This window comes from Gallinula chloropus, assembly GCF_964237585.1.
Source record: "Gallinula chloropus genome assembly, chromosome: 2".
Taxonomy (NCBI): domain Eukaryota; kingdom Metazoa; phylum Chordata; class Aves; order Gruiformes; family Rallidae; genus Gallinula; species Gallinula chloropus.
Genome location: NC_140086.1, coordinates 55,658,694 through 55,777,050, shown reverse-complemented (window position 1 = coordinate 55,777,050; position 118,357 = coordinate 55,658,694). Strand labels below are relative to the sequence as shown.

The following is a 118,357-nucleotide window of genomic DNA, read 5'->3' as shown; positions in this document are numbered from 1 at the left end:
GAGGAGCAGGAACCTGTGTAAGAAACATCAGGCTTAAGATTACAGCGTTTCTTCATCAGGATCAGCAGCTTCTAGCTGCCCAGTTCAGCAGAGAAAAATGCCTTTAATGTGTTATTTTCAGTACATGTGGAGTGAGGCGCTTTCAGCTGATCCCATACAGGGGTCTCCAAACTGTCTGCAAAAGCATTCTTTGAAAACACAGTGACAACATGGGCCTTGCTAGCAAAAACAGCAGGGAAAAGCCATTTGAGCAGCAAATGGCCACACTCACGCCTTCTACTTCCTCAGACTCTGCGCCCTCTAGACAGTTTTTCCAAGCTGGTATCAATCTTGGATGTGATTTCCTCAGATTCACCTGGCTTTGAGACAGCAGGAGGAAGGGCAGAATGAACGGTATCATAGACTCACTGCCATGTCAGATCACATCTTTCACATTTTCTTCTCAGACAGATGAAAAATCACAAAAAAACCCCTCATTACCAGTCAGGAATGGAGCTTAGGATGGCTCAGTACTCACCAGAGAAGCTAGGAACCAGGAAGGAGTTTTGATTTTCTCTAGCTAGACTTAAGGGGTTTTATTTAGCAGATTTATACCAGCATATCTCCAACCAAGTTACTGACAAGATACGTTACAATATAGTTAAACTTGTCCTCTCAAATACTAGTTTTGCTTCTGAGTTCTGGTTGAGACACAGTGGCATGAGTGAACTCAAGTTAAGCATTTATGAGGATGGATATGGTGTGATGTTCCTCAGATCACGAGACAAATGTCTTCCATCCACCACCAACCATTCCCGTGTTAGGTGGTCTCACCTCTGGCAAAAACACCGCACACAACTCGGCCCCAGATGAAATCCTCACGTGCTCCCGATGCAAGGCTGAGGTCGAGAGCAAAGGAACTGCTCCACAGCACAATGTGCTGCTATATACTCATTGCAGCAGTGATCCACAGACCACTAGTGCTTCCTGGCTCTGCTCAGAATGGAACAATGGTTTCAAGAGACAGCCCTGTCTAGTTCTTACCCCTAAAAAGCACATTCATGTCTCAACTGTGTTTTGAATGACAGACTTGCAGAGATCTAGGCTTTCCAGGGCTGACCTTTACACTAAATGCAAAAGTGACCCAATGTACAAATTGTACAGGAACTGCTTTCCCCCCCACCCCCCGTCACCTGGAGATAGTTAAAAAGGAAGCAAGCACTTGAAAATGGCCTTCATAACGCACTGCCAGAAATCTGTTTTGGGGCTGCTTTAGTTTATTTGTAGTGTTGACCACAAACATAATTTTACGATCTGGGTTCTGAGCTGCACCAGCTTCCCTCCTTTGTGCCTATATATTTTTCCTTTAGTTTTCTATTAGCCAATAGAACCCGAGTTGGACAAAGACATAAGTCTTCAGAGGTTTATTTGCCAACCCATGTTCTCTGCAAGGCTTCTCCTAGGCTACTGGCACAGAACTAGGAGCTAAGCTCCCTTGATCTTTGGGTTTCATCACGCACCAAGTTAACTGCTGCACAGCACCATACACATTTGTGACACAATATATTCCATTCATTTTATTGCTCCAACTTGACCTCATGTGCTGGCAGCTCTGGATGCTAAAGAAATTAAGCCACAAGTGGTTTAGCAGTGGAAGACCTACAAACTTGAGTGATTTGACACATAAAGAAATGCAGAAGTTTGGGGGTTTTTTTTAAAAAAAAGAAAGAAAGAATGTTGGTATCTTCAATAACTGTTGATGTTGCCAGGACAGGTGAAAGTTTTTCCTGTGGTAATATCCTACTCAAGGAAACACCTGACACAAGAAATGGAAACCCGAAGTTCTTGTCCAAAATGCTTTAATGGATTCTATTGAAGAAAAAGGACGAAAGGGATCAGAAAAATCAAAACAAGTGTTCTTACTCTTTTTCTATACTGTTTACATATTGTGCCTGCTGTCCTGGGGTAGAATTTAATTTTTATGACCAGAAGTCCGTATTTTAAGATACAATGTCTGCCTTGCTTGAGTTGGGGTGTGCTTGCTCAAAGTGCAGGATTGAAAAAAAAAAATAATCTTTTTATTTTTGTAAAGTTATAGGAGATATTTTTCTTCTCAACCATGTGCCAGATTAAACTGCCGGGGAAGTTTAAGCACTTGTTAAACTATCGATTGAAATAAAAAAGCCTAACTGAAAAATTAAGGGTTTCTCTTCTGTTGACTTTCTGCCTGCAAAAAACACCTCGGAAAGTGATAATCAAAAAATCCCCCTGTTGCATAACTTGTGTACAGAAAAGCTAACTTTTATTACAAACACAAGAGAATTCACTTGAGAACACATCGCTAAAACAGCTCTGATGGACACAGCTGGGATGACTTGGGTTTCACAGCAGATCTTCAGGTTCTCTGAAGAAACTGGGTGCTGGAAGTGCCCAATGAGTAACGACAGCATTGGTATGCAAGGACAGCAGGGCCAGAGCAGCTACGTCAAGACAAAGGGTGCCTGCAGTTCAACAGAAACAAAATGCTTTTCATAAAGGAGATGTAAGCAAACAAAACAGCATTACTGCTCTGCTGTTCCATCTCACTTGCACTACGGGGTACAACCTGAGGGAGGGGGACAGGATAGGACACTGGGATCAGAGAGGGATTAGAACAGACACTTGAAAAGGAAGGGAAAACTCAAATTAACTGAGCATGGAAAAAAACCTACAGGATAATAAAGGTATCTTTCTTCAGTGCTGTGCAGTTTGATTCCTGCCCCATTCGCACAACGAAAGAAGAGGTGAGGGAGGGGAAGCCAACGAGATTTCTACCACCACCACAAGCTATGGAGTCGACCAATTTCTGAGTTTTCAGAAGTGAATCAGGAGATTGCTGAAAGATGAGCTCGATTTTCAGGAAGCATGCTATAAATTACAAGGCACTCCAAATGCACTAGTTGCAGCATGCATAAAGCAGTGAATTCAGGCATAAATTGATTCTACGTGGCATAATTTACTCACTCCTGACACAACAGAGAAGGTTAGGTAATTATAACAAGCACCACTTATTCTCATTTTTTTTCAATAATTTTCTAAGTATTTGCCAAGATTTTTTCCTTCTAGTCTTACCTTCTTTCGTGCAATCACTGTTGATTTTAGCTACTATTTGCTACCATCAATAATAATGAAATGAAGAAATAAAATTCCCACTCCACTGTTGCATCAGGTAGAAACAAACATGGCTGTGAGGACTCAAACTACAAGTACCCTCAACTGCTAAGGAAATGGCACTGTTGGCCTGAGCAATTACCAAGCACCTTTTCCCCACCCGTTCTTCACAAGTCTGCTCCAGGGTATAAGACCGGTCTAGTTACGGCACTATCAAGCCCTAAAGACTTAATTAATTCCTATGTATCTTTCAGTACCGGGAATTGCCTGTAATTGATGCCTCAGAGCGGGCAGATATGATTCCCAGCATCCCTTTCCATGGGAACCACACTGGTCCTCATCTGCTCCCAACTCCAATAATCTATCAGAAAGGGAGAAAGCAAGCTGCAGAGGATAGTGCAGCCCTCAAGTTTAAAAAAAGACCAAAACAAAATATAGAAAACCCAAAGTTTGGGGAAAAAAAAGGTTCCCGCTTGGCATTGTTAGGGATTAGATCTAGATTGACTCTGCTGGATTCTGCAACTCCACCTACAGAAAAAGCCCAGGGTCAGACCTACGCACCTTCACCCAGAGGACAGACAGACACGTGCATTATAAATTTCTCTAAGTAAAAGCCCAGCTACAGATCTCTTTTCTCTTGGCACTACACAACAGCTTAGAGACCCCCAAAAGATGATGAGCACAGTACGTAGATGCCCTGTAAGGCACCACTGGAACCAACCGCCTCTTCCCGCAAACTTAATGCTTTCTTTCATGGCTATAAACAAGCGACACACAACCCCAAATATTCTGCTACCAACAAAGAAACAAACCAACCAGTTACATGTCTCAACACCTGAACTCCTCAACAGGTTGGTATGACTGCGAGCCGGGGCTCCCAGCGGGAGCCTGGGCCTGGGCCTGGGCCGGGGCCGGGGCCGGGGCGCTCGGGCCGTGGAGACATTGCCATCTGGCGGCTAAAGCCTGCGGAACGTTAATGCTCCTGCTGGCTTCTCCCCCACCCCCACCCCCCCCACACACACACACCCCGAAAAAAAACGCCAAGGGTAACGCAGTTAGGGGAGCGGAGAGACCCAAACCGGGCGAGCTTTGAAGGTTCGCGGTGCCCTTTACTGCCAATAACGAGCGAGGGAGCAGAGCTGAAGCCAAACAGGCTTAGGGAAGCTCTCCCTTGGTCTGATTATTGCAATTAACTTAAGAGTATTTAAGAGGGCAAGGGAGTGGCTATGGAGCAGCATCAGCAAGTTAAGAGGGCAACACCACCATCTCTCATGAGAGAAAGGTCATCAGAGCCTGGGTAACCTGGCAGGCTAACAGGAAACAAGTACTGGCTCTTAAACCAGTTTCTCTATTGAGCCCATGGTTTTATCATACAGAAAATAAAACATCTTAAAGGGTACAAGTCTTCCCTGAGGATCAGGATAACGCTACAAATTAATTCCATGAGACGCTCCCTCCTCACCAGAGACACATCAGCCATGGGAGCAGCAGCGACAAAGAGACCCGGAGGAACTACACTCAGAAGAAATCAGAGATTACACTTTCAAGAGTTAAGAAAAGCCAAAATGAAGCTTTGACCCTGCAGCTGGTTCTGCATGCCCAGTGCCATATAGTCAGAGCAAAACATCTTGAACCTGTACAATATACACTAGAGGAATCTCTTCTCCATGCTCTGTACGGGGTATTAGGGAGATGACTGCATGTTCTAAGCTGTACCAACAATTCATGCAGGTTTTGTTTTAAATTAACACTAGAAAGAAAACATTATTACTAAATTGTAAAATCTGTACAGCCTTCAACATATTCCCATCTGTCAAAAATGTATATATAAATAGCAACTGGAAAACATAATTATATACACACACAGCTCATGTAAGTGCTTTATTCATGGAATTACCAACATTTTTAATGAGCAGAATCACACATTCACTAAACCTATGTACACTCTCGAATACACTATATATGCTAAAAAAAATGCTACATTTTGACAGACAGTCCAATTTTACATCCCAGACTATTATTGGCTCACCCCATTACAAGACCAAATGTTTTAGCTTCCACGATTCCAACCAGGACTAGGAAATAACAATCAATGTATAGCTATGTGAAAGGCAGCACACAGGGACTTAGCAGCCCCTCAGGTATGAAACCGGGAAGGATTTTTCCTATAAAACCAGATTATTCTCTTTAAATCTAAAAATGCTTTTGCATTGACAGCTGAGATCTTTGCACCTTAGGAAAGCAGTAGCAAATGCTTCTGGATGATGGAAATTCACCTTGTGTCAGCATCCTCCTGCTTAAGCCTGTTTCTCTTTAAAGGCCTCAAATTAATACTCACAGAGGGTCAGAGTGCATTGGGGAGAGGGTTTTGGACAAGACAGCTCCCATCTGACAGTAACAGAAGAAGTGTTTCTGAACTGAGTCGTCTGAAAGTTATGAATTTTAAAGTTGCTCAAAAATTAGGAACAGCTAAGTGAGGAAAACAGATTAGTAGGAGAAAACGAAGCAGCTACATGCATATGACACAACCTAAATTCCTGCAGTAACCCAGTCCGTGGTAACCACCAGCCTGCACGCAGGCAGCCCAGAAAGACTTCTGTTCAGATCAGAGGTGAACACGAATGTACACAGACACACCCCACCGTTTTGCTTAACCCCATTGTTATGCCTGCTGAGAAGGGAATTAATTTGTGTGTGGCTCACCTAACGAGCCACACTGCACGCACAGAGCACTGGAGGATTCGGGTCACACACTGGTTTTTCCCCATTGCACTCTCAGTGCAGTAGCCAGGGCAGCCCAGAGACCCCATCCATACATTGCTGGTTTTGTTGCTGAAAATAACTTACTTTGGATTAGCTGCTTCATTTCTATGCCTCTGCTTCCACAAATGCAACTTCTGCATTGGAAGCGGACTGTAGCTCTGGAAGTGGACTCATAAACCCACAATTAGTTTATATTTTTAAACTATTGGCCTAAGAGAAGCTTTGAGGTAAAGTTACAGCTCCTCTGAAGATGTGATTCTCTCTCCCACCCATTTGCAGTCATTAAATCATTAATATTTCCAAAGTGCCTGAGCAGAGCCGGTTGGGAAGTGAGGATGCAGACAGATTATGCTTTCGCACAACTTTCAGCATTTTCTGGCATCGCCTCCCTCCTGTCCCCAGGTAAATCAGGCTCCTGTCCCACCCACACTCCTGCCATGAACATCCTCTGGTCATACTCAAGTTTTCCCTCTCACACCTGTTAACCTGCTCCCCTGTTCTATTTTCATGTCTCACCCACGTTGCTCACAAGCGTGGGGCTACAGCGGGCTGTTTGATCTGTGCCATGCTGACAGCCTGGCAAAAGCACGCCAGCACTAACTGGTCAGCAACAGCAGGCAGGACAGGTATCTCTTTGGCTTGCTGTGCAGGCTTGCCCTGGATGGGAGCACCAATTTGTATGTCTTTCATCTCAGCTCTAATTTTCCTGTAATTGGCAGTAGTTGGCATCTGTGAAACATCAACTTCTCTATCAAATGTGGCTTGAATTAGATTTCAAATTCACACAAGGAGAAGCAGCACAAAGATGCTGCAATCATATAAACCTTGTCTCTTTAAGTTAACTTCTTCCACAAACACGCTGACCTTCTTTTGCCATTGTAATCTAGTTCCTGTGGAGGCAGGATGAAGAGATAATTTCACCTAATCAGGAAAGCAATCTGTTCTGATTTTCTTGAAGCTAGGACATGAAATGAAAGGCCCAAGGGCTGAAGTATCTCAAGGTACTACGCAAGAAAACATAGTCTGAAAGCAGTGCCATGAAGTTGCAGGCTGCATTGGAAATCTGAGATTAGACAATCCTGGGAGTGAATACAATGAAAATCCTTCTTCTGGCATTCTCATGTTTACAAGACTGGTCACCGTGTTTGAGGCTTTACACCCTGAGTTTGGAGAGGAAGTCCCTCTCCTGCAGAAGGCTGCAGCAGTCTCCAGTGTATGTCTACGGAGAAGGCAGTACATACAGGCCCCTTCTAACAGCCCAGCCATCCCAGGGAGACACAGCCCTATCAACAAAGGTACTTCTGAAGCAGGCTGCCTCACTTTTCTCATGACCATGTCTCCATACCACCCTCCCTTTTCCTTCATCTGACACCAGCCACTCCTGAGATGTGGGACAGGTTCTCATTTATCTTTTAAAAACTTTAAACTGACCTGAGATAACCCAGGCAATCAGGAAAATTAGCCACCACGTGAGCTCCCACCATCTAAGAACTACTTGAGTATCAAAGCTGCGCTCTCTAGTACCTCCAATTACAGCTTTGGAGGACTGGCTCTCTATTTGACCCAAGGGTCAAGTTGTGTTTTCTGTACTTTCCCCCTAAGCCCTTTCAAAACAGCTCCATGAACTAGACTGTCCTGCATAATGATATGAAGCAACGCTGCTCAATCGTTAAGAAACAGAGCACCATCTTTATAGCTAATTACAAGATTCTCATCAATACTCCTCAAACCAGCCCTCCGACCAATGCTGAGGTGTATGCACTGTAGTCTGGAAAGCAGTAATAACAGCAAAGCGTTTACTGAGTGAAAACACAGCAGTGCATTTAACCTCTGGAAGAGTCTGCTATTGCTGGAGCACCTTTGCTTGCAGGAGTCAAACACATTTAGGTTTTAAAAAGAAGTGCTTGGCTCTTCAAAGAAATGCCTCTGAAAATCTGAGTGTAGCTGTCCGTATCATCTGTATTTGGACTAGTCAAAGCAGCAATGAAAAAATACTTTGCCACTCCCACGGGCAGAACAATCTATTCCACCATTAACATAGCAGTTGTAGATTTAGGTTTGTTTTCTTTTACTTGAACAGCACAACCACTGGCTCCACACAAGGTCTTTGCTTTTGTATTCTAAGACTATGAACACAACATGCCCAAATGTTTAGACTGTGGTTTGGGGTTTTTCCCCTTTTCCCTCATGTTTAGCAGAGATCAAACACCATCATCCCAGCAAGCACAATCCAAGGTTAAACACGTCTCCAACAGCCATGTTTTCTGCCTGCGTAACACTTGTCTTCAGGAACAGACAAAGCAACAGTTGTCTCTAGGTAGGTGCTCTAAAGCCTACGAAAGATAACCAAACAACATGAGGCAGCATTTTGGAAATCCAACAACAAAACACAAAGACTTGGGTGAGGCTCAGAACTTGATGAGAAACAGGATGGGAGTGTGTGCTAGAGAACAGGGGCTGTGCCTAAGCCATCCCTTCCCCATCATTTTTCCCAGCAGTTGTGCCTGTTTCCCCACCCTTGCAAGGCAGACCAAGACACTCACCAAGATTGCTCTGTAAGTGCTACCCACCCTGAGAACACTCCAGGCACTGATCACCAGTGACAACCTCTCTGAACCCACCTATGCGCATGAACCTGCACCAGCACTAGTAAAAGACGAACTTTCAACATCATCATAAGTAATTATTCCTAAACTACAGCATTTATTGGTTTTTTGCCAGAATTTGGATGATATGCAGGCTAATAAAAAAAAAAATCTCAAAACATTTTTGGTTTTTATTCGTAAATTTAAAAGGCAAGAGTAACTATTCAGTCACCTTTGAATTAATTTTTCATGTACTTCAAGTGTCTGAGCTCAGACTGCTAAGCTATAATAATAGCTGTCTCATGCCTCTCTGCCTGGATACCGTAACACCCTTTAAATCTTTTCTAAAGGAGAGGGAGGAGAAAAGCAGCGTTCCACCACTGCCAGCAACAGAAGCAGCTACTGTATAAACAGAGATTCAATACCCTGCTGGCAATGTTATCAACATTACATAAACTGGTACCAAGCTTTAAATAAAACGGCACTGTGACATGGTGGGAGATGCTTATACCCCAGTCTAGTTAAAACCGTCTCTTTCATCCCCTACAAATTATATTTCACCCAAATCAGTAATGAGAGCAACAGATAAAAATCCCAGAATTAACTGTGCTGCTTTTGCACACGACTTCATTTCGACACAGCTATTTTTCACCTAGAGGGTAAATAAATAGAGGTGACACCACCACCACCACTGCCCTTTGCTTACCCAGCCCTGTCAGAATCAGGGATGTTTCTTAAGCCTACGCAACCTGCATTCAAAAAGAAAACAACAGACCACATGCAATATACCTTGCTACTGTATCTGAGTGCCCCTGAAAAAGAACTTCAGATGGAAAATAAAGAAATCAGTCTCATTTAATCATCTTTAGCTGCAAATTTTCCTCCAGGAACTCAAACCCTTGGTGAAAACTGACTCCTGCGTTTATTTCTGTTTCTATGATTTAGCCTCCCCTCTTGTCCAACATTAAAGCTGCGACAGAAGCTCAAGATGGGGAGAGACAGAGCCTCCTTGGCAGCAGCAGTCAGCGCTACAGACGGATATGCCTTCCAGGACACACCTGGCAAAGCCATTCAGCAGGAGCCAGCATAGAAACCAAAGTGGTGAACTGTTCCGGTCACAGCAACGCAGCTACAAAGGTAAGCTACATAATTTCAATCCCACCTGCAAACAGGAAGGACTAGGGCATTTCACTGTTACATTAGAAGTTTATCAGGGTTGCTCTGTACCCATAGCAGCTCTCGCTCCATCTTTTGCCAGACCAAAGCAAGTGTTTGCGCTGGCAAGTCAGTTCCAGGAAAAATACCTGGGGACTCCAAAAAGGAAGAAGTTTTTGTCATGACAACTATTACAAATCTGACAAGAGATCAGCATCCTGGACTCAGGCACCTGCTCTTCACTCCAACACCAAATCTTCATCCAAGGCAGCTTCACACTATTTACCAGCAGTACCTAGAAGTAGGGCAGCCGCATGGCTGCAAGGCAGACTAGATACACCTATTCAGTACCAGCAGTCTGCAGAAGGTATGTAGTCAGGGGAGAAGTTCCACAACAAAAAGGACACTACTACATTTTGAATGGTTTATTAACACTTCAACTTTTAATATCTTTGAAGAAGGCCTGAAAGGTAAGTTTTGCTTATTGACTTTTTCTTTTCCCCTTTGGCAAAATGTCACCTTCCAGCTCCTCCCTCCACATTCCCTCCTCCCAAGAGCATACTGAAGTTTCAGGCTAGTGTTTGGTTGCTTCTTCGAAGTAAGTTGGCTTCAATCCTAGCAGCAGAAGCATGCAAGCTGGGCCAATCGTGTTTGTCAACAGCTTTTAAAGAATATATAGAAATGCACAAACCAATTTTGAGTATCTGCTAAAACAGAACTGCAAACCGAGCAGGTTAGTGTATGTGAATTAAGTACCTGTATGAAATCAAAGGAAAAGGTTGACTCCTGGAAGCCACCCGGAAGATCCAAAAATGGAACAGAAGGTTGATTATTACACTCCCACACAATCCAAGCAAATTGCTAATATATTGGAAACATTCATGTCTGGTATTTGCACCTGCTCGATATCCAAATTATTCTGTCCTAAACCAAGTTTGATAACCATCCTCTCTGTGGCTGAAAGCAGCCAGAAAACAGTTTTGGTTTTGTTTGGGTTTCTAAATAAATTGAAACCTCGTCCCCCCCACCCATCCCCAAGTTTCAATTACAACAGTCTAAGCCAGAGACTTAAGCAAATAAACTTCAAAATTTGTTACAAGTAGCAAAGTACCATGAGCAGTGAACTTGTCAGGAATCCCTTCTAAAAGTACGACACATACAAACAGGCTACCCAGCAAAAAAATCTGTTAACAATTTTATTTCTTTTGCAACGTTAAATATTATGGAACAGGACTGTAAGGATGAAGAACTCTCAACAATGCCTCACAAGGGATAAGAAAGAAATTCTGCCATGGTATTAGCAAAGTAAGGTAAGGAGAAAATTTACACAGTAAGAGGCACCATTTCCCCAGAATACCTCTTGTCATATTCCTGGATGAGTGGGATTAACGATCTAATAAATCATTTTTCAAGAGGTAACAGCAACAGATAAAATTTTAAAGGATTATTAAAATAACATTTACAAGACTCTGAACAATTTTTGAATTCTTATTAAAACCACAGAAAGAAAGAACAATTCTTTATTTATGAATTTTCATAAAGGACTGACTGTGCAACTGACACCTGCTATTGATGACTGAATGTACAATTTTGTCCCGTAGCCGAAGAGTTTGTCTTTTCTCAGATGGTGTTTTCTAACCGTGCGAGATCATTGAAGGCAAAGCCTGTTAGGATGCTGTACACAAAGAGGGCCGCTGGGGCCATGCTACCAATGAAGTGGTAGGTAGACAAATCTTTTTTTTCTGGCCAAGAAAAAAAAAAAAAAAAAAAAAAAAAAAGAAGAAGCTGCATTTTTGCATGCTTCTCTCTCATCCTTTCTACAAGATGAACTTCCCTAGAAAGAATCCAATGAAAATGGCTGCAATTACAACAAGAAGTGAAGGAAGAGAATTAGAGCCATTATTATCTCTGAGGGCCAAAGCTGTGGGTGATCCAGATTTATCCGAGTGCGCTACTTTTCTGAGCCTCAAGCCTTCATCCTGAGAGGGGAAAAAAAAAACATACAGATGGGAAAAAAAAAACCCATGAACACATCTTCTTTACAATTGCAAAAAATGAACTCAAAGATCAATTTACCAATGAACATTTAAATAAATTTTTAAAAAATATTTCCAAGATGGACAAGTACTCCACTAGTGTGTGTCTCCATGCTCCAGTTAAGAAAGATTCTGAAATTCTTACTAAGCACAATGAAGAATCCTGCTTTTACTTACTATGTGTCTGAATTAAACAACAGTAATTCCTTATTGCTAAGGAGAAACATCTGCTTTGTGTAGCACTTCTCCCAGTGTTCCAGCATCATCAGAATTACAGGTGTGGAGACATCGTTATTTCTTTAAAAGGCTACCATGGTCAATGAAACTGTCAGATACTCAAAAGCAAATATATAGAAAAGTCACAGAGTCATGTATTGACTAATGACAGGTTACTGAAATCACACCTTTACATAAAGGTACTGGAAAGTAGTGTTTGCTTACCTTCTCTGGCCAAACAATTGTTCTTGTTCACTAACCATTTGCGATACAGAATGTTACCACTTTGGATCTTGTTTACCATTCATAAGGAATAATAATGCACTTTTAATAAAAGCTACAAATTCAGTATCTCTGACTTTAAGAGGAAAATTACACAGCTTCAGTATCTCATCCGCAGCAATCACCAAGTCTCAATCACTGAGAAGTTCAAAATATACAGCATAAATAGGACAATAAATTCAAATTACAATCAATCTTGACATTCTAACAACTCCATCTACTTTCTGGAACACGCATCTTTCGGCCTAATTACAAACCAGACCTTTCAATCAAGAAGAGTGAAGCCACTTCAATAAAAACACGGAAGCACAACTTACTCTCAGGTGCCGATTTTCATCTGTCAGCTTCATAATCTCTGCTTGAAGTCTTTTGCACTCCTCCACTAGCTTCCGTGTTTCAGTATCATTAAGCGAAACACTATGTGGTTTTGGCATCGGTCCATCCTGCTTAGATGTGTTCAGTACTGGGGCGGGCTTGCTTGCATCTATATCATTCTACAAATATTAAGAATTACTTGAGAATTGTACTTACCTAGAGGAAAATCATCCACAGCTTAAAACTGAAACAATCAAGCCACTAATATACTTCAATGAACTATTTACAGTTACAACGACTTCTGTTATCACTTCAATACAGATTAGTTCCAATGTTAAAAAGCAAGAGAAGACTGCACTGCTTACAAAACACAGAAGATCCCAAACACAGCGCTAAACCAGCTACTAGAAAGAAAATTAGCTCTATTCCCGATGAACCCAGGACAATTTAGTACTCTGGCTACTTAACACTGACCCACCAGCAGGCATGCAAAAATGGCACAAGATACACCAAACAGCATTAACCAACATAAAAGGAAGAAAGTTATCCCGGAATAGTCAAGAAACTAAATAAAAAGAAACCAGGCTGTGTCACAAACTAATTTGATGTATGCATGGCACAACTAATTTGCACTTAGAGCAGATCTTACTGAAGGAAAACAAAAGTATTACATCAACATGGAATTTAAGTCTCACAGCATCTCTAAATAATTACTAATCTTGAATGCAAGTGAAAAGTCACATAAAAAGCTGTGAAAAAAACTAAAAAGTAAAAATTTAGTTCCCACAGCTCTGCCCAAAATATACAAATAATCTTCAGTAGACGTTTATAATATAATGGATTCAACTGCATAGCCCAGGTTACTGTCTGTAAAAACACAGCATCCATATGGCAATACACTCAGAACCAGCTCTTACTTAAAATTCAGGCTTCTGTATTCCTACTTGCTTAGCTACACAGCTATGTCATTTAAAACACCACCATACTGCATCTGTCGTAACAAAGTAGTCCAAGGTAAGTGCTAAATGGAACAGAAAAACCTATTAAAAGTAAATACAACTACGTATTAAAAAAGCAACTAAAAAAAGATGCAGGAATTTCTTTGGTTTCTATGCAAACAGTGGTTATTTGGTCTACAGCTCTTACTTGCTTTTTACATTTTTCACAATGCAGCCACAGAAAGCCTAAGAGCCAGACCCTGCTACTCTACACAGGTACTCACCCCAAACTCGACTTAAAAAGACCAACATACTTGTAGATAGGTAAGCAGATCAGGACCTGGTGATTTTTTGATTGGTTTGCTAGCTGAACTGAACTCCTTTTAGTAGCACTGAAACTTCACCAGAGACCTGAGACTTATCTCCCTGGAACAAATCTCCTTCTACTGTTTGACCTCACTTACTGGTTTCTTCATGTCAATCTTCTGGCTATGACTGGTAGGTATCTTGTTGACTGGAAGGAAATACTTGTGTCCTAGTGTAGGTACATCCTGAGATGGCAGGTGGGTGAGGCTTACCCTCAGGACTTGGCACATTTCTCACTGCCTGGTTGAAAGGTTTGACTAAATCAACTGCTAAAGCAGGGGGTTGCCACTCCACACTGCGATGCAGAAAAATACAAATGTACACTCAGTACTCTTAAGGTAACACATGAAAAGTATGAAAGGAGGAAGTTTTGTGTAACATACCACATTTCTTTCACTAGACTATGTTACAGATTTAAAACCATCTTTTTCTAATATCTAAGATGTAATGTAAATAAGGTAAAACCCACAGAAGTAAACAACCAAGTGCCTTATTATTAAGTGCTTAACTTTTACAGTATTACCATTTAACACATAATTAGGCAGCTAACACCTGAATAAAGGATGCATTTCATAAATTATCCTTTACAAAAAACCCCAGACAACTCCACCAAAAACATTATACCAACATTCCATTCGAAAAATACCTTTAAATTACACTCCAAAAACTGTATTAGAGAATAGTTGCAGAGACAGCTACTGGCCAGTTAGCAGCCTTCACTGGGACCCTTTATGCATGCAAATAATTAAACTGGTTTTACATGCATGGATTCATGCTGCTTTTCCCCAGTGTGCCTTATACACTACAGTACTAAAAAGAAAACTCAAGGCCATGGAGTGAATAAGGTTGTTTACAGAAATCTTACTTTAGCATTCTAATTCACAGTGCTAAAAGCAGCACCAAAAAAAACCACCAAACCCCAACCAATCCAGAATACACAGTATTAAGATTCCATAAATCAGAATATCGGGGGGAAGGATGAATGTTAACGCACAAGAATTTAGTCATATTCTGCAAAACTTCTAGGTAACCCATTTAACTATTTTTCAAAGTATCAGGCAGCAGGAAACACACCTCTTCAGTTTGTATACAACGAAACTGTCATCCCCTACACAACTGAAACAGACATAGACTTTGTCTGAAGTCAAAAGCATAAAAAAGGTAATACAGGGGGGGTTTGTCTGATTATCTGCCTTTAGAACTACCTTAAAAAAATGTATTTAGGATTCCCCAAGGCACGCATTCGTTTCTAATCAGTACTTCCTTTTCTAATTCAGTTGAGTAAGAAACAGGTTTTAAAATTCAAAAGCATTTAATCCTTCAAGAAGCAAACTATGCAATTCCCTTTTCACTGTATTGAAGATTTTTTTTTTTTTTTAATCTGACAGCAATAAAATGCTAAAGCAAATCAGTAATAAAATAACAAAGGGATAATGACTTTTGGCACTAGTCTCCCCTGATAGAGGTTTTCAAGATGCAGTTGGACAAGGTGCTTCCTTTCCAACAAAAAGGTTGGACCAAATGGTTCCCTTCAACCTGGACTGTTTTATGAATCCTTGGAAAGTTATATACTGAATGCCCATCTAATTTAGGACAAATTCCTACAATCCATTTAATTAACAAGTCAAATAGGTTCAAAAAGAAATTAAAAACAAGTATCTGTAAGAACCTAACAGCGTACGACAGTTTGTTACTCTCTTCTTACTTACCATTTTATCATTTTCGTTGGGCATTTCAAACACACATCTTAACTTGGAGTCCATTAACTCATCAGGTTTTGCTTCTTTCCACTAAGACAACAATTAATATAGTTAACATGCCAGTCTCATGTAAACATCGGAACAGCTCATAAGCCTGCTTAGTACTTGCCTCCTATACAGCAGAATACTGTCCTTACCCTAGCTGCAACTTTCAGACTTGTTTCTGAACAATGCTTTCCTGTCCACTTTGACTGCACAAAGTAATAAAGCTTGAAATGGTTAACTGAGTCTAATTTCCATGTAATTAATACAAGAAAATGATCAAATTGAATACAAGGATACAAAGGTTTGTAGGCGCTGAGGGGACAATACATCAGGTCCTTTAACACATAATGAGGAACAAGTGCCATCTGAGGTGGTTTATGAAGGAAGTTCTAGCTTTTCACTCCATATATGCCATCTCAGAACCATCATTTTTAAACACAGAATTGAAAGACACTGTTTAGTTCCAGAGTAAATTTCTTTAGCTCTTTGCATTTTAGATCTTTAACCGTGTCCTCCTTTTACTGCGTAATACATTACAATTTGGGCCTAAAGAATTTTCCGAAGCTGCTTATATATAAAAAAATTACATTCTAATGGCTATTAATATATTTAAGGAATCATGAGATCTGCTGGAACATCTGCTCAACCAATGATTACCTTTCAAAGGATACACTTCATGTAGTTGCCTTAAATCTTTAGGCTCAGAGATCTGAAGTCTACCACAATTTTTCCAAAAATAGGTCTTCTGAAGTTACCTTAGAATTGCAGGTCTTACAGACTAGAATATCCAGGCTTTCATCCCTTCCTTCTTTTGGTTTTTTGTTCTTTCTTTCAGAGGCATTTTCATAATATCGGTAACTTCTAACTACAATTTCCGATTTTCTGCAAGATCTGTTTCTCAGTACTTGAAGATACCAAGAAAGCAGTTATTTGAAGGTATTCCTAAAGAGGATTTTTATACCCTCACCAAATACTTACACTTCACTTACCACACACAATATGCTCTGATAGCTATTGGTTAAGAAAAAATAAGGCAGTCCAGAGAGGAAGGGAGTTGTTAAGTTTGTGGCCACATGTATCAAAAGCTCAACAAAATCTAAAAGGTTCCAGTTTCCAGTGATGAGTGATGCCTGTTCCTTCAAGCAAGGCGACAAAGCCCATACCTGCAGGTCTAGTGGACTACAGTGATTTATAAAACCTCATCTTTACCCATTCCTTCCCCTCGCCTCAGTCCACATACACCCTCTAAAGGGCACGTTCAAACAAATTAATGCTTCCTTCCCACTGCTGCCAGCTTGTAATGTCAAAAATAGGTGTCCTTACTTCTAAACTAAGAAGCACAAATCTAAGTATCTCCTTCCTGGATCTTTCATAAGACCAACCATGCCGAAGAAACAAATCTTATTACATGTTCTACTACACTAGAAAATAAATCTATAATTTGTGCTGTGTTTAGCCACTTGGTATCTTGCAGAGAGACATACCTTCCTCTTCCAAATGTTTTAATTCATTATAATCCCATTTAACATTTCATTTAAACACTTTTGAGACCAAATGCACCCATTTCACATAGCTTTAGGCTTGTTTAAATCTACTTGAGTCTGTCAAATACAATGTTCAGATCAGCTGCCTGTAAAGCACAACATACCCCAAATTTTAACTGATTTGAACTGATCTTACATTTCCATTCAACCAGTTCACTGGGTGAGCTTGTATTTAACAGTAAAAACCTTGAACCACATATGGAAGTCATACACGTTCAGAGAAAATCCTTTTCCAAAAATAAACTGCAAAAACCACGATTCATTTACATTGAAGCCTGACTTACCACTGCCTCCATATCTGAAATATTTGGTGGTGCATAAGTTGTTTGTACCATAAACTTGTGTTTACTCTTCTCATTTGGGTCATAGTCAAAAGGCTGCAGCATTACTGTTCAAAAGAAAAAATAAGACATAAAACTGATTCTACAGCTAATCACTGTAACAAGCACGCCATCCATTCTAGATTTGCCTTTCACTAAACTGATGCTGAAAGTTAAAATTTAAAGGCAGTGTTGCAAAATGAGCAGATATACACTGTAGCAACAGGTACTGAGAAAAAAGATTTTTTTTTCAGAAAAAGATGTTTTTTCAGATTCTGATGTAGCTGACATGATTATTGTTGTAATTACTACAACTAAAAGGCATTTCATATGCAAATACAAACAAAGAAATCCTGTAGCACAAACAAAAACCCCTAAAACCAAGGACTCACCACCAGGCTTTTCTTTGGAATAAACACATTTTAGGATAGAGTGAATGCAAAGTTTAAGAACTGTAACAACACACATTATTGGGAGGGGGGATGGAGAACAACAGGACAACAGCTGTCATGTTAGCCCCCTTGTCTCCTTTTAGAGACAATTAGCTGCCTTATTTCAGATGGCAGTGCAGGACCACACAAATTATATATAAAATATGCGCATGAGTACACTTGCAACTTGGTCTACCAGAGGATGAGGTCTCAGAGTACAGATAAATTACTTGACAGCGTACATGTATTTGTCCTTCACAGAATTTGAATTCCAGTTCAGTATACCTTTATACAAAATTAAAGAGAGAATCACAGAACGGTTTGGGTTGGAAGGGACCTCAAAGGCCTTCTAGTTCCAATCCCCTGCCGTGGGCAGGGGCACCCTCCACCACACCAGGTTGCCCAAAGCGCCATCCAACCTGGCCTTGAACCCTGCCAGGGAGGGGCAGCCACAACCTCTCTTGGCAACCTCTTCCAGTACCTCACCATGCCCACAGGGAAGAACTTCTTCCTGATATCCAATCTAAATCTACCCTCTTTTAATTTAAACCCATTACCCTTTGTCCTATCACTACACACCCTGATCAACAGTCCCTCTCCAGCTTTCTTGTAAGGCTGCTTCAGGTTCTGGACTGCTGCTGAAAGGTGCCCCAGAGCCTTCCCTGCTGTAGGCTGAACAAGCCCAACTCTCTCAGCCTGTCGTCACAGGAGAGGTGCATCCCGTCACACAGAGAGTAAATTCTTCAGTAGGAGTGGACTGCATTGGTTTATAAAATACTACGTACAGTATCAAAATTCATAACTTGGCCTAGTAACTACAGAAAAAGGCCACTTGTAAATTTCATTATACTGCCAACTAACTTGAGGCCTTAAATACTAGTTAAAAAATCCAAGTGGATAAACCAAGCTGTCTCATTTGACTTTTTTTTTCTTTAAATTTTACTATAAACCATAATCAAAGGATAAATTAATAATGTGAAACAGACAAAATAAAACACACAAATAAAGCAGATGAAGGAATTGCAGTGTTTGATATGCTTTCAAACAATCCTATTTGGAAAGGTTTAAAAGTCGAGTTTCCTTAATCCTTGGCCTCACTGTGGTCCAAACCATGACTGATCAAACTAAATGCTTCTTCCAGGTACAGATGCTATAGCAATTCATCTCCAAGAATTGTTCCATCAGCAGAGGACTGAATAGAATGCAGTACTTCAGTTTCCTAAAGCCAAGGGAACAGATGGAATAACTTGAAAGATGGCAAAGCCAGCTTTCCATCATCAGAGAACTTGTCTTCATATGCTGGCAGAAGCCTTGGATAACCAGTTAAATAACTTTATGTTCTTTGACCACTCAGTAACAGCTGAAAATCTGACTGAATTGAAAAGCAGCAGAAAAAAGGCAATCCACAGATTCAAAGAGCTCTTCAAGCTCTTCACTGCTTTAAGTAATCGTAGAAAACCTCATGAATACATGAAGTCACAGTTTTCAACATGTTCTTGGAATTCCTGAGTAGTCCAGAGATCACTTCTAGGGGGATTTCAACAAATAGCTATGAAATCAAGCCTCCTGTTAATAGGACTAGGTTTTCTACATAAGAGGGCTTTTATCCCCACAAAACAAATCTTTAAGGGGGTCTGAAAACCAGAAGGAAGAACAGTTACAAGTAATAGTAACAAGTTGTAAAAGAGGAAGAGTAACAGGCTCTGAAAAGAAAAATCAAAAACAAGCAATTGTTGTTAACAACAAGCAATACATGATACAATAATAAACAGTTAATTTAAGGCATTGAGGTAAAGAAAAACAGGTCTACCAGATTAATATTTTTTGAAAAATTATAATAACATGGCTAAAGAAGGTTACCTAGTGATTCACCACTGAATGATAAACACAATGCCCATGGACTTCCTTAAAAAACCTGTTAAATCGCACCTCTAACAATGCATTTAAAAACTGGCTTGACTAAATTATCAGCACAATGCACTATACAGGCTGAAGACAGCTACCACTACCTCAACATTTAGTTCTGAACACAGCATTTCAACGCATGGTATCCTACAGCAATTTCTCTCTGCACAACAACGTGAGAGAAATTTATTTTTTCATATAATTAAAAATGAGTCAGCACTGAAAACATTCAGTTGAGAGATTGATGAGATAAAGTGGGTCATGAGAAAAATTATCTGCGCAGTTGGCTCACCAATGACCCAAAAGAAATTATAAACTTAAAAAAAAAAAAAAAAAGCTGACACTCTGGGGAAGAAAACTTAAGTTTTAAACAGTGTTGTGGAGTCACTCTGACTAAATAACTGCACAGAAAAGCACCTTGCGGTCACTGCAGCATGAGAAACCAGTAATACAGAAGAAGGGGTATCAGAGATTCCCTGCAAAGCAAACTGAAGGGCCAAGCTGTGTGATACTACTTCCCTTTACTGGAGAACCTGAAGGTGAAATACTGTTTACAGCTCCGGCATTCCCTCATTTAAAAAATGGAAAACATTCAAAGATTAAAAGAAAGACTTGTAAATACAAAGAATGGGTTTACAATAGGCAAGCTGAATACTTCAATCTATTCAACTCCCAGAAGAAAAAGTCTAGCAATATCTTCATCATGATGCATGACTACTCACAGGAGAGATCCTGCAATACCAGATCAAGCAAGAGTTGAGACAGAATGCCTGTAAGCTGAAGGTGGAACTCAAATAAGCTTCTCACTACCTGAATCTTGAACCAATTTTCAGTAAAACTATCTCTCATTCACAAGATGCTGGACTGTCCATGGTAAGCAATACTGAAGTGCAACAGACTGTATTTGATTAGTAAACTGGTCTCTCTCCTTCAAGGAAAGTTACTCAAAGGTTTTAATCATAAATAGAAAGTTTTCCCTAAGTTATTCTTTGCAACATTTGAACGTATCTCCTGAAGTTAGTTCTTCTTCAAACTTCCCAAAGGGTATAAGGATCTGAATCTTAAAAACTTTGAAGATTTCTCTCTGTTTTCCTTTTGCTTTGCAACAGCTCTCTGAGGGTTCTATAAAAATCTGCTTTCTAGACCTGGGAGATCTAGGAGCTCACATCTATATCGCCTGTGGTCTCTACAACCTGTAAGACCACAGTCTATAAAAAGGGGATTCTCCTCTCGTATTTGTAAAATATGGTAAGTCCAGAGAAATAAAGTTTCACACCTCTTACAGTCACTGGTTTGAGAATCCCCTTTATTCAGGAGATTCTTAACCTCAAAATGATTAGGAGAACGACCTAATCTACAGGCTCATTTATCAAATCAGAAGACTGGTACCTAAACATTTCCCATTTTCTTGAGAATATCTACTCCCAGTCCTTTTGACACTGTACAGTCCAGTATAGGATTAGACCATTACACATACAACTACCAAAATTCTGTGGACTGGCAAAATGAAGTAAGCAAGCCAAACCTACACGGAGTTTCATGCGAAAAAAGAAAATGTTGTCTGGTTTCAGGGCTCCCACTCTGTTGAAAAGCTAGGATTCATTTTTTTTAATCCCTTCACCCAAACAGGAAAACCAAAACCAGATTAAGGCATGAGTGTTTCTATGGAAAAACATACTAGATTTTTCCAGTTTAAGGTCTACAAAATGCTCCAGCTACCTAAAAAACAGAAAATAGAATTTTTTAAAAGTAATTTCATGATTGCCACTTAACATCTATTACTGTGATAAATGGAAGAATTTTTAAACAATAGAGTCCAGGGACCAACATTATGGTCAAAACAACTAGTTTACAATCACAAATGAATTTTATGGTTTTTAAATGCAATGAGCTGTCAAATGTTAAACAGATCAGAGCAGCCAAGCAATGCCCCACTTCAAGGTATAAGCATGTTAGTTTGAAGCAAAGGTACTGCTAATGTCATTGCCCATTTCCAATTTTCTCTCCTCCCTTTCACAGAGCACTGCATGTGACAAATTTCAAGTATTTCAGTATGGAGGACTCTTCATGCAGCTCTACATCAAGTTGACACTACAGTAATGAAGGGGAACAGATTTATTGTTTAAAAAAATCTTTTTTAAAAGCTGATATACTTCAAACAGCTTCTAAGATCAATCTTTAGAGAACTTCATGAAAGGCCTAAAACAACTAAGCTACAACTGCATATATCTGTTTTTACCTGAAACAATTACAGACGATCCTGGGTCAATAATTCCACTGTTTGGCCTCACACAGTATCGGCGAGGCGCTGTGGTCTTCACTTTGAAGCATACTTTTCTATCTGATGGATTTCGTAGCTTAAGATTTGTAGTTACTACATCTGTAAAGGGACCTGAAAAAGAGTTGATATTTTTAGATATATGTATATCTCTGGAAATCTGTCTGTACAGTACAAATTACTCTTGAAATATAACTCGATGCCAACAAACTTCTAGAGGTACATATACTGTTACATGCAAAGCACGCTCTTATCACCTTCGTTATAATAATATACATTACAGCAATGAACAAACAGCTCTCTTAAATAGCATGACAGGCTCAAGCTGCTGGTGCAAAAAGCTGCTGGTGCTTTAAAAGTTCATGTACACCTATGCTAGTTTCACCAAATCTTCCTTAATATTTTAAATATCTAGAAGGCAATGGTGACATGCAGAAGTAAATTTTGCTGGATTTTTCTTCAGGAACAGAAGCAACACATTCTTTGGAACTCTTTCAAACATTTAAAGAAAGAAAACACTGTGGCACCAATTTAAGCTTCCGTTGTGCTTCTGCACTCTAACAGACTCAACAGAAACAGACATCACCCTCATCTTTTAAACTCAAAATAGACAAGAGAGACAATACTATGGTTATGCATATACTCTAACTGATTCACTGAAAAGAAGCTGCAGCTGTCAAATTTACCTAGTCAGTGCAATGTATTGTGCTTAAGTTAAATCATCAGGATAGAAATAGCCCCTAAGACTATGATCAGACACGAGAAGTAACTGCAATGTCAAGCTGTAAAAGCACATCCTCCAACAGAGATCACCTCCATGTGATGCCATACAGTAACAGAATGAAAAGCAAGTAAGGTTCACAGTGTTCTCTCTGAGCTGTGTTAATCTCCCTTATGCTTGTGTCATCTAAAAGCAAGACTGCACAGGCACTAGAATGTAACTTAGAAAATGGCATCTCATACGAACATGAAATTTATTCAATACTATTTAATGTGTATGTTAAATTTCAAGAACCTTTTTTTACTATTCTTTAACAATTACACACCAAATTATTAAAAAGACTTTTTATCAGTATTGAAAACATTACAACTACTTTTCTATTAAAAAAAAAAACAACAAACCCACCACCACAAAGACAGCAAAGCTTAAATTAAATAGGATGAAAACTATAGGTGTTATGAACAAGTGGTAGAGTACATCAAAACCACTAATTGAGTGAGATAAAGGAAGTCAATTCTTCCTCGGACCCCTTATTCCGGAGAGGTGCCTGAATGAAATGGCTCTGGCCATCACCAAACATGTTGCTACACTAGAGGGCTCACTACCCGACCAATCTCTTGTTTCTCTACCTCTCAGACCAAATCCTTCATTTTGAGTGTCAAACAGCGTATTGACACAAAACACCAAACGATATAAATTGATAAAAGGCCTAAAACAGGCATTACTGGGAAACAGAATCCCAAAATGTAGATGAAGAAATGCATGAGCTAGGTTTATATTTCATGAGACTCATTATGACTGGTATTAATGTCAGAAACTTCATTTGTCATCTGACTATACAGTGGACAAAATAGTCACCCTCTTAATCCAAGCAAATTTGACACAGCCCCCAAGAGGAAGATTTACACAACTACTTCAAAGTTTCCTGCCACTTGCTTCTTGATAGGTCTTTGCAGGATCCAGTTGCATTTACTTATAGAGTGTGATCTAAAAATAGCTCCCATTACCCATACCAAAAGCTGAACTAAAATGAAGCAGCTGAATACTCCCATAAATCTAGGGCGGGTGATACACTCAGAAAAGACCAAACATTTATTTTTCAAGCTATGCAAACATTTCTGAGGGAGTTGTTCTGAGAGTTTTACTAACAGACACCTAGGCATTACCTTTGCAGTGCCCAGTGGCACACAGCACCTTGAATCTGGCCTTCAAAGGTGTGGATTTTTTTTTTTAATTATAATTCTAGACAACTCAAGGAGCTCTCCTTCTGAGTTTTCCCAACTACTATTACTAAGGAAATTCTGCTTTAAGGAAAAGAAAAAAAAAAAAGCTCAGTTCAGAGGCTCCTTTTAAAAGGCACAGTCATACAGTCATCAAGAAAGGGAGCTATACTATTCAAAACCAGCTTATTTCAAGACAAAGCAGCAGTGAATTTTTAAACTGATGATAAACTGGTTTTTTAAACTTAAAAAAAAAAAGAGGTTCTGTTTCTTTTGAGACCTGAAAGTCCCTTCATGACTGCCTTCTTGGCGTGCATAATAATGAGGCCAATTCAAAATACTCTTCAAATTACTGTGGTATTTACTGTCAGTTCTAACACCATAGATAATTAAAAAAAAAAAACCTGCTTTTGTCCCCCAGGTACACGAATGCAGTGACCTCCTTTGCATTTCCTGGATACTACCCAAAAAAGAGCCTTTAGCTCAGGGACATTTTTTAGTATCAGACATGTCTTTCAAACCAGACTAAAATCTTTTTTAAGGTCTACAGCTTCTATAGCTTCTGACAGCTTTACCTTTCACCTGCTTTTTAAAAGATTTTAAGAAAAAGGAAAAAAAAAAAGCTGTATAAAGCCTCTCAAGGCTCTCAACCATCAGATTAAATAAATAGCTGGTAACAAGTCTGTGCACAAAAGAGAAAGATCACTAAGTTTCAGTCTTCCTGCAGAACCCAGCTACTTGGTAGCTCAGTGGCATATCGACAGGCAGCACTGATCTGAGCAGGGACGGGCAGGAGCAGGCACAAGGATAGTAAATCAGGAAAAAATATCCACTACCATTCAGAGGAGCCACACGATCTAAATTAGCACAACATATCCTTCAAAAAAAGAAACCATGCAACAGATGAAGAGGATTCTGGAGTTCCCATTCACACAAACAAAAATACTGCTACCCTTGGGGGAGTGGGGGAATAAAGTACAAGCTGGCACTAACAGCCTGTGCAAAAGTCCAAATCATGACACTTCCTTGAGAAAAACAAGGAAGAGTGGGAGGAAGAGAACCAGGAAGGGGGAACATTTTAGGCCATGCTGCAAAGACCACATCTAACCAAGGAAAAGAACAGGCAAGAACAGATACAGACATTCTGCACATGCACAAAGATGAACAAATGCATGCCAACTTCATCTCAGAAACATACACCTACACCAGGACGGCATTATACCCTCAAAAAGAGCATCTCACTCACTGCTTGTATGAAACCCAGGCGAAAGCTGCTTTTTACTTGAGCACTTAAATTTCAGACAGGTTCAAGTCTAACTGCACTATCACTCAAATATACCTCACAAGTATTCATCTACTATTGTGTGCCCAATACTTCCATCATAAAATGCTTAAGACTACCTTTCATTAAGACAACGGACTTCTGGATCTCCAATGAGGGTTTTCAGAAGCTCTAGTAATTTATCTAATAAAATCCTCAAGCTGTACTTACATAACTATACTGTCTAATGATAAGAGATCATTGCATTATAAACTTGCAGTATCACTCTAACAACCTCTGGGAGTCAGAGCTACTTTAAAAGGGACAGGGAGTTCAGCAACCCACTTAGCACAAATTCAAGACACCAATTACAGCATCTTCCTAGAATAAAAGTTGTGAGTGTGCCAGGTTATTCCAGCCATTTTGAATGGAGCAGTGACAATCCATGATGAGATTTTTCCTGTCTTTTTGACTTACAAGGGCCTTAGAAAAAAATGACAGACACCTGACTAAACACACTCAGAAAAACTAGAGATCACCAAAAATATTATGTACTGAAATTCTATCCCAGCAATCTTACAGTGCAGCCACCACAACATTAATGCTGGGGTTGCCTCTAGCAACTACACATCTTGGACTACAGTAACTAGTGGGCAGGAAGAAATGACACAGATTCTGCAGAACCAGTTTCCACTGCTGAAACACAGTGCCAAGTTTCCTGGCTTGCCACAGGCTTGACAGTTGCACTGCAGTAAAACCAAAATACTATGTATTACTGTACAGGTGGTACAGAGATCTTTTTGATCAACGGTATAATTTTTCTCTTTATGTTCAGGGCTCCTTCAACATCTCAGCTCCAAAAGTCATCCTCCTACACCCTGAGATGGCCAAACATAAGCAAAAATTCATGATGTGAATATGCATTTCTAGAGTGGGGAGGAAAAGCTTAGACAAGCCTTCTCAGCCTGTGTTACCCCTGGGAAAGGTGAAAGATCATCGCTAGTATCTCTACTTGTTGGTAGTACAGAGCTAACATAAAGAACTTATGAGAAGGGGACAGGTTTAGTTATCAATATGCTCCATTCAAAATCAGTAAGGCTGTCATAATGTACACACAGAGCCTATCACAGAACGTCCCCTCTACCTAAAATTGTATAAGAAATTACCATTTTACTGAATTACATAAAATATTTTATAATTAGAAGGCAGATAAATTGTAGAGTTGTACAAAAATGAGCATGCATTATTAAATAAATTCAACAGCATTTTATATGAATGGTTTAAATGTTAAGTATATTGTCCTCTTCGATTTAAGGCACTGAGCTGTAGCTGTTATAAAAGCTAATACTTAAATTAACTGCCAGAAGGCACTCTACTTCACACACAGAACTGAAGTTTATTTAAGCTGTAAACTGACACAGCCACATCTAAAAACAAAGTACACAGGCTAGCAAAAGGAATCCAAACTCCTTAAAATGTCTAAGTTTCCATATTAACTTCAGAAACTAAAGAGATTCTATGTTTTAGTGGGATGCGGGGTTCAGAACCACATCACCTTTAAAATTCCAACAGCATTTGAAACATAAAGAACACTTCAAGGCATCTTTACCAAAACAAACTCAGGTAGGGTAATTTTCTTTCAGCACACAAAGTCAGGTTGGGCAGGCAATGAAAAATGATTTACTGCAGTTGAGAATTTGACCCCTAATAAATGAGAAAGGAATTAAAGTCGGCAGGATAAAAATTAGCAGTAACATTATAAAGTCAGCATTCTGAGAAGAAGTTAACTGACTTTTATGATGGACCTGGCAGGAAAACAGAGCAAGATCTCCACCAAATTCATTCTGCCAGAATTAAAAGTAACCAGGGAATAAAGAAAGAAAAAATGTTAAATTTACACAATCTTCATTACTGTGATGTAATAAAGACTTTTTTTAAATTAGGAACAAGTTTGATTGTTCTTCTTTCCCATCATTTGGCAGAACAATCATAGAATAGTTGAAGTTGGAAGGGAGCTCTGAAAGTGATCTGGGCCAAACGCCCTGGCTCAAGCTGGGACATCCAGAGCCACTATCCTGGGCTGCATCAAAAGAAATGTGACCAGAAGGTCAAGGGAGGTGATTGTGCTCCTCTGCTCTGTTCTGGTGACACCCCACCCAGAGTACTGTGTCCAGCTCTGGGATCCTCAGTACAAGAAAAATATAGACCTCTTGGAATGAGTCCAGAGGAGGATCATGAAGGTGATCAGAGGGCTGGAGCACCTCTCCTGCAAAGACAAGCTGAGAGAGTTGGGCTTGTTCAGCCTGCGGAAGAGAAGGCTGCAGGGAGTCGGTAAAGTAGCCTTCCACAACCTGAAAGGGCCTACAGGAAAGCTGGAGAGACTGTAGCGATAGGACAAGGGCTAACAGCCTTAAGCTGAAGGAGGGTAGGTTTAGATTAGATATAATGAGAAATTATTCACTGTGAGGGTGGAAACACTGGAAGAGGTTGCCAAGAGAGGTTGTGGCTTCCCCATCACTAAAAGCGTTCAAGGGCCAGGTTGGATGGAGTCTTGGGCAACCTGATCTAGCGAAGAGTGTCCCTGCCCACGGCAGGGAGTTGGAACTGAAGAATCTCTGAGGTCCCCTCCAACCACAACCATTCTGTGATTCTGTGACAACCTGTGCCAGTGCTTGGTCACTCTCACAGTAAAAAAAAAAAAAAAGTCTCCTGCTGTTCAGAGGAACCTCCTGCCTTTCAGGCTGTGCCCATTGCCTCTGATCCTGTCACTGAGCACCACTGTAAAGAACTCGGCTCTGTTCTTTCCACCATCCCTTCTGATAGTTGTATGCATTGATGAGGTTCCACCCCTTCCCCCCGAGCCTTCTCTTCTCCAGGCTGAAGAGTCATAGCTCTTCCAGTCTCTGCTCACAGGAGAGATGCTCCAGCCATTCCATCATCTTTGTGGCCATTCCTAGATTCTCTCCAGTATGCCCATGTTGTAGTTTTGCATGGCTGGGTTCTGGTGGAGAACAGAGGGCTGCAGAGGTGGCTTCTGCAAGAAGCAACTAGAAGCTCTCTGCAGGCCCAACAGAGCAAACACCAGCCGACTCAAGGCTGGAGTCGCTGCTGACCAAGGCTGGGCCCATCAGTGACAGTAACAGTGCCTCTGAGAATCACATTTAAGAAGTAAAAAAACCGCAAGCAGCCACTTTTTGCCACCAGACAAGGGAATGAGGTGATGTAAGAAACTGTGCAAACACCAAGGCCGGTGAAGCAGGAAGGGGATGAGGTGTCCCAGGTGCCAGAAAGATGCCCCTGCAGCCCATGGAGAAACCTATGATGGAGCGGGTGTCCCCCTGTAGCCCATGGAACAGGCTGAGGCCCCACACTGGAGCAGGTGGAAACATACTGGAGGTGCTGTGACTGCGCCTCTGCCACACTTGCAGCCCATGGAGAGACAGATGAACATGGGAGAGAGAGACCGACAGTGGAGCAGGTTTTCTGGGGGGAGCTTGTGACCCCATGGGGGACTGTGCTGGAGTAGCCAGGGCCTGAGAGTCTAAGAGACATGCATTTATGACTGCACCCCATAGCAGTGACCCATGCTGGGGCAGCCGAAGAGCTGAAGCCCTGTTGGACAAGTTCATGGAAGACTGTCTGCCATGCGTGGGACCCCACGCTGATTCAGAGGAAGTGTGAGGAATGACCCTCAGCTAAGAAAGAAAACAACTGGTGAGGAACTGCCCAAAACCCCCATTCCCTGCCCCTCCCCATGCCACAATGTGGGGTAAAGAAGGGAGCGAAATCATGACTAAAGTGAAGTCTGATAAGAAGGGAGGGGTGAGGGGAGGTGCTTTAAGATCTGGTCGCACTTCTCCTCAGACTCTGGTGTCACTGTGTGTGTGTAGTGCAATAAATTGGATAGTTCTCTTTCCTTTATTCTGTGCTGAGTCTGTTTTGCCCATGACACTGACTGCAGAATGATCTCTCCCTGCCCTTATCTCACTCCCAAGCCTCTCAAATTTATATTTTCTCCCCTGTCCAACTGAAAGGGGGAGTGATAGAGCAGCTTTGGTAGATACCTGGCATCCAGCCAGGGTTAACCACCATAGTCTCTTACAATGGGGAGCCCAAAACTGGGCCCAGCAGTGCAGCTGCAGTCCTACCAGAGCTGAGCAGAGAGGCAGGATCATCTCCCTTAACCCGCTGGCAACATTCCTCCTCAAACAGCCCAGGATACCATTGGCCTTCTTTGTGGCAAGGACACATTGCTAGCTCATGGTCACATGGTGTTCACTAGGATCCCCAGGGCCTTTTCTGCAAAGCTGCTTTCCAGTTGATCAGACCCCAGCATGTACTGGTGTGCACAGGGGATGCTGTTCCTCTTCAGGTGCAAGATTTTGCAATTCTCATCACTGAATTGCACAAGGTTCCTGTTAGCCTGTTTCTCCATCTGCCAGCTCCTTCAGTACCCATGTGTGCATCCCATCAGGACCAATGGACTTATGAATGTACATCCAGCATTCCCTGACATCATCATCTTCCCCCAAAGGTACCAAAGGGAAGATGTCTAACACTAGACTAGTGTTCTGTAGCGAGTGGAAACTATCTTGACTGTCAGGTAAGAAACCTAATCTGAAAGTATACACAGAGCACCTAATTACTCCAGAGTTTTATTGTATTGTCTGAAAAAAAGCATAGGTGATATACAGCCGACAAAAAAAAATGGTAAGAATGCTGTTTATTTCCATAAATCATCTTTAAGAAACTAATTTGCAGACCTCTGTGACAACAATCTGAAGAGAATCCATAACATTCATTGCCAGTAAAGATATTTTTTATCTCTTGAGATACCAAAACCAAGACCATTCATATACCTTCTTCAACTGGAAGAAAAGCTCCAACTCTAATAAATTACCTATATTAAAATTATTCACAGTCTATGAAGCATAACATCTCCAGTTTCATGCATTAAGACTTCAACATTATAGGTCTGAATGATCAGGAATAATCAGTGAAGGTGCAAGATTAATAATACCCACAAATACCCATGGATCTTCAGTAGATATCCATATTACCAGAGCAGTAATACAGAATCCTCCCCTTCTAATTCTACCCTAGCATTTGAGAAATAGTTATTAGCTTTATCATCAACCTGCATGCAAGTGTCAGACTGCAAAAAAAGGCTTTATAAGAAAGCTGACACGCCTCAACGTCCACAGCTCCCCAAGGCTGGTTCTAGCCTAGCACTGTTTATCACGAGGATCATTAGATTTTATCCGAGTTCCCCACAATGACATGCTGTCAGCATCCACGCTGCTGATGTATCTGTCAAAGATTTTTCCTTCAAAAAATTCCTGAGACAATGCCCATTTTTTAATCCAAAAAAGCTCATCTTCCTTTGCCAAAAGGATAAACAGAGCCTATCTATGGCTACACAGTTTACTACAGGTGCTTGTGCAGATGCTGAGTAAAGTAGATTAGAAAAATAAAAAACCCACCCAAGCAGAGTTTCATCAGACAATGATGAATTTAAAAACTTGCCAACAACTCCTTAAGGTAAGTCCTATGTACTTCTAAATTTACATCACTGTTTGCACAGGGGCCTATTAACACATCTCACCGTTAACCTAAAGGTCAGCAAATCCATCACAAGTTCCTGAGGCAAGAAAAAACAACACAACTGTTCGGTTCAGATGTTTAGACATAACCTGCATTTCTGTTACACACACGCCCCAACAGCATTAGGTAGACAGTAATAATGGATAAACTTCTTAATAAAATAACTTTGCATAACCAACCACATTTATTTTTTCTTTAAAAAGTTGTGTGATTTTCCTACACTAAGTTACACTTGGAATTCCAAGTCATAAATTCTCTTACTGAACAACTAGTTGTTAGAAGGTAACTCTCACAATTCCCTTGTGCCAATACAGTACTCTTGGATGCAACACTTTAGAACTGAATTACTGTCTGTGGTCCACAAACCTTTTTAAACACCTCAAAACAATAAGCAGTTAGAAAACATTTATTGAGAGTGCACTCCATGCTCTCTCAATAGACAGCTCTTTCTATAGTATATTACAGTAATAACGTAGTAACACAGAGAGCTTTCCACAGAGCATTAAGACTGCAGTCTCATCATGCTTCAGATTTTGGTTTTGCTTAGTCTGCTCTACAGAAATTTTCCTCATATAAGCATTGGCCTGAAATCAAGGTTTATGCCCAAAGAATACACATTTTGCGGTCTAAGCACATAAACACACACCACAATAAAAATCCCTGATTGATAATGGCTTCAAACAAACAGAATTTCTATTCCAGTATTTACCCTATTATTTCCTGTATCAACACTTTGAAATCATATAAATACAGCTTGTCTTCAAACTGGAAGTAACTCAACATCTGAAAGCTTCAAATTAGACACAGTAGCATTTTCTTTTAACAAAAAAATAATAACCCCCCCCCAAAACAAACAAACAAAAAACCCCTACATTTTCCTCCAACCTGTTCTTGCAGTAAGAATAGAATGTATTGAAATCTAAGTGCAGGCAGACCTGGCAGCATTTTAACAGCACAAAATAGAAATGAAGAAAGGTACATTCCTACTATGGTTTAGACTCCATCTATGAACATGCAATTTAAAAAAATAAAAATTGAAGGTATTAAAAAATAATATATGTGATTAGACAAATTCTGGTGTTCAAATGATTTGATGGATTGTTTGTTAAAAACGGCATAGTTTGTTAAAAATCTCTTTGATAAACCAGACTTAAGTTGTATTTCTAAAAGCCAGGGTGGATAAAGGTATTTTGGGGGAATACAATGTTCTTCTCTAATTTAAACATTAATTTCCTCTAGTGTTCCATTTAAAGGTTTTTACAACATCATAAATTCTACTCTGTCCCTCTAAAACAATGTAAAATGAATCTACTAAAAATGGAAAATAAAAGCATTCATAGGATTAGGCAAGTACATGCGCTGACAACAGTCATAACATTTTAAATGTAGGTTCAGATTACATTAACAGCTTTATAAAAAGAAAAATCTGGTATTGGTTCTAATTCTGAAACGTCCTGATATTTTTCTCAGTGCCCCTTATGGGCATAAATTAAAATCACAGGATACTACTGAAAACTACTCGTTCTATCATGCTTTTCTTGATGCCCCTACCTTTCGGGAATCACACACCGTCTCTGGAAAAGCCTTCTCTTTCCACAACTATCTAATGTATTAGGAGAGAAAAAACCCCACGTAATAACAAGACTAACTGGGACCTATTCTGACAGAAGCCTATGATGCTGGTCACAGTCATGCGATCGGCACGCAAGACCCGATAGGCAGAAACTTCCGAAATGCACACATTCCTTTCCCTTGGTTCCCAAGGAAGGAGCGAGCTGCCTGTTTACATACCGAGAACCTGCCCGAAACATGACAACTCGGGGGAAAAGGGCGGGGAGTCGTTTGCCAGGCCAGCGGGCCAGTCTGCATTGGAGGAGAGGGTGCGAGTGCCTGCACATCGCCTACTCCCCCCACACCCCTGGAGTGATGGTGCAAAACCACACCGGCCCCCGCGGGGACACCGGGGCGGAGGCCAGGGGCTGGAGCCTGACAAGCGCCCACGGCCGCTCCTCCGGGGGCGCGGGAGGGGAAAGAGGCCAGACGTGCGGGCAGGCTCCCGCAGCGACTTTTTCTCCCCCACTCCCCTCCCCGCTCCCTCGCACGGCGCCAAGGCTTTCATGGCCCGCTTCGGGGCCTCTCCTTCCCTGCTACAGGCACAAGTACACCTCACGGCGGGGAAACCGGTGGCCGCGCAGACCCCCGCGGCCACAAAACTGACAGGAAGCGCGACTCCCCTTTCCCGGGCCGGGCCCCGCTACCTCAGGGCCGGCCCTCCCGAGCGGAGCGCGGTGACACGGCAGCGTCCGCGTCGGCATGCGGGGGGACACGCGGGGGTAGGGCGCGGACTGGCGCGCCGGAGGGGGCGCCCGCCCCCCACCCCTCTCAACGCCGCGCCCGGCAGAGCGGGCGAGCAGCCTCCGGGCACCGGGCCGCAGCGCTGCTGGGGCCGCGGACACGCTCTCGAGTCCCCGAGGGATCCCAAGATGGCGGCGGCTGAGCCCGTTCACCGGCTCGGAGGCGCCCCCCCCACACCCCACGACGGACCCGGGCGGGCAGGGCCCGGCACCGCGGCCCTGGGGATGGGGCGGGGGGGGGGGGGGGGGGGGGGAAGTAAACCGAGGCGCATGGAGGTGGCCCAGCACCGAGTCAAAACGGGACACCTCGCTGGGCTGGGCCATCCCACAACCCCCGCACCCGGCTCCCCCTCACCTTTGAATTTGAGGTCGGTGGGCGGATCGAGCACCAGGATCTGCTCGTGCTTTGCCAGAGCCCCAGCGGCCGCCATCTCGTTCGCTCGCACCGGCCGGAGGAGCAGTGGGGGAGGGGGGAGGAGGAGGGAGGAGGAGGAGAAGGAGGGGCGGGAAGGAAAGGAAGGAGGGAGGGAGAGGCCGGGCCGCTCCCTCTCGGCGGGCGGGCGTGCCTGCGGGCAGTGGCTCTGCGCGGCTGCAGGCGCTGCCGCCCCGAGCCCCGCTCACCGCCCTCCCCGCGCAACTGGCTCAACGGACGGCCGGCAACGCCACCCCTCCGCGGGCACGAGGGCGGCGGAGGCGGCGGCGGGACACCCTGCGCGCATGCGCCGGAGCGCAGCTAGCTCCTAGCTGGTCCCGCCCTTGTCCTCCTCCCGAGCCGTCAGTTGGAGCGAAACCCCGCGCCCCGGCCCGGCCTCGCTCGGCCCCCACAGACACCCCGCGCAGGGGCGGGGAGAGGCGGCACCCCAGTTCGGGCAGAGGCGGCGGGAGCGGCAGGCGTGCGCCACGAGTCGCCGGAAGAGGAAAGGCGCTGCTCGCTCCGGGCTTAGGGCGGCCGCAGCGCCGCTGGGGAAACTACCGCTCCCGGCGTGCCGCGAGCGGCGGGCGCGGCGCCCGCCGGGGGTTGTAGTTCTGGCGGGACGCTGAGGCGGGGCAGCCGTGGCGAGCTCCTTCGTGAGGCTGAGAGGGCCGCTCTTCCCCCTGGAGCCGGAGGAGAGAGGCCGAGGCAGCGCGACTGACGCCAGGGGAACGGTTGGGAAAGGGGGTGCAAGTAAGGGGAGCTTGGGCAAATAATCTCAAACTCCCCCGTGGCCACTGAGGGCTCTGGCTTGAGTGCCATCTCTTCATGGGTGAGGCTTGAGGTGCTGGAGGCCAGCTTTGGGCTGCCATTAGAATCACAGAATCACAGAATTATCAAGGTTGGAAAAGACCTAAAAGATCATCTAGTCCAACCATTAACCTATTACTACTAGCTCCCACTAAACCATGTCCCTCAATACAACATCCAGTCTTTCCTTGAACACCCCCAGGGTCGGTGACTCCACCACCTCCCTGGGCAGTTCATTCCAGTGCCTGACTACCCTTTCAGAGAAGTAGTGCTTCCTAATGTCCAGCCTGAATCTCCCCTGGCGCAGCTTGATACCATTCCCTCTAGTTCTGTCGCTGTCTACACGGGAGAAGAGGCCGACCCCCAGCTCACTACAACCTCCCTTCAGGAAGTTATAGAGAGCTATAAGGTCTCCCCTGAGCCTCCTCTTCTCCAGGCTGAACAATCCCAGCTCCCTCAGCCGCTCCTCGTAAGGCCTGTGTTCCAGACCCCTCACCAGCTTAGGTACCCGTGTTGAGACAGCTGCAGCCTGGCCTAAAGGCAGCTCCATTCCCCTGCCAGGCAGCACACTGGCACCAAAGTGGATGGGCCCAGGGCTCCAACAGACCAGGAAAATGGCGAAAAACTCTCCTCAAGTAAGAGAGCTGTTGTTAGGTGAAGGCTTAGGAGTATTATCTGGGAGTTGATGTCGAGAAAGATTGAGCTCTTGCAAAAGCCAAGTGGGAAATACGAAATTTATCAGTAGGAACATGGGGCATTTGCCATCCTTCTCACTTGTCCTTGTCCGATGCAGTTGTTTTCAGGGCTTTTCATTGCTACCATACTTTCAAGTGGATGGTGCATCTTTGGTGAATAACTCTACCTTAGCCACAACCACAAAGAGAAGGTTATGAGGCCATTCGGCAGGGGACACCCTGTGAATAATTTAGGTTCAGGATCTGCCTTGGCTCCAGCAGAGCCTTCACTCTCCATTTCAGCTGCCTGTCTCTGCTCCAGGCCTGCCACCATCACACCCACCTACTTAAGCGCTTTTCTCCAGGCCTCTCTTGCCAGCGGCAAATACCCATGTGACTTTCAATGCCATCAATAACTGAAGAAGAAATGACAACTGCTGTAGAAGAGTTTTCAGAGCAGTTTTACCTGTTTGAGATTGGCTTCAATAGGTGGAATTATGTAGCGTGTATGTGAAAAAGTTGCTAGAGCTCTGCAGCCAGTCTGGCTGCAGTCCTCCTGCTACAGGCTTGTTTTATGATGCACACAAAACAGCATCTTAAATTACATCCTTTATTTACAGTGCAATATTTAAAGTTTCTGCCTGGTGGTTTGCTAGGCTTTGTTCGCAAAACCCATGTTTCACTTTGTTTATGCGTTCTTGCCTTTGGGATCTGGAAAATAAACTGGAAAAGGGAGAGGGGTGTTTTTCTGTCCTGGTATTGTTTTTTCAATTATTCTGTTAACATGGACGCTTATTCTACTAACTCCACTCTTTCTCTGTTTCTGTTCATGAATCCAGCAAAGATTAAGCCACAGTCTCCACTTCCCAGAAACGATAATTCAGCTCCAGAATTACCCGATGATTACATACTGGAAGAACTTCAGTGTCTCGGCTTGCAAAGAATCAAGACATGGGGAACTGTTGGAAAAGTTCTGTCTTTTCTCCTTTTAATGGGATTAATAAGTGACTGTAAAGAGCACAAATTCAAAATAAGCTTCCTCTGTGGAGATTCAGAAGACAGAAGTGCCTCAGTCTTCTCATTCTTTTTATACATCCTATATAAGAAAATCCAAGGCAAATCCGAAGTTAGGATCCTTCTCTGATGTGGCAATAGGTCTTATAGGTTTTCCCATGCAGGGTTTTCAGTGCTAACACCTTGTTAGACGTGGTTGCGTGGCAGATGTACCTGACATCAGGGGATGCCTGTGGGTTGGGGGAGGACTGAGTGAATCCTTATCACCAGGATATTGAGAGGCAGTGGATGAAAGACAGGGCACATCCGCAAGCTCTGGCTCACAGAGGGAGCATCACAGCATCGCTGAGGCTGGAGTGGGCCCCACACGGCTATGGTTCCATTTCCAACTCCAAGCAGGGTCGGAGCTGATTTCAGACAAGCTCACTCAGGGCTTCGTCGTGTGGGGTCGTTAAAACCTCTGCGGACAGAGACTTCACAGCCTCCTCAGGGCAGCCCAGCTCAGCACTTGCCTGTCTAGCTTCAATCTGCCTCTTTTGTGCTATAGTGATGTCAAAGTTAGTACATAAATACTGAGTGGGTGGGTTAATGGTAACTGTGTGTGAACGTGGTTTTTTTAACGTAGTCTTTGTTGTTGTCTGAACACATAGCAAACCATAATAACGCATTAATCTGTTTTGTTGCCTTTAGTATAATTTCTGATCTGGTGCTTTTATTTTACCCAGACTGATGTAATTTTTTTCTGTTAAACAACACCTGTGCTGTTGATCAGCAATATCTGGCAACCTGTTCCAACATCTGATTCATTTCATTTTATCACCTTGTAGCACAGCTCAGGAATGAAATCTTGGGACATATTGCAGTCAGTCGAACTCCTCTCACTGATTTCCATGAGACGATGACGTTCCCGAAGTGTCTTCAGTATGTTCATCCCTGCTTGCAAAAGGACAACATGTGCTTCACCTGAGGTCAACAGTTGTCCTGTGCATTTGTAAATCTTGATGTTTTTCATCTGCAATATCTCAGTTTGGAGATGGTTTGGCACTTTTCAGAACTGTTTGCTATTAAATACTAAACAAGCTCTCTCTGTACCCGAGACATAGAAGAGTAGATTCGGTTTCATACTAGTGTTTTCCACTGTTTACTCTGCAAGTATTGAGTCCCACCAATTCTGAACTTGAAAATGTCTTGCAGTAAACCACTATCATGACCTTCTTTGCAATTTCTTGGTGTTATTGAGACTGTCAGAAAAAAGCAAGCGAGCGCTGCGGAACTGGTCGTGTTAATGGGAAATTTCTAGGTCTCATTCAGTGAAGTATCTCACGCATCCTGCACTGCCAAGTCAGTGAATATCGCAAAATGCAAAGGTATAAGAGAATGTTTTATTTTCTCCTTAAGGAAATACCTGGCCCTTTGGTGCTAATGTTTATCTTGTGAAATACAAAGCTGTTCACACAGTAGGCTGTAGTCGTAATTTACTCGACTGCGAATGAGTTCCGCACATCATTTCAGGCCCACCTCTTATATTGTAAATCAAAGTAGAAATTGCGGCCCACACCATTATTGAGGATTTATGGCATTATTCAAATGTTGCCACAGACTGGAAAAGTAGAGCATAGCTGAATACCTTAAAGTTTATTCAACTACAGTGTATTTATATACCTGGTGACATTGTTATAAAAACATAAACTACATGTTGGATATTCCCAATAACATAATGGCATTCTCATAAATGGTGATAGCCTAAAATATGATGTATTTTTTCATATTTTGGACCCAATTCTGTTCTGCTGAACACAAAAGTGCTCTAGGCCATTGACTTCTGTAGGAAGGAGACAAAAAAGAAATTGTATCTTGTCTTTGTGGTTGAAAGTAGCATTTAAAGCACTGAACGCTTCCTGAGCTGATTTCAAATGTGCTAAAAGCCATTAGTCCTTTGATAAAGAGCAGAGTTCTTAAGGAAATGGGGTTTTGAATGTGGGTTCTAAGGATTGGTTCTTACAGTTCATATATACTTTCACAAGGGGTGTAGCAAGACAATTCGATATAGAAAATAGAGGGAGAGAGTGTGTGTGTGTGTTTGTTGTGGTTTGATGGTGTTGCATTTCTAAAAATGCACAAGCACTTTGCTAAAATGTAGCCAAAACCCAAATATGCATAGGTAAGGATACAAACAGAAGTACATAGTTGTAACTCACCACCAGAAGAGAAAAACTGCCTTAAATAGCAGTCTTAGCCTGGGAAGTAGTATGACAGTGCCCTGTGGTCATCGCATCTCTTTTCCAACCTGATATTCTTCCAAACATCATGGTTTGGAGAACTCACCTGGTAACTGGGATTCAAATTCCACCTTTCATTTGCTCTGTTACAACACACAGCAGCTCTGCAATGCTATTTCTGCCCTCACCATCTCCTGAGCTGTCCCAAGAAGCCCTCAAACTCTATTTTCGCATCATGCCTACGTTCAGTTCTAAGGGGTCACGAGGCAAATAGGAGCAAATGATGTCATGTCGATGTGTGAAAGGCAGGTATTGTACTGAGGCTGTGCACGATGTGAGGCGCTTTCCCTCCACCAAGCACTGATAAGACGTGCACTGAAGCGCTGTGTCCGGGTTTTGTGCACTGTCCTTCAGGAAAGATGTGGGATGATCAAAGGGAGTCTGGAAAAGAGGACTTGTAATGACTAAAGACCAGAAAACAGACTGAAACATGGGAGCAGATGCAAAAGCCGAAGTTCAGCCCAAGGAAGGAAAGGTTGAGTCACATGTTCAATAGTAGCCTTCAAATACATGAAACACTATTGTGAGGAGAAGGTAGTCTGCTCTCGCTTCATTTGAATAGGACAGGAAGTAAGGGATGTGGATTGGGGCAAGAGCTGATTTAGGGCAGATATGAAGAACTTTTTAGGAGTAAGGATAGTTAATGAAGAAGATTGCTTGGAAGCGCAATCCATGGAGTCCCAGTCGCTGACCTTTAAGAACAGGTTAGACATCTGTCGGGAGATATAAATTTAGCTGATCCTGCCTTGGGATGTGACCTCTGAAGTCCTTTCGAGCCCTGTGAGTCTATCATTGTGTAAATTCCAGCATGCTCAAAGATTAAACTGATCATCCGCAGTGGAAATGTCCGTTCCCTAAGGTCTGAGCTACAGTCTATTAAAATCAGGGGGAATTTTTCCAGCGACTTTAGTAAGCATTGGATCAGACCCTAATTAACTGTGTAATTTGGAGCCGCATATGGAATTTGGTCCATAATTCTGTTAATGGTATTTGCAAATCAGAAGAATCCAGCTCCTTTTCCCAGGGTACAGTAGTTTGCAATGGTTACGAGGGAAAGTAAACACATGCTGAAGAAGCAGCGCTAGATTTTTTCTGACAAAATGGGAGTAGAATTGACTGAAGACAGAGACAAGGAGAAGATCTCTGGGGGAAAATTAGCAACTTTTCTCATGGAAGAACATTTTAGATGGCTTTTTTTTTTTTACATCAATTAAGCAGGGTCAGACAGAGACAGCAAAAACTATGTTAAAAACACTTTAAAAATAATTAAGTGAACGCAAGACAGAAATGCCTCTCTCTGCTGCAAAACCAAATTAGCTGAGAGCCTGAAAATGAGGAGGGCAAAAGAAGGGGAGACATGGCACAATGCAGACTGGTGGTGGGTTCAGTCCTCTGATGAGGAAAGATCCACTCCCCCGTAGCCTGTTACCAAATAACATAAAGATTTCCCTCCTCTCTGAATGGTTGATTAAATCACAAGCCCTTACGCCAGCTAAAGCTCTGCCTCTGTAATTTGACGTCCATGTGATCCAGAGGAACACTCATTCGCATGAAGTGAAGAGTTCTCAGGCTCACAAAATGGCAGCCTCTGTGGGCAGGAGCTTTCCTGAGTGGCATGTGTCCCCTGGAAACTCTTTCTCAGTTACCCTTGTCTTGTGGCAGGAAACGGGCAAGGGCTCAGAATGCTCCCCTAACAGATGCAGAAAGGTAAGGTTACTAATATGTGGCTTTTACACACATGAAAGCTCTTGATTAATTCATTCTCTCTAGGAGTAATGACACGAGGTTCCTAAAATCATCTCCTCACCCAAAAAAACAGTTTGTTTCAGGCATGTTCTGTGTCTGCGCATGGGCTTGAATGCTCTATACCTCAGAGATCATGTATGAAATATTTATTTACTTTGCATTCAGGGAAGAAAAAAAAGGAAAAAAAAGTCTGCATAATATTATTGCTGGAATCAATTGACTGCCAAATACTGAATTATTGATAGCTTAATTGTACAAATGCCACCCATGAGGACCTGTTGGATTGCAGTATGCAACTGATACACTGCACAAAACCGGGGACATGTCTTTCAGACAATGTTCTGGTGCCTTGGTGGGTCACCATAAAGCAGGTATGAACACTTTGCAGAGGCAAAGCTGGATGAACTGATGGCACTTTTGAAGTTTTGAGCACTAAAAAGGCCTGCAGAAAGCTCCGTGTAGCGAAAGATGTTCCAGCCTGGATTTACCCCACACAGGACCTTTTCACTCCCAACCCATGTACCTCCAGTGCACAATTCCCCATCCCCGTGGGCAACCTGGTGCCTTCTGCCCTTCAGCAGATCCCACCTATGCTATGAGGCACTGCAACCCAGTGCCCAGCTCTCCACCTACATCCCTGCGTATTTCCCACTTCGCTCCCCCAACAGTGAGCAATAACAGGCAAGGTTAAGAGAGTGCACCCACTTGCTTGCTACTTTGGTCTGGTGCCTACATACCTGTTGCAGTGAAATACATAGCTGGATGCTTCACCATTAAATTCGTAAAGTTAAATGCTTGTAAATATTTTGTGAAGATGCCTTTTAATATGGACTTTAACTATACAATCACTATTTTAATTCCACAGGTTTTATGCCTTCAATTGTGCTTTTTGGAGAGAAACACCCTATAGTGCATTGAAACTGTTCTGGTCCCACTCCCTCACCCCAAAACTACTTCTGTCCTATTTTGCTGGGGTTTTTTCCCTTCCCTCTCTCCTAATCCACATTGCTTCTGCCTCTCCCACAGACAGACAGGCCAGCAAGGTTCCCCTCCTTTCTCCTTCAAATGACGCAGGTATAATTTATCCTTCTTTGTCCCTAGTATGAGAAAAAGCAATTTAATATAAACTAATAGTAACTTAATAGAAAACAAGAGCCGTCCACTGTAAATCTGGAATGTGATTTTTTTTTTCTGTGCCTGGTCATTCCTTGCACATTTTCCTTCCTCGAGGTTAAGGCAGATAATAGAAACAAGGGAAAAGGGAATCTAAAGTAGATTAGAGAGTAGTATCTACTCACCCACTGCCCTTCCTCTCTGGGCCAAAACCAGAGGCTTCAGAGAGTCCCACCATAGACAGAGAGAGGATAGTATCTCTTCCACATTGAGACTCATCCTATTTTTAAATACCGCCTTAAGATCTGAAGCACCATGTTAAATACCCTTAAGTCATTTTGTTCTCTTCTTTCTTTCCTTTACAGCAATTTTGGTGTCATTTGCAAAGTAAGCAGCAAAGAGTTTATGTTTTCTCGCAGATAACTAATAAAGACATTGAACTGCGCTGGCTCCTTTGAAGCTGTTAAATAACCCATTAGAAGAGAGTAGAAACATGCTGATGTAGCTGCTAATTGGTTCACAGAGGATTTGATACAGGTAAATTGATTTTGTATAGTACCAGGGTATTTTACAAGATTGTCATGCAGGGCTACATCAAATGACTTAAAGTAATCCACGTGTGTTAAGTCAATACACCTGTGTTAAGGAACTACCTACCTGTGTTAAGGAACTACCTTTTAGTCTTGTCTCACTGTTTGAATGCACCTATTTTCCATTAAAAATGTATTGATTAACATTGCATAAACTGCTATCTATGAGTTAATTTCAATTTGTTTCCCATATCTGTCTTTTTTAGTATTTTGCCCAGGGTCTGCTTACTGTTTGTAATTACCTGAAACCATCACATTTACTCTTTATAGTGTACCATGTTCACTTTTTACGAGTCATCTAAAATTTCCCCAGTGCACCAATATTTGTTCAGAATGAATATGAACAGCTCCAAGAGTATCTCCACCAATTTTTGTCATACTCCTGGGAGCATTCAAGACTGAGGATTTAAATGTGTTTTGCTTTCACCGATGAACATTCTCTCACACATGCAGTGAATGGGAAACAATTTCCTATCACTTCATTATTATATCAGAAAAAATTCATCTTTCCAAAGTAGCTAGTAAAAAATGTGCTATCCAGAAACTAGACCCCAGGTGAATTCAGTTTCACTCCCATCGAAGGCAAGGAAGAAATGGTTGGATTTTGCTCTTGCTAGCTATTCAGAAACAATACAGTTTTCACAGAAACAGCTGAGCTGGATTTTGGCTTATGTGTCTGTAACAAAACTTTTAACCAAGTTAAAATATTAGATGTTCAATCTTAGGGATGACTAAGCCAAAAAAGATCACTCCTGAGACAGCTTTCACATTTCACATTGATCTGAATAGCTTTGATGGACGGCAAATATTTTTTACTGTTTTTTACATTTGAAATCTGAGAATTTGGCTCCTCTTTAAAAACTGCCATGTATTTGTGTATTCCAGTGACATCATGCATGATGCTCCTTTACTATCTTTTTCCTTTATTGAGAAGTGAAATGTGGCTTTAAATCTTATGCCTGTCTCTTAAAGGGTAAACTGGATAGAGGTTTCTGAATGACTCACTGGGGCCACTGACTCAATGCTGACAAATTTCAGGAACAGCCCGCTATAAAGGACTGGACAGGATGGGAGGGCTTCTGGCCACATTATGACTGACCCAACTTCTGATTGTTTCAGCCTGGGTAACACAGATGGAATCATTCTTATACACAAGCAGAAGTCATTTGCTTGGCGGGATGACCATAGCTACATCTACCAAATCTCTGACTACTTTTCTAACAGTAGAGTTTGCCCAAGACGAGCTCAAACAGTTTTCACTGTCTTGTTGCTTTTGTATGAATTGAGTAGGTAATAAAACTCCACACTTTCCTTCATCGTATCACCAGCAGATACCAGATGATGTCATATGGAATGAAACATTTGCAGTTGCCTCACAGGAAAACTTAGAAATGCACAAAAGCACATGAAGCCTATTCTTGTATGAGGCAATAGGGAGGCTGATTATGATGAAAGTGACAGGGTTGCCATGGAGGCCTAGCACTGTGGTAATTCAATGTACACAGAGGCAGCCTCAAGCCTCAAGGCCTCAAAGCCCTGTCCTGAAATTTCTCTTGTTCAGTGGCCTCATAGAAGGATGGCAGTTGAATAGAGGACAGATACTTTAATTTGAGGCTTTTACCCTGGTGGGAGAAGAGAGACAATTGATACTCCATCATGAGGAACACTGAGTATGAAAGAAGTAGGTAAACACCACCTGTGACATTATAGTAGCGGTTCTGCTTAAAATTGCAGATGACTCTGAAATTTGACAGAGAATCTTTGTATCACCTCATCACACACTTTTCATGACATGGTTGTGTGTGAAATCAGATAGGCCACCTAGCTTGAAACATTCCTTGCTTACATTTCCAGCGTGACCTGAAGATGCCAAAATGAAATCACCAGTTCCCAAACTCTTATTTTCTTGCCTGTGGCTGGCTGCTTTAAAATAGTCACTGGAATTATCTAACGTCCCTGATTTAGTAATGCCTTCAAGCTCACACTAAGTGGAAGGAAAATTTCCAATGCCAGTTGAAAATGGCAGACAACAAAACATCTCAAGAAATGGGGACCTCTTGTGGGATTTCTGCCACCAAAAAAGCCTGCTTTCTTCAAAGGCAGATCTGTCGGAAGGCAACCTCAGTAACTTCAGGGTCTCCTGCACTACCAGAGACACGGGCTGAGTTTTCTTGCCAAATAGCTTAGCAACCACTTTCCCACAGCTTTGAAACCCGTAGCTTCCAGACATCCTCACTTTGCTGTCACTGATGTGATACGAAACAGGCTTCTCAGACGGAGGCTCTCCTTTCTAATCTGGTAGTTGCTTCAGGCCCTGTAATTTTGTTGCCTGTGTCTATCACGCAAGGAAGGGTGCAGTTTTCTGCCGTGGTAGGCATCTTTCGCTGCTGTGTGATTTGCAGGGAGATGAGGCGAGGTGTCTGAAAGACATGCCCGCTGACAGTGATGGCTTGATGACTCAAGTCTTGCAGATTTTCTAAGGCATCTGTTCCTCCTGGGAAAAATAAAATTAAAATCCCTCATTTTATCTTTCAGTGATGGATGTTGTGTTATTCTAAAGCCTTTATACTCCCAGCAGCAAGTACTTAAGTACATACTACATGCTGCTGCTAAATCAATCAATGCAGATCTACTTGGTTACATTTATCACCACCTCATTCTTTCTTCCTTAGTCTTCTGTGGGACAATTTGCACTTTTTGTGCAAAACTACCCATCATTCCAAGACATCATTGAGCCTGAATCAAGCTTCATGAAAAGGTAAACCAGGTAGGTGGAGTAGCTACGCAAGTGCACTGGAATATGTTTGCCAAAGCCCTTTGTCCAGGGCTCCTACTCAGTAACCACCGTGTCAGGGACCATATGAATGAGTATCGTCTTTTATTCAGTGGACTTTGTACTATGTAAATTCAGGCATGCCCACAGGTAAAGATATGGTATCATTTTTTTACAGGTGGAGCCTTAGCCACCTGATGCATTCTTAATCTTGTATTTATGATCATTTATTAGCGAGGGATCTCAAGTAGCATTGGTGTTAATGTGGCTGTCCCATGAAATACACGTATATGCCCTGTTTGACCATTTATAATCAATATCCTTTTTATCCCAAATCCAGATTTTCCATTTCAGACATCTCTTTCGTTCCTTCTCACCTTCGTGGGCTTGTATCTTCAAGGAGAAGACATCATCACGTTGTTTGTTCCTTCTTTTCAGTTCTAAACATTGTTTTCCCTAGAATTTTGTAATCAATGTGAAGTTATGGCCTTATTCTCATTTCAAGAAACCTATTTCTCCTCCAGAAATTCCATCTCCTAATAATATTTTTTAAAAAAAATGCTGAAAAACTTACTGGTGAAAAGAAAAATCCTTTTTTTTGGTATCTACATCATGAGGAAGCAAGTTCATCTGTTGAGAGCCCTTTCCTAGATCAGTCTGAGTTCATGCTTCCAGCATATCTCAAAAGCTTCCTTTGTATTCAAAAACTGCCAAGAAACTGAGTCACCTCCACTAGAAACGTCAGCTGCTAAGCAGAGTCCTGTCCCTCCTTACAGTGATTCTGGGGAGAGCCTTTGCAGTGTGGAAGGCTGTGCCCTAGGTGGAGAGCTGGTTGGGTGCCAGCAGCCAGGTTAGGTTGCCACCTTGAAAGCAAATTTTCCCCTGAGAACTGGGAATGACCTACAGAGTGTGGTAACACTCAAGGGGGGGACATGGTATCTCTAAAAGGAGCAGTGCCATGAAAGCTATTTCATCCTTATTTCCGTTCCTGACTGTCTCAAGAAATGGCACAGAAAAATTTAAGCCTTTGTTTCGAAAGTCCTTCTTTCCAGGGGCTCTTACCGGATTACTATTATGCTTCTATGTTTTTTAAGTAACTCTCTGCAGTGCAAAATTGTCCCACGTGATGAGTGATGAACACAGACAGGATATTTGGTGGTGATTGTAGGGGTTTGGGGTTTTTTTTGCAGAGCTAGAGTGTTGGAAAGGGGTCTGGGTTTTGAAATGCACTGTGCCATCTTACTAATGTTTATAAAGATCTTAAGCATTGGAGACAGGGGGAAATGGCCAGCCTCTTTTCAATGGTCTGTGGGGACAGGACAAAGGGCAATGGCTGCAAGTTGGAGCACAGGAAGTTCTGCACCAACATGCATAAGAACTTTTTCACAGTGAGGGTGACAGAGCCCTGGGACAGGCTGCCCAGGGTGGGTGTGGAGTCTGCTTCCCTGGAGATATTCAAGACCTGTCTGGACACCTACCTGTGTGACCTGTCCTAGGAAACCTGCTTTGGCAGGGGGTTGGACCCGATGACTTCTGGAGGTCCCTTCCAACCCCTACAATTCTGTGATTCAGATTCTGTGATCCGGGTTGCATCCATGGTTCTTTCTTGCTTAACCTCTGTGAAAATTCCCGACATATGTCTGTCAGCAAGGCAGACGGATCCTTTGAAGATGAGGAGAAGGAGGGATTTCTTTTATAAGGTGCTTAACCTACATTTCAACCCCATTAAACAAGCAAAGAGAAACTGTTACTATCCTCTTGTACATTTTTGTTCATTTCCAGTCAGCAGCAGCAACGCCATCAGTTTTTACACTGACGAAGAGGAAGGAAGCCGACGTTCATTTTCCTCAAGGGCATCTCTTAGACATGTAAACTGACTTCCTTATTGATCCGTGCTTGTCAATAAGTAATCACGAGCCTAGGGATTGTCTCTCTCTCACTCCATAACAGATCATTTCCCCATACTACTTTACTTGCTGTAGGGGAATGGGGATTTACTTGTCAGGTATTTATCTTTGTATTTAAATATGTATTTTATTGTCATGGGGGGGAGCAGAAATGGCAGTGGCTACATAAACCAAATGTGAATTAAACAGACTTTGGGGGAAATGCATGTTTTGGTTTTCTAAATCTGCCAGAGCGTGGCAAACAGAGAGGTCAAGCGCTTCACCATAAAGAAAGGTGTGTCTCAAAGAACTTCTGACAGTCGATGGGAAAGATAAAGCTCAGGTTCTCAGGGAGGTCTTGAGCAAACAAAGTCAATGCTTTCCAAAGAAAGTGTATTTTTTTTTAATGCTTTGGGGAGTCTCAGGGATAACAATTATTTCTGGTTAGAGTAATGTAACAAGCAGGAGAAAAAAACCCCCTTCCCAAGCCAGTCAGTGTTTAATGCTGATCCAGACACCTCAGAATTCTTATCCACCCCAGTGCTAGACTTTTCTGCACTGATAATGACACCTTATTAAAAACCAGTTAATTGGTGTGACACTAAATGCAAGTTTGTACAGGTCTCCCACGCTTCAAGTTCTGTCAGCGTAAGTACTATCCCTGAGTTTTCACAACACCTACGTTACAAAACAATTTCAGTAACACTTGTGCACTGTATCTACTGAAAGCACGGTGGTCATGGATCCTAATATCATGAGCCTGTCCTCATATTCCTACAAAATACACAGCAGTGATAAGGGATAATGCAAACTGATCTGCATCACGACCCACTTGGTAGTATCAGAAGTGTAAAAACACAGACATTCTTGCAGTAAAGACTCTTCTTCCAGAGCTTAGTGGAGAGAGGAGGAAACGTGTCTGAAAGATTTTTCAGCCACAAAAAAGGCTGTATTATGCTACATTATGCTATTACTTATTCCTCCTCATCTTAACCTGCTAAATGTGGTCAACCATTGATTTTACAGTTTCCAGCTAAGAGTCTTACTTTTGGATGGCGAAAGAGCTTTTCTATCCAACAACAGAGTAAGCACCAGTCTGGCTGTTATTAAAATAGGAGATGCAATCAAATGCAGATCTTATTAACGGTCAAGAACCCCATTACATATGAATGCATCCTATCGTTGACACTGAGTCCTTAGGGAGTAACCTGCACCAATTAATGGGGGCATTTGTACAAATGGTTTTAGCCAGTCTGTCCTCCCCTGAGTCTCTTTTTAACACTTTTAAGAAAATTACACTGTAGCCTTGTGTAAAACAGCATGGGGGGGGGGGGGGGGGGGGGCGCAGAAAAAATCCTGCAGCTTACTGTTTTTCTTTCTGGGACAGGAGGCACTTCACAAACCTGCTAGTAGCCTAAACACTTACAGATTAGGGGAGGGGGTGGGTGTATGAAGTAGGTACACGGAGTAGCCCGTCAGCCTTGCTGTCCCGATTTCAGAACCGTGCTCAGGAGATCACAGCAGGGTGTCCCTAAGATGCTCTTTGCAGAAGAGACTGAAGCTGATATTGTGAAGATTTTGAAGGCCAAAATGTCAAATACAAGACACAACCTCCCATCTTCAAAAGGCAAGCAGAGGACATTTGTCTTCCAGCCAATTGTGCAGCTCTCCCATCACTGCTAAATACAAGTCTAACCTACAGTACTACAAGAATGTGCTTCCAAGCCATGTAAAACAGCCCACTGACAACACAACGGCTGACACATCGAGGGGCACAACTCTCTTTCCACACTGGAAGGAAAAACAACTTTCACTTCTGATTTTCCATCACACTGGTAATAGTTAAGCCTGGCTTACTTTGGCTTTCCTTGAATTAAGCCCATCACCTTCTACAGTTTACATACCTGGGTTCATTTTTACTTACATATAGCTGGAGATAAAAATACATAATTATTTTGATGTGATTATAAATACTTTAAAGCAGGGGACAGAACCTGCAGGTAATTAAATTCACAACCTATGTGATGCCCTTTGAGGCAGTGGTTTCTCCCTACATAGAGAAATGGTGTTCAGATTCAAGTTACTTTGCTTCTCGTGCACCGGTGTGCGTTGAATTAATCACAGTAGTTAGAAAAGCCTAACTCCAAAAACCTGTTTTTCCTTTAAAAAAACCCAAACCCCAACCCCAAGTCCTCATAGTTGTGGTAACAGCTCCAAAAATATGAACCAGACAGCGCAAAAATGACTTTGGTGGGTTTGAAGATGTCTTCAAACAACTGGGCTAAGAAGTATGAAAGGCTGTGTGCTTCTTAAGGGAGTGTTAATTCTTAACTCCCAAAAACCCTTGACCTTTGGGAGGTCAAGTGACATAAAACAGGGGAAAGAAATTAACTGTGTCACCAAAAATGAAAGCATAAAAAAAAAAGTGTCATATGAGCCATACTGGTTACTGTTGCTGTTCAAAGCAAGTGTTAGCCCTAAGCTCACTTTGGACTGCCAGCTACTATTCCAAATATCCAAGCTGATCCTGGCCTCTCACGTATCTCTCCTCTAATGGGTAAATCAATTAACTTAGCAAAGGGATTTTCAGAAAATCTTTTTGTGGTGGTTTCTGAGAGTTCACCTGCACTGCAGGATCCCCCAGGAGTGCACTCAGTTCCTGCTAAAAGGCAGCAGCACTCAAATCCCAAGCAAGCAAGCCGCAGGCTGCCCACAGCCCTTTCTCCAGAGCCAGCGACGTGAAAAACGGGACCTGTTTAGTTCCTCTTTGTTGAAGCAAGAGACATCCCCAAATCAGAGGTATTTAAAACATTTATTAGCGTTAATCGTCGTAGGTTAAATAAACCACAAAAACTACGTTTTAGGGCAAAACCAAAACCATATTATTAGGTATGATACAATTAATATGTAAAACGGAAGGTAAAGTACTAACAGATTGCAGCGTCCCATACATGAAGCGAGTGGGTCCAGCCCAGTCAAAGCCTTTATATAAACAAAACAGAGGAAGAGAACTTAGCAGGTGATTTTTAAACTGACAATTTACCACCGACTGCGGTTTAAATAATTAAGGGTAGGATAGTAAAATATATCATCATTGTACTGAAAAGGTCTGATTATAGTCAGAGTGTTCACATGTATCATCTATCTAGTCATGCTTATTACCACGTGCCACGAGGGATTAGTGAAGACAAGGGATGACAGGTAACTCTTCTAGCTATTGATACAGACCCATGTTACACTCTAGATAAGCCTGTTGTACCATGAACAAGAATCATCAATTTCTTTTTTTCCCTTTTGGAGTGTAACTTTATTATTTCTGAGTCCAAATTTCTGGGGTAATTTAGATTTCACAGTCTGCAAGAAGAACTTTTTCTAGAATATGCCATTGTCGTGCATAAGAATGGCAAGTCAACAATTGTACCTATTGTGTGTCTCCATCCTCTTGCTACCTTTACTCAGTAACTTTAAGTTCATTAAGGTGAAATGACCATTAATGAAATAAAACATGTACTTACAGAATACAATGTGCAGTATATGAGAACCAGACATAGTGAAAAGACACTACATGTCAGCATAACAACATAAAACTGTACTTATATACACACACATATGCAAAGCATACATGGAAACTAGTTCCTTCGTAATCTTGTCTTTAAACTAGGTCGTGACAAGCCAGAAAATCAAGTCACCCACAACTGGACAGTCCCGGTCTTGCGTCACGGTGCAAACAAGCTCCACCAAACATCCTCGGCACTGCAGCCTGTGCTTCGGTCCTGCTGCCAGCTCTTTTGAAAGAACCAATCTTGGACATATCCAGCACCAGCTGCACCAACCAGTGTTATTATTTATTGCTTTTATTATTATTGTTGCTGTTAGAGCAGATCAGCTGCAGAGTCAGGTGCTCCTGCACGGTAATTTAGCGTTTCGCCAGCCATTATCTACTAAGAGGAATTCTCATCGCTGCTGAAACTTTCAACCTGGAGTTTGGAGGTTTTTCACATGTCATTTTTCTGGCTGTTTATGAAGGGTGGTGGTACTTTTCAAGCACCACAGGCAACAAAAGGAAGCAGAAATATTGAATTTTACATTTGAAAATCATAATTTTAAAAACAAACTGTTACCCCAGGGGAAGAGATGGGTTAAAGTTGCACTTTGGATTTGATGAACAGCAGGGAGGGAACATCACCATCAAAGGTGAGTCTTGTCTTCAGTGCAAACATGAGCTGCTCTGCACGGAACAGCAGCATCTTGCTTTTCCACCTGTGACTTCAGAGTTCCCTACTGAAGCCCAATGGAACCCAAATCTCCAGAACTTACACAGTCAGAATCCTTATTAATATAAAACTTTTTCTTGACCAAAAGCAGGACAAGGCAATTTAGATTTGGCCCACCAAATGCAAAAATATCTTTGAGCCTGCTTTGCTTGCATTTGGATTTTAAAACCTGCCAGAGATCCATTGTAACATCTTCCAGTTATCTTAACACATAACTCATAAACGTGTTCCAATCCACATACAGCTCAACGGCAGCTGGTTGCTAAAGACAGGATCTATTCCACACAGATGAGCATCAGTTGTATGTGGAGTATCTGAGGTACTCGCAGAACAGTTACAAAACTTTCAGACATCTCAAGTAGGGTTTGATGAATTTTGGAGATGTCACATTAAAAGAAATAAAAGAAAAAAGGAAATATACCAGAAATATTTATGAAAGCTTAAAAATATGTTAGGCATAACTACTGTATGTTGCACTAAAATTTATAAGACCTTTAAAAACATGGGCTCAATCTCACCTTGTCTTCTTGGTAACACGTCTAGCTGGGTTTTATTTAGGAAGAACCAGATCTCTTGTGGCATTGAGTCATAGATTTAATAAATGATATAAATCTGTGATGTTGCTAAGTTTGATATTTCTTTAGCACCAAAGGCCAGGTTAACCTCTCCCTCCACAGCCACGTGAAAGAGCAAGGCATCCCAGCAGACTTGCTAGGGTGAGATGAAATGTTCCCTAAAGGAGCCTGTCTCCTTCCCAGACTATTAATAATGACAATTGCCAAATTTTCACTTAAACAACCCTGGGTTATCTGTAAAACAGTTGCTGAAATGAAGCAGCAACGTGGATCATCTATCAGCACAGGTGACAACTGAAAGTTGACCCAAAATATCCTTTCTCATGAAAGCTGTCTGTGTCTGAATATTTCCCAAGGGAAGATTTTCAAGTACAAGTGCTCTCAAAGGAGTCCAAAATATCTGAGAATCTGATTACATGTGAATTATTTGTTTAAAAAGATAAAAAAAGAAGATCCAGGAAACTACAGGCCGGTCAATCTCACCTCTGTGCCAGGCAAGATCATGGAGAAGATCTTCCTGGAAACTATGCTTAAGCACATGGAAGATAAGGAGGTGATTGGTGACAACCAATGTGGCTTCACTAAGGGCAAATTGTGCTTGATAAATGTGGTGGCCATCTACAGCAAAGTTACAGCAATGGTGGATAAGGGAAGAGCAACCGATGTCATCTACCTGTACAGAACATTTGACACTGTCCTGCATGACATCCTTGTCTCTAAATTGGAGAGACATGAATTTGACGGTTGGACCACTTAGTTGATGAGGAATTAGCTGGACAATTGCACTCAAAGAGTTGTAGTAAATAACTCAATGTTCAAGGGGAGATTGGTGACAAGTGGCGCTTGTCAGGGGTTGGTACTGAGACCAGCACTGATTAATATCTTTATTGGTGACATGGACAGTGGGATTGAATGCACCCTCAGCAAGTTTGCCAATGACACCAATCTGTGTGGTGTGGTTGACATGCTGGAGGGAAGAGGTGCCATCCAGAGGGTCCTCAAAAGATTTGAGAGGTGGGCCCATGTCAACCTCATGAGGTTCAATAAGGACAAGTGCAAGGTCCTACACATGAGTCAGCACAAGCCCAAGCACAGCTACAGGCTGGGTGGAGAATGGATTGAGAGGAGCCCTGAAGAGAAGGACTTGGGGGTGTTGTGGGTTCAAAAGCTCAGCGTGACCCAGCAATGTGTGCATGCAGCACAAAAAGCTAACCCTGTCCTAGGCTGCCTCAAAAGCAGCATGCCCCTCCACTCTGCTCTGGTGACTCCCCACCCAGAGTACTGTGTCCAGCTCTGGGGTCCCCTGTACAAGAAAAACATTGACCTGTTGGAACAACTCCAGAGGAGGGCCATGACAGTCATCAGAGGGCTGGAGCACCTTCCTTATGAAGACAGGCTGGGAGACTTGGGCTTGTTCATCCTGGAAAACAGAAGGCTCTGGGGACACCTTACTGCAGCCTGAGAGTACCTGAAGGGGCCTACAGGAAATCTGGAGGGGGACTGTTTACAAGGGCATGTACTGATAGGACAAGGGGTAATTGCCTTAAGCTGAAGTAGGTGAAGTTTAGATTAGATATAAGGAAGAAATTTTTCACAGTGCGGGCAGTGAGGCCCTGGCACAGGTTTCCCAGAGAAGCTGTGGCTGCCCCCTCCCTGGCAGTGTTGAAGGCCAGGCTGGATGGGGCTTTGGGAAACCTGGTCTAGTGGAGGGTGTCCCTGCCCATGGCAGGGGGGCTGGAACTAGATGACCTTTAAAGTCCATTCTAACCCAAACCATTCTGCTTCTATGAAACAATGCAGTTCAGATTCTTAGATAAAATCCAGCAGGACATTTCCCACCTAGAACTACTTCAAGCCCTCTGAAGACAAAGGAATGTTCCCGTTGATTTCATCTGGCTCTGGTTCAAACTCTCATAATTAGTGCCATTTTATCAAAGCAATCTCACAACCAAGTAATAAGGTCTGGGCTTTTTATGTATAAACACAGAAACCCAGCTCTAGCCTGCCTGCTCATGATTTACTGTGGAAAGTTTTTTTCCCCTCTTGTTTACTTTTCATAAGTCTCCCACCAAATGTTTGGTGAGGTTAATTTTCCTCATAAGAGAACAAATTAACGATGTGGAATGCAGGCAGGGCTTTGGTTTTGAACCCTGCATTCTTGCCCTAGTTCCAGTTACCAATGAAAATGAGGAAGAGGAGAAATCCGTATTTTATCGTCTTAGTCACAAAGATGGAAGTGGAGAACACACAGTTTCACATCTTTCCTAGATCCCGACCACCTACTGGATATTTTTTTCTACACCAACTTTTCAAGTGCATTGAGCTTCAAAGGTATCACACAGTGGGTCTTCTAGAAGGATCCCCACGTGGTTGAGGAGGCTACTCCACAAACTCACAGAATTCCATTTGTAAAGAAACAGTCTGGTCTGTTTTATTAGACTCCAGCCTTTAAACCCAAATTATACTGTACTCTCTTAAGATGTTTCTGTACAGAAACATTGTTCTTCTGACTTGAAGACTTCTTGGAGTGCTGCAGTGAGATCAGGAAGGAGTGGGGCAGTGTGGCACTCTTTAAGAAACCATGGAAGCGGCATCTCTGAGCAGACACAACTATGATCTGGGGCACAGAGCTGGAGGAAACGTGGTAATTAGTAGAGATTAAGCTGGCATTTGTGATCCTTTTCCAATTTCCTTAATTAATGAAGCCCACGCCCTGGAAAGGGGAATCAATCCAGGCAAAGCACAGTGGCTGCGTCTTCACTGCTTTCCGGAGCAGACCGAGGACTTTGTGGGGTCCAGCAGTCTCCTTCATGCCGACTCCTTTTCCTCACGTACACCACAGCACCTCCTGACACAGATTTGGACTCCCATCCTGTAAAAAAACTGCACTTGCTCATCCTTTGGGTCCATATTTCTTTTTGCTAGTCAGCAAATTCAGTCCATTTCTTGCTGATGTTTACTGAAAGTATGAGATGAAGCTAAAGGTTTAGAAAAATACAGAAGCTGAGTCCAGCTGGGAAGATGGTAGAGAAACTGTAAGCCAAAATTCAGGTTTTATGGGCTTTTTTTTCACCCCATTATTACAAAGAAAACTCTAAAAACATGCCGAGTCCGCTTTGCAATGTAAGAAGAGAAGTTTTTGCAGCAAATCTAAAATTCATATATAAAAGGATTTTTTTTTTAATTTTTTTTAAAAAAAGAGTCACTGGCTTAAACAGAGAATTGGAGTACTTTGACATTGTAATTTTGACAGGATATTAGAGAGGATTTTTCCAACTCAGTTTTGCAAAATCCCTTTGAAGTAAAGCTTTCTGCTTCTGGTCCTTGCATTATTGCTCATGGGAAGTATTGAAATTACTGCTTTCAAGATAAGGAGCCACGTCACTGAGATCACGGAGTCCTTTCCCAGTGAAAAAAAAAATTAAAAAAGCAAATGGTGCTGTTTTTCAAGTAAATCTGAAAAGATCAAGTTGGGTCAGCAGCACCGCCTACCCGTCTGTGAAGTCTGCTTTCCAAGTTTGATTGCTCCATTGTTACCATTTTCATGAGGATCTAAGGGTGGGATTTGCCGACCTGAAACAGAAGAGAGGACAGGGAATTGAATTCTCCTGATGTAGTAACGACACATGCAGATAAGAGTTGGAATGAGCCCGCGTAAGAATGACATCTGTGAAACCTTGCCAGGAACAGCTACCTCCTGTACACCTTGAATCTTTTTCCTCACATGCTGCTTATGAAAAGAAGATTATCACATTTTTTAAAAAAATATATGAAAAATATGGCTATTGAGAATGCATGAAGCGCACAGAAGTGTATTGAAATGAAACTCACAGATTCACAGAACCACAGCATCATAGGAGTTGGAAGGGACTTCCAGAGATCATGGAGTCCAGCACCACCCCCACCACCCCTGCCCCCACCAAAGCAGGTTCCTTAGGACATCCATGTATTTAAAAAAAAACCCAGTTGTCTTACTGAGCACCTTACAACTGAGAAAGAAAATTCTTGGCTTTCTCCTACTTCCACTTAAACATGAATGGTGCTAGTTTAATGAAATCTTGCCTGCCCTAAATCTGCTTGGTGTTTAGGCCTTGCACACTAGTTGTACAAAGCACTGCAACTAAACACATGCTGCCTATGCTTGGAAAATAAATCTGTTCTTTTCATTGAATCCCTCCCTCCTTTGAGGGGTGCCCATGTCTTTCCAGCTGACAGCTTTGATTGCTTAACACCACCTCCTCCTCCTCCCCCTCTCCTCCCCCCCCCCAAACTCTCTTGACTTTTTAATCATCTTACAGGGTGATTATTTTAAGCGTTTGAAAGAATTTCAGCCATCACAGGAGATCTAGAGATGTCTTCCAGGGGCAGAAGCTCTGCTCCAACTCCCTCCCCACGTGCCCTTTTAGTACTGCCACATCTTTTGCCTCACTGGATTCCTACTCAGGGACAACATACAATGTGATTAATAATTAAAATTATAAATGGAAAAAGAAGATCCTCACAGGTCCAGCCTACCATCTGTCTCTGGTATGGGCCTGGCTTGTCCATTAAAACCATTGTGTGATCCCTCCATCAGTATCCCAGAAAGTTTACAGGCATGGTAACATACTTTGTGGATTAAATGGTATTTTTTTTTTCTAAAGTGGAATCTACTTTGTGTGAATTACTCCTGGTTTTACTATTATCCATGTTAAATAAATAGAGTTAAAATATTTAACATTTCTTTGTTATATTCAGTTTTCAGGTCATCCTAATCCAGGGTGGATTTTGTAGTTTAGATTTCCCCACCCTTTGCTGCATGTATTCACAGCTGTCTCTTGCCAAATGCTCTAAGAAATACATATGTATGTTGAAGTCTGAGTCCTACAAATTACTTGGAGGCCGTGTTGGGGTGGGGGGGGGGGGTGGTTACAGGAGGGTGAGTTAAAAGTGTTCAGGTAAAACACAATCCCAGTGAAATCAAACAGCAAAATTTCATCTCTAACACTTGTCTGTGGTCAAGCCCATCACATTTTCCCCTCTCTTAGCCAGTTTTTAACAGACATGTTATACAACAGAAGAGTGACTTTGGAAGCAGAGTCTTAGATGCTTGTACAATTGAACAAGAAGGGGAAAATCTCCACATATTACAAAGCTAAAGATATCATATGTGGTCCATCGGCATGAGGAGCAGGTATCTTGAGGGCTGAAGCATATATAAGCACTGACTTTACAATGCTGCACTCTGTGCAGGTCACTAACATACCAACTTCACACCCTGCTAACATTACATTTGGACTTCATGTTTGTTAAGTCCCCCTCCAGAGTAAAATAAAGAGCATAAATGGGTAGTTATAGACACGCTCGTTAAATGCATTTGTTCTGTTGGCTTTGAAGATGAAGTGAATCCACTAATTCTTAAAACTCTACAGAATATGAAAAGCATAGTGCCCGAGAAAGGCTTTCCAAGGTGGTAATGATGGCATTGTAGAGTCCTGGAGAGAACTTCTGCATTAGATACCTACTATTTCCAAAGGGCTTTCAACTCAGTCCCAGCTAAAAGAATACTCCATCCATCTAACTCAGAGCCCAATGTGGCTCAAAAAGTTGGAACAGAGAACTGTTTCCATTACATACCACAACGCAAAAGATTTGGAAGAGAGCTTGTAAACTCGTTAAACTTTCGTTTTAGAAGTCCATATTAAACAACTGCCCTAACTCTATCTGGTTTTCATCCAGTGCTTCATACTTCTTGTGAGTTTCAGGTCTTCCTTACAATATTCCTGAGGCATATGCAAAGAAGCAGGCAAGCTTATCTTTTTGGAGCAAAAGCATAGCAGGCTTCAAGGTCAGTGAGCACTTTGTTCAGTTCAGACCGGGACACACAATACATGTCGTCAAGAATCACCTTGATTTATTTCATTTCTCAAAACGATAAAAAACACACAGATAACAATTACAAATAATAAAGAGGGGGGAAAAAGTCTCTAGACGTAATATTTGCTGATTAGTTATCCTGGCCTTTGAACTTCAGTACTGTTTGTCATTAACTAGCCATGCTTTCTGCTGTTGCCATCCCCCCAGCCCCCTTGAATTCAACACAAAGGAAAGAAAGCTTTAAACAGTCCAAAAGAGTTGCAAAGTAGATAGGGCTTTGTTAGTAGGTAAGTTCCCTCACTTATTATTTCTCTTATTACCGGATTTATTAAACCACCAAGTTAAGTCACTGTAGCTTTACTAACAAGGCTTCTTCCTGCCCAAGCAGCTTTTACCATCTGATGCACAGCTGACAGCAGTAACCCTCTTAGAGCATAAAACTCAGTCTAACACCTGAGAATCAGCCCCACAGCAAATGATACAGTGATTTTTCATCACCAAGGGTCAGGGGAAGCAGATCAAAGTAATCAGTCGGGATCTGTTTGACCGACTGTCTCTCCCTGGGTCCTCTTGACAGCTAGCCTCACAGCAGACGCTGTAACAGAGAAAGGTTTAAGCAGCAGCAGAACACGAAGGGTGAGCAGCAAAACGCTGAGCCTGCATCTACGCTTCCCGCTTCTGAACCAGCTCGATCACTACTGCTACCTAAAAATCACCCTGATCATTGCATCTTCTTATTCAGTGCTTGATAAATACGGCATCGATATCGCTGACACCAACTCAAATATAGCTGGCACCGAGTCAGGATCAACTGAATTAATTTTAGAAAGCATATACTCATTTAAAACATGCGTCTCGCTGGCAGACATAGTCTCTGTTCCACAGCAACACAAAAATACCCCTGTATTAGCTAACCCACGACACTGCTAGTTTATGCTATTGCTTTCACACAGCTGATGTCAGAAAGGAGCAGTACTGCCCTGACATCCAGCCCAGAAAATTCTCCTGCTGAAGAAATAAACACATTACGACAACTCCTCTCCAAACCAACGGCTGCTCTGGTAAGATAAAGTCACCCAAAAAGGTTCATGAGAGATTGAAATCTTCTGTTGCTTAACTTAAAGGAGACAAACTCGACCACAAATAGAGTCCTTTCTCTGTTTGTGGAGTGGGACACCACTAGTTAGCTTGCCAAAGACCACCACTAGCACATCTTAGGACTCCAGACGAAACGGTCCAATTGCACAGAGAAAAACAGATGCACACTCATTTATCTAAGAACTCTACAGCTGAACTGGAGAAACTAGGACCTTCAGGATATACTATTACTGAGTCTGTATAGGAGTTCCATACAGTTCCAATTGCTGCTATTTCCATGGAGTGAGGTCTGCTGAGTGCAATTTAAAAATCAGATTTTCCACTTGTATTGATTAAATATCTGAATATATGTTTTGGGTTCACTTCAGTAATGTTTAGACCATGTTCCATAGAGTTTGTGCAACGGAACTGTTTGCAAGTGTGCACCTCTCCACATTTGTGCAGAGGTCTCTGTGTCCTCCATAATCTCACTGCAGAAAACACACCATGGTGGGTAAAACAATAAGCATCCAAGAGGCTGCTCAAATGTAGGGTCACAGAAATTATCGTGGTTCTGAAATGAACCATCCAGGTTAACAAGTGGAAAGCACTAAATCAATTGCCTCTCCTCCTTTCTGGCATGTTTGAGTTGGGCTGAGGCAGCGCAGGATGAAGGTCAGAGTCTTCTCCAGTGCCTGGTAGAGTTCCAACCCCTGCTATTGAACCTGAGACTTGCTGTAAGGAAATTAATCAGCGCCCTGTAAGTTGTGGTTCCAAGAGTGCCAGAGGCAGGGAGATTGGGAAACAGGAGGGTGGGACAAGAGGTAAACAAAACAGGAAGGGAGAAAAATGAAAACTGGGGCAGGGAAGCAAGAGAGACAACAGGGGCTGGGTGACACCTCTGCCACCAGAACTTGAAGACAGGTGGAAGGAGATTGCTCTGCTGCAGTTGGAAGCAGGATGCATCACTGCTCTAAGAAAACCTGCTCCCTTTGTTCCTTTTTGAGTGCTGTGATCGTTATAAGCCATGACATCCATTAGCTCAGAAAAATCAGCCTTGGAGCCAGGCTTTTTGGGTTTGTTTGCGTTTGTTGGTTTGGGTTTTTTTTAACATTAGACTAGTTTCATTACTGACCTGCATAAGACAGCATGAAAGGTGGGAAAGAGCCTCAAAGTTGAGCATAACGGAAAAAAACAACCAACCACAAACCAGTTACCATGCTGACAAAGGGACAAACAGACCAGTGCACTGAACAGGGAGATAATACTCAGTGGAAAGGAAAACTGCTGTGACGCAACCAACCTGAGTGGGCACATCTAGATGGTGAAGTCCACTTGCAAAAGAAGCACGCTCCTAATATCTAACACAACTACAAGAACTCTGCCAAGGGAAAGTCATCACGGTGTGCACAGTGACTCTCTGTGCATCTGTCCCGTATTTTCCCTGCCTGAAAAGTCACGTACAACTTGGATTTTTTTAGGGGGCTGAAGCAAAGGGAGATTTTTCTTAGTGCAGGATGTGGAATCCATTTCACTTGGCTCCGGAGCAGCAGCCCGACAGCCACCACAGCATCCTGAGGATGCGACTGCTGTCGCTCACCTGAGAAAAGGCAGGCTTCTCCAAGGAGTGGCACAACATCTCTACAGCAGCCAGAACCTCCTCCTATCGCTGCTGGTTGTATCCCAGCGAGGTGAGCCCCACAGAGGGACCTGGTCTCTATACACCTCATTAGTAAAGCGCACCCATCTGCGAAGGCATGGCAGAACGAAGCGGGAGCACCTTATTCAACAGTTTTGGGCATTTGCATACAAGACTCTTTTGGCATCTCTAGGCCTTAGGACAGTCATACTTCTTATCTCCCCAAATCCTTTCATCCTTTCAAACCAGTTTCACTGGTGTTTTTAGAAGTTCCCCATATCTCTCACATGGTTTATAAAGCTTGGTGGACTAGTCTCTAGTTTCTTGTTCCCTCCCATACTTGCAGCAAAGCAGGACTTCCCCAGCTGACAGAGATGACTGCTGTTTACTTCATGTTGTAAGTTTTCACGCAAGGTAGCACATGTTTATGGTAAAGGATATTGCATAACTAAACACAGTTAAGTTGCAATTATTTTAATACTTCTAATGGCATCTCCATGCAAGAAAAACAAAGCTTTTTTTTTTTTTTTTTTGTAAACCACAAGCAGAGATTGCTGACACTGAAGTTCTTTTGCAAGGGAAGCAGAGATACAACTAAATTTTGCCCTTTTAATTAAAATCTGCAGGGAAAAAGAAAACACAGCAAAATTTAAATCTTACCTGCATCAAAGTAAACAACAGAATTCCTAATGACTTTAATTACAAAGACATCCAACCTTGATTTGATGTCCTGTTGTAATTAACTTCGGGCTGTTCTGATTTATCTACTAGTTTATGTTGAAGAGCTCTCCTGTGGCTAAAGAGAAACCCGTGACCTTGCAAATTTAAGAGTAGTCCAAGGCCAGTAAGTTTGTCTTTGTTTGCTGGAGTTTGAAAGCAAGAGGTGAACTAATCCTGGAAATACAGGGACTATAAACTGTAAAGAATATAATCTGAAACGTTTACAATTAGGGAAATGTTTTTCCATCCTTTCACAGTAGGTGAACACCCCTTGCCAGTTATGAGCTCCGGGTGCTGCAGCAATGGCATGCATGAGTTGCTCTGCAACATAAACATACTGCTACTTTTTAAAACGTCCTTTGGAGACCTCTTCAAAGGAGTGCACAGATATCCCCACATCAACAGATAACAGGATGAAAAACACCAAACCTGTCTTCTACAAAGCTCCAAGACCGTCCATCTAAAATTCCACCCATACAAGTCCTCTTGAGTCAGTACAAACATCAAATGTCTGCTGGAAAGAATATCCCCACCCTTCCAGAGAGAGACATTTCACACATTCCTCTCTAACTTGTCCAGCATACGACCAGTTAAAGCGTAAACTCTGGAGGCTGGGCTTGTTGTTTGGTTTTCTGTTTTTTCTTTGTTTGGGTTTTTTTTTTTTTAAATCTTGCAGCATTTCTAGGAAGCAAGTATTTGGGTTACATTAAATATTCAATATACAGGCTGCTGGCAAGACATCAGAAAATCAATAGCTTCGTACATTTATAACTAAGCATTTACCACATGAAAGGCTGTATCCTGAGACAGAAATGCTCTGCTTTAATTAGGAAGCTTCATCTAGGAGAACATCCTTATCTGGGTTTTTGAACATCAGCCTGTCTCTCCTTGTAGTACTAGCAGCAGTAAGGCCAGGCGTGCTAACAACTCTTAAAACCCTTTCCGTAGCGTGACTCTGATAATCTTATTCCTCACTTCCCTCTCACTCTCAACAGAAGATGCTGAAACGCTTCAGTCTCACCCCTCTTGGTAGCACACCCATCACCAACATTTGCCCAACTTCGAAAAAATGATGTACGCCCGTCTTTTTCCTTTTTTCTACCCCCCTTAACACAATTTATTTCCTATTTCACCTGTCTAGATATTCTTCAGCAGCTTGCCAGACTTCAAAAAAAATCATTCAGGCCTATCTTTTTTTCTTCCCTACCCCCCCATCCCCTGCCTCCCCCTGCCCCAACACCATTTATTTCCTAGTTCGCTTGTCTATATATTCTTCAGTGGCTTACTCATCCCACTGTTTACCTTTGGACCTACTGATGCAGATCAGTGTTCACCTGGGAGGTACAGCCTCAGCCCTACCATTTACAGAGGACAGCTTTTATGTATCCGTATCTGGGGCACCTTCACGTGAAGGTAACAGCCAAGGCACACAGGCGGAAGGGAAACAGCTGGGCGTGGGTCGGATTCAAAGGAGGCAACTAAGGCTTATTTGCATTCTTAGATGAGCGGGTGTCTGAAAATTGCCAGGGAGTGATTGCTACTGAACAACAGTCCAGAACACTTGGGGCAGCTTGTTTAGTCACTGATAACCAGCCAGCTTTAATGGGTGAGCCACCTTCCTAGGCGCAGGCAGCGGGCAGGGGACTAAAGCCCCACAGCCAAGAAGGAGTGATACAGAACTAGTATGACCCTCTGCACCGGCACAACTTTATATGGCATGAGACTGCTGTCGTATAATACATTCCTGGCATTTTTGCTGCTGCTGCAGTATAAACCACCGACAAGGAGCCGCCATGCCTATGATTCTTCTAAGGCTGGGAATAAAAAATTAATAGTATTTGATCCTATGGACACTTAGCTATTAAAAAAGAACTACTGGCACACATGCACAGCCACTATAATCTTAAGCCCTTCTTATGGCAAAACAACCTTTCAAGAAAGACGCTGGGAAAAATTTAACCCAAGTAAGGAATATATAACCACACTAAAAATATTCTTTTCTGATTACAGAGAGATAAAACAGCCACGTGATGTTTCCCCATCACCGTGAGCCTCCCGTCAGGTGCTGCTAAGTGTAACCAGGGTAAGTGCGGTGGCTTTGGGGTCTGAAATCATGGGGGCACGACAGGCAGCCAGGAACTGCATCACACTGTGCAGCTGTCCTGCCTTCAGCTAGGATGGAGTCAATTTCTTTCTAGCAGTGGAGGGAATGCGGTGTTTGGGAGTTAGGATGACAGCAGTGCTGATAACACACTGATGGTTTAGTTGTTGCCAAGCAGTCAAGGACTTCTTAGTTGTTCATATTTCCCCGCTAATGAGAAGGGAGGGGACACAGCCAAGACAGGTGACCCAAACTGGGCAAATTCCATGCCAATTATGTCATGTTCAGCATAAAAGGGGGGCTGGTGGCAGGAGGGCCAGGCAGCTCCAGGACATGTGGTTTTGGGGACAGTCCAGTTTCAGGACGTCTCTGAGCTGTATGGCCTGAGTTGTGCAGTTTGGTGAGAATCACAGAATTGTAGGGGTTAGAAGGGACATCGAGAGATCATCGGGTCCAACCCCCCCTGCCAAAGCAGCTCCCTAGAAACTGCATTGTGTATCACCAGTTTCATATATTCTGCTATAAAGTCCTGTTGTTATTATTATTTCTATCTCTGCTATCCCAGTAACCTATCCTTATCCCAATCTTTGAGGTTTTGGTTCCTTGGGTTTTCTTCTCCCTCCCTTTCCCCCTCCCTTTCAAAGAACAAGTGGCTGCATGGTGCCCGGCTCTCAGCTGGGGCAAAACAACGACAGCAGCTCAGTGAAAACTCCCCAGCACGGGGAGCATGAGTACACCTCATACAGAGTCCCTCTCCTGCCAGATTTCCCCCACTTTTAAAAGATCAGAAACTTTTACTCATTCTAGTCTTGTACTTCTTGTATTTTCCTGAGGAGAATTAGGGGCAATGGATTTGTGTTGAGACTGTGTTATTAAGACATCCCCCAAAGCAGTCCAATCCTCAAATCCTGTAAGAAACTTATTTAAACAAATCTTTTAAAAAACAGTGTAATATAATAACCTTAGAAATTAAGTGATCTGTCTACAAGCTCTATAATTTGTCCAAGATTTATCTGGTTGTCAGCAAAACATCCCAAGTTGCCTTTTATTTTACCCCTTCTTTATATCATTATGTTGAGTAATTTTTTCCCATTACACTAATTCACTCCCTTCACAACACTTTCCCTAGAAGAGAGACATTTGTTAGACACCTTGGGAAGGAAAAATGGTTATGTAAAAGTACCCCTGAGAAATGAAAAGCGTAAGCAAGCAGGAGGTAATTTTTCTTCTTTTTATTTTTTTTAGCTAAATTGAAATGTAATCTACACCTTTCTGTTTGGGGTACCAGTTTCAAGAAGGATTTTAATGCAGAAATTCTCCACGCATGTTAGAACATCCTTCCAAATCCAGACTGTAAAATAGGCAACGTATACAGTCTACCTGCAAGACCCATGGTGAAGAGAAGTTGCCATCTCCCTGCTCGGAGGCTGGGGAGCTGCACCCTGACCTTCTACAGCACCACAAAGAGAAGGGGCACGAACTCTCGGGCAGCACAAAAGCAAAACTAATGCTGCAGAATGACATCCAAGGCACCAGAGAAATCAAATTAGTCACCGGGGCAGGAGACACCCTGGGCCACAGAGGGACTGCGTACACTGAAAAGGCAGAAGTGCTGCCAATGCAACTTGGGTACAGAGGGACTTTTTTGGAAATGGCACAAAGACTGAAGTGATGTAAAGCATCAGAAAGTTATCCATACCCTCTGCCCAGTCACAATCAGACTAATTAATTCTCCTGCCAATGAAGAATTTTTCACTTGGTTTCCACTATATTTCCATAAACATCCACCACCAGCTCTCTCCTTTCTCTCCTCTGAGTACTTGATAAGGTCACAAGTACATCCACTGAGACCAAATATTTCTATATATAGAAATAATTGCCTGTGGAATTAAGTGCACTTGCCTGGGTATCTAGTTCATACTAAACTTAATTTGGCTGATTTTCCTCGTCTATTATATCCATTATTAGGGCCTGTGTATGCTTCCAGCTGCAGCACTGCCTATCAAAGATGGAAACTAACATCTAATTACGCAGCAAGGATGAGTTCTTCTGCGAGAACATGAACAACCATCAGGCACAGACAATCAAGTAAACTATCAGAAGGAAGAACCGGCTCCTCCAGGCAGCCATGTTACACACTCCTTTTTCAAAGGAGGTAAAAGAAAGGTAGTGTGTTCTAGGAGTATCAGTTCTCATTAACCATTTCAAATACATCCCATGCAAGGAAAGCAAACACCTGAGCAGGCCCCATCTCAGGCAAAGTGTGGTAAACAGTATCAGCTGATGATGAATATGTCAAATAAAATAAAATAAATAATTTAGGGAAATAAAGTTGAGCTTCTGGACGTGCTGTCTCCTTGGCCACTGTGGCACAAAACAGGATCCAGGGAGAAAAACAAGCACCAGTAGTGGAAGAGGGTCAAGTCATGGAGCTCTTAAGAAATCTCAACCCATATAATAATACTGAGGGTGCAGAGGGAGCATGTCACTTGCAATGTCACTGCAAGGCCATTCGGTATCACCCCTATAATTTTCTAAAGGTTGTGGAGAATGAAGGAGGTCCCCTATGACTGAGGAAATGCAAATGTTGTACCTGTCTTTAAAAAGGGCAATAACAAGGCATGGATCTACAGGCTGGTTAGCCTCACTCTGCTTCCTAGGAAAAGCATGAAGTATATCCTCTCAGAAGCTGCTTCTGTGCAGATGAAGGTGAAGAAGTTGACCAGCCAGCATGGGTTGTCCTAAATGACAGTATGACTGGGTCTGTGATTGGGGGAGTTCATTGGATGCAGTCTAATTTGGCTTTAGCAGAGCTTTCAATCCTTTCTCCTGCAAGCATCTGGTCTATCCAAATTTGGATGTTACAGTCATGTTATAGGCAGCTGTGTGAAGAATTGGCTGGATCACCAGACATAAAGGCCAGTAGTTAACAGTATGTACCTACCTGCAGGCCAGTTACAAGAGGACTACCTTGATTAATACCTTTTATCAGTGTCCTGAAGGAGGAAAAAATATGCACCCATTTCAACCCTCAGATGATATCCAACTTAGAGATGCATTCAATACCCTTGAGGGCCTTAGGGTGGAGGGAGGAATGGGCAGGCCAACAGGAGCAAATCAGAAAAGGCAGATGCCAAGCCCTGCCTGTGGGAAGGAAGAGCCCCTGGCTATGAGACTGGCTGAGGACTAGCTGCCCAGGAAGAAGCTCTTCCAAAATGGACCTGAGGGCAGCAATCCGAGCACAAGCCAGCAGCGCGCCCTGGCAGCAAAGACAGACAATAGCATCTAAGTCATACCAATAAGAGACGAGCCAGCAGCTCAGGTGAAGTGGTTATCCCCTTCTAGATACGGTCTAACACAAGCTGGGTAATGCATCCAGTTGTGGGCCCCACAGTAGAAGAAAAAATTAACAAGTTCAGAGTAGGGCCACCAAGACAGTCAGGGAGCACTCACCCTGTGAAGAGAGGCTGAGGAAATCAGGCCTGTTCAGCCTGGAGACAAGATGGCTTTGGGGGAGCACAAAGCTGCTGGTCAGTACCTATGGGGAGGGCTGCTAAGAAGGTAGAGCTGGGCTCCATACTGAGGTACCTCCAGGACAATGAGTGATGGTGGCCATGAACTGAATCAGAAGAGGTTCTGACTTGATACACCATGGGGGGAAGCCACTGTGAGGACTTTTAAAACACTGGTCTCGTGCCTGGAGAGGTTATGGAACCTCTGCTCTCGGGCCGAAGGAGACAGTGGCCAAACGACATGGTCAGAATTCACTGTCAAGTCTGCTTTGAGCAGGAAGCCGGGCTGAAGGTCTCATGAGGTCCCTTCCAGCCCACCAAGTCCTTCCCACTTGCAGCCAGAGACCGAAACTAGAACCTCTAGAAGGTAAACTAAACAAGATGGGTTTAGTTCTCCTCAGGAGAAACATCAGTCTCATCTTGTTTAAAAGACCTGGAAAGAATTTTTTTTATTTTATTTTTTAAACAGATTCCACTGCAGTGGCTATTTTCTGCTTATCACAGCCCTCCAGGCGCATTTCTCAACATTTAAGTTTTTATCAACTTGATGATAAGATCAACAGTATCGCCTCTATAGCAGCCTTGGGCTCAAACAGCAGATGTGACGCAGGTCAGGATTTAGATACAGATTTAGAAGGAATTGGCTTAGCCTGTCTAGTATCTACTATCTACTATGCTTTGCTCTGGTGTACTCAAAGTCATTCTTAGTTTTCATCTGCATAAACAGCAGCCATATTACTGGCCCAGTGGATTTCCTGATGTCCTTGGGAACGGAGGTTTTAGACCAGAACCAGAAAGCTATTTTCAGAAGACCTCCAAACAATCCCAATTAAATAGATAAATAAAGGGAGCATTTACTTACTTATTCCTTGAAAAAGTTCTTCAATGTTAACAGCATTCTTTGCACTGGTTTCAACAACAATTGCACCTATAGATTCTGCATATTCTTTGGCATCCTTCATAGGAACCTCCCTACAAAAAAAACACAACACAAAAGCAAAAAAAAATAAAAAAATAAAAAACAAATTAAAAAATAATTTGAAAACAACAGAAAAAAGACCTCAAACACAGCCTAAGCAGAAAAGCATTAGTGTCCAAAAGTACTTTTATCTTTCTTCTTCTTCTTACAGCATTTAGATCATCATATTTTTTTAAAAAATCAAAATTTTATTAATGTTTTCTTGGACTTGTTGCTGAATCCATGCCTTGAAAAAAGGAAGATAATTTAAATGACAACCCCATCTGCTTGGGTTTTTTTAAACTTGACCCTCAAAACCACTGAAACACTAGAGAAAAGACATACAACTGTTGATCCCAGCAGCAACCAGTACTGCCCACACCAAGTGTTCAAACAAGATAGGGTATGACTGTTGTGGAAGAAAATGATAAGAGCATCGTATGCCTAAATGTTTGCAAGCAGCAGAGAAATGAGAGAGATTCTGAGAGTAAAGAAAACCACTGTCTTGGTGCACATTGTCAAGAGCAATTTGGGAGTGCCAGAATCAGTGGGGGGGAAGATCACCATTCAGTGCCAGGTCACCAAAGTGACACCATCTCAAAATCACTAGTAGAACATCCTCATTTTGTAGCCAATACTTCATATGCCAAAAGCTTGGTAAATGCAGCTTTACATCATGCAAAAGATGTCTGCTTCAGACTCAAAGCAAGCTCCACGCTGACCTCAGGTCTGCCTGAGCCAGGTGGCAAAGCTGAACCTGCTCGTGTCCGCTGCTGCCTGTAACCACCACTCTTCCTGCTTTTTGAGCGTCAGCTCTGAATCAGAGACCGAACAACTCACAGGTCACCCAAAGTACACCCAACCAGGGGAGCCCACATTGAAACAACGAGGCTGCCAGCCCTGTTTTTCTTCTAGTTGTTCAGTACATTGACTGGTGTGTTTTGTGTGGCTTTTATAGCTGGCTGTTGCACATGTGGAATTTGCAACAACTCCTTCACACCACAGCTCCAGCGCCCCCATCCAGAGACTCCCAGTACCACTTCCTCCTAGTACGAGCGCGTTGGACTTGAGCAGAAGGCTCTTTGAGGGGAGCACGGCAATGCAGTTTCACAGTTAGTTTACGGAGGTATATATATTTAAATCAATATATAATTAAAATAAATCAGATCTGCTGCTCAGGGGAAACATGCAGAGAGGTAGAATAGCTGCCTGATTTATTACAAATCGTTTTCAAAAAATTAGCCTGCAGTTCCAGCATCTGGATTCAGAGCTTGTTTCCATTACTTGCTTCTTTGTATTAGATGTCTTTTTATTGCAGAAAACACAGAGAAAGCAGCATTCCCCTTATCATTTCTGAATTGGTACCTTGGCCTTTATCATGAAGCTATCGCCATCTGTGGATGGCCCTGGAGATAAGGGGGAAACAAAAGAAAGGAACTTAACTATGTAACATAATACTAAAACAGTAGTGATGGACAAAATTTGAGAGCATTGGATTATGTAATGAAGATTTCCAATCTGTGTTAATTCAGATGAGAAAGCAGACTTCAGGAATCAAGGAAAAGGTAAAACAGCAGGAAGTGACAATATTCCACAGAGCATCAGAAAACTTCCTAGCCTTCTCTGATGACACTTCCAGAGGATTCCTATAAATGTCCACAGCATGTAGGCAACAAGCATCATGTCACACAGTGCTGCCAGCACCAAGAAAGCTGCATACATCAAGTGGAGTTACCATAATCTGGATGTCAACATTGCTAAAATGCTACCTTGTCAAAAAGGAAAAGCACAAGCACTTGAACTCTTAAGCTGAGAGAACTCATGCAAGAAAAGGGAGGAAGACAAAAAGCATCAGTGGAGTGGTGAGAAAGTGGTATTCCAGGGCTATGGGGAAAGTTACAGCAATACCTATTCCTAAATATGTCAATTATTTTTTCATTTTATTGTTTCCAAATCATTCCATCAATTCAATCTCCTTTGAGTTTTTCTGAATAATTACCGACTGAAGAAATATCCTGGATTCATGGAGGGAAGGTCTGAGCATGAAATTCTGCTGAATTCTCTTATCTAAGGATCTGACAATTTCCAGTGAACACAACTTGTTAAGAAGGTGCACCGTACTTTTAGGGAAGTAAATACTTCTTAGTTACTGTTATGACTATTGGCTTCTATAAAGCCCGAGAAATATTTTGGACACTTAACATTTTAACATTTAAGTCTCAGCTGCTGTCTTTGAAACTACTTTTTAATGACCTGCCAGAAGGACAGGACATGCATCAGAAGGAAAAGTCTATTGCTATTACTTAAAAGCATGCCAGATGCTCAACAATACTTGAGTTGACAGTACTATAACAAAGATGAGGATTTATACTAAACGAGAGTCTACCTGTAGAAATTCCTTCAAAGTAGAGAAGGAATTTACTTCACCAGAGCACAAAAAACCTGCTGGTAGCCTATTAGCAATACTGAGAAAAGCAACATGACTTCTGAATGTCCCAAATCCACCTTAGCAGCTCAGAACTAAATTTTAGATGCTAAATGAAGAGGGTAATGTGGTCAGTGATTATAAGAAATAGTGCCAGTCTTTTCCCAAAGGAAGATAATCAGTTCTTGTTGCCTCTGTCCCTTCCTCCTTACATTATCTTCTACAGTCACAGAGATGGCGGAATCAAATCAACCTGAATCAGGTCGGCTTGTCCTCTTTTGCATCTATTCATGTTGGTCTGAAAAGCATCTGTCTCTGATGCCCAGCAAAACATCTGCCAAAAGCGCTACAAAATCAAAGAGGGATGCCAAAAATGCATGCAAACAGCAGCTTGCTCCTGTGTGCTCCCGTCTTCTTATTTTTAAGTTCTCTGTGCCTAAAGGCATGTGTTTTTTCTACTCATTGGAAGCAATCTGATAAATTGGTGACACATTTCACCTAAAATCATTTTTCCTGAAGTAAATTTGAAGTCATAAAGCAGCCAGAGAATGCATACAGCTGCATGAATTGCATAAACAATCAGATTACTGGAAGAACTCTGAAAACATACCACGTAGGAGAGAGTCTGCTCTCTATTTTTCCACCAAAAGCTCTTTAAGGGGACATTGCTGAATGACTTTACAAAAGAAAAAAGGCTGGCGGATGCAGAAAGAATAACCACATGAAAAAACCCACTCTCACAACTATTCATAATTATGGGGAGGAAAAAAGCCACCTCCCCAGCGGGAAAAAAAAACCCAAAACAAAGATGACTAAGAGACATGAGCTCACGGAGGACAATGAGGACTATGCAAACACCAGAACATTTTGTGCATGGAAGAGCTGTACTGGATGAACAGGAGCAAGAACCAGATGATCAGCAATCAGGAAAGAACAGGTAGTGTTTGGGAGTAACGTGCTGGGAAGATCACAGTCGCTCTGTCAGGAACCCCAACATTGTCAAAACATTTCTGGGACACAGGTTTTGCTTCACGTCCTCAAGGTAACCTGCCTCTGGTGGAACAGCATTTAAAAGCTTGCTGCCATGGAAAATGATACCAAAAGCAGGGGGAGGGCTGGTTAGGGATTCAATTGCAATTGGTGTCATTTATCACAGTCTCCAAACTTACTACTCCTGATTTAATCAGGCAATGGTACTGCTGGGAAGTCTTAAGCAATAAATTTAAAGTGATTCTCAGAGCAACTGAAAACTCCGTTTTCAGCTAAACTGGTTTGGGACTTAATTTTTTCAAGTCATTCCTCTGTTTTCCTATTTTGTATTTGGAAACTTCTAGTTTTGTCTTACAGGACTCAGTTACACCATACTGACAAACATATCACATCATCATGTAGGAGACACCGATGTAGTGACTACCTAAGTCCCCAATTCTTAGCCTGACAGAAACCAGGAGTCCTCTGTTGTCAGAGTTTGTTCAGGTCTTACAGAAAGCACTTACAGTTTTATGTTGGTTCATGGTGTGAGTGGTGGGGGCAGGGAACAACAACAACAACAACAACAACAACAAAAAACCCAACCCAAAACAAACAAGAAAAAAAAAACCCGACCCAAAATACCCCACACAGGGCCAATCCTTGTATCTGCCTTGATTCAGTAAGGTACTACCTCACTTCAGTGATGTCACCCAAGTGTGTCAGGGCTCTGGTAAACCTGGGCCAAAGTAATGATTATGAAATAATGGTGGGGCATGTATTTGAACAACAGTGAGAGCCTGTGAGGTACTAAGAGGAAAGCAAATACAGCCATTGAGTCTATACTCGAAGTAAGAAATAAGTGAGTCCTGGACTGACACAAAGGATCGCTACTGTACAGCTGAATGTGCTTCCATTTCCTGAAAGGAGGAATATAAATCCAAAATAGAGCTAACAAGCAGAAGATCTAGCTGAAGCTGTCCCTGCTTATTGCAGAGGGGTTGGACTAGATGACCTTTAAAGGTGCCTTCCAACCCAAACCATTCTGTGATTCTGAGTGACTCTAGCTTCACTCTCAATCCCAAACAGCATCATCTCAGCTTTTGTTGCAGAAGGGGAGATTCAGCCCTCCCCTCTTTTACCCAGGAGGTTCTTTGCTTCACACGGGTGACAAAAGTTTTCCTTGAGGTCGTGGCCCTAAAATACCAAAAATACACTTTCTACATCCAGTACTATGGGACAGTTTCAATTGTTGCAAAGCACAAATTCTCAAAGCTTCTCTGTGAGGAACATTATTCCACCTCTAACATTATTCTACTCCCTTCTAGATGAACATGGCTGGTTTTGCCCATTGCTTAATACATTCTGCACCTTTTAATATGAATGGGAGGGGAGAAAAAAAAGAGGATACTTTTCCATTCCCCATGACTCAGCAGCTGAAGGGTGTAGATTGTAAAAGTACACAGGAAGAGCAGTAAAAAAAGAGGTTAAAAAAAAGTATTTAATTCAAGTTGTGCAGCTGGTGGTGAGGCTGTGTGCTGGTAAACCCACTGCTGTTAGGAAAGACTCAACAGAGTCAACCAAAATTATAGACTATTATAAAAACAAAACACATTGGTTACCTGAAGGAAGGAAACAACACAGCTACTGCAATCAAAGCAACAAGAGAAATGGATGTATTATTACCTGATGTCAGAAAGATCACACTTGTTCCCAGCGATGGCCATTACAATGTTTTCAGGACCATGTTCTTTTAGTTCTTTCACCCATTTCTTCAAAGTATGAAAGGAATCCTAAGTCAGAGAAATAACAAATAAGCTAACAGCCTAGTCTCCATTCATGTATTTGCTTGTTTTTTGAAGTTAGGGGACCAGAGCTCTGACAGTATTAATGCAGGAGTAATTTCATAGATCAAAAGACTAGAAGGAGATCGCAGTACCTGCTTCTCAAACTTTAGGTCATAAGAATTCCTCAAATTATTCCCTGAACTTGGATGATGCTTGCACCTTTGCTCCACACCAAAGTAGCACAGAATGTTTCTTAGATTTTTAGTGATGAAGAAACTACCACAGCTCTGTTGAGTTCGGCTAGTAGATAATTTCCTTTACTTTTAACATGAACTTCATTTGTCTAATTTCAATTTCTGTCCAGTGGAATGCCATCTCAACCACTGTCATATCTTCAGTATCATCCAGTCACAGGGACACCCCCACCCTCCCCACAGTTCCAACCCTGTGATCTGGTAAACCTCAATTTACTCGTTCCGAAACCAGAGAGACAGGTGACAATTCACTTGTTTTTTCTCCTCCAAGTGCAAAATTCAAACACTTCTTGATGCTACCTATGCTTTAATTGCAACTTTTCTATTTCTTTATCCTAATTAATTAATAGCATTGAAATCACTTCAGTTCCTAGGGATTCTAATTATAACGCATGGCTGAAATTATTACCAAAGCTCAAAGTGAGCCCCCAAAGATAAAGGAAATCATTTTTCCCCTTCAGAAATGCACATAAGAGTTGTGTGTAAATCAGCAATGGCTGTATCAGTATCACTGAAGGGACATCACTGCCAGTCATATGGGACAAAGAAGTCCATTCTGCTTTAATGACCTGCAGTGAATATTAAAAGCATCAGAAAGTGAAATACATGACGATCTTCCTCTCCTATTTTCCCCTCTCTGTTCCAAGAGCTGTTCCACATAAGCTTGGAGATTAGGCTGAGAAAACAAAATGTTATCCTTACAATGCATTGCAAGACCAAGTATAAGATATTGAAATTAAAAGTAACTATCAATCCAGTGTGATTCACTCTTTCTCATCTTTTCTTGGCAAATTAGCAATGGAGTACCACTGTGCAACAGTGGCCACCATCATCAGCCACAGATCATTACACTAATGCACTGGAGAACCAAAGCAGCCCTCTCAACCTCATAGTAAATAATTCAATTGGCAGGAAAAGAATAAAATGCTAGTGAACTGCCACGACCATCCATACATTAATGCCTCCTCTAACTCAGCTTTTTCAGCAGGGGTTTCTCTCAAAAGCAGTGGAAGAGGCATTCAGCTAGAGCCTCCTCTGCCTCAGAAATGAGTGAGAGCAGTTTAGGACCCAAAAGTACAATTTTCATTCCAAATTAATAACATCGAGACAAAGGTCAGAGGATTATTATTTCATTGCTGGTTTCAAAGTTAAGAGACATGAGTCCTGCCATGCAAATGTGAGATGATATATTTAGTTTAAAACAGTGAGTTTCCAAAACAGTAATATGCAAATAACTGAATTTCTGTTCTGTTCAATAAAGCAGACAGTTGCTTCTTGTAGAAACAATTCAATTCCATACTGAGAACATAGGTGGTGGTGGTAGGAGGTTGTATTGCAGGGTATTATCCTGCCTACTTAGCCAGAGGAAATCCAAAGAAACTTTGCCAAAACGCAGTCTCCAACCTTTTGTCTAGATGAAGTTAAACACAGAGGCAGGACTTTAATTTAAGGCAGTCAAGACACATCCATCCAAATCTACAGAGGGTACTAAAGCATATAAACCACACTGACACAAACAGGGATTGACATGCATGACTCTGCAGTTGTAGGTTTTAACTCCAAGTCCAGCCCAAGCATTAAAACACAGGGGAAGAGCACCTTACCTGCTTAGTGATATCATAAACTATCACGGCTGCTGCTGAACCTCGGTAGTACATTGGAGCCAAGGAATGAAACTGTTAAAACAGAACACACACACACACCAACAAGAAGTTCATTAATAAATCGGAATTATCACACACTTTGCCAGGTCACAAAGTGCCATGGCACAACCACCGACTTCCTTTCATCCCGTAGAGAGCAAACCTCTTCAGCAGTTGCCCTTCTCAGATTTTCCTTAAATTCCAAGGAAGTGGAGCTCCCTTATTTCCTACTGCTCCCATCCCACTGGATTTGGTCAGTACTTACTGATTCAGTGCATCTTTTCCATTATAGTGTCTGGACTCCAAGGACAAATTCTGACACGAAGGTGACCTACACTTGGAGGCCTAACCTGACAGCGTATTGACCCCTTCCCCTGGCAAACCACAACATTTTGCTCTGTAGTTGTAACAGACTGGATTCAACTTCAGTTCAAGTTTTATAAAATACTGCCAATTATTTGGATAAAATTAGCTTGGACACTCTGAACACCCATCAAGTTTACTTATCCTACACTGGGACAGAATTTTGAAAAATATGGGTTCTTGCAGTTTAAGTTCTTCAGCTTTTTGTTTCAAGGGAAAGGCCCTTTAAGGGGGAAAAAAAAAGCAGCAATAAATATGTTTATTCTAACAGCTTGCCAATGAAAAGCCTAGTTTTCATAATTTACCACGCCTAAGCAACTGATTTGGAATTCCAGCTTATAATTACACAGAGAAAGGAAGTCAAAAAGCCTTTCTGCTTATTCAACTAAACTTGGTCTTAAGCAAACCAAAAATAATCTTTCTTGGAAAATACGTTTACTCTGACTGTACTCGCAGAGCCATTTCACACATTTTGATTTGCGAAGTCGTCTGGAAAAGCTTCATATAAAGCTGCAGCTAATAACTTGAGGTCATCTCCTAAATCAAAATGCATTATTAGGGCAGGGTATGAATCCTCGTGCTCGGCGAACGTGCATTATTAGTGCAGGGTATGAATCCTCGGCTCGTATCCACGTGTTTACCTTGCAAACCTCGGCAGATTTAGTGGATGCATCATCACCCTCTCAGAACCGTGCTTACAGACTGGGCATTTACCCCTAGCTGCCTCCATACTTCTGACTGTTTCACACACAATGTATAAAGCGAGTTGTTTGTAACACCGGTCCATCTGTCTGTCTGTAAGCTATTCATCGCAGACCACACGCTCCAGCTCAAGCTTAGTACTTTCTCCTGTAACAGTAAGGACGCACAGCAGCAGTGACAGATGGTCAAGTGCTGAGGTGTTTTGGGGAGCGAGGCAGGTGGGAGAGCTCATTAATAGGAGAAAACAGCAGGAAGGAAGATGAGAAAAGAAAGAAGAATTAGTCAAGAAGCATGTTGTGAAGAAAAGGGATCAGCCAAGATCCCAAGGGAGTTGGGTGGATGCATGCCTGCCTTCCAGGCTTTTAGTATGTGACTTTATTACTTGCATGTTTAATGCAATAAATTCTTTCCAGAATTTATACACTTCCAGTTCAAGACAGAAATTTCCAGTGTGTTAATAAAGAATAGACTCAAACTAGACAAGCCCAAAGTCCTTAGCTCCTCTTCACAGGACACTCCCTTGCACCAGCCTTGTTGCCATTCAAGGACCTTCTTGAATCAAGGTGAGGCCACACCAATGCTGAATAGAGCAGGACAATCCCCTCCTTTCACCGGCTGGTTATGCCGTGTTTGATGCCCCCCAGGTGCGAGTTGCCCTCTCGGCTGCCAGGGCTCGCTGCTGGCTCATATGGAGCTGCTGCTGACCACCACCCCAGGTCCCTTTCTGCAGGGCTGCTCTCCAACCATGCCACTCCCAATATATAATTGTGCCCGTCACCAGTCAGATGTAGCCCCATTCACAACCCTTTGAGTTCTGCCCTTCTGCCTGTTCTTCATCCCATGAACCTGCTCATCCTACTATTGGACAACTTGTCCAGAAGGACAAATGTTGTAAGGGACAGTATCAAAATCCTTACTAAAATCCAAGAAAGCTACATCCACCACCTTCCCTTCCTCCACTGGGTGGGTAACCTTATCGTAGAGGAAAATGAAATTAGTTAGACAGCACTTTCCCTTTGTGAACTCATGTTGACAGTGCCTGATGATGAAATGCCTTTCAATTCCATCCAGTATAATCTTCTCCATAATTTTTTCTCCAGGAACTGAGGTTAGACCAACAGGTGTGTAGTTCCCTGGGTCGTCCTTCACACCCTTTTTGTAAACTGGAAGAACATTGGCTAGCTGCAAGTCATCAGGGACCTCACCAGATGACCAAGACATTCAGCTAATACAGCTAGACCCTTACAATTTCAGTGTTCGCAAATGCAAAGTCACTGTTCCCATACTCATGGTCATCAGATTTGGGGGGACCAGGCAGCCCAAGGTCTAGCAGTGTTATTAAAGACTGAGGCAAAAATAGTATGTTTAATACCTCCACTTTTTCTTCATCCCTAGTAGTCAGATGACCATCTTCAACAAGTACATTGTTCAATTGTGCTTCAATAAGTCCAATGTGTTCTTTAGTATTAACATACTTCAAAAAGCCTTTCTTGTTATTTGATACAATACTGGCGAGTTTCAACACTCACTGAGCTTTGGCCTTTCGTGTCTTCTGCCTACATAAATGAACCACAGCCCTGTGCTCTTTCTGCAAAGCCTGTCGTCACTTCCAGAGATCATACAGTTCCTTTTTCCTCTTGAGCTCCACAAGCTGCTCCTTGTTCAGCCAAGCTGGTCGTCTGCCCTGCTCACTTGACTTACAGCACAGTGGAATTGCCTGCCCCTGTGCTTCTAAAAGCTGATTCCTAAAGACTGACCAACACTCATGGACAGCTGAACCCTCAAAAGCAGATTCCCATGATACTCTGCTAAATACCTCCATGAATAGCTTAAAGTTTGCTCTCCTGAAGCCCAGGGTAGCAGCTCTGCTATCTTTTTTTATTATTACATTCAACCATTTCATGACCACTGTGACCAAGGCAGCCACCTACTATCACATCCCCTGCACAAACAGCAATTCTAGGAGGATATCTTTCCTAGCTAGCTCACTGAGTACCTGTCACAAAAAGTCATCTCCTACCAACTTCAAGAATTTCCAAGACCTGCTTGACAACAAACATGTGCATTTTGTTAAAGTAGCCTGAAAATCAGGGACCTTCATTGTGGAGGGTAGATTTGACCTTTCATGGTGTATACACACTCCCCCCAGTCTATAAACTCCTGGAAAAAAAAAAAAACCTACATATCTTACACACAGGCTGATTTGGTTTTAATCTAGATTACACGGTATTCATGAATTTACAAAGAGCCCTCAGATAACAGTAATCACACTTCACAGGACTCATACATGCAGTTACAACTCACATGCTTCAAATTCCTTCAGTACTGGCCCAGAAAGCACTCTGAGAACTTGTACAGCATCTTGGAAATTTCTCCCCCTTTACTTTTGACTGGGTGACAAGAACACTTTCAATAACAGATGTTTCAGTGAAAGATAATGGCCAGTGTTAGGGCCAGAAAGTAAAAATAAAAACAATAGTCACATTAAAAATGCCCAAACTGAAGCAGACTTCTTTTCACTAGATCTTGGACAAGCAGAACTAGATGCCAACTGGAACTAGGATACAAACTACCTTCCTTTTTCTTTTTTCCTTTTTCTTTTTTTTTGAGTAGGATTAATTTTTAGTTGGATTCTCAAAATAGCTTGTACTGCATCAGATAAGCTCAGCTGAAATGAAGAGGTGGCAAAGCATGGCTGAGAAAAAGGAGGAAGGACAGGACCACTAGAAACCAGATTCACATTGGTTTAACCCACACTCAAACAGCTCTGCACTTGCAGAACTGCTTTGTGCACATCTCTGCTGGTACAGTCTAATGCCACTGGCAGTTTTACTCTTATTTTTTTCCTAAAATGGAAGCAAAAATCATTTTAAATCAGTGCAGGTAGCATTCATAAACAAAGAAAGTTTCTTTTAAAACATTTTTAATTTAATTGCTTCAACAGTGCATTGCATTTCAGCAACAGAAATGCCAAATGATGTCAAACTATGTTTGACCTGCTCCTTATGTCAAGAAACATAAAAAGCAGCGACCAGAGATGCAGCATGCAGGAGGAATGCAGTTCCTCTGCTGTTTAAGATAAAATAATCTACTTAGATATTCCACTTCCTCAAAAGCTTGGAAAGAAGCAGGGCAAGACCACAGCAAGCTAGTGCCTTTGAAAGGCACTCGGATTCAATAGTTGTTGTTAACAGGTAATTATGACCTCCCTACTCTACTGAAAATCTATTTACTGGCTCAGCTGATAGGAGAGTTATTTCCTCTTTCTTGATTCTAGGATAATATTTTAGCTATGCGACCTTTTAAGAGGAAAAAACATTTTGTCCATAATTTGGGCATGTAGCCTCAGGATTTGTTGGGGGGGGGGGTAACATCAAGTGATAGATTTCATCTGGCATCTAAGTTTATACTCCTATTTGGATAAACCTGACACTCAAGATTTCACATTTTACATTGGATAAAGTGACCAAAATGGGATTAAAATACATCTTAATGCAATCTCCTCTCCTCGTAGACCATAGAAAAAAAAAAGTACTTTGAAATTGCTTAATAACAACTGACAGTACACCAGCAGCAGCTATAATTGGTTATCACAGTACCAAATATCAAGTAATCCCCAAATTGAATCCCCTCTGTCATTCTTTTGTACAGTCTAATAAACAAACACTATGATGATACACTATGTCCCAGTCATAACAAATCACTGTTGTCCACAAGGAAACAGGAAAAGACTCTTCGTAACACAATGTGAATCAAGGGAGGGTTGAAAAATTCTAACTGACTAAGTTTCGTGATCTAACAATAGACTCTTAATGAACATATTTTATGAGCATGGATCTTCCAATACCACAAACATATGAGTGAAAATATTATGGAAATAATTGTTTGGTGCTTCCCCTTCCCCCCCCCCCTTTTTTTTTCCCTTTTAAATCAGTGTCCAAAAGCAAAGCCATCTTGATTTTTTTCTGGCCTAAGTAGCTGGAAAAAGTGTCTCACACAAAATTAATTAAAGGGATACAAAATACTAATGTGCACATTTTTCACCTGCCAAGGACCAAATGTGGGACAGACACTCAAAACAAGCGACACACAAAAAATTCAGCCCACAAAATGAAATCTCGCTGGGCTACCTTCTGTATTATAAATTATAATGTCTATAACCTTGATTTTATAGCTCAGTATTTCTGTATGCAGCAATTCCCAGGAAAATTAGGAGAAACAAGAGCAGTTTGAGGTTTGGCACAAGCACAGCTCTGCTTCATGAGAAGGGCCACCTAAAACACTCGGGTAACCACTCCTCGCTCTGTCACACAGACAACCAGGTCATAACCCCAACTTTCCAGGGTGTCAGCCCCTCCATAACCCACAGCTGAGAGCAGCCCTCTGGCAGATGTTACCCCTACCTGCAGCCAGCAGCAGCCCACATCACCTAGGGCTAACAGGGAAACACAGACCCGACACCATTGTCTATCCGCTCCCACCTTCACAATAACCACAGTCCTAACCCATTTCAAAAGCTGATCAAGATCCAGCCTAAAACAATTTAGGGTTTGGGGCTTTTTTCATGATACTTCTAGGATTAAAAATATTCTGAATTCCTAATTACTGAATTACTTGCAATGTACTTGCATCCTGACTTACTAAAATTCAAGCATCAATGCTTGCCTTTAGCTGAAACAGTCTTAATTTTGCCAGTCTGCTAAGCCAGGCTCTTCCAGTCTGAAGCTAAGGTAATGGGGAGAAAGCAGGACCTAACCACACACCCTTGTGGTTCATCATCTCCACCACCGAGGAAGCAGCAGCGAGGCCACGTGAGCATTACGAAATTTCCTCTGAAAGCAAGTCCCCTTTTTCTCTCAGAATCGGACTAGAAGCTGCCCAACCTTTACAGCTGTACAGCACAAGGGACAAATTGACACTTAGGTGGTGCAAATGCAAGTTCAGCTTAACCAGAGTTGCTCTGGTTGGTTGCAGGGGTATTTGGGGATTCTGCAACCCCTCGTCTGGCCAGCCCACTGAAGTTGACACAAGCTTTGCCTTTGCAAAGGGCAGAAAAATGGAAGGAGCCAGCTGTTAAGGAATTTATCACCTACTTGAAAGCTCTGTAGTGTTTTGCTGTCTGTTTCCTGTGTATCTCATCAAGGAGGGGTATATTTGATTGTAGGCAATGCTTTCCACATTTCCTCTCTACTAACAGTACAGAATGGGGAAGGAGAAAAATCCACAGAGTAGCCATATCACAATCCTTGGAAGGGAAAAATGAATCCAAGGGAATACACCCAAGCTATGGCAGTGAAAGCCTCTTAACCATGTCTTAGGCAACAGTGATTCAGAACCCAACACAGAGGCCAAATAAATACAGAAATAAAGAACTACCACTCCCACCTATTTATATAGAGGCTGACAAATGCCACTGAAGACAGTCTGGATTTTTTCAATCTGCCAGGCACACCAGGGAACACTAATTCATGTCAGCGGCTTCTTGCACCATCCTGCTAGACCCTAGCACTGGCTTATTGCCACAGCAGGGCTGTCTCCTTCAAACTCCATAGCCAAGAGGAAAAAAAAGACAACAACAAAACCAGTAACACCTTCCAGCCTGCCCTGCCTCCTTAACTGGGTTGCAGTTACCATCCTAAACTGTAAAGGACACCACTTGTTCTTGCTGCAAAAGGGTTACAATTCTGCCTACAAGCGTGGCTGGAGAGGGTAAGGGTGCACAGACTAAGCAGAATCAGACCGGCGCTCAGTGAGCGTAATTCACCTTCTCGTGTCAAGGGCTGAATTCAGCCAAGATTTCTCCACATGGTGCCTTTTCAAGCATCTGCAGGTGCACGGCAGCACAAGATTTGCTTCCTGTCAGCTGTGATCATCTGACTAAGATTTTATTCCCATCCTTGAGATTCTGGTCTCTGACTACACGTCTGAGTGGGTGAGACGAAACCACTTGGCTCCTCTCAAGGTCAGGGACTCTTACCTTCTTTACCTGGGTGCCATTAATGGCAAGGACAGCCACAGCTTCTTGCTCTCTACTAGCCACTTACACGTGTGGGCAGTGACATAGCTTTGCTTCCTTCGCATTCAATTACACATCTCACCTTTCCAGGCCCTTCAGGCACCTCAGTCCCCACACTCAGCAGTCCATTCCCAGCCCCTCCACAGATAATTTTGGGTCTCCTCTTTCTCTGGTCCTTGGACATTCCTGCCACACCACCCCCTCAAACCCCTTCCGCTCTGTCCACAAAGCCACCTTAAGTACGTTCCTGCTCACGCTTTGGTCCCTATTCCTACAACCCAAACCACTGAGGTTCTTGCAGTGAAAAACATGGTAGGCCAGTGCCAGAAACACATTATTACCAGAGTGTTTGGGAGATCTGCCTTAACTGCTCCCATAGATTGGGTAAGCAGCCACGGGGAGAAGAGCCAGATGTTGCCACCACTGTGTGTGCATCACACGAGCTCATTGAAGCAGCCTGTGCACCACGAACAGTACCTATTCCACATTTTAGGAGCCTCCACTTGCCTAAATATGGGCACCCACATGCCCTGTTCCTGTCACTTTCGATGCAGCAGCTGACAACAAACAGAAAACCAGGGTGGAGAAAAGCAAAGGCAAAACCCAGAAGCATCAAACAGATTATCCTGACACATAAGCTTCTCGCACAAGAAGCAGCACTGGGAGGGATACCAAATTCCTGACGTTCTCAGCTGGCAAAGAGCAGATGGAAAAATGTTATGCATGAAAACCACTATCAGATAGCATTTAGCATTTTGTAACCTTGAGTAGCTTCCCCTACATGATTGAAGGCTGAGATACTAGTTCTCAGGATTTGCAAGCTGAATAAATCAGGAAAGATCTGTCTGTCTCTGACCTACAGGGTTTGTTTTTTTTTGCTAGGTAAATTGAAGAAGATACATATAAGAATAAGCATGTTTCTCAAATATCTAAGAAATCCTAAAGTGCCCAACATTTTGGGATAATATTTTGAAGATATTTTAAATAAGCAGAAACCAAACTTTTACAGCATCACAGAAGTGACCTGTGCTTAACCCTTCCAAAGTAAAAAAAAAAAACCCACTCCAAAACATATCCATGTGCATCTCAAATGATTTACCATGCTTTACGCTCATTCTAAAAATAGTGAAAGTGACGTATTCACTTACTAGCTTCAAAGCCACTGGTGCTCTCACAAATATACATATTACCAGATCACCTATTAACTTTGCAGCATGCAAGCAGTAGCTCGCTGCAGGGAGGTCCTTAACACCACATATACAGAACGACTTCCACCCTGTGCTGTGGGCTACCGTCAGCCACCTATGTAAAACCACAGAGCAAAATTCAGGTCACGTCATGACTGCAGAAATAATTCAAGTTGTTGATAGTCAGTGTTGACTCCTCTGGTTTCAGAGGAAGCATCCATAAGCTCAGTGATTAGGTTGCTCAGCTTGAGGGAAATGTCCAAGTCAGGGTGGCAGCAAGGGCATGTCTTCCTCTCAAGGAGCATTTTCACCCCCTACCTTGTGACACCATCACTGAATCACCAGGACAACTAGAAAATGCAGAAAAGAGGGGCCTATCGAGCACTGTAGATACCTCATCAGTCAGCTTTTTCCTGGAGACAGAGCAGCTTAAAAAAAAAACAACCCACAACTCGAGGTAATTCCTATCAAGGTTTAAATTGGGCTCAAGAAATTGAGGCCCCTTCTATTAAACAAAATTAAAAATCCCAGAGTTCAACACAGTAAATTTAAAAAGGACAGAGATAAATTTTCCTGCCCTAGAAACCCAGCCCTCAGGCTCCCTCACTATTTGCTACAATATTCCTCAGCAAGAGGGAAAGCTGGCAGCTACCCAAGGCATTCAGACAAGGCATTGTAATTAGAAGCTACTTAGGGCAGCAGGAACCAAAATATATGCTAATAAAAACATCATTAACTAACTTGTGAAGAGACTCTTCTTGGGGGATAGAGTCCTTGCTAACAATAACGTAATTGTGGTGCATTTAAGTCCTGGAGACCACAGCAACAATCTAAGGCTGATGGGGGGAATAAGTGAGACTGGGGGGGTGAGGGGGGAAGGTAGTGGGATGAAGGGAAAGTGACTCTGAGAAACAGATTAAAGCAAGCTTGTCTGATAGCACACCAACACAAAGCAACCAGGTCAGCAGAGATGAGTACTTCGGCACAGGAAAGCAGGGGGATTTTGTTAGGCATGCTGCCAGCTTCATGTCCTCCCTACCTCAAATAAAGGAAAAAGAAAAAAAAAACCCAACAACCTCAAGATAAAAGAACTAAGAAGATCTCTCCTTTTGTAATCAAGTACAATGTGAATTTTCCTTGGTGAGAGCTGCTGGAGAGCCACGTACCCCTCTCCAGAATCTCTTCCGAGAAGCATGCTGGGCATTCACTCCCAGCAAGGCAGGCTATGGCAAATGCTTTTCATCTCCATTTTCCTGCTGCATTATCCTCATTCTGCAGAAGTGACATTTGAGCGTTAGTTCCCACAAAATGCCATTTCTGGTTCCTTCTCTACTCTGCCTACAATTCTGAGTTTCCTGACACAAAAGAGAGAAAATATTTTATCTATTATCCATATGAATCAGAGGTTCTTTGTTCTCCAGCACCAACCTCTGCCTGGCTGACCTGTATATTAAGGTTCTTCAACTGACTCAGATGTTCCCACAGGCTTTCAAACCCATCAAGGAGCAGCATTTCCGAAGGCTTGACATGTGACAAGAGGCTGTGTGAAAGCTGGCTTAACACCTCAAGGGGGTGCTGAGCTTCCAGCTGGCTTCTCCAAGCACCCAGGACACTGCTGCTTTTCAGAAGCAGCCACATGAATTTCCAGTTTCTCCCAGCTGACTGGAGGTGGCTAGGAGGGTACACTGGCTCTCACAGAGCATGGCTGAAGTAAGAGCTCACAAATAAATATTAAGTCGTTCCTCCACACTCTTCAAGCTGGCAGTTTCACGGTTTGATGCCCAGAGATACTCAGTTTTCGGGAGAAAACTCGTGAAAAAGGAGCATGGAGGTGTCGATGCTGTTGTTTCTGCCTGCCTGCTCTACCACGGCTAAGGTTTGAGCTTAACTCTTACAGTGTAAGTAAGGCCTTCAGTGAGTTAAATCTCACATGGGGCTTTTCTGCTGTGAAGGCTCCACATCAGCATGTAGACACAGCAAGAGCTGGCACAGCTGGGAAATCACAGAGCACCCTGAGTCCAGAATAAGCACATACAAGTCCGATGCTTGGCCTTGTGTTTAGGAGAAAGAAGCCAAATGAAGGCGATGTTGAAAGAGCAGGAAATCCTAACCACTGCTATCAGCTGTAGAGACAACAGGGGCATTGACGAAACATCCAGACTTTAGCAAGTAGAACGTGGTGCCTCAATGATAAATTGCAAAGAACAAGGGAAGGACAACAGCTTTCAAAGCAGAAACACCACTCAGCAGACATTTATTAGTATACTGTGAAAACCAGCAACGGGTCCAGAGGCTGGGGTAGGCTGGAGCTTTGGGTGATCAGTGTTGTTCAGAGGATAACAAGAAAGAAATAAACAGGGGAAGACTTTGCTCCTTCTGATCTGTTATTTAAGAACAACACAACACAAAGCAACCAAAATCCCAAATACAAATTAAAGTGAATGAGCTTTTGAGAAGCATCATGTGTTTAGCTGTGAAACAGGGATGTTCTAGGCCAGAGAACAGCCTGGAACAGTATGCACCTCAGCCCGGGAAACTTGTCTGCCACAGTAGCTAGCACTCAGCTTTAGTTTACTGTATCACCCCAGTTTCCTAGAGACCTCGTGAAGAATTGGGAATACACTTGTGCAAAGACAAGAAAAAGTTGGCCCCTGGCCTAAAAAAGATTGTAACTCATGATTACACATTAGAACCTATGAGATAACTTACTTGTCTTAGATTCTGAGCAGTTTAATAATGTTTTGGGTGGTCACTGCTCAGCATTGCTGGAAACAAAACAAACCAAAAAAAAAGAAAGGAAAACAGATGTCTGAAAAGCGACAAGCTTAAAAAAAACTGAGAGGAAACATAAGGGACTAGATGGAAGGATGGATTTTGTGTCCAAGGGTCAGAGCTCAGTAACAGATTTCCTGCCTCAAATGAGGCCTCATTTAGTTCAGTAAGTGCAACTTTATTAATATTCACCTACTTAAAAAAAAAAAAAACCAAGAATTTGAGAGTCTTAGGACTATGTGGGAAAATAGACTAATCCTTAAATCTAAATGTCAAGAGCTGTGTTGTGTGCCAAATGCTAAAATGAAAAAAAAAAAAAACCCCAAGAGAGCAGAGTGGGGCAGGAGAGGGAAAAGAGAAAGAGAATAAGCCAGGAACCTTAAACCATGGGAAAGAAAACTGAACCTTTGCTACTTCTTGCAATAATTAGTCAGTTATCTGCTCCAGACCATGCAGAAATGGAACAAACAAGAATCAAGGGAAGGAATTATGCTATATTTCAAACATGTTTTTCAAGATCTGTTTTCCCATCATAAATAACACACTGAATCACTAAAAGTCAACAGATTTCATCAAGGCCACTTTACATCATGCTGTGCATTGTAAATAAAAGCACAAGCATTTCCTGTACTCGCCAGCAAAAATTTTCATTGCCCACAATTCACATACAAGGTATGGAGAATACAGTGGGGTGTATGAGGAGTCACAGCCCCAAAAAGCATCTCACTTTACCCCACCTTAACATGAGCATACCTACATTCTTCGACGAACAGAAACTGCAATTTCACAAGAAAGTCTGAAGATACTTTAAAAGGTGTGCATGGGGTTTCCCACTTCTTTCACACTTCTCAAGACAAATGTGAGCACATGTTAAGAGAACTCCACAGTTCTACAGCCTGTTGCTGCTAACTGCTGCCACTGAGGCTACTAAAAGAAACAAATGATCAGCTAGGCTTACGTACAGTCAGTATGAACTGATGCCCACAAACTCCACTATGGATTTTTTTTTTATTTGGAAAAGCCAAAGGAAAAGCTACTTCATTTGAGCAATTCACTTCACACACTTGAAAAATCAAGATGAAAACCCTAAGTAGTTCAGGTTGCCAGTACTGATTTCCAATATAATAACAGCAGACACAATTTGTACCCAAATTCAATGTTCCAACTCAGGGCAACCCCAGACTCACCGACTAAACTCAGGCCACCCACCAGCCCACGTGCTGGAAGTCAAGTGCTTTCCAACAGCAACGAAAGCTGACACACATAAACCTGACAAGACCAGAGGGGAGCTGGACACCACTTGGGCACTGCCCAAGCTGTCTTGAGGAAAGTGGCTGACAATTCACATCAGGCTTTTATGGCTTTTTCTTCTTTTTAGGTAAGTGGTAATTTTTCATGTAATCTGCATTTTCCCCACCCACGAAATGGGAACCTATAGACTTGGTGACCGCTGACCACCTGCTTTGCAGAGCCTTGCAAAGGCTCAGTAGGTTTACCCTTACACAAAATCTTCTGAAGATCTAGAACAGGTTTAGAAAAAAGTATGCCAACGTGTTAAAAGAGACCAGGATAACAAAGACGTACTGCAAAGTAATACTCACCCGCTCCTGACCAGCTGTGTCCCAGATTAGAAATTTATGAAGCTCATTCCCACAAGGCACAGTTTTAGTCATGAAGGATGCTCTGAAAAGAAGAAAGCAGCAGAAATGTGTAACATGACCAACACTGATTATGCAACCTATGGACCTTAGCCAGCTCTGCTGGGGGAAACTCCCAAAACCTTGATAAAAAGACTACAGAGGCAAAAGTTTCCCTCTTCTCAGCTAAAATACATGATACCTATATATGCATTCTAAAAGAAGGGAAAAACCTCTGAAGTTCAGAGGGCATTTGTGCATGGGTCCAGGTACACAAATGCTCCTGCTGTTCACTTATAGCTTCTGCTGGTAGCTAGCTCCATCTTCTCAGTGATACGGACCTGAGAAAAAGGCATTAGCCAGCATCATACCAGGCAACAAATGAGGTAAACCAAGGAGACTGGATCACCAGGGAACAGAAAAGTCACCTGTTGGAAAGCACGTGGTGAACAAATGGAAAAAAAGTTCTTCTCCTCCTCAGCTCAGATGAAGAAATCTTTGTGACTTATTTTTTGTAGGAAATGCAATGTGTCTGTTTTCTTCTTTTATGAATGAGGGTTACAAGTTTATAGGGTTTTTTCTATATAACAGCATTTCAGTTGAAAACTGGCTAGGATTGACTAGCAAACTCTGGTAGATTTTTTTTTTTTCCCCAACCTATCTGGACACTGCTGAACAATTTGGGGCTTGGACTCGACAGTCTCCTGAGGTCCTTTCCAACCCCTACGATTCTGTGTAATTTTAGCTGTGGTAACCTTTTTCCTGGACCATAAACTTGCATTTGATGCTACATACTGTCATTACAAAAGCACTGAATCAGATGACATTTGACTGGTCAAAACATTTGCTGAGAAAGATATACCAGAGTTCTCCACTATAACCATCTATGACTTCCTTGGATTTAACAATGCTGCATTGCTTATAGAAATACTAAGTAAGGCAAAAAAGAGCCCAGCATTTTCTTTGGTTATTTTCAGGGTGTGTGCTTCCACTTGTCACTCGCCTTCTCAAAGCATTAAGCAATGCTTCAGAGCTTCAAAAACAGGAACTTTAAAGCTGCAGCAGCTACTGTAGGTTGTAAGGGTTGTATATTTAAAACATTTGATTAATTTGGGAGAAAATGAAAATAGAAACCTTATCTGTATAGACTAGCAATATCACCTGCATGCAAGATAGCCTTCACATTTTAATCCTCAAATAGAAAAAGATTTTCTCCCTGTTACCATAATTATGAAAATTAAAGGGATTTTTTTTCCATTTGAGCAGAAGACATTTACTTAGTAACAACAACTACTTGGGGAAAAAGGCTGCTGATGATTTAGAAGTAAAGAACCACTCAAGTTCCCATCAATTCCTTCACTGCCAACAAGTGTTCTTCAGTCAGCAACGTTAGTCATTACAGGCTTCCTTTCTCTCAGTCCATTTTTCTGTATTCATTACATTCAGGAGTCCAAAATTGCCCCAGAACTTCAATGTGCAACTTCCAGCTGAGACTCCTTCATGCATCAAAAGGCAGAGCTTTGGAAGTTATGCCTCACCCTCTGAACAACACACAGCAATCAATGAGTCTCTTTCACAGATGATGTAAACCAGTTCTAACACACAAGCCAGAGCAGCTCTTCCCATCCAACTTACTCCTGTGTGAACATTACTTATTAGCTTCCTTTTCCATAAGAGATCAATTGAATGGCTTGAAAGCAACCCTGAAGAGAAGGACTTTGGGTTGTTGGTGGACAAAAAGCTTAACATGACCCAACAATGTGTGCTTGCAGCTCAGAAAGCCAAATGTGTCTGTCCTTGGCTGCATCAAAAGAAGCATGACCGGCAGGTTGAGGAAGGTGATTCTCCCTCTCTGCTCCGCTCTCATGAGACCCCACGTGGCACACTGTGTTCAGCTCTGGGGTACCCAGCACCAGAGAGACTGGAGTGAGTCCAGATGAGGGCCATGAAGACAACCAGAGGGCCGGAGCATCTCTCATGAAGATAGGCTGAGAGAATTGGACTTGTTCCACCTGGAGAAGAGAAGGCTTTGGGAAGACCTTATAGCAGCCTGCCAGTACCAAAAGGGGCCTACTGGAAATTTGAAGGAGGCACTGTTTACAAGTGCATGTAGTGATAGGATGAGGGGTAATGGCTATAAACTGGAAGAGGGTGTATTTAGACTTAGATATAAGGAAAGGTAGCATGACTGAAAGCCATGAAAGGAGACTAAGGGGTTCAGTGACATTGCTAACCCAGAGGAAGAAAAACCCCAAAACATACAGTATTCAGAGCCTTGAAAGTGGGGAAAAGTTAGGAGCTCAGCAGAGGGCAGTGAGTTGAAAAATATATAGAAGAAAAAAGATACTATGTGCATTACTTACCCAATAGTAGGACTAATATTGTGGTCAAAGTGGTCCTGGACAAATCGACAAACGATGCTTGATTTCCCAACCCCAGTATCCTGAAAATAAAGAAAAGCATAATGGTGAGTTCAGGAGACCCTAGATAGTCAAATATTAATTTGTGAAATTAATCCTCTCTACTGGCAAGTTTAACATTTCAAAAGAAAAGCGAGTGCATGGATTTTCCTTCTCAAACATCAGCAGTGTGAATGAAGCAACCTGGTCCCCTTCCCGAAACTCCCTTCTCTTCAAGCCTTGGATTGTTTTGGGTGGATTTTATATTTATTTATTTCAAGGACTGCAGTACTTCAAGCATAATCATTTCCTTCTACAAGGAAATCCCATGCTTTCAAACACACAGTGCATTACCCAGAAAAACCAGAGAAACAATTTCATCCAGACCTGTGGCAAGGACAACCCAAGTGTTCTCCCAAAACAGGTTACTAACATCAACCTCTTGGTACACCAACAGCACTAACCCAGTAGAACTAACCTTCCCATGATAAGACAAACAAGCCTGCTTACTGGAAGCTTTGCAGAGGCTTCAGGTGGTTTTGAAAAGGCAGGTTCAGATTTTTTTACTGAAAGAGTTGCCAGGGCCTGGAACAGGCTGCCCAGGGAGGGGGTTGAGTCACCATCCCTGGATGTGTTTAAGAAAGGGTAGATGAGGTACTTAGGGATATGGTTTAGCATAGGACAGGAACAGTTGGACTCGATGATCTTAAAGGTCTTTTCCAACTTTGTAATTCTGTGATTCTGTGAATCCAAAAAGCTGGATCCCCAGAGATGTGCAACTATTCCTGTGTGAGTAGTGTTGCTACTGGACTGCGGTGAAACAGCATTATTTCGAATGCAACACAACTTGCTCTCTATACTGCAGTGTAGCAAACTGCTCCCATTTGCAGGACTAGTCTTTCCTTACCTCCCCCTCTCCCTCCCCCAAAATCAGTAAGGAAAAATAACAGCAGTACAGTACTAGAACAAAATTGAAAATAAATTCTGGGTTGGGGAGGGATGGTGGGAGAAAAAACTTGACATTACTCAGAAACACTACTTTAGGCTTTTAAGATATGAACAACTTTCCCCCCCCAACCCTAAAGGTGCATTTTTCAGTTTCTCTCTGCTATGCCACGAAGCCTTGGATGGCACATAGAACATAAATTACACACAGAATTATCAAGGAACAGGAACAGCAATATCACCGTGTCTCCCACAGAATTGCAAAGAGCCTCCTTAGAGACAAAAAGGATGCCAGGAAATTGATCCTGACCTTTCTGAGACATTAACAATGACAGCCCAGGGTCCAATCTAACTCATTAAAAAGTCAATGGAAAGTTTTCTATTAATTTCATTGGAAGTAATTGCAGAACTACCAGATTGCACCTGGTAACTCCATTTGTATCCACGTTTTAAGACAGTTGACTAATTTACATAAACTTCTCCAAAAGTGCCAAGATAATAGTTTATTGAGAGCACTACACACATAACTGCATATCTTAAAAATTAAAAAAATCCATTACCTTTCCTGTAATCAATTTTGCACTATTTTACCATCTTTTTGAATATTAAAGAAAGAGAATGCCTGAGGTTAAGATTTCTTTTTACCATGTTTAATGAAACTGTAACGCCACTGCAAATGAATTCTTTATAGACAGCATTTATTAGAAAACCATCATTTAAACTCTCATATTTAATTCAAGCCTGTCCTTAGTCAGCTTAAAAGCCACAATAAATGCTCATGCTGCACAGACGGTTGTTTATCTACTGTGTCCAATCAATAAGAAAAGAAAGATCAAAGTGAGGAGCAGTGTTTAAAACCAGCCCCGTAGCCTTTGATCGATAGCAGCAACACATCCTGTTGCTATTCCCAAATTTTGCCTTCATTATCGATTCCAGCTGACATCTCTGTGTAATTACTAGACCAGGATGGCAGAACACATTAAGAAAAAATTAATAAAAAATCAGAAATGAGGTCTCTGCTGAAACTGAGGATCTAATTGTTATTCCAGATATCAAACATTGTGGAGAAGGCGGAACGGCCACCCACTGGGTGCAAGGAATTACGTTTCCTTCTTGTGGGGACAGTATCTGTCCCTGCATTTGAAACTTGGCAGTGACCCCCACTTGGCAGTGACCCCCCGGTGATGCTTTGGTTTCGTGTACTTCCTTCAGCTCCCTTGACAGGTCACTCAGAAGGGCAACTGCAATTACAGTTCCTCAGGAAGAGAAGCCCCGTCTCTGGTTGGGACATGACACCCACAAGAGCAGACTGAAGGTTAGCTCATTTTCTTAGAAGCTCCTACTTCTCCATCTCGCACTCCGTGGATCTTAGTAAAGTTGCATGCTAACATTAAGTGAACTTTAAAAGCTTTGGCTGCCTTTGCATCTCTCACGATGAGCATGGCTAAATAGCTTAAAGGTGTTCTCACACTTTGTTCCCAGGGTTGCTTGGACACCATACAGAGAGAGTTAAATTTACCCCTGGTGTAACTCCAGTGAAACCAATGGACCACAAATGAGCCTGTCTTTAGGACGACCACTGCTGTGGCCAGCAGCTGGTGCTTTCCAGGAGCCAGGCGAGTTATTGCACAAGGGGTTCAGAAGAAAGAAGCATTCCCAGCTTCTGTTTTGTTGCCTGGAGGATATAAGCAGCAGGCAACCAGAATGCAATTAGAGCACAGAGGGGAAGGTAGTAAAAAAGAAGAAAACTTCCTACTTAAGGCGGTGATTATCATTCCATCGTGGGATTTAAAACTGTTTAGACAATTTTCAGTCCCTGTTCCCATACTCACACCCATCAAATCAGACACTCACCTGCCTGAAAACAAAGCAAATCGTGGTGTATGAAAATTACACGACCTGAAAATTTAGGAGAAATCTTTTACCACTACTCAGACCTGATCTTTACCGACAACGTGGAACCATCTTTCAGGTCAATCCTACAGAAGTCAAGGAAAGCATGCTCAAAGAAGTAGAAAAGTCATTCACTTCTCAGCAATGGATTTAATTAAATCTCCTTGCTAAGGCTGTACAAAGCTTTTCTGCTGCCATCTGCTCCATCTTTGCTCTATGGTCTTCCTCTACATACATCCATTTTTCTAACAACTGATGGGGATGATTATCCTTGGTTTGTTCCTTTTTCTTCAAAGGATTATAAGAGATTTGTCAAGCCACGTAGCTGGGTAACAATCATGCATACAGATTACTTCTTTTTTCAGTTCTCAAAGTTCTTATTTTCAACAGCTTTCTACACCCTCTAATCCATATTTTTGTTTATTTTATTCCATGCTGGTATACAGGTAAATACACCAAGGAAAAAAGAATTCAGCTGATGTAAAAGCCCACAGTGGTATTGAGCTGAGTGATCTGGCCAGGTTTCCAAAACTGAGAACATGGGTCCTCAGGAGTTATGTTGCACTTTAAGCAACAGATCCTGCAATTCTTCAGAAAATGCCTTACCCATGGAAAATCCAAGGGCTTCGGCACTACCCTAATTGACTCATCACAACCAAGAGTATACCACTTCATGAAAGGAGTGGCAAGAAAGGAAAAAAATATAAAATAATTATTCTAAATCAAGATGTTCATGATGCATTTGATGAGTCACTCATGGGACCAACTGCATGTTTTGCTCTTGTCCTTTCTTCTCCATAAATCTCATAGCAGATTCACAACACGTCAGTCATAAACTGCTTTGTACTGAGATAAGCAAAAGGGGTGGGAAAGAAGGAAGGAAGGAAGGAAAGGAGTAGAAATGCAATCCACAGTAAGTGAACCACTGTTAGTTCACCAGAAGAAGTAGCTACAACTTCAGAACCTCCCACTGATCCACAAAATGGATATGGAAATCTGAAGCTGTATCAGATGTTCCTGATAATGTAAGCATGACCAACTCCTGATTTTTTACCATTTAACCCTGAAAAGACAATCTCCATGCCTCCAAAATCCCTTACCCATGGATCTAGGCACAGAAGAGCACCAGCAGCATGCCACAAAACCCAGTGCTTCCACTCACACTCCTGCTCACAGGGAACCACCCCACTTAGCTCTTTTCAGCTCACATTACTGCAAAGGAGATGGGACCATATTTCAAACCAGTAGAATTACAGGATGCTGGCAACTAATTTGTAGGCTAACAGCAACTGAGCTGCTGATTTCTTCTGGCTGATTTGCAGCAGCATAGAGGAAGATTTAAAAGATTTAAAATAAGATGGGGGCTGGGGGGAAAGCAAGCAGAAGTTCACTATGAGCAATATATTCAAAAAGAAAAGTATTTTCCCATTACAAATAGGCAGCACATCCACCATTCCAGATGTGTGCATCCTGGCAGAAGAAAAAAAGATGCAGAAAAATTTAGATCTTTAATTTAAATCTGGAAACCTCACTTATACCTTTGCACAACCATAGGGCTCAGTCTTCCAAGCACTTTTCCAAATGGAATGTTACTCTACTACCCTGTAAACACATCCTGATTGGGATGTTAGTCTTTAGCCTTGATATTAAAACTGCTTTTAATAGATACAGATGGGTCAAGACCTGTTGTGCTGAGCAAACTAAACTCTTCATGCAAATTCTTTCTACATCTGAAATGGAATAAATGTTGAATTCACAAAAAAAAAATCCACATATATTATGACTGATGACTAAACAGCAGCCCTATAATTATGCATAGTGCTGCAACAGCTATTTTATTCTTGACTACGCAGAATCTTTCTGAGCTGTGTTAACACAGGGGGCTTTTAAAATATATGTAAAATTAGATAAACCATGCAAAGATCCTTTTATTGCTCTAGAATTTTAAAAATGCTAATAAAACAAGAATACTAGGTGGCATTTCACATGAAAAAATGATGTGCTAAGAACAAACATACTGAAGAAACCGCCTTCCGTACTCCCACTTGCAAAGTAAGAAGAAGAAAAAATAAAAAAAAAAGAACATCTGGTTTAAAATCTACCACAAATCTCATGACTAACTTCCCATTTTAGCTTTAAAAGAGGGTTGAGATACCCTGGAGACGAGTGCCAAAAAAATCTGCACTGAAGAATAAAGGAGAACTGATCTTTATAAAATAGGGATCCAACACACAGCTCCTTTGGAAGGATCAACTTAGACAAAGCCAGGACTCAATCCATGGTATTTGTGTATATTTTAACAAATGAAAAATACCTGTCCCTCCAAAGCATTTTTTTTAATAGCCAGGATTCATTGAGACATGATCTACAGGCAGAGTTCTCATTGAAACTGGCTGGCTTTAACGTGAGTTAGTCTTACATATCAGAAGGATGATCATGCTCCAGCAACCTGGAGGGTATTAATGCCAGGTGCTCAAAAAAAGCAGGTAACGTAGATGCTGTTTCAACAACATGAAAAACACTTGGAAGCAACAACTCTCTGTCCTTTCCCGTAAGCAAGAAACCGATCCCAAGGCTCACATCTAAACTCAACAGGGGTTCTCTGCACCTCGAGGTATCTGCCTCTCAGAGCCACCTGGGGCTGAGGATCCTCAGAAGCTTCCTTGCTAACCAGCCTAATGGCAGAGTCACCATGAGCATTTGGCAGCTCAGGCCTTCTTCTGAGGATTCCTGGTGAAGAGAAGATGACTGCGACTGATGCCATCAGGGTTAATTTAATGCAACCCCTCAGCAGCTTCTCGTGGTGTAGCTTCTCCATCAGGCACATTGCTGGAATTGAAAAGCCAAATTCCAGGCAGAAGGCAATACTGGTGCTTACCAGCAAGCTGTCTGGAAGCTTTCTCAAGACAGGTTAGTATCCAGAAGTGCAGTAAGAGCACACAACAAAACCAACTGCATTCAAAATTGGCTCATTAATGATCTTATCAGTGCACCTTCCAGTGGGATCATGCTGCCTTGTACAATCTTTCAGACACAGACAGAGCAGGGAAGGGAAGGAAAGAAAGAAAAAAAACACAAAAAAGGACAAAAAACCAGGAAAAAAAGGCTTAATCAAACATACAGAACAAGGGTACAGTCCAAAAGCTGTCCCACTCCTCTCCTGGAAGAGGATCTGCTCAGAGAGGAAGCTGGCTCTTCCCGATTATTGAAAGAAGCAGTTCCTGGCTCCCTGTCACATATTCATGCCACCGGACAAACTCCTTGGCTGACTCATTACTAACTGAAAAATAACAGAGGAGCCAGTTTATGCTCAAGATTTCCTAAGCTAAATTGTCCTCTTTGTTACGTCGATTTGACTCCTGCCAGTGCTACAGCAGATAGGAAGGAGAGATACTTGCCCAGTGCAGAACTTTTATTGCTGGAGTAATTAAGATGTAGAGATGAAAACATTTGAATTAGTATGAAGTTGCCAAAATGGAGAAAACTGCCCTTTATCATCAACGCACTTAATATTTCAATTGCCAAAAGGCACTCAAAATCTCTGCAACTGGAGGGGCAAATCTGAGATAGGAAAACAGGGTTTAAAATTTAAAGGAAGAAAAATAATCAATGAGCCTTACAAAAACTGCAAATGCAGAGAGACCTTTCATTCTAGCAGCTCTGCAAAGCGCAGCTGGTTTTCACTTGGCAGTTCAGCTTCTGCACATTAAAATAGCCGTTCTTTTCACTGTCAGAATTGGCCACGCTTTGGTTTCTGATTTACAGCTGAATCCCCCTGGCCCATGCCCATTACCCTCAGCAGGGCTTTGATGGAATTTGAAAACTCGCAGGGGTGTAATCACATGGCAGCACTGCTAGATGGCTAGCGTTTTATTAGCGATCATCAAACAGATCACTAGGCCTGCACTGTAAAGTATCACTGGGCTTTTGTGGAACAGTATGCTCGGCTCTGGTCACGCCTGGTGTCTAGGAGGAATGTCACTCCTTGGGCAAGGGCTGGCATGCAGCCCTGAGATATCCAACCTGCGTCTCTGATGCTTCCAGAGATGCCAGTCCTTCACCCGAAGGCACGTGATGTGGTAAGGCTTAGCACAGGACTATGGCTGCCTATTAAATTCCAACGTGAGGCAAAAAAGCAACGAGCTGAACAACAAAATAAAGCTTTGCAGCCTGCAGCCTGCATGAGTTCTCTATGCCTGCCATTAACATTTTAATCGTTACTCAGCCGATCGGATGCAGGCAGCATTGCAATACTTTCCATGTCTTACTAATCCAGTTACAGCTGCTCTGGAAGGCTATGGCAGGCAGCTTGAAGAGCATCTGAAACCGGCTTTGGATTTTTATCAACTGTATGAACATACAAGGAAGAGTTATGCACAACAGACTCCTGATCACAGTTTCCAAGGGCAGTATTTTAATCCAAGAATCGCTCTACCCAATAAACTTTTGCTAACCTTAAACACATCCTTTGTCCTTCCCTGTATTTGGGTATCACTTACCAGTGTCTGAAGACACTGCTGTAAGGAGAAATACCTTTCAGGAGACCTGGGTTCAAAGACACCCCTGGGACTGAACCGAATCAGCCAAGTGCCAGGCTTCTCCCAGTGAAAACACAGTGTCTAGGACGAGCTGCAAATAGCTTCTCTCTGTATTCAGCTTTTCCATCTGCAAGACCTATCAAGTGAGCAGACCCCACCACTGCACAAGCACACAGACGAAAATACAAGAGCAGCCCTCAGACTACCACTTCGGCTCTCGTCTGTTGGTGACATCTTCTTCACCCACACAAAACTGCCTTCAGCCCGAACCAGTGGGACGCAGGCTGAGGTGCTCTGAAGCCTCGCTTCTGCCATCAGAAGAATACACACCTCATTCAGGACAGAAATAATCTTTGTAAATCCCAGGTTTTGCTACAGCCCTGTACAATGAGAAACAGATTATTTCCCCCACGAGCAAGATGATTCTTTGAGAAAATCCTTTTCATATTGATTTGCTGGGATACCCTTTCCAGAGCTACAGAACTGACCCAGGGGCACACCTGCTTCCCAGAGAGGCCCTCTACGAAATGACAGTTTCTTGTGCTTTTCCTCCTTATCACCACCATGTTAAATCATTTCATTTTCTTCATTACCAAGCCTGGCAGTGTAATTCTGTAACAAGAGCTCCAAATAACATCAGACATGGCCTTATGCCACCAGTGATGTACTAAGACCTCAAGGATATGCATTGGAACCAGAGTTGGCCTCCATGAGCATCAACGTGCTATCACACACTTTCTGAAGTGAAGGGTACTTGCCAAACAGCGATGCTCCCACTAGATACTGGAACCAAGTTCCCCAAGATCCCAGCACAAACAAACACACAGATCTCGATGCAACTGTGGTTTTAGGGGGAGAATTATTCTTCAGTGTCTCACTTCTCCAGTAGGAACCACTACAATTCTGGTCATCTGTCCGTGTATGAACCTTACAAGAATATCACAGTCCACATTTGTTGCATGCCCTTCTTTAAAACTCATAATACATGGTAATATTGGTATCTTTTAAGTCAGTTGGTATATTGCTCATGTAACATTAGGATGGTCTGTGTCAATTTTCCCACAGTCAAACACCTTACACATAACTTCTAATTGCTAGTGTAATTTCAGCCTAATGTCAGTGTTGCACAGCACGAATTAGCTGCAGAAAAAGGCTTTTTCCTATGGTGCACGTTAGAACTGACTTAACTCTAATTCCCTCTACATGCAGGAAGTACACTGCTTGTTCTCAGGGACGTTTTTCTACCCCCAACCAGCTCAGTCCCGTTGTATCAGAATACAATCCTTCCTCCCAGGGTTAGAAAGGCTGCATTCGGCAAAGGGATTCTTGGCTTTATCGTGCTCAGCTTGCTAGCTGTTAAATGAAAATAATAATTACTTGAATTTACCTTGCAACACCATTATGAGGATTTAAGTCAGTGATAGTTGTAAAGTGTTCAGGCAGTACGGTGACAAAGAACCCTTTAAGTGCCTTGAGAGACAGCCAAGTGCTGAGTTCATTTGTTTGGTATTTATATACATCTTCAATACCACCTGTATATTCTTAATGGCTATTTTTTCCACTCTCATAGGAAAAAAAAAAGCCCTTCCCCACCCCAGTCTGCAACATTAGTTATGATCTCCACCTATCTACTTCTGTCAAACATGCCCAGATACCCAAATCAACCCCACAGCCTCGCCACAGACAAAATACAAAAGGAAACATAGATGGCAAAAGCACTTTATCATCCTATCAAGCAATGTGCTTGGCCAGAGACAAGAGAGACGGAAGAGCAGCTTCCTTGAAGACCAGCAAATGTCTGTATAGTAGCTAATGTTAACAGCAAAATCACTTTCCTAGAGACAGAAAGGCCAGAGCCAGAACACAGGCCTTTATATACTTAATACTATATGAAACCAACATCTCTCCTAGTTTCCAAGATATGTGGCATTATCCTGCTAACATAACTAGGGTCCAATCTCAAGCTCTTCATGCTGAGTTGAAGGCATGGAGCGTCACAGCCCGAAGAGCTTCAAGATGAGTGGATCATCTGTATCTTCCCTCCTTTCTTCCCCAAATACTTATTTTTTAAAAGGATTCACACAAAGTGGCCTCCCTAGTCTGGCACCCCACTAATTTCAGCTGAAGATCTGAACCCTTGTGTCAAAGGTTTCTCCAAATATGGGGACTTGAGAGAAAAAACATTATCACCTTGAAAGAAGGCAAGAAAGATAACCCCATCAGAAAGGGAGCTATCTATCTTTCTTTTGTACACAGCCAAGTGACTGACAGGGTATTAAATCAGCAGTACGGAACAAATCCTTGTTTTACACTGCACTAGCAATGGGTGGCAGGATTACCAGGCAGCTAAAACTATCTACTATCCAAGAAATCACAAAGTGGCCCATGTGGCTGCTGCACATTTTCTCACCCAGAGCTTACAAACCACGCTGCTCTTCCATGATCCGCCAACTCTTCTTTTTGTGTGCAAAGTTGGCATGGGAATATAAAGCAACATTTATTTATGAGATGAGAAGCTCCAGAGGGAAAGAGAGAACAAAGAAGGTTCCTTCAAAGCTGTTCTTTAAAGTAACTCCAATGAAGAATAAATAAATAAATAAATAAACTAATACAGGTATAAGGCAAAACAGAAACACGACTGATGAAGAACACATAGCTTGTGGTGGGCAGTACTCCAGCTACCTCAGCTTCTTGCTCTTCAACATAACCCAAGAACACCACCACCATAGAACATATATTTAAAAAGAACAAGAAATTAACATCACAGCCAAACTAGCCCCAGAATGCCAGATTTCATAATTTTTAAAGTTCATCTACTTTGGTAAAATAAACCTCCCAAATCCATACACTAATTCAAATATATATGCTTCATCAGCACATCCTATTGCACAGCATGCAAGCTAAGCACACTGCCATGCTAGCATGAGTGTGGGCAGCAAAGTTAAGAGTCTTCAATCATTATTAACATTATTTAGAAACTGCTTCCCCACATCAAACTTCCAGCTAATTCTCTGTGTCTTTTCTTCCACATTTCTTCCCCCTCTGCACACAAGTTACCAACTTCAGAGCAGTAGCTGAACTGCAGAGAGAAATGGAGGACTTTAAACTAAAATCAAAGAGCAGAATCGCAGTCAATCAATTTCTTATGCCCTTGATAGCATGCGGTATGGGCAGCTGCAGGGGAAGAAGTGCTTAGCTGGGTGAAAAGGAAAACAGGAACTTGGGGTTTATTTGCATTTCTTCATCTGAAATTGTGGCTTTTGGGGGCATTGGGTGTTCACTTAAGATGCTGAACTTCTGTTTTGAGCCGTCTCTACAGTTTTAAGGGAAAGCATGATGTCTATAAAAAGCAGCTGTGAATAAGGTGGTATCAATTTGGCTGACTAGTAAGGTGAGAGGCAAAACAAAAGTTGCACATTTCAGGGACCAGTCCCACATACACCCACACAAATCTCCTTTGGAGTAGTAGCAGATGCAAAAAAATCTGCAAAAAACCCCCCCACTGGGTGGGGGGGACCCAACAGTGCAAAGTCTGAGGTCATCCTTAGTGAGACTTACTCAGTAAAGAGGCATTCAAGTACAACAGTGTGGTCACAAGCTGCGTAGAAGCAGTCCAGTCTTTCTGGGACCTCAAGTGTTCAACAAGGCGCTGGCTGATTAAGTCACAGGGAACAAGGTTACCTCAAAAAAAATGACTCAAAACTGAACGCATAGCAAGCAGCAAGAGCCCTCACTACTCGACAGAGCTGCCCACCAAAGAAAGCTCCATCACAAAACCAAACCCGGTTGAAACCCTTCTCCAAGGGCTGGACCCTGCTGCAATGCAAAGGAGGGCATTTCATTGGGAAATAGCACCACCTGGTGACTCCTGGTACTGAGGCAGAAGAAAACGGTCAACATGGAGATAATGGGATGGGAGGAAAGGAGAAAGGAGCACCGGCTAAAAAGCTCAAGCGAGTTGGGAACCAAGAAGCTGGTTAAGGAGGGAAAGAGGATCGCATGATGGAGTTACAAGAACTATACAGGTGGGTGTCGTGGTTTAGCCCCAGCCAGCAGCTAAGCACCACACAGCTGCTCGCTCACTTTGGGATGGGCCAGAACATTGGAAGGGTAAAAGTGAGAAAACTCATGGGTTGAGATAAAGGCAGTCTAATAGGTAAGGCAAAAGCTGTGCACGCAAAGCAAAACCAAGGAATTAATTCCCCATTTCCCATGGGTACGCAGAAGTGCAGCCATCCCCAGGAAAGCAGCTCTCTATTATGTCTAACAGCTACTTGGGAAGACAAATGCCATTACTCTGACAGTTGCTCCTCCATCCTTCCTTTTACCCAGGCCCCTTATATGATGAGCATGATGTCATATGGTATCGGATATCCCTCTGGTCAGTTGGGGTCAGTTGTCCTGGCTGTGTCCTCTCCCGACTCCTTGCACACCCCCAGCTCACTCGCTGGTGGGGTAAGGTGAGAAGCAGTGAAGACCATGTCTCTGTATAAGCACTGCTCAGCAGTAACAAAAACATCTCTTTATCACAAAACCACCTCTACAACACTGTTTTCAGCACAAATCCAAATCTCTACAGTGGGTACTATGAGACAATTAACTATCTCACCTGAAACCAGAACAGTGGGACAGATGGAGATGGAAAGAAGAGTGCCTGAGCACCTCCCCTTGGAAATAGGGGCATCTCCTCTGCTATAACCACCTTGGGAGTCCTGTGTGACAAGGAGTGGCGTGAAAGCAGCAAAGGCAGCTGCAAAGGGATGCCAATATCCCCCACACAAACCACTGTACTAATGAACGAAGAAAGGGAAACAAGCCAAAAGTACAGTATCAGCAATGTTGTACACCACAGAGGGATTTTTGGGGCATTCATTTTTAAGGATATCTATAGCAGTGGCATTTCATAGTTACTACCACCCAAACAAGAATCATACCCCCAAATGCCTTCTACTGATCATTGAATCATAGCATCCTCTTGACCAAGGCATAACACAGACCTGTAGGTAAACCTACCCTGCCAGATGCCCTGTAAGTGATAAGGAAATGTATTATCTCACACTCCCTGCTGTGGTCTCCCACCACCCCAGTTCATCTTAATGACCTCTCCCTGTTACTGGTTTGCTGATTTCCCATCTGAGCAGCACCAAACACTTCAATATGACCAATGCTATATTCACCACTTCATTTTTCAGGTGAGGAGAAACAAGAGCCCCAGTTTACCATAGGAAAATTCCTACTGTGGTGCCACAGATGGGGTCATGGTCACCACTCACTGCCCCCACCTCCAATCCCACCAAACTAGGAACCAAGAGCAAATTTAGCAGATCTCTCCAGCATGTGAAACTTCACCAGGAAGGAGCTAAACAAAGCCAATGTAAAGCAAATAAAAATTGCAAGTCCTGCTTTAATGCCTATGAAATTTTACCAAGCAATATCTGATTTTGGAAACTCAAATGCTCAGGGTTTATTTTCTGGACAAACTTGGGAGACCTTTTAACATCTGCACACTTTTTTTTATACTTTTCCTACTGACACAAAAACATGCACGTAGTCTACTTGTCATGCTCTTCACACAAATTGCTATTTAAACTACAGTAAAAATCTGTGTGAATAGTATCTGCTTAAGAATCCTGATAACTGGCCCTGAACTTGAAAAATTAAGTAAGGGTGAAAAATTAAGTAAGGGATAAGTGTAAGGAAGTAACTTAGAAGTCATTGCACCCCACATTGTCAGTGATAATGTACATTGATTCCAGGGGCTGTTATCTCCATGGGCCATATGCGCACACCAGCACAACAATCTGGTTAGGTATCATTCGTTACCATTGTGCAATGCAGTGATCAGGGACACTAAATTCAATTTTCAGACTAAATACATAAATAACCTGAGGCTTTCATAGTTCAGTAAACACGTTAGGCAACACAATCCTGACAAATGTTGCTTTTGAGTACAGTTTGGCAGCAAAAAATTGGGATAAACAATTCTGCGTTATTCTTTCCAAACCAAATTCTTTTTCTTAGTGAACCTTCCCCACATATGGTTGTAGCAGCTGAAACTTTCAAAATAATTGTATGACAAAGAGGTAATCTTTGACCTGAATTGCTGTGTGACACAAGGTTCTCTTTTTACCCCAACACACTGTGTCTTCCAATGTCAAATCCTGTCATTAGGGGGGCATAATTTCAAAGCACTGACTTGCCAGTGCCACTTACTAAATAGCAAGGAAAAAAAAACCCAATTTGATACACATGTCCACTCACAAAAGATATTAAAAATTTTCCAGCCAGTCTGGAATTGATAATCTGATCCAAACTTCACAGGTACATGTTACAGGTTGCCTACAAATCCCAGCCTGGATAAAACTCCTTGGTTTTCAGCTCAGACGCACAAAGTCATTTTCTTTCATTAAAAGAAGGCAGAGGCTCTTACGCAATCAACTGTACACATGTCAACTAGGTACAGCAAGAGGAAATGGCTCTTGCTGCTCCGTTTACTATTTCAGTAATAGGAAACTTGTCCAGCGGTTGCCTGGAAAATTTGTAAAACGCCTGAATTACCTTCAAATTTACTCTTCCAAGCTCAGTAAGCAACTCAATTCAATGTTCAGACAATCCTCTCTGCCTCACCTGCAACTTATTATTGCATTTCATACCAAAGAGGAAGAAAAACCCCACATAAGTTCTGAGTGCCAACTGAAACACCAGTTGAAAGCTTCAGTCCTGGAGAAAAGAAAGCCTGATCTTTTCCCTCTTGCTGCAACAGGCAGCAGAGAGGAAGGAGGCAGAGTTTCAGAGGGCAGCTATATAAAGACATTTGCCCTGACAAATGGGGAGCAGCCTCGCGGCTCCAGGTATTTGCTCTGAACTAGAAAAGCCCTAATTCAGAGTATGTCACCAACCAACAACCAGATGCAAAAAAACTCTTCCCTGCCTTTCCCTTGGCTGCCCAGAAACCCTGAGTGGTTCAGGAAATGCCACACTGTATGGGACAGGCACTAAGGACTGCATTGGTGATTTTATCACCAAAAGCTCTCCCTTTGCTTATCAGTTCCTTTTTAACTGATTCAATAACATGTACAATCAGCAGTCCCTGATGACCACTGAATGTTTGAGGCAGTCTCCTTTTATCAGCAGCCTAAAGGTTCGGCCAGCTGCCAACAGCATCTTCTTCACTTATGCTGCCCTTACCAGGCCACCCCACAGTCTGGAAACCTGCATTCATTACCCTTCCAGGCATGTTAAAACATGTCTTTCCCCTGCCCCAGGGCATCAGGGGAAGGGAGTGAGCTGAGATTTACTGGAATTTGCCAATATTTGTTATCTACAATTAACTGTAGATAACATGTAGGGGTAGATAATGTACATCTATGTGGACACTGAAAGGCATCAAGGAGAGGTCAAAAATCCTTGAAACTGACAGTTTTTATTTCCTGAATTGATGGACAAGACTGGAAAGGGACAACCACAGAGTCACAGAATTTTAGGGGTTGGAAGGGACCTCCAAGGATCATTGAGTCCAACTGCCCTGCCAAAGCGGGTTCCCTAGGGAAAGAAAAAAACCCAAAACCCCAGAAGTTTGCATAAACATAAATCCACATTCAGAATTTTTTTCACCAAACTAGCATATTTCATTAACTTAGATTAATAGTGAATTCATGCTCATTTCACCTATTGCCAGGATCTGAAATTCTCCCTAATAACAGCAAACATCACTTATTTTAAACAGTGCCATATAAGGACCCACCTAGTGCTTTCCCCTCTGTCCTCCATGTGAGTAATCAGGAGAGATAAGACAAGCAGGGGATAATAAAGCCCAGGGCTGAGGGGTCTTTTCATCTGTGGATTTACTGTGCGCTGCTGCAGCCGAACCGAGAGTAAAGTTATCTGCACTGAACAGGCGCAGGAGGGGAAGACACTATCACTGTGAGGCTGTATCCCTTCAACAGCTGCCTTCTCAAATGTTTTTACCTCCTGTTGATTCCAGGGGGAATGAAACTCAGCAGCTCCTCGAGTTGGTACCACTAGTGCCAGGGGATTCAACTTCTTAGGGAAGAACCCTTTAAATGAACAGGAGAAGATTCTGTTGCTGTCATTGTTAGAGGCACCTTTCTCTCACCACCATAAAAATAACCAAGAAATAATTATCTAACTTATAACTGACTCTCAGAAGAAACTCTGGAATTGCCTGGCCAAATTTTTTCCTCATCTTCACCCAGAAATAGAAATCCAGAAATGGTCCAAAAGTGTATAGACTTTGCAAACATCAACTGAAAACACGCTGGGAACACTTTGAATGGTGATGCTAACCATGAAGTTTAATACATTCAAAGGCATCTCCTCAAGGGACAAGAAGGATTTGATCTTTCCATCCAAAGCAGGAGGAAACTGAGCCACACAGAGGGCAGGCTGTTTGGGTGCTAAGCATGCTTTCTCTGCTGCAGCCTGAGAGCTTGGGATCATGTGGGAATGAGTCCAAAGCTCCTGCAGATCCAAGACACAGCAGAACAAAAGGCATGGGGATTTTGGACAGTATCTCAAGTGGCCCATGAGATCCTACCAGACTCTCCCCTTTGGTTACCAGATCTGCAACAGTGTTCTTGACTGGTCAAAAGATAGAGCTTAATTTAATGGAATGTAAACAACAATTCTGTAAGTTTACCTGGACAACAGTGTTTTGAAACATAAACAGCACAATGCTAAAACAAAGTTACAAATTTAAAATTAAAAAAAAAAAAAAGGAAGAAAAAAATTTTTAAAAAAGGAAATGGAAGGCTAAACCCAAGGGAAGGTGGCGGGGTTTTTCCACCCCACCTTATTATTTTGTATGTATTACTCCCTTAACTGGTTTGGTATGTGTGGTTTTCTGTTTCCTTATTCTCAGCTTCTCTGTCCTGTGCTCCTGCTCTGGCTTCACCCACTATGTTCCTCATTTCTTCCTACCAGTCCCCCACATCACTCCTCTAATGCTTTTCTTTGCTCCCTCAGTTTCGGCCCCCCACTTCCTCCAAATCTCCTCTACACCAACTTTCACACCTTTTTTCCCTACTGGTCATCAGCTGAACTATTTCTGATGAACTTCGGAGGCTGCAGGGCTGCCACTCTACTTCAGACAAACTTTTAAAATTTGGACTTATTCTACAGTTGCCAAAGGTTCCTTCTCTCTCCACACCAGCCTGAAGGAGATGGCAAACCTGGCCACAAAACTCTGGATCAAATTAGTTACCTGACCAAATAAACACCATCTCAAACAAACCTATCAGTTGCTAAAAACCAAGCAGAGGTAAACTTTATCTGCTTTTAATGTTAAATGACAGGGATTGCTCAAGAGCTGCGTTATCTCAAATACTTAATTTACATAAACTTTTGATCTTTGTCATCTGCACAGCACCGTATTCAGCTGTGTATTAAAGTAGAAGATGAGCTTTAAGCTTGGGATTCCATATAGCCCATTCAGCACAGGCTGAATGATGCACCCCCGATACACTGTTGAAGCTGGATTATGCCACTACTTAGAATTAAAGGCACGCTTCAGTGACAGAACATAAATGCTGGTTGGAGATTATCTGGTTTTATACAAGTGCCACTTTTGTGACGTGAAACACACTCCAACTTTCTGTCTAACACCATGGGGTGCACGTGTTCTTTTCAAGCACACCACCAGGGAAAAAAAAATAATGAAAAACATCCAAGGGGGTAAGGGGGAAATACCAAAGGACAGAACAATTGACTCTCAAGACTATTTACACAAACTACACCTTGCTGCTGGAGTTGTAACAGTTGAAGACATTAAATGTGGGGGACAGTGCTTAAATCCTTCACTGACATTGAAGCAAGCTTAGGCAAAACCGAAGTCCAACTTTCCTTGAATTTTCAACACGAATGATACTGTCCAAAAAAAGAAAATGCTGACTTAAGGGATGAAATAAGAGAAAACCTCACCCATGGCACACTCAAGAACTGAATATCCTAAAAGCAACATTGTCCACATAGTATTGCAAAGGTTGGAGCCAGCATGGATTATGCACCATGAAGGCTGCCTGGCTGAAATGTAGTTGGAAGCTTCCTGTCCATATCAGCTTTGAGAAGAGATCTCGCAAGTGGTGATTTTATCACTCTTAAAATAGACCCATGTATATTTAGTATGCTATGGGGGGGATAAATAAATAGAGGTAATGAGTTTCATCTCAAATAAAGGGATTCAGCTCTTTCTCATTTCCCAAATCCCTCCAGGACTCAACCAACCACCAGATTTATCCAGCTGCAAAGTGGAAGTGTGCCCGTACAGACTGGTGGTGGTGTGTGTCAGTCAGAGGTATTTTTTTAAATTAACAAAGAGTGTCTTAAGCAAATAAACATAGTATTTGCTTCCACTGACTGCAGAAGCTGTGTGAGATTAAAATTGTGACTGTGCATGGACAAACACCTCAGATTTTTCAGTTGTAAAATGCTTCTAACTCCTAAACCACTAGCCATAGTTGCAATGTACTTTCTCCCTCTTAAATCAAGCAGGTATAAAGTTACTTAACGTCCCAAGAGTCAAACAGAGTCTTGACGTAACTCCACACTGCATTCAAGGGAATCTGTTGTGGTATGCTATTCACTTCAGCCTTTGGAAAGCCCAGTGATCCTACTACAGCTTCCCAGTGTTGGCATGCATCAGATGTTGACCGAGCACATAAGGATTCCTCCTCTGTCGCTGAATCCCCAGCATCAGCCTCACAAGCAAGAAATGGGCACGCTGGGAAGAACACGTACAACGGCAATCCTGGAGATAAGGCACCAGCTACTGATTGCAAGTGTAAGATGAAGAAGGTACTCCAGAGCTCACTGTATCTCGTGGGTGACAAGTAAGCATGGGAGGACATGCAAATGGCTTCAGACACATCCCATCGCTCAAAAGCACAGCCTTGCTGGTGAACATTCAGACCCCATCGACACTTACTCAGTGCTGTTTGCTACAGAACTAAATGAGCCAAAAATGATATAATTTTTTTCTTTCAAAATTAAACCTATTTTAGGAAACTCTCTATCTCACTTTGATTCTGTAGACAGGCTTTAAAGCAAAGGCAAATCTGCCTCATAGACCCCCTAACTGTGGGTGAATTCCTGCAAGAGGTGGGTTCTTAGCATTTTAAAAGACTGCCCTTGCAGTTTTTTATAGTCCCCTTCGGTTGCGGCTCGGCAGATGCTGCCGGGTCCAACCGGGACACCCGATGACGTCTGCAGCATCCTGTCGCTCTGCTGACAAAGGAGGAAACAGTAACTCAGGGACACAAAAGTATTTAGTAGCTGGATTTCATGCACATGCACTTCCACATGTTGCCCAAATAAGAACTTACTCTGTCCAAAACAAAAAGTACAAAAACCATAACTGCTCTACCCTCTCCTCCAAGAAATCCAAAAACCACACTCTAACCAGCATTTATGTTTAAAAATAGCCAGGAGAAAATAAAAAGCGTTTGTCCCACTGCCTGTTGTTCAGCTTCCACGAGCAGCCCTGCGAGGCTGGAGACTGTAAATCAAACCACTGGCATTTGCTTACACAAGGGCTGTGCTCCGGGCCGGCCTCCCATCCACCTCCGCTGGCGGCTTTCTAAAGCTTGGATTTGTCTTCTTGCGGTGGCGTTGGAAACAGCAAGCATTCATGGGAAGGGGGGAAAAGAGGTTTCAAAAGAAAGTTGAGATGTCTGCCCTTCCTGGCATCGTGCATGCTACAGTGAGATGAAACTTTAAAAAAGTGCCCTTCCCCCTTGACCCTTACACCATTACCCAGTCTCAACAAAGCAGGTAGAAGAAAAAACATCCCAGTGAGAACAAAAACATATTTTATTCTCACTAAAAACATATTTTATTCTCATTTTCTGCAGGCCCACGTGCCCCAAGATAGCTCTTGTGCACGAGCTGCCCCAAGGCTGCACACGCAAGGTGCTGAGGGGCATGACAAGGCCTCGACAAGGAGTTGAGCACTGAAGGTTTCCTTTGCCCTGCCCAAAAAATTGGGAGATGATCTAACCCATCGGTGTGATTAGCACTGTATGGACAAAGGATTTTTTTAAAATATTTTACAATGCAGCCAATTATCCAAAGGAAATGTGGGGGAAAAAAATAAACCTGCTTAAATCTAACATAAAGGTTAGTGGGCTAAGCAGTTAGAAATACCAGGCCAGGGGATCAGATGCTGGAGGCCAGCCGTGCTGAGAGGGATCTGAGGATCTTGGTCGACAGCAAGTTAAACATGAGCCAGCAGCATGCCCAGGCAGCCAGAGGGGTCAAAGGTATCCTGGTGTGCAACAAGCACGGCATTGCCAGCCAGTCTAGGGAGCTGATTGTCCTGCTTTACACTGTGCTGGTGTGGCCTCACCTTTAGTACTGCGTGCAGGTTTGGGTACCACAGTACAAGAGGGACACAAAAATATTGGAAAGCATCCAGAGGAGGGCAATGAGGATGGTGAAGGGTCTGGAGGGGAAGTCTTATGAGGAGAGGCTGAAGTCCCTTGGTTTGTTCAGCCTGGAGAAGAGGAGACTGTGGGGAGACCTCATTGCAGTCTATGGCTTCCTGAAGAGGGGGAGCGAAGGCGCAGGCGCCAATCTCTTCTCTTTGGCAACCAGTCACAGAACCTGAGGGAACAGCATGAAGCTGTCACAGGGGAGGTTTAGGCTGGATATCAGGAAGGGGTTCTTTACTGTGAGGGTGGTCAGGGACTGGAATAGGCTGCCCAGAGAAGTGGTCACAGCACTGAGCTTGACTGAGTTCAAGAAACATCAGGACAATGCACTCAGTCACATGCTCTGACTTGGCTGGCCCTGCGTGGAGCCAAGAGTTGGACTCAATGATCCTTATGGGTCCCTTCCAACTCAGGAGATTCTGTGATTCTGTGTAAACTAGATGGAAGAGACCAGGCTGCACACTAACTCATGGTGGCTTTCCAAGGCAAAATCCATCAAAGCCATGGATGGCTCACCCATGTCTTCATCTCACCCATGTCTTCATCTCACCCAAGCAGAAAGCTCCAAGGACACCAGAGCACCTACAACCATGCTCAGGGAGCTGTGTGCTACCCTATAGTCCTCTGTGCCAGCTGCCGTGGGGCTGGCTTGCCCACAGGGCAGCAGAGCTGGTGGGGAGCAGCTGAAGCCACAAGCCAGAGGAAGCAATCGTACTGAAAATCAGATCCTTGGTGTTTCCAGCTTTACCGATGAGCTCCATAAAGGAACCAGACCAACCCTGAGAAAGACTGATGGGCACACAATCTAATTTAGTCAGGGCACATGCATTTGTTGCCTTTGATGTCAGGACCCAGTAGACCAGATCAGATAAACCCTACCCATTTGCCAACCATCTTTTCCACCTGTTTTGGAGGGTACCTCTGGGTACCACACGTTGAGCATTCAGCTAGCCTCAGAAGCAGCTTCAGAAAAACACAAGCAGAGGAAGCCACAGATCTCCATGCAGAGGGGAGGACGACAGCAAAGAGGTCAAACCACAACTCCAATGATCTCATCTGAACAGGGATGCAGCCAGGAAATACATCATCAGTAACCGTCCCTGTAGGGTCTAACAGCCCTGAAGACCAGGCACATGGAATTTGGAAGACGGAGCAGACGGGAAGCAAAAGAAAAGGTGTCTGCTTGAGAAGAACCGGAGCAGAGCTGTGTCTCCAACATCCCCATAAATGCTTCTCTCAGCAAGAAGTCAGGTTGAGAAATTTCAGATGGAACACGTCTATCCAGCCTGTACATTTGCAGAGCCTACAGCATCCACTCAACCCAACACAAGCAAAGTTTACAGGCACTGTAATTTATAAACACTACCAGATGCAAAAGCCTTGCAGGGCCAGAGGCCTCCACCTGCAGCCAGCTCAGCTAATGCCCATTTTGCCACTTCCTTAAACTGCACTCGAACTGCAACACGCCCTATCAATAAGGCAAATCATCGCTTTAGAAGTAAGTCATACCATCAGCCAGGGTCTCAGAAAACATACTTTAAATGCAAATTAAAGATGGCTTTTTAATATGCCTTGCCATAAGCCTGTCTGATGATGAGGAGAGAGGGGTTTGGTTTTGCCCTGTGTGCTTCTTGCATGTGGAATTTCTGGTTGCTTCACAGTCTACTTCAGCACTACTTCACTGAGTAGGTCTGAAACTGCATTCATCCGTTTTAAAAGAAAAAAAGCCAAACCAAAAAAAAACCCGGAGTCTACTAGCCATTCAACTTCCTTATTTTCATAGTAAGAAAGAATTTACTTTCTTTCTCAGAACTACTGTAAAAATAGAAAAGAAGTTTCATAATTTCTCAGCCATTGCTAAGAAATCAAAATGAGGGACTCAAGCAAGGGGGGGTGGGAGGGCTGGGGAAACCTAAATGAAGAAAAACCCAAGCCTAGCACATGATAAACAAAAGAAATAAATACACTTTGAGAGACAGTAAAACTACAGCCTGCACATGATTTTGGGGTGATAGCCACAGGAGGGTCTCATTCAACGGGGAAGTTAAAAGCAGCATCTGTGACCCAAGAGTGGGTTATCTGTGGGTCAGGGCTGATAATGTGCAGTCCTTCCAGCAACAGGTACCAGCCACAGGGTTTTCTTTTGCTTCCCAGTTGATTAGTAATAACAAGCTTCCCCTTCTGAGGCTTTGCAGCTTCTGAAAGTAAAAACCTGCTCCATGTCCTGACTTTTGCTGCTTCAGAAATCCAATTTGGTTGTGCTGGTAGGAATAAAAGCAGAACATGGCCTCCACACTCATCTTTTCTTCGAAGGATGTTGTGGTCATAGCCCAGTGTTCTGGTTTTGTCTCAGATATATTTAATTTTCTTTTAGTAGCAGGTAGTAGTGCAGTGTTTCAGATTTAGGCTGAGAATGATATTGATAACACACAGATGTATTAGTTGTTGCTAAGTAGTGCTTTTCAACTTCTTGTGCCCAACCAGCTGGAGGTGCACAAGCAGCTGGGAGGGGATACGACCAGGACAGCTGACCCAAACTGGTCAAGGGGATATTCCATACCATATGACTTCATGCTCAGGATATAACTGGGGTGAGTTGTCCAGCTTGGGGATTGTTTCTCATGAATGGGCTAGGCACTGGTCAGCAGGTGGTGAGCAACTGCACTGTGTATCACTAGTTTTGTATATTATTATTTTCTGTTCCTTTGCTGTCCTGTTAATGTTTTTATCTCAATGCACAAGTTTTACTTTTTCCCCCTCAATTCTCTCTCCCATCCCACTGGGATTGGGGGAGTGAGCGAACAGCTGTGTGATGTTGACCTGCCAGCCGGGTTACAGCGCAACACGCAGTCTACTTACTTGCCTAACCAATTCCACCCAAAACATTTGGAAGATGTGAAAAAACAGCGAGGCCAAGGTCAATATGAAATCCTGAATTCTGTTAGATTCTGAGAAACTGTTTACCTATGTATTTAATGTCTACATTGCAAAAATCTGATTGTAGTCATTTAAATGTTTAACGAATGACTAGGAAAAGGCTAAGTTAGGCTTCTGGACATAGCTGTTTACTGACACAAGAGAAAAAGTATTTTTCACTTGCTATGTAACTGGATTTTTTTAATGCAATATTTAAAGAAATAAAAAAGAATAAAAATCACTGGTCCCGGTCTCCTTCAGTATCCTGGTAAACTCTTCCTTTGAATGGTCAAGCAGGGCAAGGGGGCATGGAAGGGCTATGCATGCCCAGTAAGTGCAAACTTCAGAGTATTCTTTACCAAGGAAGGACACAAGGAAAACTATTTCCCACAGAAATTAGGCATATGCAGTCACACTGATTGTGTGTCTGTCTGTCTGCCTTTCAGTTCCCCGTGAACCTAAAATCATTGTCTAGCTTTACACGTGATTTGATGTTTTGCTACAGTGCAAAGAAGTAAGTGGCTAGGACAGAGACAGGGATTAGGGCTCCCTTGGGGGAAAGGCTGCCACGATGAACACTTCACAGCAGTGACTCCACAAGAGGGACAGCCATGCAAACACACAGCTCAAAAACTTCTCTCATGGTAGAGCTACTTGTTTTCATAATAAACCACAAATAATTAGATGATGAAACATGGCGGGGAGGGAGGGGGATCACTTGTCAGTCACTCTTCTTTCAGACAGGTATTTTGTGGACAAAGTTTAGGGTGGCATACATTTATTCTATCAGTACAATTTTCTCCTTCTCACAACCACCTTTGTCCTCTGTACCACTTTCATCCCTCTTCATCTGTTTTAGGCTACAGCACCGCCGTTGTTGATGCCCACACAGCATCTGCCCCCGTGCAGTGATACTGTCTCAACCTGTAGAGCCCCTTGCACCGACCTAGTAAGAAGAAAGGTCCTTAACTGCTACAACCCATCCAGGGGTGCATTTTTGGTTTTAACAGCAGCACTCCTATTGGGTTGGGACATTTAGGCGCTAAGTAATGACAAACATTTTGGAGCCAAAATGAAGCTAAATTCTTGCCTTTTATAAATACTGACACAAACTAGAAGATTCTCAGTCATACCTGCTCGGTGTAATGGCCACCAAAAGAAGAGGAGTGGGTACTTTAGCTTTGCACTGAAAGGTGAGATGCGTGCATATGCTCTAATACAGGAATTTGTTCTCCATCCAATAGAATCCAGAGTTTTACATTGTCATGACATGACGTTAAGAAAACCAAAGAGATTTTCCTTTGTAAGAAAAACATTATATTCCCAATTACTTTTAATATCAAACTATTCTTAGCTCAATTCCACAGCCTGCACGTGCATGTGCCGCACACTGAGGTGCATGACATTATCAAAGGTAACAAGCTTCTCCAGGTTTAACCTCTACCTAGCAATTGGGATTCAGTTGTGGAGAAACTCTTGAGGAAATCTCCTTCTCCTCCACGGAGGAAATGCCACTCCTTTTACAAATGTAGGCTTACTAAGTCCAGACAGTATTTTTCAGACTACATGCTAGCAGAACACACGCCAGAAAGTGAGTTTTTATGAGCAAGAAAATGGAAATATAAACAGGGGTGTTAAGAAATGAAGTCTCAGGCGAGAAAGATGTAAGGACTATGTTTGGGAAGAACTTTTTACAGTAAGAGCGGTTGAAGTCTGGGACATAACCCTGGGGAGAAGATAAACCTTCATCATGAGTATTTTAGGAACTGGTGACACAAATGTATGTTTGGAAAGTTGTAAGGAGACCTTTAGGGACATGGAATGAGCTCTGAGCCTCTTCCAATCCTAACTACTTTGGTCCTGTGATGAACAGTCACAACATAAAAATGTAAGAAACAAAAACAAAAGGGAAGGAGTAATGGAGGTCAGTCACTTCAGATGGTACTTAGCAAGCCACCCCCTAAAGTCCCTCTGAAGGGCTGTCAAAGTTTCCTCAGGAAGTGACAAAGACAAGAAACTTTGCCTTAGTCCTAAACCTGGCAATCTCTTCTGCGGTTGCCACACGCAATTATGTCAGGACTTGGCAGGGAGTTGTAAATGGCTCCTCCAGCCTGCAGAAAGAAACCCTGGGGAGCCAAGGCACATGGCACTCCGCAGCCACAGCCAGATTAGGAAACCTGGCAGCTGCACACCCGGCCACGTTTCAGCACTGAAGCACAACACACCAGACCCCCTCTACCCCTCTCTCCTTCACCCCCTCAAGAAGGTGCCCACTCAGGACAGAAACACCATGCAAGTCAAACGGGAGCTGCACTTCGTTTCACTGGACAAACCGAGCTGCAGGTAGAACTTGCTCAGACCCAGATGCAGGTGGATTCTAACACAGCCACAACTGCTGTGAACAAACGGAACTGGACAGAGAGATGGGGAGAAGTCTGGGGAGGCAAGACAGGACTTGGTGTAGATGCTCAAGACAAACACCTTCCACGTGCAGATACCTCACGGCCCAGCAGCGATAATTTGCTGGGGGAAGTAATTTAGGAGCAGGCTTGAGGCCACTTACATGGCAACATACTCCAGAGAGTTATTAACGTTGCACCTCCTTAGCTCTTACACCTAAGGCAGCAAGGCACTGAATGATTAGGCAGGCATCCTGTTTCTGCCAGCCCACCAGCAAGCTGGAACCATCACTCCTCAAAGAGCACTGCCTTCTCAAATTCATGAATAACAGAGCTCTGCCATCAACAAAGCCTGCCTTCCACACTGACTCAGCCTAGCCTTGAGCTGCCCCAGGTTTCCTCTCCATCACTCTCTTGATGGTATCTCCTTCAACATCTACAAACCCCGTGACCCCCTTGTTGTGCACTACTCCAGGCTACTCCAAATTGCTCCCATTGCACCCACAGAGAGTTTTTAAAACCCCAGGATACTCTGGAAAAGGAGGAGGGGGAAGTGAAATGCAGATACCCAAAGCTCAGTTTTGCTACAATTATGCAAAAAAAAAAAAACAAAAAAAAAACCAACCCAACCAAAAACCAAAAACAACCCAACAGGCTGGGTTCCATCCTGGAAATGAAGGGTTACATCCAGGAGGTGATGACAACTTACACCCCAACTCTACTGCAATGGCTCCAGGACTTTGCCCTGAAGTACTGTGCTAGCTTATAGGGCTGGCAGCATGAAGCACAGCTCTGGTTTATCTGTTCTTCTCTCTCATGCTCCCATCAGGACCCTCTATGGCCTAAAGGGGTTCAGGGCTTGTGGAGAAACTGGCTTTGCAAGCGTTGCACCAGCTGCAGTTTTTCCTCACTGGGGAACTCTGAGCCAGCAGAAAGAACCCAAGCCCGGGCCCTTAGTGCAGCCAAGGGCCACAGAGGGCCAGTGATCTTCCTGTCTGATTTAGATGTGCAGCCTAGGACCTTGTTCAGAAGTGGAGAGGGATACAGGTTTACAAACTGATATAATCCCCATCTGGGACAAGGATAGGAACTTATCTTGGGACTTGGAGATGCCAGACCTGACTGATTATCAGGGGGATCTATTAGATACAATACAGACTAACCTACCAGGTCTAGGACCTGCTTCAAAGACACCTGTCAAGGTTTCTTTTGGTAGATCTGAAAATGTGCTTTTGAGTTGCCATCTGGCTTTCAAGCAGATTGGAAGATTAATGCCTGCAACTGTTCACACAGACAGCTACAGAGTTTCCCTGGTTCTGGAAATCTGTCTGAACTTCTCAAGGGCTTTTGCCATATGAAGGATTCCTCTCTTTTGGGAAAAGAGTGTCAACCTCCACTGTGACACGTCTATGATCAGAAATAGACAATTTTCTAGGATTATACCCTATTAAAACTTTGGAAGGAACATCTTGCTAACTACTAGGTGACTAGAACTACAGACACTTCCATCTTCTCAAGTGTTCCCACTGCCACCCTATCATTTTAATAAATCTACAGAGTAATTACACACTCCCAGTAACAGAGTGCTCCTTTATAGGTTTCTTTTCCTGTCTTAAAAGAAGTAAACAATTGCCTTGCAAAACCTCCAGGACATTTTAATGTTACAAAACAGTGATAAATAATGAGCAAGAGGAATGTCATTCCACAAGACACTTCATCTCTATAGAATGACAGGATTTTCTGCTGGCTAAGAAAAATAAAGACCATCCACGTTTTCTACCACAGACTCCTCAGGTTTGTAGAAAGCACATTTATTTTTGTTTCTGTGCCATTTCAGAAATTGAAGGCAGGAGTTCTAGCTGAGAAAGGAAGAATGGTCACTGCCAAATACTTTGGGTTGAACTCTCTAGTGCCCTGGCACCATGTCCTGACAGTGCCTCCATCCAGGACAAGGTACCCACTCCTGCTGGGGTGAGCGTCAATATAAATCAGAGAGAACCGGAGCGTCTGTATTCCATCGGGTTTTTAAATCCCCAAGTCACTCCTACCGCACGAAAGAGAATTCACTCTAAAACGCCTTCATTTACACGGCTTTTCCCGAATGCTTATGGAGATAGGGACCCACGAGCAGCCTAACTCGCCCTCTGCTAGTTTGAGAAGTTTGATTCAAGACCCGGGCAGCGATGCTCGGCGGCTGGTACCGGCCCACAGAGCTGGTGGCTCTGCCCTCCCAGCAGAGCCCGCAAGAACCGGGGCAGCGCTTCGCTGCGGGGGTCCCCGCGTGCGGGGCAGAGAGGGGGGCAGGCGGGGCAGAGGAGAGGGGGCAGGCGGGGCCAAACTGCCGAGCTAAGCACATTGTTGCTCCAGATGTGAAAACGCGCACGCTGGTTCGCCAAAAACCGAAAGGAGAAGGAGAAGCAACGGCAGAAAGGGCATTCCCGCAAGGAGCCGAGCGAAAAACAGCTCTGAATAAAAGGCAGGCGAGTGGTTAAACAAAGCACCGACGTAGCACATCGGTGCCGCGGGATCGAAGCGCCCCGGAGAAGAAGCCACCCGAAAATAGTGTCTGCTTCCATCCCCCCACCCCGTTTCGCTTCCCACCATTGTTGCCTGGGCCCGGTGAAGCCAGCGCCGCGAGTGACAAGACCCTAAAGCCTGCCTCGGGGATGGCGGGCAGAAAAACCCTCCCGGATCCCTTTCGGGACTCCCGATACCGGCGGGAGACCCGCCGCGGCGTCACCGCCCCCTCCCGCGGCCGGGGAGAGAGCCGGCTCTCCGGCGGCGACGCCCCCCGCTTGGGAAGGGCTGGACGGGGGGGGGAGGCATCCCCCCCCTCCCCCCCAAAGATAGCCCCTCACTTCCCCCCTCCCTTCCCCGTTAGGCCCTTCTCACTTTTTAAAAGTTAAAAACCAAGACAAAAACAAAACACCCGCCTCCACTAAAGCCTCCCACCGCCCCCCCGGAGGCCGGTGCGCGGCTGCCAAGTCTCGGCGTGGAGGAATTCACCGCGTCCGAGCTCCCCCGCCCGGGACGGGGAGACGCGGCGCCCTCCGAGAGTTAGAGGGGGGGGGGGGGGGGGGGGGAAGCTGAAGCGTTTCCCCTTTTTATCGACCATCCCAACCCCCTCAACCCCCACCTGCGAGGTGGGAAAGAAAGGGGGGAAGCGACCTCCCCGGCCCCCCCTCTACTCACTCCAAGCAGACACACTTTCAGCTCGCGTATCGCCATCATCTGCCCCGGGCCCGGCCGCTCCGCATCCCCCAACGCTCCGCCACGGTCGCTCCACACTGCTTCCCCCCCCCCCACGTCCCCGTCCACCTCCCGGGGCCGCCCCCGCAGCAGCCGCCGCCGCCGCCGGCGGTCACATGCGCACGGTGCCGGCCCCGCCTCGCCGCTGCAACGCTGCCCGCCCCCCGCCCCGGCTCCCCAGCGCCGCAAGTCCCGTCTGTGACCGGCCTGGGGCGGGGAGCGGGAGAAGGGGACAGGGTTGTTTGGTGGCTGGAGAGGTCAGTGTGCTCGGTGCTGCGGGCTTGTAAGAGGGGGGACGTTGGGTGAATACATGCTGTTGTGAGAAGAACAATCGGCGAGGGGCTGCATCCCGCACGGGATGGCACGTACTCCCAGTCCTACACACCGCGTGGTGTTGGTCTGGATACAGGATCCGGACTGCTTCGGCTGCAGGACGATCGGCATCCATCTACTTCTTGCTTTGTGCTTGGGGTTTTGTTTGGGGTTCGGTTTGGTTAAATACAGTAACTCCACTTTCACCCAATCCTGGTAAATAAATATCCGCGTTTGATTGGAACGGTCAACCTCAGGTTCATAGCAGGGTTGCAACCCACACATCAAGTAGTCCTGCTAAACCCTACATCCCAGCTAATGGTAGGTC

At 42.9% G+C, this 118,357-nt stretch overlaps 2 protein-coding genes across 2 annotated transcripts; both read right to left on the bottom strand.

Annotated features, from left to right (window-relative positions):
• Positions 1 to 10,815: 10,815 nt before the first annotated feature.
• VAPA (VAMP associated protein A) lies at positions 10,816 to 33,847 on the bottom strand. Its single transcript, XM_084260438.1, has 6 exons — positions 33,524 to 33,847; positions 21,970 to 22,122; positions 17,359 to 17,462; positions 15,495 to 15,575; positions 12,484 to 12,660; positions 10,816 to 11,611 (listed from the first exon to the last, which is right to left on the bottom strand). The coding sequence occupies exons 1-6, from the start codon at positions 33,597 to 33,599 to the stop codon at positions 11,450 to 11,452; spliced, it is 753 nt and encodes a 250-aa protein (XP_084116564.1). The 5' UTR covers positions 33,600 to 33,847; the 3' UTR covers positions 10,816 to 11,449.
• A 20,865-nt stretch (positions 33,848 to 54,712) lies between these two features.
• RAB31 (RAB31, member RAS oncogene family) lies at positions 54,713 to 117,699 on the bottom strand (the record flags this gene model as incomplete). The annotated part of the gene is made up of 7 exons (XM_084260861.1): positions 54,713 to 54,887; positions 67,082 to 67,191; positions 72,258 to 72,364; positions 74,217 to 74,288; positions 86,897 to 86,978; positions 89,296 to 89,375; positions 117,661 to 117,699. The coding sequence occupies 7 exons, from the start codon at positions 117,697 to 117,699 to the stop codon at positions 54,790 to 54,792; spliced, it is 588 nt and encodes a 195-aa protein (XP_084116987.1). The 3' UTR covers positions 54,713 to 54,789.
• Positions 117,700 to 118,357: the final 658 nt, after the last annotated feature.

What these genes read in the sequence shown, in the direction of transcription:
- VAPA (XM_084260438.1), bottom strand. Translation starts at nt 33,599, where the DNA reads ATGGCGGCCGCTGGGGCTCTGGCAAAGCACGAGCAGATCCTGGTGCTC. An exon ending in ATCGTCTGTAATTGTTTCAG is followed by an intron (nt 17,463 to 21,969) that starts GTAAAAACAGAT and finishes TCTTTTGAACAG; the next exon opens with TAATGCTGCAGCCTTTTGAC. An exon ending in ATGAAAATCGGCACCTGAGA is followed by an intron (nt 11,612 to 12,483) that starts GTAAGTTGTGCT and finishes TTCCCCTCTCAG; the next exon opens with GATGAAGGCTTGAGGCTCAG.